The sequence below is a fragment of the Mixophyes fleayi genome, chromosome 1 (genome assembly GCF_038048845.1).
Source record: "Mixophyes fleayi isolate aMixFle1 chromosome 1, aMixFle1.hap1, whole genome shotgun sequence".
Classification (NCBI taxonomy): Eukaryota; Metazoa; Chordata; class Amphibia; order Anura; family Limnodynastidae; genus Mixophyes; species Mixophyes fleayi.
Genome location: NC_134402.1, coordinates 190,926,452 through 191,070,630, shown reverse-complemented (window position 1 = coordinate 191,070,630; position 144,179 = coordinate 190,926,452). Strand labels below are relative to the sequence as shown.

Below are 144,179 nucleotides of genomic sequence, written 5' to 3'. Positions count from 1 at the left end.
GGGGAGGATGGAAGAGTGGGGGGGTGGACGAGAGAGTGGAGGAGGAGATTTCAAGTCGGATGGCCTCAATTTTAGAGGAGAAAAAGGAGGCGAAGTCGGAGGCAGTCAGGGAGGAGGGGGAGGGAGGATGGGGCGGGGCCAGGAGAGTGCGGAAGGTGGCGAAGAGGCGGCGGGGGTTAGAGGATTGGGAGAGGATAAGGGACTTGAAGAAAGATTGTTTAGCGAGTGAGAGGGCAGAACTGTAGGATGAGAGGATGAATTTGAAGTGGAGGAAGTCACGGCATTGCCTCTCACATTCTAATGGGATTATTGACAATTCATCTGCACACTTGATACAACACTATAAAAGACCATTTGATGGAGACTACTATTGTGCCATTTTGTTTATAACAAACACTGCACTCCAAGTTAAAGGGGTAGGTGAAACTTTCCCATATGCGTCTCAGTAGCAGTAGTAGTACAATTTATTTTAAAACTAACATTACAAGCTTTATAGTACTGAATTGGAAATAATTTTTTCAGGTGCAAAACCAAAACCCCCCTGCACATTCTGATCTATACAATGGAAAAAACACAAAAACAAAACAATTTACTAAATACCTGGAATTGATTAAAAAAATATTTATAATTTTGTTGTACAGTTTGTAAAATCTTCATTTTTCTTCATTTGTTTATAAAAACTTTTGTCGTTTTACAAAAAACCTTTTTGTGTGTTTTATTTTTTTGTAAGGAAATGTGTAATAATGAGACATATTTGTTAGTAACGTATGTGATAAAGGAGTTATTGCTAGCAAAGCATGGAATAGTGTAAGTTGATGAGGTAATGCACTGAAAGTATTCATTTTATTTGATTGCTAGTAAACATCGGTGTTTAGGAATAAAAAGGTCAATTAGGGTAATTAAGGAAATACACGCACGTAGGTTCAGAGTTGAATTAGGAGTAAATCCGCATGAAGAGAAAAAGGAGCAATTGCTCAAAAAACAATACGAATAAAAAAAAACAAACACAATCACTTATTCCTCAGATATGTTTGGATTTGAATATGGGTGTAAGTATATACAAGCTATGTGCTCTTTTTAAAAAAGCAAGTTGCGTCTAACTTGCATTCTGATTTGAATCAGGCAAATAATATTTATTGTAAGCATCTGAAAAGTGAATTACTTAAAAAGCTTAATATTAGAAGTATGTGTAATGTTGAAATGCATTTAAATGTTAATGTTACAGTATAAGGATCTAATCAAAGTGTTTTTAACTTGTAATATTAGTTATATCTAACTGACGTTTAAGTGAAGCCCTAAGCTGAGGGCAATTAAAATTTCGTGCTATACTTCATCTGCACTGACATTAGGGGTTAAACAATTTGTGGCAGCCAGCCTATCGCTCCCGGGGGAGTGGTTTTCCAAGAGGGCATAAATTACCTTGGAGCTGTGGGCTGGCTCTCTCTTAGTCCTGGATGTCAGATACCTCCCTCCCGCCCAGCATAAGCTGGTTATACTAAATTTAAGTCCTTGTCTTATGACAAGGCGCAGTGGGTAGGAGAGCAATGCAGTCAGCGACTAATCGAAGGTACTACCGTTAATTGGCCGCACGTCACTGCCCCTTTTGCAGTAACCTGACTCTTGGCCTCTGGGGCGGAGGATATCCTGTCGTATGCGACAATGTGAGTCCAGAAGGGGGCAGTCACGATGACGCCAAGATTAGTACCGACCAATCGTAAAGACTTGGGATCCGTAAAGTCTTGGGACAGCGGTATTGAGTTTCACCTTACACTGTATTGGTTTAAAGTTTAGTCGTTAGCTGACTGCTTCGCTCTCGTCGCCATTCAGAGTTTTAAAATAAAATTCTTCCACTAAATAAATACGCCCTTTTTTTGCCAAACGTATATCTGGTGTCCGTGTCGTTATTTTAGATAAGGTATTAAGTGTTCAATCATTAAGGTATAAGTGCAATGATAAAAGGTATTAGCTCTGAACATTTTACTTCATTTTTTCACAGATCTCATTTGTTGACAATCTTTCAGTTTAATAATAATATTATTAGCATCATCACCTGCAAACATTCTTTTTTGATATTCATGGAATGATCGATTCTCTTGGAAATAATTTATTTCTTCACATTTATAACTAGTAAACCAGAATGTAACTGCCTTTGAGAGGACTCAGGCGTTCGTATTTTACCTTTACATTCAAGTGGGAACACACTTATCCATGTTTGTCAAGCTAAAAATATATTGATGCAGCAATAAACAGTTGTGTGCAGCTATGTACAAATATACATTTTCTGTATTATGTTGCTTTGCAAGTAAAAGTAGAAGATAGATAAGATTTGCTTGGCTTATCCAGTGTGCCTTTTGGTTTATTCTGTAGTAATGCATCAGCCTAAATACGATCTTTGATTTTTAATATAATTTTACTGCAGTGTTTACCAGCTATCTCAATAATCTGCAGCTAAGCAGTGTATCTCGACTGGGGCATCTTAAATCTAATTATTTTATAACTGTTATACATTGTAGATGTGAAATTGACACTTATATAACCACAAAATGTGAGTGCACAGCTGCTACTAAGGATGATGTTAAATAGATTTGCCACTTTCCATATGAGAAACTCAACAACGAGTTATGCATCTTTCATTGGGTGCATTTCAGTCTTCTGCTTTTTTATCTATAATGTCATTTATACATTATTTATGGTGTCTGTCACATTTATTTCACAGATAAATGTTAAAAGTATGTTTTTATTTAATTGGATGAGTAATATGACTGCTTGATTTTCACCCAGCGCATATTTTTCCTTAGTGGATTATTACATAAAGCGCACATACATAATAACGTGGGGGAAATTGCTAAGAAAACAAAGGGTCATATAAACAGTCTAGTGTGAAAAAGGGAAGTGGACTTACAGAACAAGTAATTTCTTACCTGTATCAAACATTTATGGTACATGCTAATACTAAACTACCACAAGAACTGATAATCTAGAGTGGTATGTGAAAGACATTTTGCTGTCTTCCAAACAGCAGACTGAATCTATGAAATGCAAGTCAGACAATTACGCAATCAATAAAATGGGACAGAACTCAAAATCATTTTAGGACTATAGACGCTTTTATATAACATTTGGAAAAGTGGCAGATAAGAGACCGGGGTGGGAAATATAATTCCAGCAGCTTTTTGAACATACTCAATTTAAGTAATATCAATAAAATAATTCAGAAATATTCTGGGTATATATTAACTCCCTAAATATAAGCTAATAGCAAGTGAAAATCATCACACACGGCAATCGCTATACAAGAAACAGAGGTGTAACAATTTCATGCAAAGATGTCAGTGACACTGACACCTAAATCAGATTAAAAATGTATTTGCATTTATAATAACTATTCTACATAACTAGGTACACATTGCACAGCACAGATAACTTTTGTAAATTCCCTGCTCCCAGCTCAGTGCAGCGAATAAATTAGTGATTCTGGATATGGTAGTCAGTGCTGGTGGCTGTCAATCCAAACTGATAAAGCAACAAAAAATTGTAACAAGTGTCTGGAAAATCCTTACATAAATTATAAAACTAAATAAAACATAAAACAAATCTTTTTACAATACAAGTATAAGAACCATGTATTTCTGAACAAACTCATTACAAGAACTACTTATTAATGGTCATCAAGCTAGACGAAAGCAATGTGACAAAAACAACTTACTTTGATTTTGAAAATAGCTTCTAAATCGGAACCTGCCAAAACCGAGCTCCAGCATCGATGATGGCTTCAAATATAAAAAATAAAAACTGAAGAGAAACAGTCCTGCCAGCAGATAAAAAACTATTTTTTGGCTCCAAGACATCTTAAACAGTAAGGTGGTTCTTCAATGTACAGTAGGTGAATGCCCTGCCCTGAAGTTGTAGCTCTATAAAAAAAAAATGAAGTTTCGTCCTACTCTGCTGTCACCCTGCACAATACCTGTGCAGAAATCTACTTGACTTGTTTATTTTGTTTTTACCAACAATGTGATATAATTCATTGTATCTTGCTGTCTCCTGTTGTGAGAGAGCACCATAATACAAAGACTGATAGATAAGTTGTTAGCACTTCTGCCTTAAAGTACTGGGGTCATGAGTTCAATTCCCGACTATGGCCTTATCTGTGAGGAGTTTGTATGTTCTCCCCGTGTTTGCGTGGGTTTCCTCTGGGTGGTCCGGTCTCCTCCCACACTCCAAAAACATACTGGTAGGTTAATTGGCTGCTAACAAATTGACCCTAGTCTGTGTGTGTGTGTGTGTTAGGGAAATTAGACTGTAAGCCCCAATGGAGCAGGGACTGATGTGAGTTCTCTGTTCAGCGCTGCGGAATTAGCAGCGCTATATAAATAAATGTTAATAATAAAGATAAAATAACCTACCAGGACAATTATAAAATAATTTAAATAGCGATACCAACATTTTTATTCTTATTTGGGCAAGAACTACCATGTAGAGGGCAGCATGGTGGCTCAGTGACTCGGCTGTTAGCATTACTGTCTGACAGTCATGAGTTTTATTCCCAACAAGGGCTTAATCTTTCAGGACTTTATATGTTCTCCCCATGTTTGCATGGGTCTGTGTGTGTGTTAGGGAATTTAGACTGTAAGTTCCAGTGAGGCAGGGACTGACGTGAATGACAAATATTCTCTGTACAGTACTGAGTAATTGGTGGCACTATTAAATTAATGATGATCTGATATTGAGATTGACACTTGGCTATTATTGATACACATTGTGCACCTCTTAGTTGTACTTTGGCAGAGAAGTGCATTTCTATGAGCTCTTTGACAAATAAAAAAAAGAACTTCAAATATACAAATCAAAACTTGGAATAAAAGTCCACTCAGTTCCATGATTAATTTAAGCCATATGTGAGGCTAAATCCAGCAGAACAGGAAGGAGGGTGAAGGGGGAGCTGTCTGCAATTCCCAGTCCCCGGACAGTGTGTGATATCACACACTGTCCGAGAAGCTGTAAGTCCCGTGAGATTTGGTAATCTCACGAGATTTAGAACTTCCCTATGGGTCTGGCTCAAGCTCACGAAATTCTATCCTACTCGTTAACCAGAGTGACCAGGAAAAAAGTAGGGATGTGCACCGGCGACTTTTGGTGTCTCGTGTTTTGCGTTTTGGATTCGGATTTTCGTGATGTTTTGGGTTCGGATTTGTTTCGCAAAACACCTGCCGAAAGGTTTTGGTTCGGATTTAAGGTTTTGGATTCAGATTTTTTTTGATAAAAGCATAAAAAGTTCAAAAATCAATTTTTTGGGCTTATTTTCACTCCTACACTATTATTAACCTCAATAACATTCAATAACAAGCATTTCCACTAATTTACAGTGTATTCTGAACACCTCACAATATAGTTATTAGTCCAAAACGTTGCAACGAGGTATCTTTCTGGACTGCGTAGTGGAGTGGTCCCCACAATATAATAAGAAAACCATCAACTGGTCTTAATCGCACCAAAAAATGTACCTGGACTGCGTAGAGGAGTGAGTCACCACAATATAATTTAAAAACCCTGAACTTGTATCATTCGCATCAATAAATGTATCTGGACTGCGTAGAGGAGTGGTCACCACAATATAATAAGAAAACCATCAACTGGTCTGAATCGCACCGAATAATGTACCTGGACTGCGTAGAGGAGTGGTCACCACAATATATATAATAAGAAAACCATCAACTGGTATGAATCGCACCAAAAAATGTACCTGGACTGCGTAGAGGAGTGGTCACCACAATATAATTAATAAAAAACCCTCCACGGGTCTTAATTTCCCAAAAAAAATTTCTGCACTGTGTAGTGGGGTGGCCCCGGTACTAAATTTGATACCGGGGCCACAATATAATAAATAGTTGCACCCTCAACTGGTCAGAATTCCACCAAACAAGTATCTGGACTGCGTAGAGGGGTGGCCCCGATACTAAATTTGATACCGGGGCCACAATATAATAAATAGTTACACCCTCAACTGGTCAGAATTCCACCAAACAAGTATCTGGACTGCGTAGTGGGGTGGCCCCGGTACTAAATTTGATACCGGGGCCACAATACCTCCTCCAAGTTCCAAGTGTAGTGTTTATAACATATTAACACTACACTAATTCTAGCACTTCAAACCCTCTTGTTTTAAATAATGACAGGGCATTTAACTTTTGATTAAATTTTTTGAATTTGTTGACATTTTCTTTTACTTTTTGAACATGGCAAACGACTGTTGAATGGTCACATAATGGCAAAAAAATAGTTGCAAGATGGAATTGTCCTTGGGCCCTCCCACCCACCCTTATGTTGTTGAAATAGGACATGCACACTTTAACAAACCAATAATTTCAGCGACAGGGCCTACCAAACAACTGTGGCTGAAATGATTGGTTTGTTTGGGCCCCCACACCAAAATAACAATTCATCTCTCCCTGTACAAACTAAACAGGCTCTACTGAGGAAAGATGTCATCCTCATCGTCAACCTCTGATTCCTCTCCCCCTACAGTGTGTACTTCCTCCTCCTCACACATTATCAATTCGTCCCTGCTGGACTCCACAACCACAGGTCCCTCTGTACTATCTGGAGGGCAGTGCTGTACTTCATTGAGGAATTGATTATTAATTTTTATAAACATCATTTTTCAACGTTGTAAGGAAGCAACCTCCTTCGCCGCTCACTGACCAGGTTCCCCGCTGCACTAAAAACTCTTTCCAAGTACACACTGGAGGGGGGACAACTCAGGTAAAATAGAGCCAGTTTGTACAGGAGCTTCCAAACTGCCTTTTGGAGTTCTACCACGTCACTACCTCTAGTTAATTTAGATTGCAAGGCTTGTAAATACCTTGAAGATAAAAAAAGCAGGCTGCACAGACTGTGGAGCTAGAAAGTGAAATTAAATAAACCACGTTACTTTGGTGGCTATGCAGAGGGCGTGCTGCAAATGCTGGATGGAGTCACCTCTTCCGTACAGTGATGGGAAGGTCAGGGTTCACAACCAACAACACCCTTGGACTCGCCTTGGGGATTTGTGATATCATCTGTTTAGAAGGCAGAGTTCTTTGCTGTTTTGTTGTTGTTGCTGACAGCATAACTCTCTTAAATTTTTTGTAGGGGGGGGGGGAGGAGGAGGGCTTAGATCCTTGGGTGAAGCTGGACCACTAGTCATGAACACGGGCCAGAGCCTAAGCCGTTCCTTGCCACTACGTGTCGTAAATGGCATATTGCCAACTTTACGTTTCTCCTCAGATGATTTTAAGTTTCTCTTTTTGCTATTTTTTGAGAACTTGGGCTTTTTGGATTTTACATGCCCTGTACTAGGAGATTGGGCATCGGGCTTGCCAGACGACGTTGATGGCATTTCATCGTCTATGTCATGACTAGTGGCAGCAGTTTCAGCATTAGGAGGAAGTGGGTCTTGATCTTTCCCTACTTTATCCTCCAAATTTTGGTTTTCCATTATATGTAGCACAAGAGAGCGTACCCCTAAGCCACACACACTCGGCAAAGCCTTTAAAAATTATATGCGGCACAGGAGAGTACCACTGGACTTATACTGCTGAATCAGTGAACTTTGTAATAGCAGTACCACTGGACTTATACTGCTGAATCAGTGAACTTTGTAATAGCAGTACCACTGGACTTATACACTGCTGAATCAGTGAACTTTGTAATAGCATTACCACTGGACTTATACTGCTGAATCAGTGAACTTTGTAATAGCAGTACCACTGGACTTATACTGCTGAATCAGTGAACTTTGTAATATATCAGTACCACTGGACTTATACTGCTGAATCAGTGAACTTTGTAATATATCAGTACCACTGGACTTATACTGCTGAATCAGTGAACTTTGTAATATATCAGTACCACTGGACTTATACTGCTGAATCTGTGAACTTTGTAATAGCAGTATCACTGGACTTATACTGCTGAATCAGTGAACTTTGTAATAGCAGTACCACTGGACTTATACTGCTGAATCAGTGAACTTTGTAATATATCAGTACCACTGGACTTATACTGCTGAATTAGTGAACTTTGTAATATATCAGTACCAGTGGACTTATACTGCTGAATCAGTGAACTTGGTAATATTGCAGTACCAATGGGCTTATACTGCAGGATTGGTTTTGCAAATTTTGTTGTACTTAAAAACTTTTTTAATTAGTTTTTTGTATTTTTTTTTATAACTATTTTTTAATTTTTTAAACACTTGGGAATATTGGGGAAATAAAAACTATGCCCTTAGAAGCACAGAGCACAGGACACAGGACCACTGGACTGAACAGGACACAGCACAGGACCCAGCTGCACCACTGAACTCAAATTTGACAGAGCACAGCACCACTGGACTGATACTGCAGAACACAGCACAGCACAGCACAGCACAGAACTAAACAGCACAGCACAGAACTAAACAGCACAGTACGAGATCTACCAGGACAGAGGACCACCTAACACACCCTCCCTCTACCCTGATCAATGCCCGAGTGAAGATGGCGGCGACTAGCGGGGAATTTATAGGTTCCGAGTATCGCGAGATCCGACAGCGGGATTATGACTCCGAGCCTCGGTTTCAAGTTTTCATTTGGCGCCAATACCCGGATCTGTCTCGGATCCGACTCGGATCGGCAACGTTCGGGTGGGCTCGGATTCAGGAAATCTGAGTGTGCTCATCTCTAGAAAAAAGCAAGTATTATTTAACTATTGGACCCTCAATATAATTTGTGTAGGAACAAAAAAACTATTGAATTTTTGGACTGATTGGAGCAATACTATAACTTACTTTGAAACTACAAAATAGAGGACCACCATTGAATGACTATTAACCTTTGGCTTCTGCTGTTTGATTGTGTTAGACATACTCCACCAATCAGTGGTTTATGGATGAGGCACAATATGAATTTTATGATTTCTGATCTTGGGATTTTATGGTTTTATGAAGTTTTACAGTGGTGTTTTTTATTATTTATTGTTTATAGGTGCAATAGATGAAGTTAATGATTGTCTATATTGAGTAAAGTGAGTGAGTGTTTAAACATATTAATTTCATAGTCAAAGTGAAGATCTACATCTGGGAAATATATACACTAGTGAGCAATATATCAGATGTCCAACTGTAGGGTTGACTCATACTATCTCTATATTGAGTTATACTCACCATTTAGTAAGTCTATTAAACTGAGTATGCAACAGTTCACTAGACTGACCCACCTTTCAACCGATAGGGTTTATCTCTAAAATAATACTTGCAAACTACATATACACTCCACAAATATTTAGTATAACAACAAAAAGTCAATGAGCACATAACTTTTACAAAGTATCTGTATCCTGCTCTTCTTTATGCCCTCAGTCTGAGTGTGATCATTTATTTAATGATTGGATAAAGTAATAATCAGTTCTGCAGCATGCTAGCTGAAGGATATATACAGTCATTTTATATCTACTGATATGACAGCTGTGTTTTAATAACAGTTTGGTGAGAGGCTGGCAACTTGGCAATTGATTGTAAAAATCAAATTATTTCTGGTAGCTAGGTGACACTTATGGCAAATCTCTCTTGCATTACAAAGTCAGAACTCACTGTAGCATGTAAAACTCACACAGCTGGTAAAATAAAGGCAGTACCAGCAGCACATCTTAGGTATGTATGCTGGTCTGGGGGTTTGTCATGATGGTTCTGGGGGGGGGGCTGTGTGTGTGATGTATATGGGTGGGTTGTTATGATGTGTCTGAGTGGGCTGTGTGTGTGATGTATCTGGGGGGGTTGTTCTGATGTGTCTGAGGGGGTTGTGTGTGTGATGTGTCTGGGGGGTTGTTATGATGTGTCTAAGGTGGTTGTGTGTGTTTGTGTTTGGGGTGGGGGGTTCTGCAATGTGTCTCGGGGTTTGAGATGTGACTGGGGGGGTTGAGATGTGGCTGGGGTTTGGTGTGTTGTGTTGTGATGTGGCTGGGCGGTGGCGGGATGTGGCTGGGGGGGTGACATGATAAATGTAATGTTTTATTATAATGTATATATTATATACTACGTGATCTGTGTTATGTACTGTGTTCACTTATTACTTCAATTCCCGACCATGGCCTTATCTGTGTGGAGTTTGTATGTCCCTGTGTTTGCGTGTGTTTCTTCCGGGTGCTCCAGTTTCCCTCCCACACTCCAAAAAACATACTAGTAGGTTAATTGGCTGCTATCAAAAATTAACCCTAGTCTCTCTCTCTCTGTCTGTGTGTGTATGTTAGGGAATTTAGACTGTAAGCTCCAATGGGGCAGGGACTGATGTGAATGGGTTATCTGTACAGCGCTGTGGAATCAGTGGCGCTATATAAATAAATGATGATGATGATGATGATGAAGAAGTAGTAAAAAAAGACCTGAGTGACTGGGTTATAAACCTTTTAATTGGCTTCCCAGTGGAATACAAGAAGATAGAAGTTTAGATTAGAGAGTGTTTTATTTCAATTCCATAAAGGAAAAAAGAAGAAAAATCACTTTAGTGGGACACAAGAATGTTGTAGAAGTCACCCTGGTACATTAATTAGATGAGGATCGGACAGTAAGTACTTTTCTGTATTTTATAGCAAAAAAATATTTTTGACATGAAATAATGACAGGGCATAAAACAATTCAACATACAATAATAAAGGCAACAATTATTTGCATATAAGAAAGCTAACAGTTTCATAGCAATGCCGACATTTTCCCTTGCACTATTATCTTTACCTCTCACTTGGTGTCTATAGATGAGTTACCACTGGCACTCTAATTACTCTAGCTGGTTTGATTTCACAACAGCCTGCAGCAGTACTTCCCTTAGCAGTTTAACTTTTAACACATGTTGTGCAATAATGTTACAGAATTTTACATCATATCACACTGTACCACACCTACTTTACACATAAATGCACAATAATACTTTCAGATTTCTTGTTGATAATCCTTGAGTAGGACACTGTACTTTACATGGGTGCCTTTGAATAAAGACCTTTTATATTTCTGGTGATCCAGGTGTCACTCTACACCAGAAACAGTAGCAAAGTTGAACACTCTCATGCTATGCAGATGAGCAACTTGAATTTAAACACAGTAACTTGAATAAATTATATGTAATCAGACACAGCAGGTAACAGGATAAATCCCTTGACTCTTAAAAGAATGCAGCTACAGGATTTCATAGCAAATACCACAAACTTCTCTGTAATCTAAAAATGGCTGATCCTCATGGACTGAAATGCATTCATACAAAATGGTGGGAAGCGAACTTACTCTGTTCGACAGCTTTATTTTTCCTGTAGTCCTTCAACTTCTGACAGCAGTGGAAATTTGTTAGTTCAGCAAACATCTATATAATTTGAAACAAGCCAAACTCAGTCTCTCATACCTAACCACCCTCTCTCTCTCCTTACTATATATTGCCCTTGCTCGAGCAAATCCATTTCTTTAGGACTCCCCACACTATCCCTAAACTCTTCACTCTAAGAGTAGTATCTCAGTCCACCAGCAAATAACAAATATAACCAGCCATACTTGTCTGGAATTGCTCCTTTCCAAAGCTTATTTTTTGAACACTACTCCATAGGCTTATGTTTTCCACTCTGTACCAAATGGCATCTATAGAATTATTTTCTTTCCCTCTTAATCAAACAAATTGTATTTGATATTCAAGAAACAATAACAACAGTTACACAATTATTACCCATGTAGGAGTATTATATGGGTGTTATTAAGTGTAGCAATGTACATAAAAGAAATTGTACAGTTGTTTTTCACAGAGAATAGATTATTTGAAGGCAATAAAATGTAAGAAATATCTACATATAGTGTTTTGAATTACTGGGTGCCTCCCCCAATAGCACACTCTACCTGGAACAGTCCAAATCTTAGTTTTTCAATAACAAATGGTGATTTCCGTCAACGATACCCGATTTCTCATATTTATCTATCTACGTTAACTATCTATGTTACGACTCCTATACATGTATCATGTATACTATATCATTGACCAGAACAATCCATACTCCAAGGAACAGACTTTCTGATGCCATCCATTTTCTGACAATAGTAACTTTAGCCAACAGAAGGAGAGTGGACAATAGTTGCTGAAGTAGTTTATGTATCTTTTCAGGGATACCTAAACCAGATATACACATTTTGTGACTAATAGATGGACTTTCCTAATTAAGTTTCATTATTGTTATGCACGTTTTGTTGCTATCCAATAACGATTGTCGAACCTCGATTTGTGTTTCCAACGCACAAATATTTATTCTCAAAAAGTAGCAGAATAATTCAAGCGAAATAATAATAAGTACAGCCGTTACTTATCGCAGGCTCCCTGGATCCAGTGAACAGTCATTCAGGTCTGAAGTCTGTGGTCAAAGTAGACTGCTCACTAGATGAAGAGCTCCTGCTTATATGCAGTCAGAAATACAGTAAAACAATGCAGATGACGTGGCTTGCTTCTATTGGTCCAGGTTTCAGGAAGGTCCAGGGTGTTGCAGATCATAGGCTAGTTCAAACCAAAATATCAAAAGGTGGGGGTCATCTCTTCAGGGAATGTGCTCCGACTTTCCCCGCCAAGAATCCAGTCTCAACTAGTCTATTAGCATTTTATAGTCAGTATTAAACATTTATTCCCTAACATCGCAAACTAGAGTATGCAATGTGCGATCTCTTCAGCGAAGGAACCGGACAACTGCTGAGGAATAGGGGATTAAAATGATACAAAACATGCCATATTTCCTGTAACCTAAATAACTATGTGTTGCAACAACAATTAATGTGTACTATTTACAAATGTGTGCGTTTGTGCGAATGTGTGTAAAAACTGTTGTCACGTGTTACGGCTGGGTCCGCCCTTCCACGCGTGCTCTACGCATCTTTTCAAACAAAGACAACCAAATTTGCTCGATATTAATTGAAATGACTTTATCCAGTTTGCTGACTTCGACAGCTCCACCCTTTGATAGTGTAATAGACTGTCACAAAATCACCGTTTCAAGTTCAGGATTGTACAACACTTCTTCACAGACCATGATCTCTGTATCTTTCGCCACCCTTTCAGTCTCGTTTTCAGTGTTTCCCCCAGTAGACTGTTTTCCAAACTTCAACACAGTAGGAATACATTTGACACGTAATCCAATTGCTAAGATGACACCAAGGATAAGGAGAAGGAGCTTGCCTACACTAGCAACCATTTCCTGTACCCACTCCCCCAGAGCAGAGAACCATTTTACAGGGTTCAACCAGGAGAACCAACCTGCCACCTGTTCCCGGACCTCATATAACGAGGAATTATGGTTTCTTCGAAATTCCCATTTAAGTTGCAGAATTTCATCCATCTTCCAGTCTATAATATCCTTGGGGTCATCTGTATTATTGGTAATGTACATGCAACATTTGACACCAAACTGGTTGGCCAAAGTCACACAGTATCCACCAGTAATAGAGGTGAGATAATTCAGTACCAACCTATGTTTCACCAACTCCTTCTTGTACGCTTGTAGCTCCATTCCCGTATACCTGAAAGTGTCATCACACATCTCGGTGATATTGTCTATTAATTTAGCTAGGTCTTGAATATATTTACAATTTAAAGTTCCCCGAGTGGTCCTGGTGAGATCTAGAGCAACCATAACTTGAAAACCAGAGGTTTCACTAATCAATTTTGTAGCTATGGGTTCCTCACCAGGAATCATATTTCTCTTGCCGTGGTGTTCATACTGTGTGTGTATGTATGGTGGGGATGTAGTCTTGTGAATATCAACCATTTCTTCAAGAGTAATAGTCATGATTTCAGGAACCAGTTTACCTAAGAAACACAGACCCTTGGAACTCGGAGTCACCCAGGAATAAGCTTTTCTCCCACAAACAAAGTACACATCATCAGGGAGAACATAAGGAACAGTATGCCCATTAATTATATCATATAAGGTTTTGACAAAACTACCCATGCCTAGTGTCTCCATTTGTTCAAGACATGTGTCAGCATGGATGACATTCTTACAATTACCTATAGAGACCTTCCCAATGGATACTTTCTTATGTTTGGTTACACGCCCTAATTTATGGTGTCCATCAACATGTTCCTGCCTATTGGTGACCTTGTAAGTCTCCCTATAAAAATGAGTGTGGCGAGCCATTGTCTGATCTGATAGGTCAGCTTCCCAATTCTCCAGACGCTTTGCATGTGAGATATTTAGGCACAGTAAAGATCTGTCTAAGGAGTATTGTCGAAGCTTCAGACTAGGGGACCTAGTGTTATTGTACTTTCCTTCTATTGGCCTCCCTCCCCTTAATTTGAGCACCTCAGAGATGTTTAGTGGGAACGGCACTAGTCCTACGTTATGCTGTCCCTGAGGCACATGAGAGCACACCCAGCACTCAGTTTGGTTTAGAACCTTACCCACTAAGGAGTGATAATCCTCCAGTTGATGCCCGCCCACATCCAGATTACCAATGGATTGGCATCGCTGGATGCATTTCTCTTCAACTAGAGGAGTCACAGAACTTACAGATACAATATTTATCAGACAATAGCCCCTCACACTGTCTCCGAGTTCCAGAGCTATCAGACTTTTTCATAACCCCTGGACCAAGCTTGGTAATGGGCTGCTCTGGGTATTCTAATAACTTTTCCTCGACATCCATCTCAACGGTATCACTACCAGATCCCGCCTCTGTCTTCCATCCCCCTACACAAAAATAGAGTGTCCTATAAAAAGTAAAAACAAGAAAAATCCTGGAACAAAAGAAAAACAAAAAACCGCCACTCCATCGCTGGAAAGATAGTTTTGGGGCAATGTCTCTGGCTCAGGTGTCTTGACTGCAGGCTTTAGGTCTCCCGGAACAGGTTTATTAGTGACAGATCGGTGTCGTCAGTTTCAGCTTTATCTCGAACTTTCTCCGGGTTACTGACTTTCCTGCAGTGGGTGGAATGGACCCAAGTGTCTCTCTCTGCAACCTTCAGTGATGTAGTACTGGTCACTTGGTACGGGCCTTCCCAACGGTCTGTTAAACAACCTGAGCGTAAGAAATTGCGGATCATAACATAGTCCCCAGGTTCAACATCATGACAGTTCGTTTCTGGCATACCAGGTGACAGCATTTTTAGTTTGTGTTGTTGTTGCTATAGCTGTCTGCTCCTTTTTAGAAGATATTGTACAGTCACTTCATTACTACACTTCAAGTCGTCTTGCGGACTCACGATCAAATGAGGTTGTCGGCCGAACAGTATCTCAAAGGGGGACAGATTAAGAGGAGGTCTAGGAGTGGTTCGGATGTATATGAAGGACTAGTGGAAAAGCTTCAGGCCACGCCAACCCAGTTTCAGCCATTATCTTACCAAACTTGCTCTTAATAGTACAGTTTACTCTTTCCACCTTACCACTGGCTTGTGGTCAGTAAGGTGTGTGAAGCCTGCTACTGATTCCCATGAGCTTACACATGTTCTGGAAGATCTCACCAGTAAAGTGGGTACCCCTATCACTTTCGATGATTCTAGGGATACCGAACCTACACACAAACTCTTGTACAATTTTCTTTGCAGTGAACACAGCAGTATTAGTGGCTGCCGGAAAACACATCAATACATACTAACACATACTTTAGATTCCTGCAAGGTGGTAATTGGATATAGTCAATTTGTATTACCTGAAAAGGTCCATCTGTAGGAGGGATGTGGGATGACTCAGTTGGAATAGTTTACCTAACATTTTTCCTCAAACAAGAAATGACATTGCCTTCTTACCAGCCTGAGAGGAAAATCCAGGTGCACACCAGCAACCAGTTTGCACATACCTTCTTTACCCAGGTGAGTCAGAACCTGTGCTACATCAGCCAGGCTTGGATAGTATGTTCTGGGAGCTACAGGCTTACCTTGTCCATCTCTCAAGAGTCCTGAGAACTCTTGACCACATCCATACGCCTTCCAGACCGCCTATTCCTGCAGGGAACACAAATCTTGCATTTCAATTAATTACTGCATGTCTAAAGTCTGAAAAACCATCATAGTCTTGGTCGATACAGTCATAGGTTGCCCTGCTGCCCATTTACCAGCTTCGTCCACCCTATTGTTGCCCAATGACACCGGGTCTTCTTCAGAGGTATGGGCTTTACATTTTATGACGGCGACTGTCCTGGGTAACTGTATTGCTGTCAAAAGTCCTTTTATGTGTTGTGAGTGTGCCACTGGTGTGTCTGCTGCTGTCGTAAAGTTTCTAAGACGCCAAAGGGCCCCGAAATCGTGCACTACCCTGAAGGCGTACCTAGAGTCAGTATATATATTAGCTGACTTATCCTTTGCCAACTCACAAGCTCTCCTTAATGCTACTAGTTCGGCCACTTGAGCTGAGTGAGGTGGGCCAAGGGGTCCAGCTTCTACAACGTCCTGATCATTTACAACAGCATAACCAGTACATAGTTCTCCCGTCTCTGTCTGTCTATGACAACTCCCATCTGTATAAAACACAAAATCTACATTTTCTAAGGGGGTGTCACTTATGTCGGGCCTTGCAGTAAAGGTCTGGTTCAGGTATTCCATACAGTCAAGCGTATCAGTACTCTTGCCAAACTCATCACCACCCAAGGTCTCCTCACCTCCCACCCTTTGTGTCTCTCGAGACACATATGGAAGGTATGTAGCTGGATTTAAGGTGCTACATCGTTTGATGGTGATGTTTGAGGGTGCCATCAGAGCTAGTTCCCATTTTGTGATTTTAGCTGAAGAGACATGTCTGTTTTGAGCTGAATTTAACAGAGCTGATACAGCATGGGGTGTATAGACAGTTGAATCATGTCCTAATACTACGTCCTCGCTCTTACTTGCCAGGAGAGCAGTTGCTGCTACACTTCTTAGACATGTTGGGAGTGATCTTGCCACAGTGTCCAATTGTGCACTGTAGTATGCTACCGGTCTGTTAGCATCACCATGTTTCTGAGTAAGGACACCTGCTTCACAACCATCTGCTTCCGTACAGTATAGCTGAATAGGGTTTTCATAATCAGGTATTCCCAATGCAGGTGCTTTTGTCAAACTATCTTTAAGATTAAAGAAAGCTTGCTCTGACTCCTCTGTGTACGACACGTTCTGGTTTTGAGGATGAGACTAGCTCCTGCAATAGTAATGCCAGAATAGAAAAACCTGGGATCCAGGATCTACAGTATCCACACATCCCCATGAAGGTATAGATTTTCTTCTGGCTCTGCGGCAGAGTCATGTGTTGTATGGTCTCAATTCTGTCGGTCGTCAAGTGTCTTAGCCCCTGGGTGAGACAGTGTCCTAAGTATTTGACCTTAGTCTGACAAGACTGTAACTTGTCCTTTTCCACCTTGTGCCCTGTTTGCGAGAGATGAAGCAACAGCAATTTAGTATCATGTAAACATGACCTAAAAGAGTCAGAGCACAACAACAAATCATCCACATATTGAATCAGAACAGACCCATTGCTTGGTTGGAAGGATTGTAAACAGTCATGTAAGGCTTGAGAGAAAATACTGGGGCTGTCAATGAACCCCTGGGGAAGTCTAGTCCATGTATATTGCACCCTCCTGTAGGAGAAAAGGTATTGGCAGTCAGGGTGAAGAGGGCTGAGAAGAAAGCAGAACACAGATCAATGACAGTATAATGACTAGCAGATGGTGGAATCTGCATGAGGATGGCAGCTGGATTGGGCACTACGGGGAATTGGCTCCCAACAACTTTATTAATTCCCCTTAACTCCTGGGCTAATCTATAGCCCCTCCCCCCACTCTTCTTCACAGGGAAAATGGGACTATTTGCTGTGCTGGATGTATAATTTAAAATCCCTTGTTGCAACAGCCTCTCAATAACAGGATATACCCCTAGTTCCACCTCCAGTTTTAATGGATACTGTGGGATTTTTGGAGCTATCCTACCACTTTTTAGATTTACCATCACAGGAGCTACATTTGCCATCAATCCAATGTCCTGTCCATCTCTGGTCCATAGGGAATCCGGTATCTCCAGCAACATCCCCTTTACTTGAGATGGACTTTGTTCTATAACATTAACATTAACCTTTTTGGGGTGTCTAATATATCCTGTACCTCATGCGCAACCTTTCTCTGGAATATCTAGGAATACACCATCAGGGGTACAGTATATGACACATCCCATTTTACATAACAAGTCCCTTCCCAGCAAGTTAGTAGGAGCTGCTACAGCCAAGAGAAACGAATGCTTGGTATGTAGAGGCCCGATAGTAACTTCTGTGGGTTTAGTTAAAGGATAATGCAACACTCCTCCCGTTACCCCCATAGCTGGAATAGTTTTACTGGTAACCTGCAGATTGAAAGGAGATATTATCACAGATCTGGCCGCCCCTGTATCTACAAGAAAAGTTTGTTTCCTACCAGCTATGTCAACTATCATTGTTGGTTCTTCTCTCAGACTCTCTGTTAACCTCACTGGTTTTAGACTACAGGTATGACCTGACCACTAGCGCTGACTATCGCTTTCCCGCACAGCATTTGCTGCTATTACATGTGCGGGCAGGTGTGAGTCTTCTAGTCTATGTGAATTCCTCCTTGGAGGATATCTATGTGACCCTTCATTAGGATTGTATCTTCCCTTTCTACAATCATTCTTCCTTGTAATTATAACATCTCAACATTCTAGGTTTCCAGGCATGTGGGTTGTATGCTGGTGGTCGTGTATACACTCCCTCTAACGCTTGTATACTCACCGGCATCAACCTGTCACTCTTCTCTTCCCTCTTTCTAAAAAGATTTTTGTCGTGCTCCATGGCAATCTCTCTAAGAGAATCTACCGTGCTGCCCCTCCAACCAGGTTTTGAGGTTTGTACCCTTGTCTTTAGGTTTTCCTTTAAACCATCCATCAGTACCATTACAGCTACCTCCCTATGATGTGGATTCTCCCTTATATCTGATATTCAAATAAACTGTGTCATTGATGCAAGAGCTCTAGCAAAATAGTCCGATGCAGTTTCACTATCTTTTTGTTTTATGGTGAAAATCTTACTCCAATTTACTACTACTGGAAAATAGATGGCTAAATGTGAGACAATTTTCTCAATATTCTTTTGATTACCCTCATCTGTCAAGGTGTCGTCTCCCTCCAACAAACAATCTTTAATACATTTTTGTTTGTTAGTATTGGGAGAAAGACATGCCCTCAACACTACATGCCAATCCTTATTGGTTGGTTCGTGTGCATTTCCTAAGTCTTTAACAAACTTCTGACACTTAGCCAACTCTTTTCTAGGATCTGGGAATTCAGTCATAATGGAACATAATTCTGATCTAGTCCAAGGACAATGCATTGTAACATTTCTTACAGGAACTATACCATACTTATCCGCCTTCCCATTGGGAACTGCTATTGTGCGGACAGGATAAGTACCCACCGGTTCACTATCTTCAGGATTAACTACAGGAGTTGCTGCTTCAGTACTTTGAATGTTTTCCCTCCTAGTGGTCACTCCACTACTCTTACCTATCTCAGCCACTACCCCCTTTCTATACTTACGCTGAACCTCTAGCATATTAATAGCATGAGCAATGGCTGAAATTACAGTGGGTTCATCCTCTTCTTCAGAAACACTTGTTTTAAACTGACTTAAAACAGGATATAACTTAGCAAATTCCTTTTTTTCATTTTTAATAACGGCTGTACTTACTCCCCCCGCCACATAGGGTGGCAGAGGAGCGCTTGCACTAAATTCTCCACGCTTCTCAACGGCTACTTCCGTTGTGCACGCGCTTTTCGCCACGCCTACTTCCGCTGTGCACTCGCTGCTCTGCCACGTGTTGCCTTCAATTTGCCACCATTTCAAACAATCATTATGTTTATTTCTCACTTTCGTTGACTTAATCAACCACATTTTATCTTTTACATTATTTAGTACCTCTGAATTAAAACTCCCTATTGTTGGGAAAGGCCTAACACAATCCTTGGTCATCTTGACCCACGTGTCGCAATACGCAGTTGCGAATGCACCATTTTTCTTACACATAAGAAACCTTGCTGAACCAATAGGCCCTTCCTTAGGCAGTACATCGGCCATCTCTAGTGTCTGCTTAGCACCCATGTTGAACAATAGGGTCCCATGAATATCACAATGTCCTGCCACAATATAAGGTCCCAGGAATATCACAATATCCTGCCACAATATAGGGTCCCAGGAATATTATATCCTGCCACTACTTTCAACACTCTGCCACCCGCAATCTACCGCTAGAGATATTTTACCGGCCTGTGGACATATTTGCTACAAGCCGCGTCCACTTGCTTCCTCTCGCACTAAACGCGGACCCCTAATACAGAAATATCAATGCGTACTAAAGGGCTATCAGCGACTCGATTATCCCTGACTCTCCAGCAAATCTGTTGAGTTTATTACAACTGGCAGCATCCGGTAAAGTCAATTACCGGCCTTGCCAACAGAATTCATCCCCGTCGCTCCCAAGTCACAATCACGGCTTTCCTTACAGCGCGGTCCGATCGCAACGCTTAAAGATACTAGTTATCAGTAAACATTGCGATTACTCATGGGTGCGCGTCGCAAAAACTTGCTTTGTTTCCGACACCAATATACCTGAATTGTATACCGTACACCAGTTGGGCACCTGCCTTGTCAGACAGCAATTGACTCTCTATTCAACAATAGATCAAACCTTAGTGTATTTTAAGTCACCAAATCACACGACATACACCTTTTCTGCGCAGAAAATCAAAGTTCCCAACAATAGTAATAGCGTTTCAGAGGCTTTAACAAGTGATTATACTATGCATATATAACAACTATCAAAACAATTGTTTAAACACGTGGCAAATTTACCAGAAGTTCACATACACTAAGCAGGAAGTACACATACGCTAAGCAATGCAATATAGTAAAAACGCAATATGACAATAAAAAGAAACAGTTTTCTCTTTTGTCCCTAGATTCAAGTTAGCGCTCCTTCAGATTATGCAAAAACGGACAATCGGTTTCACAACACAGAATGAAAAACAGGTTTTGAACACATTGCGCTCTTACCCGTATACGACGCGTCAATCCACCCTTTGTTGCGGAACCGAAATCCGTTGATCTTGCATATCATCCGGTAGCGTAACCTCCTCCTCAAGCCCCCAAATTCTTATGCACGTTTTGTCGCTATCCAATGACGATTGTTGAATCTCAATTTGTGTTTCCAACGCACAAATATTTATTCTCAAAAAGTAGCAGAATAATTCAAGCGAAATAATAATAAGTACAGACGTTACTTATCGCAGGCTCCCTGGATCCAATGAACAGTCATTCAGGTCTGAAGTCTGTGGTCAAAGTAGACTGCTCACTAGATGAAGAGCTCCTGCTTATATACAGTCAGAAATACAGTAAAACAATGCAGATGATGTGGCTTGCTTCTATTGGCCCAGGATTCAGGAAGGTCCAGGGTGTTGCAGATCATAGCCTAGTTCAAACCAAAATATCCAAAGGTGGGGGATGTGCTCCGACTTTCCCGCCAAGAATCCAGTCTCAACTAGTCTATTAGCATTTTATAGTCAGTATTACCTTAAACATTTATTCCCTAACATCGCTAAGGAACCAGACAACTACTGAGGAATAGGGAATTAAAATGATACTAGACATGACGCATTTCCTTTAACCTGAACCATATGTTTTACTAACATTCATATAACTTAGAATATTAAACATTAATACTACTATATTTCGACATAAATAACTATGTGTTGCAACTACAATTAATGTGTACTATTTACAAATGTGTGCGTTTGTGCGAATGTGTGTAAAAGTGTAAAAACTGTTGTTGCCACGTGTTGCGGCTGGGTACGCCCTTCCACGCTGTAGCGTGCTCTACGCATCTTTTCAAACAAAGACAACAAAGTTTGCTCGATATTAATTGAAATGACTTTATCCAATTTGCTGACTTTGACAATTATACAATCCATGACTTCTTACCAGGACGTAGCTACATGAAAGCAATTTCAGAGATTTTGCTGGCACCCACATTCAGGACAGGTTACCACTCGATCATCATAAGGCTATGGATCCATACATTAAGGGAGCATTCTTCGACAATTAAGTAATCATGTAGGTCAGTGTGAGTTATAGATGTCACCCATTGTCTAATATGTGTCAACTGTGAGGCATAATATTATAATTGAATATTTGGGAGGGCAAGTCCACCCTTTCTTCTAGATCTGCACAGAGTGGGGAGTGTTACACGAGCACTCTTGTCCACCTATACTAACAACACTATATAATAATCTGTCTTCTAAAAAACAGCTTTAGGGAATTAAACTAGTGATTGCTGCTGGACATATAAAAATTATGGTTGTAGAATTATTTTAATGAGATTGATACACCCTGTGACCGTAAGTGGCAACTTCTTTCAAGCCTGCATCCTATCTTTCATACAGTCAATTTGAGACTATGTTATTTTTGAAATACTGGGACATATCATTCAAGATACAGATACCCAAGTACTTAAATTTATCGGTCCACTGCAGTGGCAGATGTGGAACAAGAGGAGTCAGACAGGGTCCCTGAAGTAGAAATATATTAGATTTGTCCCAATTAACTCTAAGTCCCGAGAATAACCCAAATATAGTTACTACAGATAAGAGAGCTGGTAAGGAGCATTGCATGTCAGATAGAAACATTAACATATCATCCGCATACAACACTATGTTATCCACTATGGTATTCACATCTAATCCCTTCAAGAAAGGTCACCAAAGCAAAATCAGAGTAATTCACCTTAGAAGTATATATAGTTTTAAAATAGTCAAAGAAACGTTAGCTATCTCTGGAGTCAAAGTCCTAAAACATCCCGCAGTACCTCTGACTCCCTCAACTACAACTGCCGTCTGTACAGATCTAGTTAAAAATGCCAAAAATCTACCACATTTATCAGCCTCAAAGAATTGTGCATGTTTAGAGAAAAGAAGCCTGTGCCTAGACTTATCTAGGAGATAATTTGAGCGCTCCCTCTGGGCAGTAAGCCATTGAATGCTATCAGCAACTCTTTGAGAAGAAACGTGCAGCTTCTGAATGGAGCAATTCTTTTTCTAACTCTTTGCCCCTCACTCTGGACTTATGTTTATAGCAGCTGACAGCTGTAATGAGGGAGCCTTGCAGAAATGCCTTAAAGGCGTCTCATATAATGGGGGGTTCTACTGAAAGTTGATTATCTAAAGAATACCCCTCCCACTGGGACACTAAGTCAAAACCATTACCTAATAATGTTAACCCAAGGGGGATGAATTTCCAGAATTTTTGTCCCCTCGGGCAGTGAGCATTATTAGCAAGAACTAGTGGGGAGTGGTCTAATATAATTCTAGGCAAATAACTTTAAGCTAATACAGTTGGCACCAATCGTCTAGAAATAAAGTCTAAATCTATCCTAGAGAATGTATGATAAGAGGTCGAGAAAAACAAGAGAATTGTCTTTTCTCCGGATGTTTAATGCGCCATGTGTCTACCAATCCCATCTTTCTCACCAACTGTGCAAATTTTGGTTTTCCAGAAAGAGTATACCTTCTATCTATCAAAAGAATTTTCAAGTCCAATTTTAAAATCTCTAAGGCATATTACTGGATTATCTGGGCTTAAGGATATAACGTCACTACATTTTTTTTAAGAATATCTCCATTATAGGGTAGCGGAATATAAACCCCTAGGAAAGCCAGTGGGACAGAATTGAAAGCACCTCTAACAAATACATTTCAGCCCATTGAGTCCAGTCCAGTAGTACAAATTTGATTCATTTTCAGATAAGTAGGGATACACACTGGGAATTAGAAGCATGGACCACATGATATGCCTAGCCCACCCAAGTACATTTAAGAACTAGTAATTTATCATTCATCAAATGGGTTTCAGTGAAACAAATAAAATCTGCCTCATATTTCTTGAGCTGGGACATAACCAAGGATCTTTTAGTTTTACCATTGAGGCCATGAACATTCCAGGTTAGGAAACTAAGTGGTCCATGTCCATACAGTCTGGCTGTCATGGAATAATACACAATATAGGTTCAAAGCAGTATCCATTCCCAAGCACCACTATAGTACATCCAGAAGGCACCCAGCAACCCAATAACAGTAGAATAGAAAGTAAATTTCTGTATTATATGGAAACATAATAAAACATTGTGTGACAGTACAATAAGAATCATAATTATATAAATCCATTTACATCTCCAAATTATCACTACCCTAGCCAAAAATAAAATAATAACATTATACCCCCTCCCCGTATACCAATTCCCAACTATGGCATACCTGGATCCCAAACATATTAACTAAACAACGCCCCCCCCCCCCCTCCCCCTTGGGATGTGTGCTTTTATCAGACACACACCAATCCAGGGTGCCAGACAACGCACTAAAAAGAGTGATCAAAATTCATAGCAAAAAAGGCAGTTTGGTGTCTATCTGTTTATTACACCCTACAGTTATAGTTAAATAAAAAAAAAAGCAGCCTGCAAACACTACGATCAATAGAAATGCCCAAAGCATCTTTTCTGTTTGTCTCTAGTGTACACCCAAACCTTATTAGTGCAAATTAGGAAAAATACAGTTTAATCCCTAGTAGGCCGGCCATAATTCTACAGCTACACACACCAATCCAGGGTGGCAGCCAATGATGTAAAAAAAGCTATAAAAATTCATATTTATTCAATGTAATGTGACACTTGTCTGCAAATTCTACAGACAAGCCTGCTTGTCTTCCTCTCCATCTTTGCCTATTCGCAATGTAGCTATCTTCTTTGGGTGTATATTACACCCTACACTTATAGTTAAATAGAAAAAGGAGCAGCCTCCAAAGACTATTTTATAAATAGAAATGCCCATTGCAGAGGTTCTGTTTGGGTCTAGATGATTCCCAGAGATAAAAAATTGAAATAGAAGAAGAAGCAGCCTGCAAAGACTGTACAAAAAAATAGAAATGGGCAAAGGCAGTTTGGTGTCTGTCTGTATCTGACACCCTTCACTTGTAGCTAAATAAAAAAAAAAGCCTGCATAGACTGTACAATAAAATTGAAATGGCCAAAGGCAGTTTGGTGTCTGTCTGTATATGACACCGTCCACTTGTAGTGAAATTGACAAAACAGCAGCCTTTAAAGACTGTACGTTAAATAGAAATGCCCCAAGTCCTTTTTCTGTTTGGGGTAGATTACACCCTACACTTATAGTGAAGGTTTTCAAAAGATGTTGTCATCCTCATCTTCAGCATCATCCTCAACCTCATCAGTGTGTACATCATCATCACAGACTATAAATTATTTCCGCTGGAATCCGCCATTAGAAAACTGTCAGTACTTGGATGTCTTTGATGATAAAGGCCTTCCTAGTGGAAGATGTAGTTCATTTTGATGAACATCATCTTTTCCACATTTTTCGGAAGTAACCTCCTACGTAGATCACTGACAAGGTTCCTGGCTGTGCTGAATACTCTTTCAGAGTACACACTGGAGGGTGGGCAGCTTAGGTATTGCAAAGCAAGTTTGTACATGGGTTTCCAAATGGCTTGTTTTTCTACCCAGTAAGGAAAGGGACTGTCTGACATTTCCATATCAATTACCTCTTGAAAATAATCCTCCACCATTCTTTGCATGTTAATAGTAGGATTGGATGGAGTTGTGGGCAAGGTCACACATTTTTTTGGTAAAATCTTTCAAACCAGCCCAGATGTCAAACTGTTGTGGTCTGCCCCCTGCGCCATCCCTGCTTCGCTTTGGAAAGTTAAATTTTTTACGAGCAGCAGCTGCTTGAGAAACTGAAGGAGGAGACATCGTCAAGCCAAGGCCCAGTTCAGCGGACAACTTGCTGACCAATAGCTCCTTGCAAAGGTTCACATCTCAGTCATTTTGAAGCAAAGAATCAATGTAGGTATTAAACCTAGGATCAAACACAGTCGCCAAAACGTAGTTATCCGAGTTCAAGATTTTAATAACTCTTGGATCATTGAGTAGCAAATTTAGTACTTGATCTACAAGGCCAACATACTTTGCAGAATTGCTTTCTTTCATCTCCTCTTTCAGTTTGTCAAGCTGCTTTTCCAATAGTCGAATTAAGGGAATAAATTGGCTCAAGCACGCAGAGTCTGAACCCACTTCCCACGTCACAACTTCAAATGGTTTCAGCACCTTGCACATCACAGAAAGGATTCCCCACTGTGCAAGAGTGAAATACATTCCCCCTCCTTTCCCAATGTCATGGCTTGTGCAATACGCTTGGATGGCTTTGCGCTGTTCCTCCATCCTCTAAAGCATGTACAGGGTGGAATTCCAACTTGTTAACACCTCTTGCTAAAGTTGGTGTTGTTCTTGGAGCTGCTGCAATCTCTTTCATGCTGTGGCAGAATGCCGGAAATGTCCTGAAATTTTACGGGCCACCGAAAGCATCTCCTGCACCTCACGGTTATTTCTTAGGAAGCTCTGCACCACCAAGTTTATTGTGTGAGCAAAACAGGGAATGTGATGGAATTCACCCAGCTGTAATGCTCGCACAATATTGTTGTCGTTTTTTAGAAATGACATATCCTGGGGAGAGTCCAAGTGGTATAAGCCATGTATCAATGACATCTCTTATTTTTTCTAACAAATTATCAGCTGTATGCCTGTTAGTGAAGCCGGTGATACAAAGAGTGGCCTGCCTGTGACAAATGTTACGTAGTGGTGTACATGCTGCTGCTGTTCCTGCTGGTGAAGGCGAATGACCAACCCAGTGGGCTGTCACAGTCATATAGTCTTTGGTTTGCCCACTTCCACTTGTCTACATATCTGTGGTTAAGTGGACAGTGGGCAGAATGGCATTTTTCAGTGCAGTCACTACATTTTTACACACTTTCTGGTATAGTTGTGTAATAGCTTTACGGGAAAAATTGTGTCAAGATGGAATTTTGTAAAGGGAACACAAAACATCAATTAACTGTGAAAGACTAGCTGCGTTTATTGTGGATATTGGACGCAGATCTAACACTAGCATAGCAGCCATGGCGTCTGTGATCCGCTTGGCGACTGAGTGACTGCTGTCATATTTGCTTCCTCTAGCAAAAGATTGTTTCACAGTTAATTGCTGTAAAGTAGTAGTGCTCTTTTTCTTGGCCTTCTTATGGGAGGAAGATTCACCCCCAGCAACAGCAGCAGCAGTGGGACTAACGCTTAAACATTCTTCAGAGGAATCAATTATAGTCATCGCATGGATGTCATCGAGCCTTAACAAGTGGGATGCAGGGCTAACTCCGATCGCTACTGAGGATATTGATGAGGACGGTGTTGTGGGTGTAGATTGCAGCGGTCGGGATGTAGGTGACAGATGGGTCCTAGCTGATGATAGAGTACTTGTTATTTTTTTGCCATAACTTTCAGCTTTTCCCAACACTCGTCAAATCACGTAACATGGATGAGGTTCCAATATGGTTAAGGTCCCTCTCTCGACTGACTGTGGGCTAGATTTACTAAGCTGCGGGTTTGAAAAAGTGGGAATGATGCCTATAGCAACCAATCAGATTCTAGTTATCTATTTAGTACTTTCTACAAAATAACAGCTAGAATCTGAATCTGTGAATGAGATAATAGTTGGGTTTTTCTTCATATAACTAGGAAACAATTATTACTAGTAAAGATATATTTCATAACAACTTAATATGCAAGTGATCATGTTTGAAATTTGTCTTTACAAGTTTATATAAATGTTCAAACCTGTTTTCTATGGTCATATATTTTTGGAGGTTTTAATTAACTAATTAGTAATTAATGTAATACAAATCTAATATAAAACAAGAAAAGGTTTATAGCAATCAGGGAAAAAATGTTCATACTGTTGTTATTGTGGTATATTGTCTTTTTGCCAATACGATGCAAATAGGCTTTAATAGAGATTATTACTGATATATGTCCAAGGGCTATGTCCAGCTGGTAAAGGGTTCCAATTAGGACAATAAGTATAAGAGGAATGCCTTGAAGAGGTGGTTTTTCATTGTGAGCTGCACCTTATACAAAGTGTTGCTGTATTTTTCCTCTGAAGAAATTACTGTGTAAGTAATTAAATGCGTCAGTTAAAGATTTACAGGCAGTTCCACTAAATTGGAAATTAATTTTATTTGTATTCATTGTAATGACTGAGTGGAACCCTTAGAAAAAAATCACTTTGCAGAAAGCTTGCAAGGAGTTCTTATTACGGAATTTCAGACATCAATTGCGTGGAGTGGCCCAAATATCCTTTGTATTGTGCACATATTTGAATGAAACTGTTACAAGCCGCGGCGACCGCGGGCACCGACGCGACTCACTCCCTTCTGTTCCTGGCGTCCCGGCCATCCCTATTGTCGGGGTACCAAGGCTTGGTGCCCTCATTATCGATCTCTGATAACCTGATTTCCTATGTGGTATTTTGCTGTTAACAGGAGAGTGAAGAATAAAACACAAACGAGGTGTTGCAGTTTCAAAATCAGCTCTGAGGGTCCATGCAAACTGATCCTTTATTTATACATAGTGACCAGCATTAACTGGTTAACAACAAGGACATATAAGGAAATCTCTTTAGCTCAGCAAATATACATATAAGCCCACATCCTCTGTTCAGCATTACATGCTTTTCCTGCCAGTTGCTTGCTTCAGTCTGGCATCTTGCTGCTGTCTTGTTCCATAGGAAGAATCTGTTTTTTTCCTTCAAAGCGTAGTCCTATATAGTTCTTTTTTAAGGCATTTACCATATATTTGTACATCTTAATAACTATCAATTATTTTATACTCTCACACTATGACAACCGGGACGTAACTTCCGCTTCTCGGCAAGACTGTTGCTAGGACAGCGGTCAGATGCCAAGCTGTCATGCGCCACTAAGCCTGCAGGATGTTAGCGTTAATTGCATATTGTCACGGTCGTCTGAATTTCTTGATCCGATTCGGGACCCTTGGGCCTAGCTGGAGCAGGACTGAAACAGAAACTAGCAGCCTGGATGATCTTCCTGCTCATGTTCTTGCTGAATGTACAATATAGCAGGGGAATGAGCAGTCTGGAAATGCTGACAGGAACACTGAACTTTAGTTATGCAGACAGGAACACTGAAACCAGGAGCCAAGAACTATCCTCTGGAGAGACGTGTGTTGTTCTGGCAATGAACAGATCACAGCAGCAGGTTTAAATAGGATGTCCCAAACAACTATTGGCTGATCAGTTCATGTGATCACAGCTTCTGAATCTGGTTTGTCTGGAATGATCACCTGACTGCATCCAAGATGGCCACGCCCATGCAGCAGAACAAATAGTATGTGTTTGTTTACAAACGGAGGTGTGGGGAACGGGAATGCTGCAGACAACCAGAAGGGACCCAGGTAGCCGTGATATGACAGCGGCGAATGAGGTAACTGCGGCTAAGATCCCGATTTGTGACAGTACCCCCTGCCTTACGAGTGGCCACTGGACACTTAGATTGGGGCTTAGTTGGAAACTTGCGGTGAAATTTTTTGATGAGAGATGAAGCGTGAACATCAGAAGCTTTGATCCAGGCCCTCGCTTCTGGACCATAGCCTTTCCAGTCGACTAGATATTGTAAGGTCTTATGTCGAAACTGAGAATCCAAGATCTCTTTAATTTCATATTCGTCACCATGTTCAGTCTGCACTTCAGGAGAAACCAGTTTGGGTGTATAAAACCGATTTAGCACCAGTGGTTTTAAGAGAGAGATATGGAAGGTGTTAGGTACTTTGAGGTAAGATGGTAGATGTAATTTGTAGGACACTGGATTGATGACCCGGGAGATGTTAAACGGTCCAATAAAGCAAGGAGCGAATTTCATAGATGGAACTCTGAGGCGTAGATTGCGAGTAGACAGGCAGACTCTGTCTCCAGGTATCAAGCTTGGAATGGCTCGTCGCTCATTTCGGCCTGAATTTTGTAGCATTGGGACGCTTTAAGTAGAGATTCCCGTACTTGGCGCCAGTGGCCTGCAAAATTCTTTAGGAAAACTTCAGAGGCAGGTACTGAGGCTGTAGGAAGTGGAGTAAACAAGGGTACCCTGGGGTGTAGGCCATAGACCGTATGAAATGGAGTGGAAGCAGAGGATTCCTGATAATGATTATTATGAGCAAATTCTGCCCAAGGAAGCAGATCTACCCAGTCGTCTTGAGAAGAGGATATGTACAAACGGAGAAATGTTTCTAGGTCCTGATTAACTCTTTCCGTTTGCCCGTTAGATTGGGGATGATAGGCCGAAGAGAAGTTTAGTTTGATCTGTAGTGCTTGGCACAAGGATCTCCAGAATTTCGCCACAAACTAAACTCCACTATCTGAGACGATTTCTTCAGGACCCCCATGCAAACGGAAGATCTTCTTTATAAATTGCTGAGCCAGGATAGGTGCTGATGGGAGGCCACGGAGAGGAACAAAATGCGCCATTTTAGAGAATCGGTCAACGATGACCCGGATACATAGTAACATAGTAACATAGTTGATGAGGTTGAAAAAAGACACCAGTCCATCAAGTTCAACCTATTTTGGATCTCCTGCGATCCTGCACTTATATTTGAAATTAATCCAGAGTAAGCAACCGCCAATCTGTTTCAATTGTGAAAATCCCCCCAGACTCAATATTGCAGTCCTATTTTTACCCTATATCCACTACTATCCTTCATTTTACAGCCTTCATTTCGGCGCTGCGGGCGCCTTGTGGCGCCTTATAAATAAATATTAATAATAATAATAATTTTAAATTAACGGTCGTATCCCTGGATACACCTTTCCGCTAAAAATTTGTCTAACCCTTTTTTAAACATATCTATTGAATCTGCCATCACAACCTTCCCTGGCAATGAATTCCATATCTTGACTGCCCTAACTGTAAAGAACCCCTTCCTTTGCTGGTTGTGAAATTTCCTCTCCTCTAACCTTAGGGGATGACCACGTGTCCTGTGTATGGTCCTTGGGGTAAAAAGTTCCCATGAAAGCTCTCTGTATTGACCCCTAATGTATTTGTACATAGTAATCATATCTCCCCTTAGACGCCTCTTTTCTAAAGTAAACATGCCTAAACTGGCTAACCTTTCCCCATAACTTAATGACCCCATACCCTTAATCAATTTTGTCGCCCTTCTCTGAACCCTTTCTAGTTCCAAATTATCTTTTTTATAGAGTGGTGCACAGAACTGTACTGCATATTCAAGATGAGGTCTTACCAACGATTTATACAGTGGCAAAATTACACTGTCTTCCCTTGCATCTATGCCCCTTTTTATGCATGCCAATTCTTTGTTTGCCCTTGCAGCTGCTGCTTGACATTGAGCAATATTGCTAAGTCTACTGTCTATGAGCACTCCCATATCCTTTTCCATTAAAGATTCTCCTAAATTAATTCCATTTAATTTATAGATTGCATTCTTGTTTTTGATCCCTGAATGCATAACCTTACATTTATCTGTATTAAACCTCATATTCCATTTGGCCGCCCAATCCTCCAGTTTATTTAAGTCCCTCTGTAGAGAAGCTACATCTTGCTCTGATTTTATTACCTTATAGAGTTTAGTGTCATCTGCAAAAATAGAAACTTTACTCTCTAAACCATCACCAAGGTCATTAATAAATATATGAAAAAGGAGTGGTCCCAGCACGGAACCTTGAGGTACTCCACTTAAGACTTTTGACCAATTATTAGAAAATGTTCCATTTATCACAACTCTCTATTCCCTATTCTCCAACCAGTTTTCGATCCAAGTACAAATTTTGATTCCTAGACCCAGTTCCCTTATTTTGTAAACCAACCTCTTGTGTGGCACTGTATCAAAGGCCTTTGCAAAATATAATTAGACCACATCTACTGTCCTGCCCTGGTCTAAGTTTCCACTAACTTCCTCGTAGATTAGTTTGACATGACCTATCCCTCACAAATCCATGTTGATTCCCACTAATAATTTTATTGCGTACCAAGTAATCCTGAATACTGTCCCTTAAATTACCTTCCAGTAGTTTCCCCACTATTGATGTCAGGCTTACAGGTCTATAATTCTCTGGTGTGATCTCGTTCCCTTTTTAAACAATGGCACCAAATCTGCTATTCGTCAATCCCTTGGTACTGAGCCTGATGAGATTGAATCTCTGAAAATTAAGAATAGCGGTCTAGCTATTTCCGAGTTTAACTCCATAAGGACCCTTGGGTGTATGCCACCTGGACCTGGAGCTTTATTTATCTTAATATTCTTCAGTCGCCTTTGGACTTCTTCCTCTGACAACCAAGTATTAATTAATGGCATGGTTTCATTTCCATTTTTATGTATTACTCCTGCCATTTGTTCCTCTCTGGTAAATACTGAAGAAAAGAACGTGTTTAATACCTCTGCTTTTTCCTTAGTATCATTTATCAATTCACCCATCTCACTTCTTAGAGGTCCTATATTATCTTTTTTAATCCTTTTGCCATTTACATACTTAAAAAACTTTTTCGGGTTTGTCTTACTTTCTTTTGCAACGTGCCTTTCATTTTCTAATTTAGCCAATCTAATTTCCTTTTTGCATGTTTTATTACATTCCTTGTACCTACAGAAGGAGTCCTCTGACCCTTCAGACAATTTAAATGCACGCTTCTTCCTTTGCATTTCTACCCTTACCTTTTTATTTAGCCACATTGGTTTAGACTTAATTCTTTTACGTTTATTTCCCATAGGAATGAACTTATACGTGTATGTTTCCAACAACATTTTAAAGATAGCCCACATTTCTTCCGTATTTTTTCCTTCAAAGGCTTTGTCCCAGTCTATGCTCTTTATAGACTTCTTTAGCATATTAAAATTTGCCTTTCTAAAGTTTAAAGTCCTAGTTGATCCCTTATACCGTTGTTTCTGGAAATTAATTTCAAATGAGACCATATTATGATCACTGTTACCCAAGTGCTCCTTTACTTGAATATTTGATATTATGTCTACATTGTTTGTTATTACTAGGTCCAGTATAGTCCGGTTCCTAGTTGGTTCCTCTACTAATTGGGACATGTAATGGTCTTTTAGCGTGCTCAGAAACCTATTTCTCCTAGCTGCACCGCAGGTCTCAGTACTCCAATCAATGTCCGGATAATTAAAATCCCCCATAATTAAAAATTTGACCTAGTTGTGTAGCCTTTTCAATTTGCTGTAGAAGTTGGGCTTCCTCAACCGTACTAATATCTGGCGGTTTATAGCATATCCCTAACAGCAACTTCTCTGAACTTTTTCCTCTGCTGGATATTTCCACCCACAATGCCTCTATATTATCACCAATATTCTCGTATATATCTTCCTGAATACTTGGTTTTAATTCTGGCTTAATATAAAGACATACTCCTCCTCCCCTTTTATTTACCCTATCCCTCCTGAAGAGAGAATAGCCTTCCAAGTTGACTGCCCAGTCATGTATATCATCCCACCAGGTCTCCGTAATACCTATAAAATCATACTGCTCATTCATTGCTACTAGTTCTAACTCCCCCATTTTACCTGTCAGGCTTCTTGCATTTGCAAGCATACACTTAAGTCTATTGCCTCCCTTAGGTATTTCTTTTTGCTTTAAAAAGGGCCACTCCTTATCGGCTATGCTTCCCTTTCCCCCCTCTCCACCCCCTTGACTCTTGTTAAATTCCTCCTTACTACTCTCAATGCCTATCCCATAAACACTTGCTTGCCCCTCTCCCCCGGAGCCTAGTTTAAAATCTCCTCCAACCTTCTAACCATCCTCTCCCCTAGCACTGCAGCCCCCTCCTCATTCAGGTGCAATCCATCACGACAATAAAAATAGCAACTGACCGAGAAATCAGCCCAGTGCTCTAAGAATCCAAAACCCTCCTTCCTACACCAATCTTTTAGCCACGCATTAACCTCCCTAATCAGCCGCTGCCTCCCTGGACTAGCGCGTGGCACAGGTAGTATTTCCGAAAATACTACCTTGGATGTCCTTGCCTTAAGTTTGCGACCTATGTCCCTGAAATCATTCTTTAGGACACCCCTTCTTCCTCTAACTCGGTCATTGGTGCCAACATGCACCAAAACTGCAGGGTCATTCCCAGCCCCTCCCAACAATCTGTCCACCTGATCCGAAATATGCAGAGCCCAAGCACCCGGGAGACAACACACTGTTCGGCATGCACGGTCCCGGTAACAGATTGCCCTATCTACCTTCCTAATAATTGAATCTCCTACCACCACAATCTGCCTGGGTCCCTGAGTAACTTTGGTCCCCTCTATGCTGGAGACAGATGGTATTGAAATTATTAGAATTGGGCAAATCGGAAACAAAGTCCATAGAAATATGGGTCCAGGGTTTGGTGGGAATAGGCAGAGGCAAAAGTTGACCAGCTGAAGATTGTCTTGAACTTTTATGTTGGGCACAGCTGCCACAAGCGGAAACAAATTGCTGAACATCCTGATGAAGCGTAGGCCACCAGTAGCTTCTCGATATGAAAGATTGAGTTTTGCGGATGCAAATCTGAAACAATGTGCCCATTGGAGCAATTTTTTCGCAGATTCTCAGGAACAAAAGTTTTTCTCTTGGGGAGGTGTATTCTCAGGTCTACTGACTGCGATGCTGAGTGGGCTGATAATAGGCCGCGGATCCACAGTGATGGAATCTTCCTCTTTCACCATAGAAAGTGACAGGGCATCGACCTTGCGATTTTTGGAACCGGGACGGAAGGTGACATGGATATCAAATCGAGAAAAGAATAGTGCCCATCGGGCCTGACGTGGATTCATGCACTGTGCAGTTTTAAGGTAGAGCGGATTATTTTAATCCATGTATATTGTGACAGGATAACGAGCTCCCTCAAGTAAATGCCTCTACTCTTCAAGCGCGAATTTGATGGCAAGCAGTTCTTTGTCCCCTATGGCATAATTTCATTCAGCTGGTAAAAATTTTCGGGAGAAGAACCCGCAGGGATGCCATTGCTCATCAGCTGGTTTTTGGGAGAGAACTGCCCCTACTCCGACAGATGAAGCATCAACTTCCAAGTAGAATGGACAGGTTAAATCTGGTTGCCTGAGTATGGGAGCAAAAATAAATGCTTGTTTCAGAAGTTGAAAAGCAGTTTGGGCTTCTTCAGACCACTTGGCAGGATTAGCTGCTTTCCTGGTGAGGGCGGTGAGTGGTGCTACCACAGTAGAGTAGCCACGAATAAATTTTCGATAATAGTTCGCGAATCCCAAATATCGCTGTACTGCCTTTAGTGTAGTTGGTTGAGGCCAGTTAAGAATAGCTTGCAATACAGTTTATTCCTTCTGAGACGACTGAGGACCTCTTTAACATGTCTGCGATGGGACTGGATATCAGAGGAGAAAACGAGGATATCGTCCAAATATACCACAATAGTATGGTACAGTAAGTCCCGAAAGATTTCATTTATGAAATTCTGAAAAACTGCTGGGGCATTGCTCAGACCGAATAGCATGACCAGATATTCTTAGTGCCCATCCCTGGTGTTAAAGGCGGTTTTCCATTCATCGCCATGCCTGATGCAAATCAAATTGTAGGCCCCGCGGAGATCCAACTTAGTAAATATTTGGGCACCTTTGACTCTGTCAAATAACTCTGTGATGAGGGGCAGAGGATACCGGTTCTTGATGGTAATGTGTTGAGACCTCGGTAATCGATGCAGGAACGTAATCCACCATCCTTTTTCTTTACAAAAAAGAACCCGGCTCCTGCCGTTGAAGAGGATGGGCGAATGAAGCCCCTTTCAAAGTTCTCTTTTATATATTCAGACATAGATTTTGTCTCAGGGATAGAAAGAGGGTAGACTCTGCCACATGGTGGGGTTTTGCCCGGAACAAGATCAATGGGACAGTCCCAATCCCGATGAGGTGGTAGAGTTTCAGCGGCCTGCTTACTGAAAACGTCTATGAACTCTTGGTATGCAGAAGAAACCGGCAAAACTTCCTTATCAGTGGTGGAGCAATGTGGAAGAACACGTTGTAAACAGGACCCGAGACAAGTTGGAGCCCTCGCCAAGATTTGTGGAGTCGACCAGTCAATATGGGGGTTATGCGTTTGAAGCCATTAAAACCCGAGAACCACAGGGTGAGTGGCTTCTGGGATGACCAAAAAGGTAAGAGACTCGGAATGCAGAACTCCTATTTGGAGCGTCACTGGAGAAGTCTGATGCGTAATGGTACCCCCTGGAATACGGCTACCATCAACCGCAGAGAGAAAGATGGTCACTGGAATTCTCACTAGTGGAATGGTGTCACTCACCGGACTGTGAGTGCTTCTTCCCGGACTATTAGGAACCGTGGACGTCCTCTATCCTGAGGGACTGCGCATGCGCAGCCCTTTCCAAACCTTCAGTGTATGTTCCTTTAACTTAATTGGCAGATCAGGCAACCTCCCTATATTAAGCACCTGTGGTCAACACCACGTTGCCTGATCTTGGAGTCTCATTCCCCATGAGTCTCTGAAGGTGTTCCTGTGTTTCCTTGTTCATTCAGCCCTGCTGATTCCTGTGGTTTCCAAACCACTTCTACCTCTGTGGTTTCCAAACCACTTCTGCTACTGTGGTTCCCATACCACTTCTACCATCTACTATATCATCGTGACTGTGAGCTGATTCCTATCCGCTGCCTCCGTGCACTACAGTCTTCTAATCACTTCAACTCTACCATGTATCATTGGGACTGTTAGCTGATGCCTATCCGCTGCCTCCGTGCATTACAGGCTTCAACCACATCCACTCACCTGTTCATGATTGTGACTGCCAGCTGATTCCTATCCGCTGCCTCCGTGCACTACAGGCTTCAACCTGCAACTCGTCTGTGTTTCATCATCGTGACTGCTAGCTGATTCCTATCCGCTGCCTCCGTGCACTACAGTCTTCAACCTGCAACCCGTCTGTGTTTCATCGTGACTGTTTAGCTGATTCCTATCCGCTGCCTCTGTGCGCTTCAGTCTTCAGTCCTTGTCTACTCTACCGTGTTTCCTTGAGTCTGCTGCCACTATTGCTACCCGCTACTCTCCGTGATCATCTGTTCCAGTTCAACTCTGCTCCGGTGTCCCATCGTTACTGCACCTGCTGGTTGCTATTGGTTACCTCCGTGTTCCCGCAGAGACCCGCTGCTGTTACTTCTCAGCGCTACTCATCCATCTACTGCTGATCCGCTCTCCACGCCTTCCTGTGTTCCCTGCTGGTCTACCTACCTGTGCGCTGCACCTGCTAGACCCCTGCTTCACCCATCCAGGGACTTGTATCCTGCTGGCCTCCTGCCCTTCAGGTATCTCTGCACTCCTGTCTGACTGCCTTCTCCTGAACCACGGTATGCATACTTCCCATTGACTGTGCTGTGTATTGCATACCTTGCTGGACTGTGTTGGTTCTCCTCTGGAGTGTACTATCCGCTGAGTCTATTGCCATCATTGACTGTGTTGGTTCTCCTCTGGAGTGTACTATCTGCTGACTCTACTGCCATCATTGACTGTGTTATCTCATGCCGGATTACTTCAAGAGACTTTCTATATTGGCAGTGTTGTTCAGTCATTTATACATTTATATTGTGCATATTACTGTGGATCAAAGTCAAGGTGCCCGTGTATATATTGTGTTGCAGTCTCTCCCCGTGCACCTCCTCACATATATATTCAGTAGTACAACTTGCTAGTGGCAGACCACTGACTCCTGTTTACAGTTTCACCTGTTCCAGTATCCTCTCACATAGCAGTGGTACAACTTGCTAACGCAGACCACTGACTCCCCGGATACCTCCACTTGGATTCCATTCCTTCACTCAGACAGCGGTACAACTTGCTATCCGCAGACCGCTGACTCTCATCACCTCCTCGTTTCTGTTGGACATTCCTCCTCACTATAGCAGTGGTACAACTTGCTACCGCAGACCACTGACTACCTTCACGTGTCCTTTGTCCATACAGTTCCTCGTGTAGTACTACCTCCATATTGCCAGTGCTGCTAGTCATAGACTTTCCTGAGCATCTCATCATCTGCTATTTCCTGTTCCGTGATCACCCTGCTACCAGAGTACCATATTACCACCTATACTGCTCTGGTAAGCCTATCACCTGGTGATCCCTGGGTAAAGACTCCTAGTGCCCGTGACAGTAAGATCAGGCCATGACAGACCCAGATACGGAACCTACTGCTAAAGAGATGCTGCGGCATCTGGTCAGCCGTGTGGAGCAACAGGATGCTCGCCAACAGCTGTTACTTCAATGTTACCAATCGTTAACCTCCCAAGGAACATCTGGACAGACTGTTACAGCTAGTATTGAAGCTCCTGTGCTTTCCTCCGTTTCCCCAGTGCCATCCCAGGTGTCTACAGCTCCTACGCTTCACCTGCCTACTCCGTCAAAATATGACGGGGACCCCAAAACTTGTAGAGGTTTCCTTAACCAATGTTCAGTCCATTTTGAACTCCAACCTCAAAATTTTTCTACCCATCGTTCCAGAGTGGCCTATCTTATCTCATTGTTTTCTGGACAAGCCCTGGCTTGGGCCTCCCCTCTGTGGGAAAGAAACGATCCAATTCTACAAGATAGTGCCAAATTCATTTCCACGTTCCGAAGTGTGTTCGATGAACCAGGTCGTGTGACCTCCGCTGCTTCCAGCATTCTTCGTTTGCGACAAGGCTCCCATACAGTAGGACAGTATGTCATTCAATTTAGGATCTTAGCCTCTGAACTTCAGTGGAACACTGAAGCATTAGTTGCCGCCTTCTGGCAGGGGCTCTCCGATAAAATTAAAGATGCACTGACTACCCAAGAGCTTCCTTCGTCACTAGAAGATTTGATCTCTCTTTGCCATCGTGTAGACATGAGATTTCGTGAAAGAGAATCTGAGAAAACAACTTCTGCTAAAGCACCTCTTCGTTTAAACCCTCAATTTCGTCCAGTTTCACCTTCTGTGATTCCCATGGAGATAGGACGTTCCAAATTATCTTTAGAAGAGAGGAAACGAAGAGTAAAGAATAGACTCTGTATCTATTGTGCTGATTCCACACATATGCTCAGTTCTTGCCCTAAGAAATCGGGAAATGCCAGGCCCTAACTAGTTCTGGAGAGGTGAAGTTAGGGTCCCTGGAGTCCTCTCCATTGTCTATGAAATCTAAAGTCTGCGCTTTCGATGTTACGATTTCCTTTGCTACCAAATCCTTTGAGTCACAGGCATTGATTGATTCCGGAGCAGCAGGAAATTTCATTTCTAAATCACTAGTGAATCAATGGTCCCTACCAGTGATCACTTTAAAAACACCCATTACTGTGACGGCTATAGATGGATCACGTCTCATCAATGGTCTCATCACCCAGAGTACGTCTCCAGTAACCCTTCAGATTGGTGTACTACACCATGAAGAAATTTCGTTTTTAATTCTTCCTGTTACGACAAGTCCGATTGTCTTAGGCCTTCCATGGCTTCAATGTCACTCTCCCCAGATTGACTGGCGCACCCCTCAAGTTACGTCTTGGGGGCCTGAATGTCACCATCGTTGTCTCTCTCAAGTTATTCCTCTTAAAGTACAGCAATCTTCCATCTCATCGTCCTCCCCGGGACTCCCTCCTCAGTATGCTTCATTTGCCGATGTGTTTGATAAAGCTCAGTCTGAACGTCTTCCTCCTCATCGTTCTTGGGATTGTCCGATCGACCTTCTACCTGGCAAGACTCCTCCCAGGGGTCGGGTCTATCCTCTCTCGTTACCTGAAACTCAAGCCACATCTGAGTACATACAGGAGAATCTCCAGCGTGGGTTCATTCGACCTTCCACCTCTCCCGCGGGAGCTGGGTTCTTCTTCGTCAAAAAGAAGGATGGATCATTACGCCCTTGTATAGATTTTCGTGGACTCAACGCCATTACTATCAAGAATCGGTATCCCATTCCGCTGATCACTGAGCTATTTGATCGCATCAAGGGAGCTCGGATATTTACTAAGTTGGATCTTCGTGGTGCCTACAATTTAATTAGAATCCGTTCCGGTGACGAATGGAAGACCGCGTTTAACACCAGAGATGGGCATTACGAATATTTAGTAATGCCCTTCGGGCTGTGTAATGCCCCCGCGGTTTTCCAGGGTTTCATCAATGAGATCTTTCGGGACTTATTATATGTATGTGTCGTTGTCTACCTGGACGACATATTGATCTTCTCACAGGACCTGCCTTCTCATCACCAACATGTGGCAGAGGTCCTCTCCAGACTACGGAAAAACTCATTGTTCTGTAAATTGGAAAAATGTTCATTCGAGTTACCCCAGATTCCATTCTTGGGGTATATAGTTTCCGGAGTTGGCCTGAAGATGGATCCAGACAAAGTAAATGCTGTACTACATTGGCCTCAGCCAACTACTCTTCGTGCCATCCAGCGTTTTTTAGGTTTTGCCAATTACTATAGACGCTTCATTCAAGACTTCTCATCCATTGCATCTCCCATTGTGGCCTTAACTCGGAAAGGGGCTAATACTAAGCAATGGTCATCTGAGGCTCTCCAAGCCTTTCAAATCCTCAAAGAGTCCTTCTCGTCTGCTCCCATTCTGCGACAACCTGATGTGACACTCCCCTTCTTCCTAGAAGTAGATGCCTCTAATGTGGGCTTAGGAGCTATTCTCTCCCAACGCTCGGAGCAACAAAAATTACATCCTTGTGCCTTCTACTCTCGGGGTCTTCTGCCCGCAGAGAAAAACTATACTATCGGGGACAAGGAGTTGCTGGCCATCAAAGCTGCATTAGAGGAATGGAGATACTTGTTGGAAGGAGCTCGCCATCCTGTGACGATCTTCACGGATCATAAGAACTTGTCATATTTGCAATCTGCTCAATGCTTGAACCCTCGTCAAGCAAGATGGTCTCTTTTCTTTTCCCGTTTTGAATTAATTATAACCTTCAAACCAGCTGCTAAGAACAAGAAAGCTGACGCTCTATCTCGAGCTTTTGTGACGTCCTCTGATGTAGAAGAGGTTCCCAACCATGCTATTCTAGACCCCAAATGTATTTCTCTGGCTGCGTCATCCACCAAAATGCTACCATTTGGGAAGACCCTCGTGCCTCCTATTCTGAGGAGGAAAATCCTTTCGTGGTTCCATGCCTCTCGTTTTTCTGGACACGCCGGTGAACATAAGACCTTTGAGATTCTCTCTCGTAGTTACTGGTGGCCTTCAATGAGGAGAGACGTCAAAGAGTTTATTGCTTCCTGTGATTTATGTTCTCAGTTCAAATCCTCCCGCAGAACTCCAGCAGGGTTGCTGCGACCACTACCCATTCCGTCCAAGCCTTGGACCCATATTAGTATGGATTTCGTTACTGATTTGCCACCAAGTAAGAATCACAATACTATTTGGGTAGTGGTAGACAGATTTTCGAAGATGGCTCATTTCGTCCCTCTGTCCGGTTTACCTTCCTCGTCTACTCTGGCTGAACATTTCATTAAAGAAATCTTCCGCATCCATGGATGTCCGTCTGAGATTGTGTCAGATAGAGGAGTACAATTCGTTTCCAGATTCTGGCGGGCCCTTTGTAAAACCTTGGGCATACGATTAGCACTCTCATCGTCTTACCATCCGCAATCTAACGGACAAACGGAACGAGTCAATCAAGATCTTGAGACTTTTATTAGGATGTTCTCTTCAGCCAACCAAGACAACTGGGTAGAATTGCTCCCTTGGGCTGAATTCGCCCATAACAACATGTACCATGAGTCATCATCCAAAACTCCATTCTTTGTGGTTTACGGTCACCATCCGTCTTTTCCGGAATTTCCTGCCCTCCCACCCACCCAAGTTCCTGCTGTGGAGACTGCTTGTCAGACCTTCAAAAATATCTGGTCTCAGGTCAAAACCTGTTTAAAGAAGACATCTAACAAATATAAGTCTTTCGCAGATAAGAAGAGGCGGGCTATTCCACCACTAAAAATTGGAGATCGGGTTTGGTTATCTACCAAAAATATTCGTTTGAAGGTTCCATCTATGAAATTCGCCCCTCGTTTTATTGGTCCATATAGGATCATTCAAGTTATCAATCCAGTATGTGTTAAACTTCTTCTTCCTAAGAATCTTCGGATTTCCAATGCCTTCCATGTGTCCTTACTCAAACCTCTTATTATCAATCGTTTCTCGACTCCTCCCTCAGCACCGCAGCCAGTTCAAGTTCATCAGGAGGAGGATTTCGAGATTACTGAGGTATTGGATGCAAAAATTTCGCGAGGAGTCCTCCGTTTCCTCGTTCATTGGAAGGGCTTTGGTCCTGAAGAGCGTTCATGGATCAAAGCTGAAGATCTTAATGCTCCTGCCCTTCTGAAGAAGTTTTATTCCAAAAATCCGGACAAGCCCGGTTCCAGGCGTTCTGTGCCCACCTTTAAAAGGGGGGGTACTGTCACTCACCGGACTGTGAGTGCTTCTTCCCGGACTATTAGGAACCGTGGACGTCCTCTATCCTGAGGGACTGCGCATGCGCAGCCCTTTCCAAACCTTCAGTGTATGTTCCTTTAACTTAATTGGCAGATCAGGCAACCTCCCTATATTAAGCACCTGTGGTCAACACCACGTTGCCTGATCTTGGAGTCTCATTCCCCATGAGTCTCTGAAGGTGTTCCTGTGTTTCCTTGTTCATTCAGCCCTGCTGATTCCTGTGGTTTCCAAACCACTTCTACCTCTGTGGTTTCCAAACCACTTCTGCTACTGTGGTTCCCATACCACTTCTACCATCTACTATATCATCGTGACTGTGAGCTGATTCCTATCCGCTGCCTCCGTGCACTACAGTCTTCTAATCACTTCAACTCTACCATGTATCATTGGGACTGTTAGCTGATGCCTATCCGCTGCCTCCGTGCATTACAGGCTTCAACCACATCCACTCACCTGTTCATGATTGTGACTGCCAGCTGATTCCTATCCGCTGCCTCCGTGCACTACAGGCTTCAACCTGCAACTCGTCTGTGTTTCATCATCGTGACTGCTAGCTGATTCCTATCCGCTGCCTCCGTGCACTACAGTCTTCAACCTGCAACCCGTCTGTGTTTCATCGTGACTGTTTAGCTGATTCCTATCCGCTGCCTCTGTGCGCTTCAGTCTTCAGTCCTTGTCTACTCTACCGTGTTTCCTTGAGTCTGCTGCCACTATTGCTACCCGCTACTCTCCGTGATCATCTGTTCCAGTTCAACTCTGCTCCGGTGTCCCATCGTTACTGCACCTGCTGGTTGCTATTGGTTACCTCCGTGTTCCCGCAGAGACCCGCTGCTGTTACTTCTCAGCGCTACTCATCCATCTACTGCTGATCCGCTCTCCACGCCTTCCTGTGTTCCCTGCTGGTCTACCTACCTGTGCGCTGCACCTGCTAGACCCCTGCTTCACCCATCCAGGGACTTGTATCCTGCTGGCCTCCTGCCCTTCAGGTATCTCTGCACTCCTGTCTGACTGCCTTCTCCTGAACCACGGTATGCATACTTCCCATTGACTGTGCTGTGTATTGCATACCTTGCTGGACTGTGTTGGTTCTCCTCTGGAGTGTACTATCCGCTGAGTCTATTGCCATCATTGACTGTGTTGGTTCTCCTCTGGAGTGTACTATCTGCTGACTCTACTGCCATCATTGACTGTGTTATCTCATGCCGGATTACTTCAAGAGACTTTCTATATTGGCAGTGTTGTTCAGTCATTTATACATTTATATTGTGCATATTACTGTGGATCAAAGTCAAGGTGCCCGTGTATATATTGTGTTGCAGTCTCTCCCCGTGCACCTCCTCACATATATATTCAGTAGTACAACTTGCTAGTGGCAGACCACTGACTCCTGTTTACAGTTTCACCTGTTCCAGTATCCTCTCACATAGCAGTGGTACAACTTGCTAACGCAGACCACTGACTCCCCGGATACCTCCACTTGGATTCCATTCCTTCACTCAGACAGCGGTACAACTTGCTATCCGCAGACCGCTGACTCTCATCACCTCCTCGTTTCTGTTGGACATTCCTCCTCACTATAGCAGTGGTACAACTTGCTACCGCAGACCACTGACTACCTTCACGTGTCCTTTGTCCATACAGTTCCTCGTGTAGTACTACCTCCATATTGCCAGTGCTGCTAGTCATAGACTTTCCTGAGCATCTCATCATCTGCTATTTCCTGTTCCGTGATCACCCTGCTACCAGAGTACCATATTACCACCTATACTGCTCTGGTAAGCCTATCACCTGGTGATCCCTGGGTAAAGACTCCTAGTGCCCGTGACAAATGGCTAGTTCAGCAGCTAATTTGGCAGACATGAAACTCCCAGCTGCTCCAGAATCCAGCAGGGCTGAAATGTATTGGGAGCCTTGAGCGTGTTTCAGGGTGACTGGGATAATACAGTCCTTGCCTTGTGGGGAGCGAAGGGCCACTCCTAGGCTCACCTCCTTATCGTCAGCTAGGAGGGTGTGTTTACCGGCTTGCGAGGACAATAATGTAGCAGATGTCCGGAACTGGCACAGTATAAGCAAAATTTCTCTCTAACTCGCCATTCTCTCTCGGTGGGTGAAAGACGTGCTTTGCCTAGTTGCATGGGTCCTTCAGGGAAAGGAGACGGTGCACGGACCCGTTGAATAGGGCGGAACTTGGGGTGTTTCAGCTTCCTCTTTTCTAGACCTCTCTCTCTGAACCGAAGATCAACCCGATTGCAGATGGTAATCAATTGTCCCGAGACGCTAATACATCCTTAATGTGGTCAGACAGGCCCTGCCAGAAGACCGCAACAAGAGCATCATTATTCCAAGACAGCTCAGAGGAAAGTGTTTGAAATTGAACGGCATATTGGCTCACAGACTGCTGCCCTTGTCAAAGCCGCAGAATCTCTAAAGCGGCTGACGTTGTTCTTCCAGGCTCGTTGAATATTCTGCGGAAGGTAGACAGGAAGCTATCAATATCAAATAAAATTGGGTCAGATTTTTCCCAGAGCGGTGATGCCCATGCCAGAACTTGCCCTGATAGTAGCGAAACAATATAAGCAGTTTTGGTACGTGCAGTAGGGAAATTCCCGGGTTGTAATTCAAAGTGTATACTACACTGGTAGAGAAACCCGTGGCAATTCTTCGGATCGCCATTGTATTTAGCAGGCGTGGGAAGATGGAGTCCAGATGAAGTAGGTAGTGAAGCAGGTCTTACTGGCTCAGGCGGAGTATGGGATGGTTGACTGCGGAATAACTGCAAGGTATCCATACGCGTAGAAACATCCTGCAGCAATCTCAAAATTTGCCCCTGGTTAGTTTCTTGTCTCTCAATGCGTTCAGCTAATATTTGGACAGAGTTCTCCCTTGGGGTATGTTCCCCTAGCGGATCCATTGGGCCAGGAAAAACTGTCACGGTCGTCTGAATTTCTTGCTCCGATTTAGGACCCTTGGGCCTAGCTGGAGCAGGACTGAAACAGAAACTAGCAGCCTGGATGATCTTCCTGCTCATGTTCTTGCTGAATGTACAATATAGCAGGGGAATGAGCAGTCTGGAAATGCTGACAGGAACACTGCACTTTAGTTATGCAGACAGGAATACTGCACTTTAGTTATGCAGACAGGAACACTGGAACCAGGAGCCAAGAACAATCCTCTGGAAAGAAGTGTGTTGTTCTGGCAATGAACAGATCACAGCAACAGGTTTAAATAGGATGTCCCAAATAAATATTGGCTGATCAGTTCATGTGATCACAGCTTCTGAATCTGGTTGGTCTGGAATGATCACCTGACTGCATCCAAGATGGCCGCACCCGTGGAGCAGAACAAACAGTATGTGTTTGTTTACAAACGGAGGTGTGGGGAACGGGAATGCTGCAGACGACCAGAAGGGACCTAGGTAGCCATGATATGACAGCGGCGGATGAGGTAAGTGCGGCAAAGATCCCGATTTGTGACACATATATTAGGCCACACCTGGGGGGTTTATTATACCATTTTCTTGCCTGTTCCTGATTGGCTGTCTTGACTGTTTAAGGCAGGGAGGCCCAGTAAAGAGGGCATAATGCCCCATAGTTAGAGAGGGGCATAAGGCCTAATAAAGAGGGCACAAGGCCCTGTAGTCAGAAGGGCACAAAGCCCCAGTAGGCAGAGTCAGGGCACAAGGCCCTTATAGGTAGAGTGGGCGTTAGAGCCTTGAGTTAGGACAGGGTGCAAGACCCAGAGGTGTTGTGTGGCACGAGAGAGAGTGAGTCTCAGGCAATAGACCTGAGGTTGCAGTTGAGCAGAAGGCTCCTGTTACTGTTCTACATAACCGGCTGGTTAGGTAGCAGAGGTAAGTGTGTTCCGTTGTCAGCCTTCCATATACAGAAGCAACGTGTTATTGAGCCTGTGTGGTGAAATACAGTATTGTGCATTGTTTGGTTGTGCTGTGTACATTTCTTCCAGGTGCAAGACGTCAGGCCCCCATTAAAGGAATGTGCTTGTTTCATTACTGTTATCCTGTGATTCTCTGTGTCTGTGGGGACAAGGGGTTAGTTAGTGTACACACACGGTTAGGGTTAGAACACATGGTAGTCTTCCCGTCCCGTAGGGCCCTGGGGTTAGAAGGAATTCCTGAGGCAGGGATTGGGCACCTCACTGGCAGTGCCATACAGTCCTTTTGAGTTCCAGGGGTGCGTCCCGTGGGGTACCCAAGTGTGGGTCCCGGCAGGGTCCCTGACTGTTCCAGATTTGGGCGGTGTTTCCACTCGGGTAAACGCGACCGTCCTGAGTTTCGGCAGTGGCCACTGACGGTTCCGAGAAGCCGCCACCCCTGTGGTGCGTTGCTCAAGTGAGCCCCAGTCGGCCAGATGGCAACTGTTCCTTGGGATTCTGTGAGATTCGGTTTTTTTTTATCTTTGTTTTAACGTTTTTTTTTTCATCCTTTTTTTTTGCCCGGGGTGGGGGTGGATTGGGGGGCTCCAATGCCGTGATCATGTGAGCATACAAATACATGTTCATGGCGCCAGCATCCCTCTTCTCTCCCCCTCCTGTTTGCACTGAATGTCGGGCGTGATATCATCACGTCACACCCAACATTCAGTGAAGAGTGGCGCACGGAAGAGAGATGAAAGAAGAGAGAAAAGAGAAGAAAAGAAAATAAAGATGGAAGAGGGCAATACAGAGGTAAGTAAAAGAGTGGAAGAACGCAGAGGCGCACAGGGGGATAAAGAAGGGGGAGAGATAAAAGGCACAGGATGATGAAGAAAGAGGGGGATAAAAGGCACAGGGAGATGAAGAAAGTGAAGGGGGATAAAAGGCACATGGTGATGAAGAAGGGGGGGATACAAGGAACAGGGGGATGAAAAAAGGGGGGAGAGATAAAAGGCACAGGGGGGTGAAGAAAGGGCAGGGGAAAGATAAAAGAGACAGGGGAGATGAAGAAAGGAGGGGAATAAAGGCACAGGGGGATGATGAAGGGGGGAGAGATACAAGGCACAGGGGGATGAAGAAAGGGGGGAGAGATAAAAAGGCACAGAGGGAAGAAGAAAGGGGAGGGGAGATAAAAAGCACAGGGGCATGAAGAAAGGGGAGGGGAGATAAAAGGCACAGGGGCATGAAGAAAGGGGGAGAGAGATAAAAGGCACAGGGGGGATGAAGAATGAGGTGGAGCAGCAGGGAACAGGATGATGAAGAGGGGCAAAAGCAGCATGACAGAGTGTGATGAAGGGAGGAAAATTGGTATAAAGGGTACAGTCGTTCATAAAGGGGCATAGCGTGGTTGTGATTAAGGGCACAGTGTGATCATAAGGTGGCACAGCATGGTGATGATGAAGGGGCACACTAATGTGTGTGTGATGGCACAGGGAGCTTCTGGCAATGTAGTGTGTGTGAGGTAGATGGTGGCTAAGTAATGGGTGCTATTATGTTTGCGGGGTAATGGTGGGGCAATGTAACAGTGGGGACTATTAATTTAAGATGGGGTGGTTTGGGGGCTATTGAATGTGTGGGTGAGTTTGGGGAGAATGAGGTCTCTTTAATAAATGTGACTATGAATTTAATTGCAGTGATGGTTGCAGGAAATAGGTATATTTATGAAATGGGAATACTATTATTTTAATGCTGGGGCTGGAGTGAGGCCTAATTTTAAAATGTGGATGCTATATTGATTTAACAGCGGTGCTGGTTGTTGTTTTCTAAATTTCATGTACCATTTTTTTTTCCAAACAGGGCCCCCAACATTCCAGGATCCAGACAAGCAGCAACTGATCTAGACACCACTGTCAGACGCCGTCCCCGCTGATTCCCTGTCAGACGGGGAATGGACGTCTGATCCCTCCGTCGGCTGCCGCGGACTTCCGGATATCGGGCGCATGCGCCCTGGTCTCAGTCCCGTTGCTAGGCAACGGGACGCTGCTTCAGTTTCCGCTGCCGCCTCCGCTCTCCACCAATCACCTCAGTTTGGATACTATTTAAACCTGCCTCTGGCGCCATTAGGGTGCCAGAGTAACAGGTTCACCACCAGTGTTCCTGGCTTCCACACTCCCTTGTTTTTCCCTGAGTATCCTGCTTCCTGTTTATCGTTGTGACCCGGCTTGGCGACCATCCTCTTTCTCTGTGTGACCCATTCTGTACCGTGACTTCGGCTTGGCGACTTCTCTACTGGATTTCCCTTTTGTACCTATATACCTGATTGCTGTGACCCGGAACCATCTGACCTCTCTACGCTACACTGGTAACTGGCTAATAGGACCGCAACCTGCGTGCTCTCTGCTGCGAAGTCCAAACCTCCTTGCGGGGGTCCCTGGTGAACACCAGGGGTACGTTAGACTCCGCGCCTGTTTGACCAGTTGCGCTAATACCGGTTAGTGTCTATTTATCTTCAGCCTTCATAGGCCTACAGCGTGACAGTTTACTCTGGCCATGACTGACGGTACCGGAGAACCCTCATCCCGAGACCTCCTCATCCATTTAGGAGTACGGGTAGAACCCCAGGAGGCCAACCAAGCACAACTCTTGCAGTGTTTACAAGGAGTGATTTCCCGCTTGGATGCCCTGAGCACTTCTCAGGCAGCAGCTCCCGCTCCTGATCCTGCTCCGGCCGCTGCACCACCAAGCGCAGTACTTGCTACCTCTAGAACACTACAGATTCCAACCCCAGAGAAATACGACGGTTATCCCAAAGGATGCCGTGGATTCCTGAATCAGTGTTCCATCCAGTTTGAACTTTCACCGGAAAACTTTGCATCTGAGAGAGCTAAGGTAGCCTACATTATTTCCCTCCTGACGGGACAAGCCCTAGCTTGGGCCTCGCCACGGTGGGAACGAAGAGATGGATCCCTCTTTCATTCTGATACTTTCATTGAGAACTTCCGGAGGGTATTAGATGAACCTGGTCGTGTGTCTTCAGCTGCATCCAGTTTGTTAGCTCTTCGCCAAGGTTCCTTAACTGCAGGTCAATACGCTGTGCAGTTTCGTACCTTAGCCTCAGAATTAGGCTGGAATGATGAAGCTCTCTCCGCCACCTATTGGCAAGGCCTGTCAGATCCTATCAAGGACGCACTGGCTTCGCAAGAGCTTCCGTCCAAGCTTGATGACTTGGTCTCTCTGTGTGTCAAGGTAGACATTCGCCTTCAAGAGCGTTCTCAGGAGAGGGTCCAAGGTCGTCGCACTGTATGTTTGGCTCCTCGTTTTCAATCCCCAGCTCTCCCGGCGGAGGAGCCGATGCAAATTGGACGCTCTCGCCTGTCACGGGATGAGAGGGAACGCAGGATCAAGAATCGTCTGTGTCTGTACTGTGGAGAATCCGGCCATCTGCTATCTTCTTGTCCCAAGAGGCCGGAAAACTTCACCGCCTAGGCAACACCAGGGAGGTTGTTCTAGGTTCCTGTCTCCATTCTCCCTCTCCTTCCAAAGATAACAGTTTTCTGATGCCTCAAATTCTCGGACTCTTCCCTAAGTTGTTCTGCTTTTGTGGATTCCGGATCTGCAGGAAACTTCATCTCTGCCACTCTGGTGTCGAAGCTTCACATACCCTGCACTCCATTGCCGCAACCTCTGGTTCTTACTGCAGTTGATGGTAACCGTGTCAGCGACGGTTCCATCACTGACACTACTGCACCAGTTCAGTTGCAGGTAGGGGTTCTCCATCAAGAGTGGATTCAGTTCCTGGTAATCCCACAGTCCGTTAACTCCATCATTTTAGGGCTACCATGGCTCAGAAAACATTCACCACAATTCGATTGGGCTCACGCTCAAGTTACCTCCTGGGGTTCCTCATGCTTCAATCAATGTCTCTCGAAAATACTTCCTCCTAACCAACTTCCTTGTCTCTCTCTGGACTCCCACCTCAAACTACCAGAGCCGTATTTAGACTTCATTGATGTGTTTAGCAAGACTGCTGCAGAGACTCTCCCTCCACATCGAGCATGGGATTGTCCCATTGAGCTAATTTCTGGCAAAACTATTTCCAAAGGTAGAGTCTATCCTCTGGCTCTCCCTGAGACAAAGGTGATGTCTTTATATATCTCAGACAACCTTCAAAGAGGATTTATCAGAAAGTCTACCTCGCCAGCAGGAGCTGGATTCTTTTTTGTGAAAAAAAAGACGGCTCATTAAGACCGTGCATAGACTACAGCCGTCTTAATGATATTACCATCAAGAACCGCTATCCGCTCCCATTAATCACAGAAATGTTCGACCGGATTAAAGGAGCCAAAATCTTCTCTAAATTAGATCTCAGAGGGGCCTACAACTTGATCCGCATTCGAAAGGGCGATGAGTGAAAAACGGCATTTAACACCCGTGACGGGCACTATGAGTACTTAGTCATGCCGTTTGGACTTTGCAATGCCCCAGCAGTTTTTCAAGATTTTGTCAACGAGATCTAAAGGGATCTTCTGTATCAATTTGTGATTGTCTACCTGGACGATATTTTGATATTTTCATCTGACTTACATGTTCATCGTCTCCATGTCAAGACTGTTCTTTCTCGTCTCCGGAAACATTCCTTATATTGCAAACTGGAGAAATGCCTTTTTGAGCGTTCACAAGTTCCATTTCTAGGATACATAGTTTCAGGCACCGGCCTGCTGATGGATCCGCAGAAAGTGGAGGCCATTGTCAACTGGCCATTACCTATTGGTCTCAAAGCTACCCAACGCTTTATCTGCTTTGCCAATTATTACCGGCAGTTCATTAAAGGCTTTTCATCCATTATTTGTCCTATTACAGCTTTAACTCGAAAAGGTGCCTGCAGCAAACCATGGCCTGTCGAAGCCATATTGGCTTTCAAGACTCTTAAGGAAGCATTTCTTTCGGCCCCTATACTCAAACAGCCAGACCAGGGGAGACCGTTTTTTATTGAAGTGGACGCTTCTTCAGTCGGGATTGGAGCAATACTTTCCCAGAAATCTTCTTCAGGAACATTAGAGACTTGTGGATTCCTGTCTAAGAAATTCTCTAGCACTGAACTAAATTATGGAATCGGTGACAAGGAATTATTAGCCATCAAGATTGCCCTTGAGGAGTGGAGCCACTTACTAGAGGGTGCCTTACATCCCATCACGGTCATGACAGATCATAAAAATCTTACTTATCTCCAGGAGGCACAATGTCTTAACCCCCGTCAAGCTCGCTGGTCTCTTTTCTTTGCCAGGTTCCAACTCATTCTTACCTTCCGTCCCGGTTCCAAAAACTCCAAGGCCGATGCTCTCTCCAGGTCCTTTGATAATGACGGTACTCTCACTTGTTTAGACAACAAAATGATTCTAAATCCAATACAAACAGTGGCCATTACCAATTCTTCAGTGACCTCTCCCCCTCCAGTTTATTTGTGGAACCTCATCTCCGCCCTAAACTACTATGTTGGGCTCACGAGTCCAAATTTGCCGGCCATGCCGGTTACAAGAGAACCAAAGAATTCCTCTCCAAATATTATTGGTGGCCTAAACTGGCTTCAGATGTTCAAAAATTCGTATCTGCATGTTCGGTTTGTGCACGCCACAAGTTGCCAAGACAAAGCCAAGACAAAGCCCTCCTGGTCTTCTCCTTCCTCTGCCTATTCCGGATTCTCCCTGGACCAGCATTACTATGGACTTCATCACCGATCTCCCTTTGAGCAATGGCTACAATACCATCTGGGTCGTGGTAGACCGCTTTTCAAAAATGTCACACTTCACTCCTTGTAAAGGTCTCCCTTCAGCCCCTAAACTCGCAGATTTGTTTCTAAAGAACATCTTCCGTCTTCATGGATGTCCTCGAGAGATCATCTCTGACAGAGGAGTACAATTTGTCGCTAAGTTCTGGAGAGCTTTTTGTAATAAGATTGGAGTCCGTCTCAAATTTTCTTCCGGATATCACCCCCAAACTAACGGACAAACAGAACGAGTGAATCAAGACTTGGGGTGTTTCCTACGGTGTTTTGCTTCTGATCATCAAACGACATGGAATGATCTTCTGTATTGGGCCGAATTCGCCCACAACAATCTTCTACATTCCTCCTCTGGGCGTTCTCCATTTTTCATTATCTACGGCAGACATCCCACTCCTCCTCTCTTATCCGAAGTTCTCTCTTCTCTAGTACCAGCGGCTGATACTCTCATCCATGACTTCTCTCAAATCTGGTCTCAAACCAAAGAAGCACTGTCTACTTCAGTACAGAGACAGAAGAAAGCGGCTGATCTTCATAGAAGAGTTGCTCCAGTCCTGAGGGTAGGAGACCGTGTTTGGTTGTCTACGCGCAACCTTCGACTTCAAGTCCCATCCATGAAATTGGCTCCTAAGTTTATTGGTCCCTTTTCCATAGCACAAGTCATCAATCTGTTTCCTTCAAACTTGCATTACCTCCGTCTCTTAGGATCCATAACACATTTCATATTTCATTGCTGAAACCGCTGATTCTCAACGAATTCTTCAGAGAACTTGCTCCTCCTCCACCTATTGAAACATCTTTAGGGGATGAATTCGAGATTGAGAGGATTCTGAAGAGACGTTTCTTCCAGCGCAAACCTCAGTATCTAGTACACTGGAGAGGTTACGGTCCGGAGGAGAGATCGTGGGTCTCGGAAGCCGACCTTCATGCTCCTCGTCTCCTTGCAAAATTTCTGAGGAAAGGCAATCCTTCTCTGAGAGGGAGGAGGGGAGGGGGTACTGTCAGACGCCGTCCCCGCTGATTCCCTGTCAGACGGGGAAAGGACGTCTGATCCCTCCGTCGGCTGCCGCGGACTTCCGGATATCGGGCGCATGCGCCCTGGTCTCAGTCCCGTTGCTAGGCAACGGGACGCTGCTTCAGTTTCCGCTGCCGCCTCCGCTCTCCACCAATCACCTCAGTTTGGATACTATTTAAACCTGCCTCTGGCGCCATTATGGTGCCAGAGTAACAGGTTCACCACCAGTGTTCCTGGCTTCCACACTCCCTTGTTTTTCCCTGAGTATCCTGCTTCCTGTTTATCGTTGTGACCTGGCTTGGCGACCATCCTCTTTCTCTGTGTGACCCATTCTGTACCGTGACTTCGGCTTGGCGACTTCTCTACTGGATTTCCCTTTTGTACCTATATACCTGATTGCTGTGACCCGGAACCGTCTGACCTCTCTATGCTACACTGGTAACTGGCTAATAGGACCGCGACCTGCGTGCTCTCTGCTGCGAAGTCCAAACCTCCTTGCGGGGGTCCCTGGTGAACACCAGGGGTACGTTAGACTCCGCGCCTGTTTGACCAGTTGCGCTAATACCGGTTAGTGTCTATTTACCTTCAGCCTTCATAGGCCTACAGCGTGACAACCAGCAGCCACAGGTGTTGACAATGACAAGACAGGTAGGAGAGAGCCGGACAGTCTGCCAACTATCCTGAATTTGGTGGGTGACTGTCCCGCTTTGTCAGGATTTGGTCTGACTGCAAGGACAGTTGGGAGGTATGTCCTAATTCACATTGTACTGCTTGTGAAGGTAAAACTGTGTGCACCTAACAGTAGTGCTCACAGTATTGCCAGTGTATTTGTTGAAAATGTGTCTAATAACCATATTACATCATAGGAGACCCCATGTCTTAAGTGCCTAGGCCCCCCGAGCCTTAATCCAGCTTTGTTTAGCAGGAGGAATCTGATAGTTGCTCCCAGTCCTCGGAGAGGACACAGCCTGCAGAGCAAGCCGAGGAGCTCTAAGTCTCATGAGATTTATTAATCTTGTGAGACTAAGAGCTTCCCTGCTCACTCTACAGGAAGTTCCCACCTTGATGGATGTCAGCAGCATCAGTAGCATAGATTAGTACAGTGGACTGGAGTGTTGTAATGCGTTTCTGGGGTGGGGGGTGGCGTGATGTGGATGGGGAGGGCCTGATAAATGTATTGTTTTTAATTATAATGTATGTATCAATGTCCCATGTTGACCATGCCCCCAACATAATGTGACCACGCCCTTGTCTGCGCCGCCGCTGCACAGCAGCACATAGTATTTTCCTGTTGATCAACAGAGGAGGGCCTGTATGCTTCAAATGCCAGGGCTGATTTTTAGACCCAGTAAGGCCCTGTTTGGGAGGTATGTCCCACTTCACACTGTACTGCTCGTGAAGGCTAACCTTTCACGAGCAGTACAGTGAAGGCAAACCAGTAATGTGCCCATCGCCGGCAGTTGAATCTCCCGCATATTTTCACTTTATGAATAAATTATTTTAGTGTTTGAAATTTCATGTAATTTTCTCTCATCATTAATGGATTTATATTTAAGGGTTTTTGAGTGCCTTTTAATTTTTATTGTGAATTTATCTTTGTATGGGGTTGCAGAGCACCTAGAGGCAGCCATTTCTCTTATACACTTAAAATTGTGTTTCATTATCTGACCATTTCCAAACACATAAATATATGCGATTATTTTTATCACACATATTCTACTTGTTATATAATTACATACTGCATGATCTGTGTTCTGCGTTCACTTATTATTTTCCATATTTCATGTATCTATTCATTTTCCAAACAGGTTCCAACACTCCAGGATCCATACAAGAATCCAGTATTAAAATGGTGTTGCTCTCACCTACCTGCAAAAATAGGTAGGTGAGAGCAACACCATTTTAATACATAATATTCATGCATAAAGAGGCACAGCCACTGCCCATGTTGGTCAGGCCCCCTTCACTATGTGGCCCTACTGCCCCTCCTGCCTCTGTGAGCCCAGTTGTCCCTACTGCCTCTGTGCCACCTGCTGCTCGGGTGGCTTGGAGGCAGTTACGATCAAGAAACACAGGGAATATTAGGCCAGGGGGCAAGCGAGGGCACAAAAGTGAATTAATTTAGTTTTTTTATTTGTAGGTTTTTTTTGTGTCACAAATTTGCCTTTTTTGAAAACTATGATGAGAGACAGTTGAGCCAAATGAACTTAAACGAATAAGTGTGGGCTCACATACACTAAACACTTATCTGCAAGTGGTTAGTTCTTTTCTTGTAGTTTCAGGATAGCCAATGGGAGCTGGCAGGGGAGTGGTCATGGATATTGTATATAAAAATTGTATATAAGTCCTCTTTGGCTGTTTTTCTTTACAAAATCTGTGGGCCATGTGTGACTCAACCAAAGGATTTGTATCTTGTCACTCATTTATTGCATTGCCAGGACTGCAACTGCCATCACTGGGGTACGAATCAGTAAACCCCCCACAGGCAGCACTACACCTAATCAGCACCAGAATAGCTCATAGTTGACAACTTTCAATTTATCTACACCAAGTGCGTGGTGGGAGGGAGAAAAGGGGCGGGGTGCAGTGAATTAATAATTTTGGTCCCGCCCGATGACAAAACTGTCATTATGGCGCAGGAGGCGGGGCCAAAATGATGCAATTCACCGCAGATCACGTCAATCAGGCCCCGGAGGGGCAGGTTGTGGGAAAATTACCTGCTCTCCTGGGAGTCCCGGAGACCTACCCAGAATTCGATAGTCTCCCGGACATTCTAGGAGAGTGGACAAGTATGGAATAGCTGCCCAGTGGGTGATGTATTAGGTAGCCCCAGTGAGTGGGGTGCCTGTAGTGTATTAACCTCTACCTTGTACAACATGATGTCAGTGATGAGCTGACCAGCAAAACAGGGAAATAGAAAGAAATGAGACTCTTTTTGTAGGTGCTCTCTATGGTTCACAATAATTGTTAAAAATATTCCAGATTTTATTTAAGTAATTAAAAATATTTGTTTTACACTCCACATCAGTTTTATAGATTCTTGTTTTGAAATAATTGTATTAAAAATAAAAGGTAAAGAAAAATAGTTTTATAAAAGTGATAAAATTCTGTATTTAAAAAGATTGTGAACTTACACAATCATAAGGAGGTTCTGCTTTTGAATGCTGTAATTAGTTGTTATTATCATTTATTTCTTGGGCGCCACAAGGTTTCCGCAGCACCGTGCACAGTACAATACAGTAGACCAAAACAGGGTGACAAAGTACAGAACAATAAATACAAAGTACCAATGCTTCAGGAACTCCAGGGAAACATATGGAGTAAAGAAAGAGCAGAAGAACCGCTATGGAAACAGGAGGGGAGAGGGGGCCCTGCTTATAAGAGCTTACATTATAAGGGAGGGTGAAACAAAAGCAGGCACAAAAGGGTGCCAGAGAAGCAAGGGGGAGAGAAGAGAGGGGCCAAGGGAGAGAGAAAAGTGAATGAGGGGTTAGGTGGATGGTTGGTAGGCTTTATGGAACAGGTGGGTTTTAAGTGCCCGTTTGAAGGAGCACAGGTTGGGAGACAGATGGATGGAGTGAGGGAGGTCATTCCAGTTCAGGGGGGCAGCTCGGGAGAAGTCCTGGATTCTAGAGTGAGAAGAGGTTATCAGAGTGGAGGAAAGGCGACGGTCATTGGCCGAGTGCAGGGAGCGGGCAGGAGTGTGAATGGTTAGGAGGTTAGAGATATAGGGGGCAGTAGACTGGGAGAGAGCTTTGAAAGTGGTGGTGAAGAGTTTGAAAAGGATCCTGTAGGGAAGGGGATCGTGAGAGAAAGAGGAGTCGAGCAGCCGCATTTAGAACGGAGCAGAGAGGGGCGAGATGGGAGAGGGGGAGGCTGGTGAGAAGGTTGCAGTAGTCGAGGTGAGAGATGATGAGTGAGTGGATAATTGTTTTGGTGGCATCTTGTGAGAGGAAGGGCTGGATGCGGGCAATGTTGCGCAGTTGGAAGCAACAGGCTTGGGCAAAGGATTGGACGTAGGGGACAAAGGAGAGAGAGGAGTCAAGGGTGACACACAGGCATCGGAGTTGGGTGACAGTGGAGATGGTTGTGTTACTGACAATGATAGAGAGGTTGAATTGGGAGGGGAGTCTGGGGGGAGGGAAGACAATGAGTTCAGTTTTAGAAATAGTAATTTTGAGAAAGCGCGAGGACATCCAGGAGTAGATGGCAGAGAGGCAGTCAGATACACGAGAGAGGAGGGTGGAAGAGAGATCAGGAGAAGAGATGTACAGTTGAATGTCATCAGCATAAAGGTGATACTGAAGACCAAAAGAGGAGATGAGAGCACCGAGGGAGGAAGTGTACAGCGAAAAGAGGAGGGGCCGAGAACAGAGCCCTGGGTGACGCCAACCGGGAGAAGGGAGTGGGTGGAGGAGGAGCCAGACATGGAGACAGAGAAGGCGCGGTTAGCGAGGTATTTTGCAGAACCAGGCATGGACAGAGGCAGAGAGAGAGAAGATTTTGCAGAAGGAGGGGGTGATGCACGGTGTCAAATGCCACAGAGAGGTCAAGGAGGATGAGTATGGAGAAGTGACCCCTGGATTTGGCTGATAGGAGGTCATTGGTAACTTTGGCCAGTGCAGTTTCAGTGGAGTGGAGGGGGCGGTAACCAGATTGGAGAGGGTCAAGGAGGGAATTGTCTGAGAGGTATCTGGTGATGGAACAGCAGACTATCTGCTCAAGTAATTTGGAGGCGTAGGGGAAAAGTGAGATGGGGCGATAATTGGCAAGGGAGGTGGGGTCAAGATTGGTTTTTTTGAGGACAGGAGAGATAAGAGCGTGTTTAAGAGAGGAGGGTACTACACCAGAGGAGAGTGATAGGTTGAAAAGGTGAGCAAGGAAGGAACAGGCAGTGGGAGAGAGAGAGCAAAGGAGGTTAGAGGGGATGGGATCAAGAGGACAGGTAGAAGGTAGAGAGAAAAGAATAAAGGAGCAAACTTCATCGCCAGATGTAGGGCAGAAGGAGCACCAGAGTTGTTTGTTGGAGGGGGGAGGAGCGATGGGGGAAGCGGGAGAGGGGTTGGAGGAGATGTTGAGTTTGATAACCCCAATTTTGGAAGATAAAAAAGTGGTGAAGTCAGCAGCAGAGAGGGAAAGTGGGACGGGGGGGGGAGAGAAAGGAGGGAGTTGAAGGTGGCAAAAAGGCGACGGGGATTAGAAGACTGAGATGAAATTAGGGACTTAAACAAGATTTGTTTAGCAAGGGAGACGGCAGAGCAGAATGAGGAGAGGATAAATTTAAAGTGAAGAAAATCAGCCAAGGAGCGAGATTTCCTCCAGAGGCAATCCCCCATGCGAGAGCATTTTTGGATGAAGCTGGCGAGTTTGGAGTGCCAGAGTTGGGGAATGAGGTGTTGTCGGCGGATAGGAGAGGCAGGGGTGACAGCATCTAAGACAGTAGTGAGGGAATGGTTGTAGAGAGAGGCCGCTAGGTCAGGGCAGGCCAGGGAGGAAAGGGGGAAAAGGAGAGAATCAAGAGAGGCGGAGAAAGAGATTGGGTCGATCACTTCAAGGTTGCGTCTGGTGAGGGTAGATTTCAGCGGGGAGGGGAGCAAGGGAGGAGGACAGAGTGAAGGAGAGGAGATGGTGGTCAGAGAGTGGGAAGGGGGAGATGGAGAAATCAGAGAGATCACAGAGATGAGAGAAGACAAGGTCAAAAGAGTGGCCAAGATGGTGGGTGGGGGAGGAGATCCACTGGGTGAGGCCTAAGGAGGTGGAGAGGGTAAGAAGTTTGATGGTGGCAGGGTCTGAGCAGTTGTCAATAGGGATGTTGAAGTCGCTGAGTATGATGGAGAGAAGGTCAGAGGAAAGATAGTGGGGAGCCAGGAGGCAAAGTTGTCCAGCAAAAGGGAGATAGGGCCTGGGGTATGGTAGAGAGAAGAGTGTACTTCAAAGGAGGAGAAAGAGTAGGAAGGTAAAGTGGGAATGACCTGAAAAATACAGCAGGGGTATAGGAGGAGGCCCACCCCACCACTAGGACGCTCATCCGGTCTGGTGGAGTGGGTGAAGAAGAGGCCTCCATAGGAGTGAGCAGCGGGTGAGGCACCCTTGTTGCCATCACTGAAACCTGGCTCACTCCTTCTCCCAGGTTTCAGTGATGGCAAGAAGGTTAAGTAAGTTGGAGATGAAGAGGTCATGGATGGAGGTCAGTTTGTTACAGATGGACCTTGAGTTCCAGAGGGTGCATGAGAAAGGGAGGGAAGGATGCGGGGAGATGTGGATGAGATTGTAAGGGTTGATGGAGAGAGGGAGAGGTTGGAGTTTGACTGGTGAAGGGGGCAGGGGGAGGGGTTGACAGAGAGAGGGAGAGAGATGGGACCATGGGAGAAGGGCCAGTGAGAGTGGCACGGGGAGAGGATGGGTATGGGAAAGGAGCGGGGTGGCATAGTGAGAGATAGGGACAGGAGCAGGAGAGGGGGCGGCAGTGGCCGAGGAGAATAATTGAGTTTAGTTGAATAAGGACTGACGGAGCAGAGAAAGACAGTAAGTAGGACTATGTAGGCTTGTGGAACGGTGATAAAACAGAAGGGCAGAGGCAAAACAATGTAGACAATATAAGGTGGAGAAGAGCAGTGGCAAAGAATGTAAACAATGTACAGTGGAGGAGAATAAAATAACAGTCTAAACCAGTGGTTTCCAAACTGTGCACCACGGCTCCCTGGGGTGCCGCAGTGCTGTCACAGGGGTGCCGCGATCCCTAGCAAGAAAAAGAAGAGAGAAAAAACAAGCAAAAAAAAACAAAAAAAAAACTTACCCATCATCCAGCGCCGGATCCTCCTCCTCACTGACTGCCGGGCGTGACCTCATCACGTCCGTCAGCCTCAGTGAGGAGCAGCAGCAGAGAGGACGTCAGGAAAGAAGGTAAGTAAAAGAGAGTGAAGGAGGGGGGCACCGAGAGACACTGAAGGGAGACAGAGATAGACACGCTGAAGGAGGGGGACAGAGATAGACACGCTGAAGGAGGGGGACAGAGAGAGACACGCTGAAGGAGGGGGACAGAGAGAGACACCCTGAAGGTGGGGGACAGAGAGACACTCTGAAGAAGGGGGACAGAGAGACACGCTGAAGGAGGGGGACAGAGAGATGGCGAAGAGGGGGACAGAGTAATATGGTGAAGGGGCACAGTGATATGATGAAGGGGCACAATGTGATGGTGAAGGGGCCTAAATACATCTTACGTCATTTTGACCCCAACTACTTAAAAACGGTACTAACCGGTAATTATTTTGGCTTAGGGGTGCCTTGGAAAAATTATGATGACCTTAGGGGTGCCTCGAACTAAGAAAGTTTGGAAACCACTGGTCTAAACAATAAAATAACAGTCTAAACAACGTAAACAATGTGCAGTGGAGAACAATAAAGTACAGATGGAATAAATAAACTTGATAAATTAAGAAATTAAATTGATGGTACGTAACATGGACACTGGAAAAAACAGTGATGGGGCAACAGAGAGCAGGTACCAGGAGAGACGAAGGGAGGGCACAGGAACAGGGAGTCTAGGAGGATGCCAGGTAGTCGCAGGAGCAGGAGTAGTCTGAGGGGTCCAGCGATCAGGAGGGACCAGAGTTCCAGAGGGACAGGACAAACGGTTAGGTCAGAGTTCAGATGGACCCGAAGAGGCAGGTCAAGAGTTTAGAGATTAGGTGAGTTCACTAGGATTAGGTAGGGGCCCCAGGTGTGGCAAGGGCCTGTGTGGACTGAGGAAACATGGCAGGGGCACGTGAGGCAACCCAATATGGAGGCCAGAAACTGAAACACTGAGGCAGCCTAAGATGGAGGCTGGTGCTGAGGTTTATCATAGTCATAATTAGTTTATCATAGTGTGTCAGGATTAGTTTAATATAATAAATCTTGTAGTTAGATGTATATTTCATGATAGTTTATATTATCCTATATCCAAGGTCTTTATTAGATAGCCCCCTTTTCTTTTTCTTTACATAATACATGTTCTTGGGATGCACCTCCTATAGCACTCATTATATATAGAATTATTCTTTAATACATATTATAAAAATGAGTAACTTTGCACCTTGGCAAAACCATGTTGCATTGGAGGGGGAGGTACATTTAAAATAGAGATGGGCGGGCTCGGTTCCCCGAGAACCGAACCCACCCAAACTTTGGGTATCGAGGCCGAGCGTCATTGTGACGTTGTCGGATCTCGGGGCTCGGTTCTCGCGATACTTGAAGATTATAAATACACGCCTCCACAGCAATCCATCGCCATTTCACAGAGGGAGAGAGCAGGGTGTAGTCACAGGCTGATTAGAGCAGGGACAGAGAATACAATATTTGGATTCCAATTGTGCTAACAAAAATTGCTAGAGAAGAGAGGAGGATAGAGGGTTTTTGTTTTTTTTTCAATATTTGGCACTCAAAGTGCTTTTTGGGTTTCCCCCATTATTTTGCCTAAATATTTCTGGCTGTCAAAATTACTATCTGTCAGCAGTATCTACCAAACAATTTTTAGCACTCCCCAGTGCTTTTGGGGTGTCCCCCCCATAATTGTGCATAAATATTTCTGGCTGTCAAAATTACTATCTGTCAGCAGTATCTATCAAATAATTTTTAGCACTCCCCAGTGCTTTTGGGGTGTCCCCCCATAATTGTGCATAAATATTTCTGGCTGTCAAAATTACTATCTGTCAGCAGTATCTACCAAATAATTTTTAGCACTCCCCAGTGCTTTTGGGGTGTCCCCCCATAATTGTGGATAAATATTTCTGGCTGTCAAAATTACTATCTGTCAGCAGTATCTATCAAATAATTTTTAGCACTCCCCAGTGCTTTTGGGGTGTCCCCCCATAATTGTGCATAAATATTTCTGGCTGTCAAAATTACTATCTGTCAGCAGTATCTACCAAATAATTTGTAGCACTCCCCAGTGCTTTTGGGGTGTCCCCCATAATTGTGCATAAATATTTCTGGCTGTCAAAAGTCATATTTGTCAGCAATATCTACCAAATAATTTTTAGCACTACAAGTGCTTTGGGCTCAGAATGGATTCAAAGCAGTCCACATATGAGCAGAATGAGCAACCAGGTTCTGTCACCAGTCCTGACGGTAGTGTTCCCACTACGTCATCTGGGCAAGGCGATGTCAAACTACACAGTGTTTCGAAATCAGTCCAAAAAACACACACCAAAAAAAATTTACTGTGTTAAAGCGAAAAAGAAGTGTAACTGAGGAAAAGTTAAGTGCCGATAAAAAATTTTTTTGCCAACATGCCATTCTATACACGCAGTGGCAAAGAGAGAATGAGGCCTTCGCATTTGTCCATTAGTGGCAGATCAAAAAATGTTACCAAGCCTACAAGTGGTGCACAAGTACTGTTACACGTGAAAGCCGAGCTGCAAGAAAACAGTAAGACATTAGAGGATAATGTATGCTCTGAATCAGAAATGACACCAATCCCTGTGGAGAGTCCATCCACCAGTGATATGTCTAATCGTGAGCATTCTGTTAGTGACAGTGTACCCATAAAGAAGGTTTCTTTCAGCACTTCTGCTGATGTGTGCCTTAACAGCCTGAGTGTAGTCGGTGATACACCAATTGAGGATGCCACTTTTGAATTAGAAGAGGAGGAGGGGGAGATTTGTGAAAGCGACGAGGGCACTAATGATGATGTTGATGATTATGATGCAGACAGATACCGAATTTCCTTTCTCAATTTCTATTTATATTCTAGACTCTATAACGGCTGAACAGTTTACTATTTTACTCCTAGTGGAGAGGGAGTCTGATGCAGACAGATACCAAACTACCTTGGTCCATTTATTTTTACTTTCTAATTTCACAGTCTATGCAGGCTGCTTTTCATCTATTCAACTACAAGTGGAGGGTGGGGGGGGGGGGGGTGGTATAGATAGTCACCAAACTACCGTGGTTCATTTATTTTTACTTTCTAATTCCACAGTCTATGCAGGCTGCTTTTTTTCTATTCAACTACAAGCAGTGTCGGACTGGGGCATGAAGGGCCCACCGGGGGAATGCAGTGATAGGGGCCCACTACATTGGGGTGTGGCCAACTGTAAGAGTGGGTGTGGCCAGTCAAGGGGGTGTGGTCAGCCCATGGAGGGCAACTTATAGCACTATAGTGTGGTCCTTAAAGAACAAAGTGGACAAAAAACTATAGATAAAATATGTATCAATCAATATAAAATATTCTGGAAAGCATTATTATTCGTTGTGTGTCTGTCAATGTGGAGGGAGCTGAGTAACGCTGAATTAGTAATACTAAAGGAGTATTTTTGGGAAGGGAGGGAATTTAGTAAGACAGGTATAAAAAAGAGTTTAATTTGCTACAGGGTGTTGAAAGCTACAACATATTATATATATATATATATTATAATCTATATATATGTATATGGTAAATAAGTCTTTATTTTTACTTGTGATCCATCTTATAAGGCTTTAGTGTGTTTAAGCTACATAAGTAAAAATTGCTGTTAAACAAAAAGCTTTCATTCCCTACATTTTTCGTAGATTTTTTTATTTTATGCTGCAGTATTATTTTGAAGGACAAGTTTCATTATAAGTGACAGGGAAATGAGGCCTATAAACTTTGTCCAGCTTGTACCATTCTCTCATAACAACAGACTCTGTTATAGCTGTATTGATGAAAGAGACATTAGAGAGAGAAATTAAGTTAATTAAAGTGTGTCAGGATAAATGGGATTGCTGTATTTACTACACTGAAACTTGCCATCTACATTCCAAAATGAAACAGTGAAAGGATTTTTTTTTAATGCTGACAAACACTGACTGATGTTCTCCATATGCAGCCAATGTGTGGAGGACCTGGCCGGGAGGCAAAGATTCTGGAATAGCATTTTAATTTTGTCATTTCCACAATGTTATATTAGCTTTTAAGTCAAGTTTTCTATTTAGAAGATTTGGCAACTGAAAGGAAACACAAACGGGTGTTTTCCCACAGTAACTTAGAAATAAGGGGCCTATTTGTTATGGAGAGCCCCATGTCCTCAATAAATCTGATTTTTTTCTTATTGCTTTGGTATCAGTTTTTGATATCAGCCTACAGAGGAAGCTTTAGCGCTATAATGTGTAAATTTGTTTCATACCTTAAATCTTTTATTTCAAGTAATCTTCTAGTTTGGTGATCATTATTATGAAGAAAACAGATGCAATTGATATAAGGGAACAGAGAACCTATTTTTAAAAGTCAGCTTTATTAGAGCAGCTGTGGAAAATGAATTTGCTATGGAACAGAAGGGAAAAGGACCTTCACTTGGCTCTGTGCTTATAATAGTATCTCCTGCTGCTTAAAAATGTGTGTGAGATAAAAAAAAAAAAATAGCACTGGCAACCTGTGTGGCCGATGAGCTCTTTAATGACATCTATCACATCTGTAGAAGAATCTTGTAAAATATTTTTTTTCGTTTTCAAAAGGGTTTGCTATCTTAGAAAAGTGTATAATGGCAGTCCTACATGATGGCGCATTAAATAAATGTCATTTCCACGTTCATGTCTTGTTTCTTTGAGACATATAGCACTATAATCTGTATCACAGGATGATCGTAGTATATGCAGCAGAAAATAACACAAGCTGTCTTGTATTGTGTGCCTTCATAATAATTAGCTTTACATTATGCTGCATTACATAACATTAGAATGTAATTTATGGGCACTCACTTACCTGAAAGCTCCGGCATCCTGCTCCTCTGGACGGCCGTGATAACAGGAAGACAGCACACTCCTCCTCCCCTGCTGAAGTGTAAAACACACTACCGCGCAGGTGCAGAGAGCCCAGATACAGCTCTCTGCACCTGCGTGGTAGTGTGTTTGTTACACTGGAGTCGCAGACGTCTGGGACCGGCGGTGCAGAGCCGTAACTAGAGATTTTAGTGCCCTGGACGAGAAAGAGCAATGGCGCCCCCCCCAACCCGATCTTGTTAGGTGTAGGTTGCCTTTCCCAGCCATGAAAAAAACTCTATATTGCGCCCTCGGAGGTCACACTGCTATCAAATTTACCATAGTCTCTCTCTCTCTGTGTGTGTGTGGGTATGTTAGGGAATTTAGACTGTAAGCTCCAATGGGGCGAGACAGATGTGAGTGAGTTCTCTGTACAGCGCTGCGGAATTAGTGGCCCTGTATAAATAAATGGTGATGATGATGAATTGTAGAACTCTTATTTTATTCAAGTGTATGAACAGAAAATACTTATATAGGTTACTTAAGTAATTCATTTCTTAGAACCCCTCATCTGTTTGGAGAAAGAGCAACACTTTGCAGACATGACACAGTAAATAAGTTTTAGTGACTGCTGCTGTACAGGATGTTTTGATGAAGAGACTGGCCATATCCTAGTTTGTAAGTGGGACAGACTGCTCCATTTCACATGGTCTTCCCATACTGACTGCAGAGGTCAGGTCACAGTGTCATGAATCTCCAGAATTACAGAGCTATATATCTGCCTAGAACAAAGTAAAGGTATTTAACAGTGACCTCTCTTCCACGCTTCATAAGTCAGACACTGGCATTCTCTGACTGCATTATAGCGTTATTGGTCTAATCAGAAACATGATAATGGATGGGTTACCTCTCACTGCTAATCTTGTCTGATGAAGAAGCTGGAAGATCCGAGTCCATGTAAGAAGTGAACTAACTAAGAAAAGTACAGACACACACAGAAAAGGAGGGGGGAGAGGAAAGAGGGAGAGGAGACATGGTGATAGATAAAGACAGACAGGCAGACACACGGTGAGGGAGGAGTGGAATCAGCAGAAAAGCAGGGGAAGGAGCCGTGCACAATGTAGAGGAGGAGCTGAGAGGTCAGGGGGCGCCTGTGTGATGAGTGGTCACATGCTGCTTCTGTACAGAAGCAGGCAGCATGCGGCCACATATATAGAGATACGGGGGCAATCCTGATTGTGAACGATCCTGCTGGTGTCTCCAGCAAGCTTTACAGCTGGGTATGTTTCACATAGTTGTGCACAGCAAAGAGCGGGCGGCCGTTGCGCCCCCTCGTTACGGCCCTGCGTCGGTGAGGTGCTCCCTGTAAGCTCCGCCCCAAAGTCAGAGGGGGCGGGGCTTAATCACATCTGGGCCTACCGGTGTACAGCCCGGCTGGCCGGCAGGCCAGTCCGAGGCTGACTACAAGTGGAGGGTGTAATATACACCCAAAGACGATGGCTGCATTGCCAATATGCATAGATGAAGAGGAAGACAACCAGGTTTGTGTGAAGAATTAAGGACGGCCTACCAGGGATTAAACTGTTTTCTTCCTAATTTATTAGCTTTAGAATTACCTTACTTATCCAAGAAACAGGTGGAGCACTAAATTAGGTTATTTTATGCACAAAAACATTGATTTTTAAACAAAATTGCAAAACAAAACCAAACAAAACCAAAACCAAAACATGCAAGGGCGGTTTTGCAAAACCAAAACCAAAACACGACGGTAATCCAGATCCGGTAATCTAGTGTTCTGGGCGTCCAGGTAGAGGATTACATTGAATTGGTTCTCCTTCCCTGGTCCTGTGAAGGTCCACTGGCTGCGCAGAAAGTGTCACTGGCCATTCTTCGCCTTTTAACACATGAGATTGCAAAATGGGGCCCCTCCAGACATAATGGTAGTACATCTGGGTGGGAACTATATGGGAAAGGGAAAGTCATTGAATGTTATTATTAGGATTAGAGGGGATTTCAGGATGGTACCAGGAATTCCCCTAACAGTTATGTTGAACCTTCTTAAAAAACTTATTCATTCTATGATCGGGTCCACTGTGGAGTTTGTCATTGACCGCACCTTAATATCGGTGGATCAGGGGCAGTTATATAGAAAGGGATGGGGTTCACCTCACCAATCAAGGTTCATAGTTGTTTATCGAACAAATTTTCTGGAAGGTTTCTTAGGTCATCTGGTGGCATCTGTCGGTTCGTTAAAGGTCAACAGAGGTGGTTGGAAAGCACTGCGATCAGGGACTGATGCACACAGCACTATAGGTGATTGGCCACAGGTAATTGCCCTCTTTGAGGTAAAGGTGACTCTTGGTCATTTTGTGTGGAGGACCCTTTGACCTGCTTTGTGTGGGCATTGTGAGTCTAGAAGGTGTGTAGTCACTCTGACACCAGGTTTAGCATCAGCCATTGAGTAGGGGTCAGTGGATTCAGTGCCAGTTGGTCATCCACTCATTTGATTTGGGTAATCAGTTGTTGCTGTCCCGCAGTTGCATGTCCTGTAATATCCTGTGGATACCCTGTAACATAACAGGACAGAGCTGGTCAGCAATTGTGCAGCACACAGATGCTATAACCGGCAGAGAGACTAAGCATTACCTGCCTTATATAATACTGACCAATCAGGAGTCATTGCTCCATTGACTAGTAATTAGCCACAGGAGGTGTTTAATTTAAAACTAATGCGCACACGCCCGGGTGCCCACAGTTGCTGGGACGCAGTGCTGATTAGGAAAGTGTCCTGCTCATTGCCATGGTAATGGCCGGGATGGAACAGGAGGAAGTGATGTCGCGGCTGTTGCCATGACAGTCGGGACGCAGGTGGAGGAAGCGAGCCACGGATCACTGTAGCTCATAACACTAGCATTGCAAAATGTAATAGTAAAATTGGGTGGACCCCATGCTTTGTGTCCCTCCTGATTTTGCTAGTACCAATCTAGGCTAACAGGGTGGTTAAGCTGCTTGGGAGGTGGGCACGCCCTTTTTTCTTTTACATTTATTGCCTTTTTTACTGTTTACATCCATTTATTTATGTCAACATTTCGAATGTTGACTTTACAACCCTGTCCACATTTTAATTGTGAATATGTTAACATTATGAGGGAATTCAATTATGCATGGAGTGCCTCCGGAACAGTTGTGAAGGCACTCTGCATTACCACAACATTGCAGATTTTTCTACAACCCCACCCCATTGGGAACAACGTGACTAATTGAATTCCCCCCCTATGACTGTCAACATTATGGTATTTTAACACATTTGGACTATATCTCAATGACACAATAGTGTCCACCTGCCTTAATATTATCATTTTATTGGATAAGATGAGTGGTGTCATATATGCAGGTAAATTGACAATAATGCCAAATATGTGTGTGTGTACGCCGTATGATCATCACTATCAACCATCATTTACACGTGACCTGTGCCAGGTGCAAACCTTACATCTGGAAAATAGCGTACTTCTGTGTGCACTTGAACATGAATCGCCCACATCCACTGAGGAATGCCTTTACTGTGGGCAGCACAGTGGCCTAGTGGTTAGCACTTCTGCCTCACAGTGCTGGGTTCACGAGTTCAATTCCCAACCATGGCCTTATCTGTGTAGAGTTTGTATGTTCTCCCTGTGTTTGCATGGGTTTCCTCCAGGTGCTCCGGTTTCCTCCCACACTTCAAAAACATACTGGTAGGTTAATTGGCTGCTATCAAAAATTGACCCTAGTCTCTCACTGTCTCCCTCCCTCTCTGTCTGTCTGTGTCTGTGTGTAAGTGTGTGTCTATATTAGGGAATTTAGACTGTATGCTCCAATGGGGCAGGGACTGATGTGAATGAGTTCTCTGTACAGCGCTGCGGAATAAGTGGCGCTATATAAATAAATGATGATGATGATGATGATGTACTTCGATTATTTTCAACTGCTCCTTCCCTCTCCTGTTCTACCCCTCAAGTCGTAGGCTGTCATAAGTATTTTTTGTGTTTGAAGATTAATTTATTGTTCCTGCGTTCTCTGGCGTATGGCTCATTTCTGGCCATGCGCAGAGCAATTTTATGCAAATACGGCACGTATTGGCATTTACATTCCTTGATAAATCAGGCCCAAATGTTGAAAGATGGAAAAACAATCTCTCCCACCTCATTCACAAAAACACACAACAAATCAGAATTGTAATATATTAAATACAAAATAGGGAAATACAAAGACATTGGTAACTTTCAATCGAACCTAAGAAGCAAATAAAACATCACTGGATAAATACTGACAAAATGGGAGAGGCATATAAAATCATTTAAATGAATATAATTCAAATACCATATATAACATAAACAAAAAAAAAAGAACCAAAAAACGATTTCCAAAAAAAATAAGGGAAAACAATGAGGCAGCCATACTGATTATTCACAAAACTTAGAATTATATAAAATATTAGACAACACACATAAACATGGCTTCCTCCATATGGTAGAGCAAAAATGATTTACCCACCCTGATTTCACTGATTATCCTTTCCTAAATCCTGAATGGAAGCTATTCAGGTAGCGATCATTAAATGTCAAGCACACACTTCAGGGAAAGATTAGCAGATATTACTGCAAAGGCACCTTTATCTAGCGCAGAACCTATTATTATAATTTCAAATGTTACTTAATTATGTTTATGATTTACATTATGTTATTTTAATACACTAATACATACCATGATACCAGTTGAATAAACTCTTGATTCCACCCTGTCAGCCTCTGCCAACAGGAGATCTCCACCTGGGAGTGGAAAGGAAGTGTAATTGATGTCAATGGATTGTAGTGCATTACAGAAGGGAAACCAAGGATAGTTCCTGTATTGGCTGAGAAATCACATGGTCTCACCCATCTAAAACTGCAAAGGTCAACTTGGTTTGAGCCTACTGGCATGCCCCAGGATTCTTTACCATTGCCACTTTGTATTGTGAAAATGGCTTGGTCTGATTGCAGGGTATTCCTGGGAATCCAATCGCTGCTGAACCCTTACGGCTACAGAAGAACCATTTCAGGTAATACAGATTGATTTCATCCGGCTTCCTAATGTGAGAATTTTACAAGATGGATCAGTTTATTTAGATTAGTTTCAGGGTGGTATGAGGCTTGACCTACAGAGATAACAAACAAGAAAATTATACATTACATATACACTATTATATTGGTATGGGATAATCTCCTCCGGCCAGTGTCCCCATTTTACTGGTTTTACAGCTTTTAGTTGAACATGAATGTATGAAACATTCCCATGATCTCCTACCTTGTTACTTTTTCTTGTTCTTATGAACGCATGGATGTTGAGACTTCAGCAGGAACAAGACACCCAAAAACCAGACAATCATACATGGATATTTTACCTTTTTAACTTAAAAGGAATTCATTAAATTATTAATAAAACATAAATAATAATTATCATTATTATTATTATTGACCATTGTTTCAAAGTACTTACTCTATTGGAAGTTTGTGCTGCGTAGTAAGTGGAGTTAATCTAACCACGATTATGTAATGTCAAAATCCATTCAGTAAACAGTTAATATGGATATTTAATAGACAGCCATTTCTATAAATAAATATTTAATACCATTTAAGTGCATTTTTCGGAAGGAAGAAATACAATGTTATTTTTTTTACTGATTAGTGATAAATAGTTTGGCTTAACCTAAATTATTAATTTTATACAATTTTAGGCTCAGATATATTTTCAGTCGAACAAAAGCATGATTGATATAAGTCTTTAACTTCAGAAACGGTTTCCTGTTCTTTTGACAATAAACAAATACTTCATAAATTATTTCTATTATTTTAAATAATCCATGCAAATTAGTCGCAAGTTAGTCATTAATACAATTGTTATGTCAATAGCCAAACCAGGAATTTTATTTCCAAGAAGGAGTAATAGTGTTATAATAATTCACTAGGCCAGCTCATTTGTCTTAATTCTATAAGTATAGTGTTCATAAATTTTAAAATCACTTATTTATCTTTGTTGGTTGTGTGCATTGAGTCAACTTAGGTACAGCTGATCTACAGATTCCGGAGAAATATTACTATTTTGGTGGTAATTTGTTTGGCACTTGAGAAACTGCAGCTTATCTGGAAATCAGCTATGGTCTGTTATCTTGGCACTCTGTTTTAACTATGGTCTTGCTGCTGTTTCTGTCTAATATAATACTTAACTGTAAATCAAATAATTAACTTGGTTGACAGTTAACTAATGGTTTTCTACCATTAACTTACATATCTGTGAAGGTCTCTTCCCTTACTATCCTACTTAACTGTCAAAGAGCCACCATTAAGGGGGTATGAAGTGAACTTGAGTTATTCAGGGGGCCCAGATTTCTCAGTGGGCCTACCATTGATCCCAGGGCCAGTGAGATTCTCTTCTTTTCCATGTTCTAAGTCAACAGTACAGCAGGGGAAACCCTCTCCGCCCACACTGACAGCTGTTTCACCCACACCACAGTGACTGATATTCATCTCCCGCTGCCGCTGTACAGTGAAAGGAGCACTGTGACTGCATGCTTTGATGCACTCAATCTCGGTCTGCATTGCATAGACTCTCTTATTCAATCTCAACAGTGACATTGTGGATGTGTCTCAGTCTTTAAATTTAAATGGGGTTGGTATGTGGGAAGGTATGATGGGCATTTAAAGGACATATGGGGATGATGGGTATGAGGGGAGCATTTGGGAATGTCTCTGGTGCATGTTGGGAAATTTGAGGGGCATGTTGGGGGCACATTGGGTGTCTGTGGAGCATGTGGGGAGTTGTAATGGCAAATAAAGGGCATGCGAGGAGATCTAATGGACTGTACGAAGGTCTGATGGACATAAAACGGGCATTTAACATTCTCATTTGCAGGATGTGCAATTTAGAGGGAACAATGGTGACTATTTGAGAAAAGATAAATGTGCCCTTGGGCAAAACAAGGTGGAGAACCTGAATGTTTGGTTTTTTTTTTGAGAGGGCTGTCTGTTTTATTTTATACAGTGCCCCAAAATTTCTGATGGCAGCCATGAACCGTTTCTTGCTTTCTCCCTTTCTCACTTACTTGTTACTGCTCCTATTACTTGCTTTCACCTTTTTCACTGCTCTTACATATTACTTTTCGTCCATTCCACCTCTCCAGACACACTACCTTATCGTACTTATTTTAATTTTCTATTAAATTCATTCAGTCTTTCACTCTATTTTCTTTATTTTTAGATGAATTATCTATCTGAACCCCAGTCAAGCACAGTCCATCCTTTCCCTATTTAAATGTATTTTTCAACTCTCTAACTTTTCCAAACAGGCCTTTCCCTTCTTGCACTAAGAACAACACATAAGGCAGCTATGGAGACAGTCACCACACTCCCACTTCCTCCTGCACATCCCATTTATGCCTTGGGTCTGCCTGAGGAGGGGTGTCATTGCGAATGTGTTGGAACATGTGCATGGAGAGGTGCACACAGATGCACCTGACAGCTGCAATGAAGCAGCGCAAAAGTTATCTGCTCATTGATCACAGTACCAAAAAATATAATTATTACAATTATAACAATGTTAAAATATATATATTCTTATTATTTTTAGAGGTCATTACACATTTCTATTCCAGATGCCACATATTGATATCTGTGATAAAACAATTGAATCTAACTGTATTAACTGATTAACTTTATGACAGCATTTTGGTGTAAGTGGGGAGCCTGAACACAGACCCAAGAATTCAATAGCAACAGATGATGAAAATGTAAATTAGCCTATAATCCAGACCATAAAATAAATGTGGAAAATTAAATGAAAATTGCTGCACATAAAACATGTTGTGACACCCATAGCTACCAACCAGATGTTTGCTTATATTTTATAAACAACTCTAGACAAGACAAAATTTGATAAGACTATGATTTACAAGTGGAATTCATTGGCAGGAAGATAGGACAAGTTAACCTATATTATGCCTTCCTTTAATAGAAGTAAAATATCAAAGTAGTCTAGAATGGATACTATTAAAATAGGTTCATTAGGTGATTATAAAAATCAAGTACACCGGAGCTCATTGCTTGTGCATAGCCCAGAGTCAAAATTCATCTTAATACAGTATATTTGTCACTGTCATTTGCCATCAGTATGCTGTACGTTTTTGTTACTTCTTTTTGTGTAAATTCACATATTATAACTCCCTCCCCATGTCCACCGTTCTGTTTTTTGTCTTTTTTTTTGGGGGGGGGGGTTCTGTGTTTTTGCTTTTGATTCAGAAATTTTGTTGAAAACAGAAAAAGGTCCATAATGCATAGGACAGGCTGCTACCAGTGTGCACTGCACCAGATGACAAAAGCAGTTGTGTATCCAGGCTCTTAAAGATAACTTATTTTATAATCAGTCCATTGGCGCATAGCAGCACATACATTCAAACCTTCAAGTCTTCATTGATGTCTATATCCAAGCATTTGTATTCCACAAATGCTCAATCGGAAATAAATGCATTAAAAAAATAAAATGCCTTTTTCATTTTGTCTGAAGATCCAATGTCAACTGTGATTTTAGTATAAAGCTGGTGCTTTGTGTTTCTGATGATATCATATTTTAATGAGTTCAGTCCATCCGTGTACATGTGCTGGGCAGCCTTATATATGAGATGTGAACTAGATTAAAGAAAAACATATTAATTACATTTACTGTACAAAAGTATAACTAACAACAGATGTTTTTATTTATTTGCCTCACAAAGAATATATATAAAAAGTGCTTGGGCCAAAACGTAAAGTGCTACGGAGTATGCTGGTGCAATCAAATAAATGGTAATAACAATAATAAGACATTGATCGTGCAGCATGGTGCTTGGGACAAACCTTGGGATCTGCCCATGTATGAGCATCTTTACAAAGCAGGTTACATAAATAATAGGGTATAACACCTATAAACTAATAGTAGAACAGTTGCATATTGTGTGGAGAAGTGCCCCGCAAAACAGCTGCCCGGGAAGAGGGCAAAGAAAGAAGCTACTCAACATTCCAGCGGTGAGTACTCCTCTCTCCCTACAGGTCCCGGTGGCAGCGGGCAAGTGAGCCAATCACGGCTTACTTCCCACTGCTGGACAATCAGTGGTCGGACAGGCGAGCCACTCCTGGCTTGCCTCCGGCCATTTGAACTTTTGGCACCGTTGCGAGCCAATCAGGGCTCGCGGTGATGGCCAATGTCTTTTGCACGCCCGCGGCTTTATAAGCCACTGGGCATTGCTATTTTGGCAGTTCGCCAGCGGAGAAGAATGAAGAGAACGTCGAGGGAGGTCCAGCGCCGGAGGAAGTGGCAGGGAGCCCTTGTAAAGGCTGTGAGCTACCATGCCACGCGAAGACTGTGGAGAAGGAGCCGGCGTGGCGAACATTGGCGGGGAGACTTTGCAAGGGCTAAGAGCGCCCTCACCACGAAGTCTGCAGGGGTGCCGAACAGGAGAAGAGACGCTGGCAGCTGTAGGATCTGGAAGACCTGAAGAAGGCTCATCAAACGGAGTTTCCTGCACGGAGCAGGTAAGTATAAATCCTCATCTTTTTCTGGGCACAAGGCCCGCGGGGCACAGCAGGCACTAGGCCTAGGCAACAGATAGGGGCGGCCACAGTAGGCTGTTTATTGGGTGCCAGGCCCCCAGCTAGTTAGGGGGCTCAGCCCCACCACAGGGCATAAGGCCCTTAGTCAGTCTAGGTACTAGGCCACTGTGTATGTATGGGGCTCAGCACCACCATAGGGCACAAGGCCCCATAGCCAGTTAGGGGGGGCACAAGGCCCCATAGCCAGGAGTAGGAGAGCGCAAGGCCCTAGAGTTTAGCAGGGCGCAAGGCCCTAGAGTTGAGCAGGGCGTAAGGCCCTAGAGTTGAGCAGGGTGCCAGGCCTTTTGAGTTGAGCAGGGTGCCAGGCCCTTCAGTATAGAGTGGCGCAGGTCTCTGAGTGAGGGGAGCAATAAGCTCCTACCAGAGTAGCAGGGTCGCTGTCCTGTAGTGTAACAACGACATTGGATCCTTGCGGTTAGAGGGACAGAAGGTCCCTGATGGTTAGTGGGGCAGTAGGCCCTTATAGTAGGTAGTGGGTGTTTGGCCCAGGGCTAGTAGGACACTAGGTCCTGGAGTATTGTAGGGGACACTTGGTCCCTTGGTAGTTAAGTAGTAAAGTAATGAAGCAGTTTACAGATCCCCTCCATCCGTTCGTAAGGGCACCTAAAGTCCTGAGCCCCAAGACAGGGTCGGCTTAACAGCTGGTGCTCGGTCCGCGGGCGGAGGCCTGCTTAGCGACAGAGTGCCAGTGGACCCAGGCGACCAAAGATGGGTGAGTAGGAGAATCCCGGTCAAGGAGGCAAAGGGTACTGTGCGCTTCATAGCGGTCCCTCGGGATTGAGTGAGTATCACGGGTGTTGGGAAAGGGATTGTTCCTTGTGGCTTTGTCTCCTTGTTTTACAGGTGTTGGTCGTAAAACAAGGTATTCGGAAGACCCCGGCGAGCGAGAACCTCTAGAGCAAAAGGGATAGAGGGAGTTGCCGTCATCGGCTCGCGTCCACTAGTAGAGCCGCGGTGAGGGCTGTTCCCTTGGTGCACTCACCTTGTGGAGCTGTCCCTCCCATGTTTCCCCACTTTTCCCTTACAGCAAAACGAGTGCCCTGCACACGAGGACAGGGGCCCTTTTTCCCTGCCGTGTTTTGGGCACTCGGACATCCCCTTCCCCCACCCCAGCGGACATCTTACAATTGTGTGAACAAACCATGCAAAATAATGTATTTGGATAAGTGTGAATTCTTGCTCAATATTGTATATCATTATTGTCTCATGGAACATAATTGATATTAGTGAAAACTAGGCTTTGTGATGGGCACATATACATCAATTTAGATTCATTAGTTTAGTTATTTCCACCTGTGGACACTAATTAACTGAAAACAATGGAAACTGGTACATTTTGGAGGCTAACATAAGATTGGAATATATTTTAAATGGAAAATGATTTATGTGGGGTTGATGTATGGAAAATGTGGGATGATGTGGGTGGAAAGCAGCATGATGTGACTGAGGGTTTATGTGTTGTGAGTGGTAGTGGCATGATGTGGCTGGGGGTGGCGTGATGTGACTGGGGCAGTAGCGTGATATGGCTGGGAGGTGGCATGATGTGGCTGGGGGTTGTGTGATGTGGCTGGGGTTGACTTGATGTGACTGGAGTTTGGTGTGATGTGGCATGATATGGCTGGGGAGTAGCATGATTTGGCTGAGGGTTGTGTGATGTGTCATGATGTGACTGGGGGAAGTGTGATGTGGCAGGTTGGGTACGATCTGTCGATGCTGAACCTGTAGACAGCCATACTGTTGACACCAAAATGTTGACAGTCAGAAATGTCAACAGGTTCAGTGTGTCTTGTGGTTAAAATGGTGACATTGTGACTGTCAACAGGTAGTAAAGTCAACAGTCACAATGTCGACATTCAAATGGCAATGTTAGCGCATCAATACAACCACCTTTTCAACACAACCCTTTTTCTCTTCATCTGTGGAGTGCAGTCCCACAAACTTGCTGTTCCTGGGCCCTAAATTCCTGATTCCAACAAAACAACAAATTAATGATGGAAAATAAGGCTTCTCGAAGAAGCTCTAACAAAGGCTAGAAATCATATTAGAATGCATTAATTTTATTTTTTTAGTGTTCCTGGCACCTCATTATAGCAATATGAAATTGTTTAAGCTATATAATTAAACAAATAGTACACCATAAAGCAATGTTGTTGCTTTTAAGATTCTATTTTTCTCTATGTCAACACTGAGAACTAAATAAAATTAAATAAATCATCCCTTTTACCATACCTTTTGCCTGTTCTCTCATTTCCAACATCTCTAGTATGGACAATCATTCTAGATCTGGCAATATTTTGGTTTGGACGTTCAACCTTCATTCCTGCTGACACCACTCTAATGGAAAATTTGTTTACCACAATTAGCACTCAATCCAAGATCATCTTTAATAGCATATTACTCTGAAGCTGCTGCTTTAAGTGCAGATATTTGAGATTTGCAGCCATACATAATGATGGTTACCACTCTCTAATGATAGAGCCCCATGTAATCAAGCTTGACCAATATCTGACATGCAGATATTAAGTATTGTGTTTTTAATCAAATCCTTTATGACAGTGCTGAACTGTATATACAGACTTGAGACGTATATGGCGTATTCACTTACATTGTATATTATGAAGGACACCACTTCTAATGAAGATTTATTTTTTAAGGTTGTGTGAAATTTATTCACTTAGTTAAATTTAAAAACACTTATTTTGCTTAGCTACAATGAGCAGGTGACTTATGGAGACTTTGCTCATTTTGTGGGGATTGTGAAGTTCCTTTTCATCGATTTCCCTCTTTTAATTTTTTAAATGTTATCCAATCTATCTGCCAATTCTAATAGTTGTTTCTGCTCACTTTCATCATTAGGTCTTATACCAGTGACATGCATTTTACTAGAACGCCTAGGGAGCCTAAAGGGAACTCCAGTGAACTACAAAATGCTCGTAGCAACATATATTTTTACTAGTGTTAAAGAATACCATTGCAATGCCAGTATGCGACCTTGAAAAGAGGGGATCACCATCAAAAGATATTTGCCTGTCTACACAAGCTTCTCAGCTGCTTTCCTTGGCATGTTTCTTTTCATGGTGGAAATGTTACTATGCAGGAACACCTTTGATCATCTGCAGCAAGTGCTGGGGGTATATCTAATAAACTGTGGGTTTAAAAAAGTGTAAATGTTGCCTATAGCAACTAACCACATTCTCTTTATCCTTTTATTTAGTACAGTTTACAAAAGGACAGCTAGAACCTGATTGGTTGCTATAGGCAACATCTCCAGTTTTTCAAATCTGCACTTTAGTAAATATACCTCCTGGTGTTTGTCATGGTAGGAGTTTGAAGATACCATAATGGAAAGATATTCCACAGACAAGCTCTTTTTTTGCATGGGTAGTTATGCAGGCACTCTGGTATAGCCATGGCATCTGATAGGCAGACTACTAAGGAAAGCAGCTAAAATCTGCTAGAGAAATGTGAAAAAAATAGTTGTTTTGGGATTGTTTTACAAATACTCCCTCTATATATTAATTATAAAAATACTTTTTGATGGAAAACCCATTTATATGGTCATGCTATTCTCCCATTGGTACTCTCCCTCTATCTACGCTGTTAGTAGACAGTACAGGTCACACAGTAGTAGGGTTCTTCCTATGTTCCTTATTAGGTACAGTCATGTTCAGGAGTTTGTGCTTTGTGCAGTTTGTCAAGTGTAGCACTGTTCTAAGAGGATGAGTTGAGGCCCTATGATAATGGACAGGCTACCTCTGGCTGAAAGGCTGGTAGCAAGAAAACCCACGTTATAAGTGTCCCTGGAGTAGCGACCCAGGTCTTATGGTTCCAGGGGGTCTTGCTCTTTTGAGGAAAACCTGAAGTACCGCTCCCCAGAGCATCTTTTGGTGCTTTTAAGCACTTTGGTTTCCAAGAGCACTGTTCCGGGCTTTCAAAAGAAAAAACAAATTCTGGCTAGTGTACCATGCATCATACAAACACCTGTAGGCATCTATAGTATATAGTAAATCTCCATTGTGTTCAACACAACAGAATTGCCTCAAGCACTTATCTCAATGGTGGGAAGGTATACCAATAACCAGACCATTGATTTAATGCTATTGTCACAATCTTCCCCTGTTGCAGTACAGCATCTCTCCTGTGGATGCTGTTTTGCCTAAACCAGCTCCTGTCTAAAAGGGGTTTAGTTCTCATCATTGGATCTATAGCAAAATCAGCTCTGCCTGGCCTTTATAAGACTGCTTTTTCCTGCAAAATTGCCCAGTTCATCAATTGTCACTGTTGCTGATCTCCCTGTGAAACTCCTGTGATCTAATCCTGACTTCCTCCCTGGTATTTGACTCCATCTTGTTCCTACATTTTGCACTCTTCTTGTAAGCTAGATCCCGGCTTTGTTTGACCTTGCTCCTGCTTATTATTGTGGATCTGTTGACTTTTGACCCCTGGCTTGCCTGACCTTCTTTTGCTTAATTCTCACATAGATCATCCAGTGCCTTTAGACATCCTATACCTGTAGTCACCTATTAAACTTGGAAAAACAGCGTTTTCAGCTTCCCAGCTTAACCTGGCAATCCAGACATCCTGTACCTGCAGTCATCTCTCAAACTTGGAAAACCAAAGACTTTAGCTTCCTAGCTTAACCTGGCAATCCAGACATCCTATACCTGCAGTCACCTGTCAAACTTGGAAAACCAAAGACTTTAGCTTCCCAGCCTAACCTTGCAATCCAGAAATCCTATACCTCCAGTCACCTGTCAAACTTGGAAAACCAGAGTCACCAACTTCCCAGCTAAACCTGGCAAACCAGATACCCTGCATATGCAGTCACCTGTCATACTTGGATAACCTGGGTCTCCAGCTTTGCAGTTAAACTTGGTTATCCTGACAACCTGCACCCACACTAATCCTGTTGTGCCTGGTCTCCAGCTTTCCAGCCAAACCTGCTTACTCTGACTTACCTGTAACTGCAATTAACCTGTTCTGCCAGGTATCTAGTACTCCTATTCTTCAGAGTACCTTGATATCCTGGGATCCTGTTTCAACTGTTTTTATGGACTTGTGTTAGTTGCCTTATTTTCTACTGCATCTCATTTTTACCTGTGTGACCTGTGTTTAAAATAAACCACTTTGTTTCATTGACATTCTCTCCGTGGTCTTCATATTGTGAATCCTGACAGCTATAGTATTTCTGTGTAGGTGATGTGTTCTTGCTTGTTTAGCAGGAAATAATAATTAACTTTTCATATGCTTTTGACAAAGTGCATAAGGGTATCTTTATACTAAATGATCAATAACCCAAAAATATTTATTACGTCAACTTGTTAAACATCACTAAACACTGCCAAGTTACCGAACACCCACTACCATAATGCTCAAAAATGCTTTGACTGATTACATTTGAAACGTCTTTTTACTCTTTTAATTTAATTTAGTTTTGATATTTTGATGGACTATTGAAAAGAACAGCTTTTAAAGAAAATTATAATTTTTCCTATTGACCCAGAACATTTACATTTCCATAAAATACAAACCTATTGTATAGTTCATCATCTTCTCCTCCCCATCCCCAGAAACGATTAGAAAATCCATTTATTTTGAGGAATTGCTCCTTTGTGAAAGCCACTACACCTCCAAATAAAGTACTGTATGGTAAACTACAAGAAAAAAATAAGCCCATTAGTTATATGTAATAAGATGGTTTTAGTATTATTTCATATTTTAAAATAGAAAAAACAGTATGCAGCTCTCCAACAGTTGTTGTTGAACAGTTTTTCTTAGCTTTCCCTTAAGAAAAAATATTTACTATTGGATGAATTTATTTAAGAAATTACCACACTATCCTCAACAATTATAGAAAGGAAAATAGCAAACCTTTGTTTTCCTTACTCTTTGATTTCCTGGCCCTCACCAACACTTCTCCCCCTTACATCTCTGACCTTGTCTCAAGGTACATACCTACCCGGCCAGTCTGCTCTGCCTCTGACCTTCCCTCAACTCACTTCTCATTACCTCCTCCCATGTTCCAAGACTTCTGCTGTGCTGCCCCTAAGCTTTGGAATGCCATACCCTACTTCACTCGACTTGCCTCAAACGCTCACTCAAGACTTACCTTTTCAAGCTTGTCTATCCTACCACCTCCTGACCATCTTATCCATCACCTCCTCTTCCTTCACCATCTTCATTTTCTCCCAGTTGATCCTACTGTCTCTCACCACCCGTCCCTCTAGAATGTAAACTCTCATAGGAAGGATCCTGTCTACCTATGTCTGTCTACTGTCTGACTCCCTTGTTCGACCTGTCAAGTTTTTTGCTGCAGTTTGTGTAAATCCCCATAAGTTTACTCACACTAATCTGTTCTACTTATTTGTATAACCTCATCGATTTGTTACTTGCTTCGGCATCCAGTACTATGGAATCTGTGGTGCCTTATAAATAAATAAATAAATAATAATAAAATAAATATAAATAATAATAAAATAAATATAAATAATAAAAGGTGTTATGTTGAATTATCTACAGCCATTACCGAATAAAGTATGGGAGCCTGGCAGATAGCATTTTTGATAGATTTAGTGAAGTATTAGTCCTTAAGTTATTTCAGTAATAAACCAGATTCTCTGGGTTTATATATACACAATTATCATGCCCAGTATATATTTTGGATGTGATTTAAAATGATTACCTATAACTGAACTTGTCCACGGAATTGGCCATGTGTTTGGGGTTTTTGGAGCACCTGTATAAATTCCTCTCGTCTATAGGAATAATATCGACATCACTAAAGATAAAGCAAGTATAATTATTGTCTTTCACCGCCTCTGCAAAGCCAACATTCATCAGCTTGGCTCTGTTGAAAATTGTATTTTCTATCTGTTGAGCAAGAAATGATATATTATATATTATGTTCTGCACCAACAAAAAAGTCAAAACAAACTTGTTAGAATTCTAATATTACAGTGGATTTCTGTAAATTGGACTTGTCATCTACACACAGCACTTATTAATGAAAATGTAACACATCAATTAGTTATAAACCAGTATTCTTATGAATATATACAGTATATGCATAAAATACATACATATATATTGAGTGAAAATGATAGCTATATAGGTTTTTGTACTCAATCTATCTCCCTGCTAGAGATGCTTAAACTATTTGAGTCAGTTTGAAATTACTATGAAACAGTGCAGTTTAAAAAATTTGAACTTTGGTCAAAACAGTCTAGAAAATATAATTTATTTTGTTTCAAACACTACGGTGTATACATTGTAACACGGCCTGGGCACTATTACCGTTCATACGGTAATTTTAACCCGGATTAGATGTAAAAATGAACGTACTAACAGTAATAATGTGCACTATTACCGTAGTAATGATAATAGTGCACAGGCCGCGTTACGTGGGATTTTTTTTAAAGTACGCGTTCACCATTTGTAGTTAAAAGATGTTATAATAATTAATAGGTTCAACCATGTTCGTGTGGTCTATTGACTGATATACCACCTACTTTGACAAGCAGAATTCACTCACCTAATGTCCAGTCACCCATGACATTGGCAGGATGTCCACAACCAAAAATAAGTAAATAGAAAATACAGATACACATTCCATATCAATGTGCAATATTATTGATGGCTTGAAAAAGCCGTTGCAAAGCCCCAAAGAAAGTGTTGTCCTACCACCATCAAATAGCCTATGGCCTTTTACTAAATTTTTAAATTTTAACTATGAATTTGATCCACCACCTTCTAAGTTCTTCTTTTTGTCCACCATCATATCAAATGTACACAATGCAATGAGCACTGAAATCATCTTATCACACCCTATGGGCCTCATTTGGAGTAAAACTTATGTTTGGTTTGTTTGCACAAAAGAGGTATTTCCACACTGTGCAAGTATACCAAATTAGCAATCACATCTTACACTTACAGCCTTTATGCTTAGAGAGACAAAAGGCGCAGTCAAATGTAGGTCGAGTACAGAAACACTTTCAGAATTAGTATTTCTTGCATGTGACCGACCACTGGTGCAAAGGTCTGTGCTGGTGATGCTGAAAAAAAATTTTGGGGAAAAAATTTCTTTGAAAATACATAGAATGATGTCCATGGGGCAGAGATTGATGTGAGTGAGTTTTCTGAACAGTGCTGAGGAATTAGTGGCTCTATATAAATAGCTGCTGCTGTTGATGATGATATATGTGCAGAATGCCAGTAATTCCTAATGTTAGTGGCCCTCAGCACAGGCCACACACATCATGGAACTACTGCTGAGCAGTGCAGTGCAGCACTCTGACCCCTCCTCCACAGTATGCCACAGCAGGGTACGAGATGCTGGAATGGGTAGAGAGTGAGAGCTGTGTGAATTGGGACATACCTCCTAACTGTATCTGTAGTCAGGAAAAAGTCTTCACTATACGGGACAGTTCCCCAAAATCCAGAATGTCCCATCAGGATGAGGACAGTTGAGATACTGTATGGCTCCCCCCTAGTAGATCTGCAACTTTGACTACCTGATGCAGCTGCAGGATTCAAGATTTGGAAAATAGATATGTATTTTTCACCTCCATGAAAACTGAGTAATGAACACTATAGGCCATCCTCCCTACAACAAGTCTGATGTTAAATCAGTAACATCCTCATTTCATAAATAGGCTTTCTTGCCCCAAACTAGCGCCACCATTGAATAATTTGCAACCACTTTTAATAGAGATCCCACATTGCGTTATTTGCACCTACAGTATATTAATAACCCCAATCAATCCAACAATACATAAACTGATCCCACATTTAATAAAAAGAGTCCTCACATAAATATCAACCACCAGCAGTCACATTACATTACTCACTCCAATACTTTACATTAATACCATCGAATTTACATTAATAAGCCTCACAAATGCCTGCATTATATTAATAACCCCCACATTACATTAAAAGCCACTCATAAACCCTTACATTTTATAAATACCCCACCCCCACTTTACATTAATATTCCCCACCACATTGCTTCAATACCCCTTCCACATTACATTAATAATCTCCACCAACTCCTGAATTTCATTAATAGCACCCACATTACATTAATAGTGTCATGGTGCTGGCAGCTCCCAGGAATGGACCAATTGACTGTAGTAACTATCAGAGACACTCGACTTCCAGCTAAGCTGCTTAGTCCTGAGAGGACTGGTCATGAGGTACAAGCTGAAGTCAAAGGATTATAGAAGGTAGAATAGTGAAGGACAAAGCCAAAGTCAAGAGATTGGGGAAAGTAAAATAGTGGGATGAAGCTGAGGTCAAAGAATTAGAAAAGGTAGAATCGTGATGTATAGTCAAAATAAGTGTTTTTCAAACCACAAGTGCTCCTGCAAAGGTTTTGGTAAAACTGAGGGAATTTACAAAGGCTACAAGCAGGTGATGTAAATTGTTCTCAATTACTTAACCTTTTCCCTGAAGGGGTGATTGCAGATTTAAGAAAGCTGTGCAGGATTCAAAGGTTAGGTGACTACCTAGATGTTCTTATCAGAGTGCTGATTACAGGAATTGAGAGAAGGTGTTTGTAGCTGTCATTGTGAACTGTTTTCTGACAGCTGTCATCTGGAGCTAGTGTTGTAAATCCTCACATAAAACTCCCACCAATTACCACATTTTATTATCTGCATCCATATTCCTTTAATATTCTCCAACAGGCAATACATTACATTAATAGCCCCATTATGTAACAAGTTTAACCCCAAAACAAACTCTTAATAGCCCCAACTGTATATCCTTAATTTCCAAACTACAGTGCAGTAATAAACCCCCTCCCACATTATATTCCAATACTCCATCATCACATTTACCTGCTAGGCTGCTCTGCAGATGATTGCTGTGAGAGACAGGTGTCTGATCACCACTGTTAGCAACAAGACATCTAATATGGTGGCTGGTCTCAGGGGATGGGCCAGCCATCAGGAATGACCCCAATGCCAGGGCTAGCCCCTATAGACCAGGAATGGTTCTGGCGAGCCCTTGTCAACCAGATCTGGGGCCCAGATGCCACTTATTGCATTCCAGTACAACTGTAGGTTTATGGTGGGCCCCTAAGTAAATTGGCAGTGGGGCCCACTTGACTCATGGTTCCATACACACTGACCACCCTGCACCTATTTTGGATAGGCTACTACAATCTACGGACACTAGCCCCCAAAAAAAACACAGCAATAGACTTCTGGAGTTTTTAATAGGACACCAGTATCAAAACTAGAGATGTTAAGGCTCGGTTTTCCAGAAACCGAGCCCACCAAAACATTGCAGATCCGAGTACAGAGCTGAGACAGCTCTATACTTTTACCCGCCCTCCAAACTGAAAACGATGCGAAACGTCACTGTTGCGTCATTGGGTCTCATGAGTTTTGGATTCTATAAGTACTGCACTCCACTGAGATCCGGCGCCATTTCACAACGAGACACAGAAGGGGTAGCAGGGCTCTTGGCAGTCTCTAGTGCAGTTGGGCAGGGTGATTAATGAAAGAGGACAGCTGGCAGTGTTCTTAAAAGTCTCCAGTGACATTGTAATGTGCCATAGCTCACACAGAAACAGGAGAGGTGGCAGTGTTCAGTGCAGAAACAGAAATAATAGGGCTGGCAGTGTTCTTAAAAATCTCCAATGACATTGTACTTTGACACAGCTCACAAAGAAACAGGAGAGGTGGCAGTGTTTTTGCCAGTCAACACTCTACGTGCCATTGATAATTGTCAGTGCTGAAACAGAAATAAAAGGGGTGGCATTGTTCTTACATGTCTCCAGTGACATTGCATGTCAGAGTGATCACAGCCAACTTTTGGACATCTGGCGGATTTACCCTTCTGAAGTTTGTCTTTAATCATCCTATCATTTTGCTTATCTCTCATACGTGTGACCACATACTTTGTTTTTCACTGGGTTCAACATCTCCAACCGTGTTAAAGGACAAGTGAAATTTGCAGTGCTCTGGGTGACGGCGATCTCCTCATCTTCATCTTCCAAAGCTTCAACTGCAGGGGCCGGTGACACAACCATTTGTTTTCTCAGGTCTCTTAGCTGTTCTTTAATCTACACATATTTATCGTCCTGCTTCAGGGTCTCCTCTATATTATTCTTCTGAAGCAAAATGTATCTCTTGTGTAGAAACTCTCTTAAATCTGGGATCTCATCCGGTGGGTCACATTTTAACTTAAGTACGGTCTCTTCAACTGCATCCATATATTGGTTTAACAATTATGCGTAATTTCCCAGCGCAATAAAGAATAAAAGTGATGTATAACTGAGAGAAACAGAGTGAGTAAAATAAAGTCTGTATTAGGGCATCAAAACAGGCATAATATGAACATATATCAAACAGATAAAGCAAAAATAGCAAAAATCAATAAATAGATATCCAAACACTTCTCGATTGGAATATATAGATATACCAATGGGGGCTTTGATGTAAAGCTGGAGTCCATAAGTCTTAGATACCAGAAGTGAACCGCTAATCATTGGATACCGGTGAAATAAAAACAACAAAGATAACAAAAATACCAAGGCAAATTTCCTAGCAGCTAACTGGGAAGGGTGGGTAGTACACTTACCTTCCTCCCCAGGTGGACTCGTCCCACAGGGGAACTTCCCCCTCCCCCTCCTATGGCGGCAGACAGGCAGACATCTCTGTATAGGGGACTGGGCCCCGTAATTCTAGATCCACCGATCCCACCATCACAATTGTTTTATATGGGGGCTGATAATGCAGCTTTGTCCACCCCCACTCACTTAAATGCAGCTGGAGCATCAGCCATCAATCCCCCTCTTACAAGGAGTGAACGGGGTAGTAGTCCAGCACAGATACCTTCTTTGATGAGTCTTCCATTTTTGTCCGCCCCCACGCTGCAGCGGCAGCCCCCACCTGGTGAAGTTCAGGGAGAAAGTAATACCCCATTGCTTTTCTTAGGGGTCTCCCCTTCACAAGGACCTCTTGGGGTAGCTGGGCATACACAGACACAGGGGCCAGAGGGCGGTCAGGCATCAACTTCAGCCCAACAAGGGGCCAATATAGCTCAAACTTTTAGATCTGGAGTTAGTGAGCATGGTGCAGGGGGGTCCTGGGTTTTTCCACCTGCAGATCTTCAGACACAGAGGTCTAGCCAAGGGTCACCCGCATGGTCCTTACCGTACCCCCTGGCAGGTTATAGTACGGCTTCTCAAGGGGGACTTTCATGGGCATCTCCATACCCTTCCCCTTTGGGACAATATGTTCACACATACCCGAGACCTGGTGGGCCTAATACATCTCTATTCCCGGGCGTAGGGTTGCAAGATTCTCCTCATCAATATCAAGGTAGGGGGAAGGAATCAGGTTTTTACCTCACCTTATAACCATGCCTGATGATGTCCGGTCTAGTAATAGCTCCAATGTAAACTCTCAGGTGTTACCCGGCACAGGTGCTAACAATTTTTGTCATCCAGTAACACAGGGATCTGGCGGAGTGGTACTGCAGCAGCTCTCTCAGGGAGGCGTTGATGGCCAGGTCATGACGGGTCAAACCAGCGGAACGGTCCCACCTTCTGGAGAGGAGGTCGCTCAAGTTTCTTCCCAGCAAGTGGTCCCAGACACGGGTGGTGAGTATGACGTTGCTAGTATTTGCACAACTCACACATCCGGCTCTCCGGTTTACACGACTAGTGAAGAGCCAGCAGGTTCAGAGGAGCACGGTCACAGAAAGCTAATAAAGATTTTGAAAACACACTTTGTGGGCAGCAAAGGTAAAAGAAAGGCGGTGTCTAGTCAGGAGGGTAAGAAAATATCTGCGGGTCCCCTAATTAAATGTTTAAACACAGCCCTGTTGATAGGTATTAGACCTAGCGTGAGATGCAAAATTAAACGGGGCTCCTTTGTGAATATGTTCAGTCTTACAGTTGAGGCTCAAAAGAATTTAGAGTGAGCATGCGCAAGGGGCAGAGTTGGAGAAGAGACGTATAGGAATTTCTCAAATAGGCTGTCGGGATATTGCGTTTTCTCGGCCTGTTACCTGAAAACAAGACCTAATGCCCTGATTGACGTGTGGAAATACTTACACATGATGAATGAAATGTACATGTGTGATCGGCCAGGGACCTGGCGTACGTATGACAAAAAATTTCAGGGAGAAAGTGCAAGGCCAGCGTGATATTCCTTTAGCGTTTAAGGACGTCGAGATATGGATGAAATTAAATAGGGCTCATCATAACTCGTCTTATAGACTCCCGCCCACGCGGTTTCCAACAACGGGGAGCCGAAGCGCTCCCCAGTGGTCAAGAAACAGATGTTTTGCCTATAATATTTCATCATGTAGCAGAGGGGACTCATGCAAATATAGATACATCTGCTCGAACTGTCGAGGACCACACCCAGTCAGAGAGTGTTCGCAAGGCAGTGCCCCAAATAACAGAAGTCGGGCAGGCCCAAATAGTAATGAATAAGGCCAAATCTCCTATTATTTTAACAACCCTTTTCAAATGGCTATCTTTTTACCCCGATGCGTCCAAGGCCTCATTCCTGCGGGAGGGTTTTTGAGTCGGTTTCTGCCTTCCCATCAATGGTGGTGTGGCGGCGGCCGCCGGCAGAAACCTTCGGTCATCAGAATTGTATTCGGACATCCTGTTGGAAAAGGTCAAAATTGATGGCAGTTATTATATCGATAGATGCCTCCTGATGGGTTGCTCGGTCTCCTGCGCATACTTTGAGGCATTTTTTTCTTTCCTCCACTGGTGCATTAAGGCGGGTACGGGTCACCACGGTATAGCCCACTATTTGGATGATTTCCTTTTCATAGGACCGTCAGATTCCCCCCTCTGCACTGATACACTCTACGCAGCTCAGGCTTTGTTTCGAGTAATGGGCGTTCCGGTGGCAGCCGATAAGACAGAAGGTCCCACCACATGCCTTTCCTTCTTGGGCATAGAGATTGACACGGTTGCCGGGTATGGTCGCTTGCACTTGGAGAAAATTAAAAAATTAGTGGACCTGATAAGCGAAACCCTTTTGGCAACGTCTAGTTCATTGCGGAAAATACAATCCCTCCTAGGATCCTTTAATTTTGCGTGTCGGGTCATTCCTATGGGGCGGGTTTTTTGTAGAAAACTCCAATTGGCCACGGAGGGATTTAAGAGTCAGCATGCACGAATCAAATTGACTAAGGAATTGATAGGAGACTTGCCCATTTGGGAGCGTTTTCTAGTCCACTTTATTGGTATTTGGATATGGCCCACCCCTCCAATTTCAAATGTCACTTTAGATCTACACACAGATGCCTCGGGAGCGAAGGGTTTCAGTGCTTTCTTCCAAGGCGAATGGTGTGCCGCTCCTTGGCCACACTCTTGGCATGTTAGCGGTCTTACAAAGAATTTACTGGCGCTGGAATTGTTCCCTATCATAGTGGCCCTGAAACTATGGGCACCTTGCCTGCGTGGCAGGAATGTGGTGTTTTGGTGCAACAATCTGGGCGTGGTTCAGGCCATTAACCAGCAGAGCGCCTCATCACGACCAGCAATTAACCTATTGCGGGTTCTGGTTTTGAGGTGTCTGGAATTCGATATCAATTTTCGCGCTCACCATGTTCCTGGAGCAGACAACGAGATAGCAGACTCCCTTTCCTGGTTTAATTGGGAGCGTTTTAGAACATTGGCTCCGCACGCCCATCTGAATGGCTTGAATTGCCCCCCTTAAGTTTGGCAGATGGTCGAGATGGGATAAAGCGCCTTGCGGAAGCTTCTTTGGCCCCTTCCACTAGGAAAGTTTATCTTTTGGCATGGCAACGGTGGTTGGGTTATCAGGAAGCAGCAAACAATGGCCAGCAAGGTCAGATCACATCTATGTCAGATTTTATGTGGGAACATTATAATGAGGGAGTGTCAAAAACAAACATGGCGTCCATTTTAGCAGGCATTTCATTTATGTCCAAGTTAAACAATATACAGGATCCCACCAAGTCATTTTTAATATCAAAAGCGCTGAGAGAATGGGCCAGAATTCACCCGACGACAGGGGATAAACGCCGTCCCATTGACCAAACAACATTGCAGAGATTGATTAGCGCTCTGGCAAGAAATACCAGGGATAAGTTTGAGAATCTTTTATTTAGTGTAGCTTTCTCCTTAGCTTTTCATGGGGCCTTCAGAGTTAGTGAGCTGGTAGCTCATTCCAGATCATCGACAGAGACAGCCTTGTTGCAGGAACACGTAGTGATTCAGGATACGCTGGTCCATTGTAAAATTAGAAGATCAAAGGCGGATCAGATGGGTAGGGGGCATTGGGTTACCCTGCGAGCACAAGCGGATGGAGTAATGTGCCCGGTATCATTGTGCAATGATTTCGCTAGGGCTCACCCCCCACAATGAAGGAATGTGGTTAATACATGCTGATGGATCGCCACTAACAAAATTTCAATTTAGTGCACTAAAGAAGCGCACGCTAACATCTATAGGTTTGGACCCAGGGGTTTATGGGACACATTCTTTCAGGATAGGGGCGGCTACTACAGCGGCAAATAGGGGGGCTTCAATCGAAGAGATACAGACATTGGGTAGATGGAAATCACATGCATATAAGCGATATGTAAGACCTGATGTTTAATATGTACTAACCAACCTTCCTCCCCTTTCCTACCATTCTATTTCTCTCCTCTATGGGCAAGGTGACACACGGTCAGACTGCTTACTGTGTTGAACAGTGGCATGAAGGGCTTTTTCCCGTTTTTTTCCTCGGTAGGGCCTGATTAGCAGAGCGCCTCCGGGGTTTTGATGGGTTTTCACCTTCATCTGGGTTACCTACCTTTTCTCTCTCTCTCTTTTCTATACGGTTACCCTATAGCCCTCTCAACTTGAAGAGGTGTGCTGGGTACAGGTTAGCGGCAGTGACGGGTCGGCCGCAATTACCCTCTGGTAAGGAGGGTTATCCAATAACAACAGCTACTGGCCCGGCCTTTCATTAATTTTAAGGGGTTAGCCGCCTCCCCTCATTATGGTACTGTCATGATCTGCCTACAGCGTATGCATTACATGCTGCTTTGCATGGCAGCTCCTGCCTTTTTCTCATTCTATTATTTATATTTCTATTTTGTGTTCCAGCAGTACCTCTTTTCACCAGAGGTGCTGCTATTGTGCTTTATTCTGGCCAGAGATTACTATCTGCTGGTCCGATATTATTCCTCGCCTGATTTGGAGATCAGAGATTCCCCCTTTAGTTTTGGCAAAAGTGGTGAAGAAGATCAATGGTTACGCAAAGCAGAACATGAAAGCCCTACAGAGCGCAGTTGTTCATCACCCCTCTATTACAATGGATAAGAAACACCTTTTCAGGGCAGACGGGGTTCATCTAACAGAGGAAGGAGTGAGGCTGTTTATTGAGCAGCTATATGCGGTTTTGGGACCTTTAGTGGACCCTAGGGGTGGCGGGCTGCGAACCTTTTAGGGGCTCCCGGCTGTGGTGGGAGAGCATCGCAGTAGGCTCACGGTTAGCAGACGGTATTTACGCAGTTAGAGTAATGATCACTGTCCTTTTCGAAGTACTTGACTCTGGGTTACTCTAGTAAGGAGGCCCCTGGGATGCCTGGTAAGGGCATAACACCGTTTGAGTCCAGAGGGGGATAGTTGATTATTGTTCCACAAAAGTACCGGCCAATAGATAAGGTTTATCCTGGGTCGGTGGGAAGCTGATCTCCAACCTTACTGGTATATGCTTTTAAGCTGAGTGTGTTGCTCTCTCCGCCACCTCCTTTAAGCCAATCAAAATAAATATCCCCTTTAGTGCAAATCTTTCATTGTTGTCCGTGTCTTTATTATGGTTACTGGTATTGAATATTTACAGAGTTTAAGGGTAAGGTTTGGTACATGCAGAGGAAATCAACACTATGCATTTTAAGTATATTTTACACTTAAATTTTACACTTAGGGCTAGATTTACTAAAGGGCGGTTTGCTCAAACTGCCTCTTTTTGGTTCTTTTTTTGGCGGTTTGGAAACAGCCATATTTACTAAAGCCTAGACCGCCGTTAAAACGGCCAGAAATGACATTTTTCAAAACCACCACTTTACAAACCACCATCCCAATTTTAACAATGATGAACATGCAAACAGATTTACTAAGCTTGGGTTTTCAAAGCCGCCGCAAAACAGCCATCCAAATGGCCAAAATGAAAGAGGTGGTTGTGAATGTCGAGATTGCTCAAACTACATGATGTTTGAGATATTTTGCCATTCAAAACATAAGAAAAAACACCATTGACATTTTAATTATTTGGAAAATGATTGTTTATTGATTAAGAGGCAAAATAAATTTAATATTAACTTATGAGGGAATTTATTTTATATATATATATATATATATATATATATATATATATGTGTGTGTGTTTTTAAGGGGACACTATAATAGCATTATATTATGTTGAAAATGTGAATATATAATATTATTAACTCACTGTAAATGGTGGATATAATTATTTATGTTGCGCGATTTGCTATTACGCATAGTCCGAATAATATAATAGTAATTCTATACCCTTAATAGAATTAATTTTTTTCCCCTTATAAGTTAATATTTAATTCATTTTGCCCCTTAATCAATAAATAATGATTGCCAAAATAATTTAAATGTAAGTCGTGCTTTCTCTTATGTTCTGAATGGCAAAATAGTTCAAAACAGCATGTTTCAGCTATCAAGCCATTCTGAAGCAGGTATTAAAACTGTCCTTTCCTGTCTTTTGGATGGCGGTTTCATCCAAACCACCATGGGTTTAGCTTTTTCAATCTGCCACACATCGCCAGACATTTTAAATTGAAGCCTCAAACCGCCCTATATTAAGTGCGGCAATTTGGATCACTAAACCACCGGAAATGGGTGGCTGTTTCCAGCCGCCACCAAACTCGATTGTTAGTACATCTAGGGGTAAATGTATCAAGCTGAGAGTTTTCCGGCGGGTTTGAAAAGTGGAGATGTTGCCAATAGCAACCAATCAGATTCTAGCTATCATTTTGTAGAATGCACTAAATAAATGATAGCTAGAATCTGATTGGTTTTTCAAACCAGCCAGAAAACTCTGAGCTTGATACATTTACCCCCTAGCCTCTAATGTCCACATGTAGCAAGCAGGTAACTTTGCATGTTAGTTATAGTTGGACAAATTTTTTATATATTTTGTTATTTCATTTTTTTCTCTATTATTTACTGCATACTAAATATAGATGCAGGCTAGTTGCACCCAAATTGCTGGACTGGGGTCTCTATTATATGCCACCAGCTACTCCTGTCTCTAAACTAGGCATCTAGAGCGCCAAAACTACTATTAAAATGTTTCTCCCAGTATATTTGAGGAGACATATACTGGGAGAAATATATTTTTCTAACTGTGTGTTAGAAAAGTAAGGAGGTCTATTTTTTTCATATTTGAAATTTGTCAAATTTGAAGCCTCATTTGCAAACCATTTAATTGAACAAAATATTTCTCATTTATATTAGGGGTGTGCACCGGCCACTTTTGGTGTTTTGTGTTTTGGGTTCTGATTAGCTTGAGGTTTTGGGTTCTGATTTGTTTTGTCAAAACACCCCACGAAAGGTTTTGGTTCTGATTTCGGGTTCTGATTTTTTTTTTTTTTAAAAAAAGCATAAAAAGTGCTAAAAACCAGTTTGTTTGTTTTTTTTCACTCCTACACTATTATTAACCTCAATAACCTTCATTTCCACTCATTTCCAGTCTATTCTGAACACCTCACACTTCACACCTCACAATATTGTTTTTAGGCCAAAAGGTTGCACCGAGGTAACTGGATGACTAAGCTAAGCGACACAAGTGGGAGGCACAAACACGTGGCAGGATCAGTGGACTTATACGACAGGATCAGTGCCTTGCTTGCAGTCTCCTAGGTAATGCAAATTTCACAGCTCCTTCAACACGTTTTACAAATAAACTAGGTGGATAGACACAAGTCTCCTAAGACACTGTATAAGAATAGGATATTTATGATGTTCATTTATCTCATATTTGTTAGCAACTTGTCACCATCCACCCAGCAATTAAAACAAAAAACAATTATTGCAATTAATAACCCCCTAATCCCCCACCCCCATCCCAATTACATATAATGTACTGCTTACTGCTCAGTTTAGGCTGCAGAAATGGTACTAGGCAGGAATACAAATACCAGATTTCTGCAGTTAGAAATGAGCACACTAAGGATGGTAGTGTCAATGCTACATAGATAGATAGGGTACAATTCTGCACATAATATGGATGCTTTACATAGGCAGAGATTGGATAATACGAGGACTGACCTAAAACCACTGCCACTACAGTGGTCAGGAGCAGCCAGTTGTTCTTCAGTATTCAGTGTGCAGGCGTTCAGAGCAGACTCCTTCTTTCCCCTGTGCCCATAGGAGACTGTCACTTTCACTGCGGCAGCTTCTGTACCGGTGTGCACTGATCTGTCAGCTTTGGGCAAGGGCTGGCTTTTGTCTCCTCCCTCCTAGTTCTCACCCCCCTGTCATTCACACTCGGGATAAATAAAACCTCGTCATCACGCCGTCGGATCTCGCGAGATCCGACGGCGTGATGACGAGGTTTTATCCTCGTTCTGAGGTTCGTGATCGGCGGGAACCCCCGAACAGTGCTCGGATCCGGGCTCGGATCGGCACTGTTCGGGGGGGTTCTGATTTAGTAATTCCGGACCCGCTCATCTCTAATTTATAGACATCAAATTCTGTGTGTTTCTGCAAATCCTCCAACTTTGCATGCATAGATGCCACCTTGACATCCAAAGAAAGTGGAATGATGTCACAAAAATGCGATATCAGCATTTACAAAGTCTTTGGCTGCCATGAATGACCCAAGGTCTTTTCTGAGCAAAACATTTTCTGGACTAAACAGAATCTCAAATAATATTGAGACAAACAACTGCAACCTGCATTGTTAGATGTTTTAGCTAAACGTTCTCTATTAACAAGGTGGCTGCGTGGTTAGCACTTCTGCCTCAAAGCACTGGGGTCATGAGTTCATTTCCCGACCATGGCCTTATCTGTGTGGAGTTTCTATGTTCTCCCTGTGTTTGCGTGTGTTTCCTCTGGGTGCTCCGGTTTCTTCCCACACTTCAAAAACATACTAGTAGGTTAATTGGCTGCTAACAAATTGACCCTAGTCTGTCTGTGTGTGTGTGTTAGGTAATTTAGACTGTAAGCCCCAATGGGGCAGGGACTGATATGAGTGAGTTCTCTGTACAGTGCTGTGGAATTAGCGGCGTTATATAAATAAATGATGATGATGAACTCCTTTATACCCAGCATAATGAAAACTTTTTCTTCTTGCAGGACCGGCTTTATTTATATTTTGAAATGTAAGCTTTGTTTAACTTGTTCCAGACAGTCTCTTTATACTAGTTATTCAGGTTTTTATTATTATGGTTAAGGCTACATGGGTGTTTGACAAATACACTAGCCCTCAGTCAGAATATTACATACAGTAATTCTTATTATGGCATATTAGAGATGAGTGAATTCATGACAAAATGCAGAATAAGGCAAATAATTTGTGGAACAGTATCGAAAATGTTTTTCATAGCTAGTGCCCATTTAACATACTAAAAGTGGATGACTTTAAAAACCATACATACCACATGTGAAACGTCTTGCTTTAAATTAGAGATGCTCACTGACCCCCGTGTTTTGGTTTTGGTTTTGGATCTGGATTACCTGCGTGTTTTGGTTTTGGCAAAACCGCCCTTGCCTGTTTTGGTTTTGGTTTTGGGTTTGTTTGGTTTTATTTTTCAATTTTGTTTAAAAATCATTTTTTTTTCGGGCTAAAATAACCTAATTTAGTGCTCCACCTGTTTCTTGGATAAGTAAGGTAATTCTCAAGATAATAAATTAGGATTAAAACAGTTTAATCCCTGGTAGGCCGTCCTTAATTCTACACACAAACCTGTTTGTCGTCTCCATCTTAGCCTATTGGCAATGCAGCCATCGTCTTTGGGTGTATATTACACACTACACTTATAGTTAAATATAAAAAGAAACGGACAAAGGCAGTTTGGTTTCTGTCTGCATCAGCGCCCCCTCCCCTCCACTTGTAGTTAAATAGAAAAGAAGACGGCCTGCATAGACTGTACAATAAAAACAGAAATGGACAAAGGCAGTTTGGTGTCTGTCGGTATAGGCTAGAAATGGGCGGGCTCGGTTCCCCGAGATCCGAATTCATCCGAATTTCGCCTATCCGAGTACCGAGCCGAGCAGGCTCAGTACTCTCCCACCCATTTGGAATCGAAATCGAGGCAAACCATCATCGTGACGTATTCGTATTTCTGAGCACGGTTCTCGCGAGATTTGAAAAGCATAAATACCCGCCTCCACAGCAATCCATCGCCATTTGACAGAGGGAGAGAGCAGGGTTAGGTCACATGCTATATCAGCGCAGGGACAGAGCAACAATTGGACACATTATTGTTTCTATTCTATACAATTCTAATATTAATAGCAATTGTTAGAGCCGTAAGAGAGGAGGATAGAGGAGGGGTTTTTTTCAATTTCTGACACTCCAAGTGCTTTTGGGGTGTCCCTTATTCCCCATTGTTTTACAGTAATTTTTCTGGCTGTCAAAAGTCATATTTGTCTGCAGCATCTAAAACAATATTTTGCACTACAAGTGCTTTTGGGGTGTCCCATATTCCCCAGTGTTTTACAGTAATTTTTCTGGCTGTCAAAAGTCATATTTGTAAGCAGTATCTAAAACAATATTTTGCACTACAAGTGCTTTTGGGGTCTCCCATAATTCCCCAGTGTTTTAAAATTATTTTTCTGGCTGTCAAAAGTCATATTTGTCAGCAGTATCTATCTAATACAATTTTGGCACTACAAGTGCTTTGGCCTCATTAAAATGGATTCAAAGCAGTCCACATATGAGCAGAATCAGCAACCCGGTTCTGTGACCAGTCCTGATGGTAGTGTTTCCAGTACGTCATCTGGGAAAGGCGATGTCAAAGTACATAGTCTTTTTAAATCAAGGAAAAAAACACACACCCAAAAAAATTTACTGTGTTGAAGCGAAAAAGAAGTGTAACTGAGGAAAAGTTAAGTGCTGATAAAAAAAAAATTGACAACATGCCATTCTACACACGCAGTGTCAAAGAAAGAATGAGGCCTTCGCCTTCCTCTATTAGTGGCAGATCCAAAAATGTTACCGAGCCTTCTTCTTGTACGGTCACTCGTGACCAAGTAAGACCAGGTAATTTGGAGTCTAACAGTAGTGCCCAACTACTGTTACGTGTCAAAGCCGAGTTGCAAGAAAACAGTAAGGCAGTAGAGGATAATGTATGCTCAGAATCAGAAATGACAACAATCCCTGTGTAGAGTCTATCCACCAGTGGTATGTCTAATCATGAGCATTCTGATAATGTACCCATAAAGAAGGGCCCTTTCAGCAGTTCTGCTGATATGTACCTGAACAGCCCGAGTGTAGCCGGTGATACACCAAGTGAGGATGACACTTTGGAATTAGAAGAGGATGAGGGGGAGATTTGGGTAGCCGAGGAGGGCACTGATGAGGATGTGGTTGATTGTGTAAGTCCTGCACCAGTGGCAGCAGGGTGGCACCAGTGGCAGCAGTTCTGGCACGTGAGGTTCTGGCACCAAATTTCACTTTCAAAACACAAGCAGGGATGACGCAGGTGACAGACCACAAAAGTTTGACATCTGGGTTGGTTTGAAGGATTTTACAAAAAAATGTGTGACCTTGCCCATAACTGCAACCAATCCTACTATTATCATGCAAAGGATGGTGGAGGGCCTAGCAGGGATTAAACTGTATTTTTCCTAATTTGCACTAATACAGTTTGGGTAAATTATACCAAGGAAGACAAGCAGGCTTGTCTGTAGAATTTGCAGGCAAATTCTACTGCGTTATATAGCTAACACCCAAAGAGAAGAGTTCATTGCTCCATTGCTAATTGTAATTGCTGAAATAGAAATAATAGGGCTGACAGTCTTGGTCTAAATCTGCAGTTACATTTTATTTTATTGTACCATAGCTCACTCAGAAACAGGAGAGGTGGCAGGGTTCAGTGCTAATCTTCATCAAACAATACTAATTCATCCCACCATCATAGAAGCCTGTGTACTGTGATGTAATTGCCGATAATGGCCTTTCAAATGGAATTAGTAGTTCATTTTAGGGCAGAGCTGTCACGATTTTTGGCCAATTCTTTTACAGCAGAGCAAATATCAAAATGTTGTGCAGAATCATCTGCATCACCACCGGGTGTCTTGGGAAAGCAATTTTTTGTACAACAAGCAGTTGCCAGAGAAACTGAAAAAGAAGACGTCTAAACAAGATGTTGATAGGTCTTGGATCCTTGCGAAGCAGAGATAGTATTTTGTCTACAATTAAAAAAAAGTTGCACATTTACTTTTTATTTCACACTTTAAATTTCTGTAGATCCTTGTCAAAATGTATTATTAAGGCAATCACTTGACTCAAGCTAACTGTGTCTGCACTCACTTCACAGGTGACTACTTCGCTGGACTAAAGTACTTTCCCCTCAAATGCTAGTCTTCTTACAGCTGGTGCATTCTCCTACATGCTGTTGCAGAAAACAAAAATTGCCCCTAAATTTTTCGGGACACAAACAGCATCTCCTGCATGTCATTTTTTTAAAAGTTCTGTAACACCAAGTGGATTGTGTGTGTAAAACAGGAAATGTGATGGAATTCAACCCCGCTGTAATGCTTGAACAATATTGGGGTCGTCATCAGAAATGACATAGCCTCAGGAGAGTCCAAGCAGGATTAGCCATCTTTCAATGACATCCCTCAGTTTTTGGAACAGATTGTCAACTGTATGCCTCTTAGTGAAGCAGACGATACACAGATTAGCCTACTTCTGAAAAATGTGACGTACTTGGGTACATGCTGCTGCTGTCCCTGCTGGTGAAGGCGAATGACCAACCCAGTGGGCTGTCACAGTCATATAATCTTTACTTTGCCCAGTTCCGCTTGCCCACATATCTGTGGTTAAGTGTACAGTGGGTAGAATGGCATTTTGTAGCCCAATGATTACATTTACCATAGTATTGACCCACGGCTATGAATTTACAATCTGCAAAATAGAATAAAATAAAATAAAAATAGGTGCAAAAATAAACAAAAGTGGTGACAATGATATAATGACAACAGTAGGCACTCTGGAAATACCCAGAAGGGTTTAATAGATATTTCCCTAAATGATAAAAGATACGAGGATAACTAAAAATAGTCCATTAGATGTATAACAAAAAAAAGAGGAAACAAAAAAAAAAACGGAAAAGTATAATTCCAATAGCAAAAAAAATAAAAAAGCCAGTGATGATGTAAGCCAGTAAAAGTCACAATTCCAGCAAAATAGATGGAAGAATAAAAATTACCTCTGAATAAGCCCCAAAAACAGGTATCTGGGTTTATGAGTCTGTAAAGCCCTCCGGGGCTAGGGTGGCTAGATTCAGTGAGCTCACCCTCTCTTCCTGTGTCCTGGAACGCAAGCCTGCGTTCCAAGTGCCGCACTTCCGGTTTCGGGCAGCGGGGATGTGCAGCAACGCTGTAAAATGTAAAAGCTAATAAAAGTGTACACTTTTTCTTTCCCTGAGGAAGCCCCCGATGGAGGGGTGAAACGCGTTGGCCACTTGTATTTTAATATTCCTTGCAAGAAGAGGATTTAGTACACTTTTATTAGCTTTTACATTTTACAGCGTTTACAGACTCACGAACCCAGATACCTGTTTTTGAGACTTATCCAGAGGTAATTTTTATTCTTCCATCTATTTTGCTGGAATTGTGATTTTTACTGGCTTACATCATCACTGGCTTTCTTATTTTTTTTGCTATTGGAATTATACTTTTCCGTTTTTTTTTTTGTTTGTTTCCTCCTTTTTTTGTTATACATCTAATGGACTATTTTTAGTTATCCTCGTATCTTTTATCATTTAGGGATATATCTATTAAACCCTTCTGGGTATTTCCAGAGTGCCTACTGTTGTCATTATATCATTGTCACCACTTTTGTTTATTTTTGCACCTATTTTTATTTTATTTTATTCTATTTTGCAGATTGTAAATTCATAGCGCCGTGGGTCAATACTATGGTTTTTGTATTATAGCTTATTGGGAAGTTTGGAATTCGTCCCACACAGACCCACATTGGCAGCTTTACATTTTCTTAGAGCAGCGCTGTTATCCCTACACTTTTTCTATTCAATGATTACATTTTCATGAACTTTCTGGTAGAGGTGAGGAATAGCTTTTCTAGTAAAATGGTGTCGTGATGGAATTTGGTAATAGGGACAGAAGACATCAAGTAATTGTCTAAAACCAGCTGCATTAATAATGGACATTGGACGCAGATCTAATACTAGCATAGTCTTTATGGCGTCTGTGATCCGCTTTGCGACTGGGTGACAGATTTCATGCTTGCTTCCTCTTGCAAAGGATTGTTTAACTGTAAATTATTGGTTCTGGGGATATTGATGAAGAAGGTGTTGGGGGGTAGATTGCAGGTGCTGGGATGCAGATGAGTGAAGGGAGGCAGATGATGCTGGACTGCTTGTTGTTATTTTTTTTAACCTAAGTTTCTGATTTTCCCAACAGCTTTCTAAGAACTCGCTGAAAAATTAAGTAACATGGATGAGGATCCCAGATGTTTAAGGTCCCTACCTCTACTGAGTGTGGCTTTAAAAACATTACAAATGGCTAGACAACTGTTGTCAGGATTTCTGTAAAAATAATTCCACACTTAAGATGTAGATTTTTGGTCTTATGCCCAGGCATGACAATGGCCTTTTTCTTATCACTGGCAAGAACTGCAGCATTTTTTCTTTGAAAATGTATGAAAATCATATTGTGACCTAAAAGGTGGTCAAAATTGAATGGAAATGACTGGAAATTAGTGTTAGTGAGGTTAATAATAATGTAGGTACCTAAATTATTATTATTAATTTTAGCACAAAAAAATTGAAATTTTTTAACAAATTGCAAAACAAAACCAAACAAAACCAAAACCAAAACACGGAATTGCAGTTTGGCAAAACCAAAACCAAAACACAACGGTAATCCAGATCCAAAACCAAAACCAAAACACGGGAGTCAGTGAGCATCTCTAGTAGAGGCCCCCCCTCCACTTGTAGTTAAATAGAAAAAAAGCAGCCTGCATAGACTGAACAATAAAATTGAAATGGACAAAGATAGTTTGGTACCTGTCTGCATACTTTCAGCACCAGAAAAGGAGAACCGAGCCCTTCCATCTCTACTTTAAATGCATGTGGTGTTTTACTTTAATCCATGAAATTTTCATTTTTATCCCTTTTTTCAGTATTAGACAAATACACAGTTAATTTTCTCTTATTCTTATACTAGATACACCATTCTGATTCTCACTATTTATTCTTAGCGTCTGATGCACAGTTGGCCACAAATGTGCGCCAAAACACAGGCGCAAATTGTGTTCACTAAAAAAGTATTAATTTTGGTCATTTGCAATGCTGTAACTATGACTGCAGATACACCAGTAGCACATGCGCCTGTTTACACCATAAAGCATAAAGTATTGTGTAGTGAACAGAGAGTAATTAGTTAGAAGGATTAACCAATAACTTAATTGGGGGGAATAAGGCCTAATCATAACTGCAGTTATATGTTATATCAAATGAATCCATTGATGAATTGAGCTGCTAAGGTGTAAAATGTGATGTCAGAGGGTCTGGTGTGTGTGTTTACCTGGCGATTCTGCCCCTCTTTATGTTAAAAGATAACAGCAACACTTTCGGGGAAAGCTGAGTAGCTTAAAAGACCCCTGGAGTGAGCCAGTTCCTGACACAGGAGATTTTTTTGACACAGAGAGACACTAAGGAGCCATTCACAGATTGTTGCCTTACACAAGGATGATGGCTTGCTGAATCTTATATAGACAAATATAATTTAGTTTCCAAAATGCCACTTAAAATCACTAAAAGTAGTGATCAACCACATATTTCTCAATAGCATGATGAAGGGCAGCCAATACGTCAATTAATGTCACACAGAGAAGCTAAGCTAATATGCTGGACTTAGGGCTGTTTGCTATTTAAATGTGCCGGAGATTATGACCGGTATATTGATGGAGGATTTATGTCTCTGGAATATATCTGAGACAAGTTAAGACAGGTGTGTTTAGGATTAGTTTTGGAAAAACCCTAGGTGAAACCCAAGGGACATTTTCCCCACCACATTAGCATCCAGACTGCCCCTGTGAATGCCGTTCCATTTCATTTTGCTTATAAACTAGAGATGCTCAGGCTGGGTTTCCTGAGAACCGAACACACCCGAACCTAGCAGATCCGAATTGAAAACGTGGCAAAACGTCATCATTATGTCGTCGGATCTCGTGAGTTTTGGATACTATTAGTACCGCCCTACATGGCGATCCAGTACCATTTCATAGAGGGACACAGAAGAGGTAGCACGGTTCGTGTCTCTAGTGTAGTTGGGCAGCGTCAAAGGTAGAAAAGAAAGAGAGAGTTAGCAGTGTTCTTCAAAGTCTCCAGTGACATTCAGGAGAGCCCCATTGCTCCATTGCTAATTGTCATTGCTGGAATAAAAATAATAGGGCTGGCAGGCTTGGTCTTCTAAATCTGTAGTCACATTGTACTTTGTTATATAGGTAACACACAAAGAGGAGAGTTCCATTGCTCCATTGCTAATTGTCATTGCTGAAATACAAATAATAGGGCTGGCAGTCTTGAGGGTATATTTACTAAACTTCGTGTTTGATAAAAGTGGAGATGTTGCCTATAGCAATCAATCAGATTCTAGCTGTCATTTTGTAGAGTGCACTAAATAAATGACAGCTAGAATCTGATTGGTTGCTATAGGCAACATCTCCACTTTTTCAAACTCGCAGTTTAGTAAATCTAGCCCTTGATCTTCTAAATCTGCAGTCAAATTGTATGGTGTTATATAGGTAACACACAAAGAGGAGAGCTCCATTGCTCCATTGTTAATTGTCATTGCTGAAATACAACAAGTAGCGGCTGGCAGTCTTGGCCTTCTAAATCTCCAGTCAAATTGTACAGTGTTATATAGGTAACACACAAAGAGAGCTCCATTGCTCCATTGCTAATTGTCATTGCTGAATTAGAAATAATAGGGCTGGCAGTCTTGGTCTAAATCTGAAACAGAAATTCAAATAATAGGGCTGGCAGTGTTATTAAAAGTCTCCAGTAACATTTTACTGTGACATAGCTCATGCAGAAGCAGGAGGGTTGGCAATGTCCTTGTCACTCTCCAGTCTTCAGTCACATTGTTCTTGTCACTCTCCAGTCTCAGTCATGATGATCCTAATCCCTCTACACCATGTGCTCAATCCTATGTTCAAGTGCATAGTGGTTTTAAGTCAGGAAAACAAAAATGTAAATAAAAAGCTTGTACCTTTTTTTTAAAAAAAAAAACACCTCTCTAATAAAGATGACAGCTTACTGTAGAAAAGCATAAAATTGCTAACATGCCATTCTACCCAAAATATTACCAAGCATACCAGCATCAGCTAGCTCCCTTCTCTCAGCTAGATCTCAGCACCTGCAATCTACACTGTTATCATATTCACCAACATCAAACAAGAAGTCTGTGTACTTTGATGTAATTGCCGGTAATCATGGAATTTGTAGTTCACTTTACGGAAGAGCTGTCACGATTTTTGGGCAATTCTTTTAGACCAGACCAAATGTCAAAATGTTGTGCAGACTCATCTGCATCACCAGTGTGTGTCTTGGGATAGCTAAGCTTTTTCCTAGCAGCAATTTCCAGAGAAACTGAATGAGGAGAAGTCATTGTGTCATGTACCACTTGAGCTGTCAGCTTGCTGACCAGGAGCTCATTGCATCTCTTGAGATCTGGGTCAGTTGGAAAGACATAGCTCTTAAACCTAGGATCAAGCACAGTTGCCAAAATGTAATGGTCCGATTTCAAGATGTTGATAACTCTTGGATCCTAGCGAAGCGAATAAAGTACTTAATCTACAAGTCCAACATAATTATTGGAATTGCTTTGTTTCATTTCCTTCTTGAATTTCTCTTGCTGCTTTTCAAAATATCTAATTAGTGGAATCACTTAACTCAAGCTAACAGTGTCTGCACTCTCTTCACAGGTGACTACTTTGAGTGGTTTCAGCCCCTTGCACAACACGGAAAATGTTCTCCACTGCGCTGGACTAATGTACATTCCCCCTAAATTCTATTCTTCTTGCAGTTGCTGCATTCTCCTACATGCTGCTGCAGAATCCCGAAAATGACCCTAAATATTTTGGGACACAGACAGCATCTGTTACGAGCCGCGGCGGTGCCCAGCCGCCGCGACTCACTCACCCGCGTCCCGGCCGTCGCCATGGCGACCGGGACGTCATTTCCGGCCATAACCCGGCCGTTGCCGGGGCAACCAGCAGAAGCTTCAGAGCTGCGTCCCGGCAATAGGAGGAAGCCGGGCGCAGCGTTCTATAGCCTGTGGGCTAATTAATATGGGCAGATTATAGGAGGCAATTACAGGCATTAGCCTGCAACTGTGCAGGCCAGGGGCAAGCCCTGATTGGCTCTATTAGTGACTGCTCTATTAACCTGCAGGAGTGTGTTCAACCTGTGATTGGTTCAGCTGGGTATTTAATTCAATGAGGTCTGCTGCCTCATTGCCGGTTATAGCTTCTGTGCTCCAGTCTGCTGACCTGCTTTGTTCCTGTTCCTGTGTCCTGATATCTACGTTTGACTCCCCGTGTATGACCCCTGGCTTTGTATTGGACTTCGCTCGTGTTTCCTGTGACCCTGATCCTCGGCTTGTTTACCCGTTCTGCTACTTTGCCTGTGACCTCTGACCTCAGCTTGTTCATCGATGCTGATACCTGCTGCCGGCCTTTGACCTCTGCGTGGACCTGACTCTTCATGCCTGGGTTCTCCCCAGCCGGTACACACTTCACGACCCTCTGTCAGTCTGCAGCCCAGTCTGTCCCCACCATCAGGGGCTCCAGTGAACACCTGACTGGCAGAGTAGACTCCGGGTTGTGTTGTGCCGGCTGGAGGGGTTCCTAACAGCATCTCTTGAATGTCATTGTCATTTTTTAAAAAGTTCTGTACCACCAAGTTGATTTTGTGAGCAAAATGGGAATCTGATGAATGTGATGAAATTTTCCCCGCTGTAATGCTCTTACAATATTGGTGGCATTATCAGAAATCACATATCCTCAGGAGAGTCCAAGCAGGATAAGCCAAGCTGCAATGACATCCCTTAGTTTTTCAATCAGATTGTCAGCGGTATTACTTCTGACCTGTGCCTTGTCTTGTCTCTGATAACCACCTCTCACTCCCGCCTTCTGGGAGCAGCACAGACTTCTCCTGTGCTGCTCCCCACTTATAGAATTCCCTACCATGCTCAATCAGACTTTCCCACAGTCTTCATATCTTTAGATGCTCTTTGAAAACCCATCTCTTTTTTAGAGGTAACCTTATCCTCGATAACACTATTCACACTAATGCACCCTCACAACTATCCCAATCTCCACTCTGAGCCACACTCGCTCCTCTTGTTTCAGTTGTGCCATCTTCCCTTTAGAATATAAGCTATCTAATGAGCAGGGTCCTCTATACCCTTTGTTTTCATGTCTTCATTCATTTTGTCTGCTCTTGTTTTACGTATGTCCTGTTTTATGTATGTCCTTGTCTTCCCTACTGTACAGTGCCGTGGAGCACTCTGATGCCTTACAAATCTATGATAATAATAATATGCCCCTTAGTGAAGCAGATGATACACAGAGTAGCCTGCCTCTGAAAAATTTGACGTTCTTGGGTACATGCTGTTTCTGTCCCTGCTGGTGAAGGCGAATCACCAACCCAGTGGGCTGTCACAATCATATAATCTTCAGTTTGCCCAGTTCCGCTTGCCCGCATATCTGTGGTTAAGTGTATAGTGGGTAGAATGGCAGCCCAATAATTACATTTTTATGAACCTTATGGTAGAGGTGAGGAATAGCTTTTCAAGTTAAGGTGTTGTGATGGAATTTGGTAACTGGGACAGAAGACCTTAAATAACTTTCTAAAACAGGTACATTAAGAGTGGATATTGGACGCAGATCTAATACTAGCATAGTCACGTCTGTGATCCGCTTTGCGAAAGGTTGACAACTTCCATACTTGCTTCCTCATGCAAAGGATTGTTTACCAGTCAATTGTTGTATACTACTAGTAGTCTTCTTCTTGGTCTGCTTCTGGGTTGAAGATCCACCCCCAGCAGCAGGAACAGCAGCAGTGGGCCTAATGCTCAAGGATTCTTCTGAGGAGTCCTGAATAGGGGAGGAGTTATCTCGCCTTAGAAACTTGGATGCAGGACTAACTCTGATCACTTGTGAGGATGTTGATGATGAATGTGTTGGGGGTGTAGAATGCAGGTGGTGGGATCTAGCCGAGAGAATGGAGGTAGCTAATGCTGGACTGCTTGTTGTTATTTTTTAGCATAAGTTTCTTATTTTCGCAAAAGCTTTCCATGAACTCGCTTCAAATGGCGTAACATGGATGAGGTAGGTTCCTAGATGGTTAAGGTCCGTAATTCTACTGACTGTGGCTGTATAATGCTACAAATGGCTAGCCAACTGTTTTCAGGATTTGTGTAAGAATAATTCCACACATAAGAGGTGTATTTTTGGTCTTATGTCCAGGCAGGACAATGGCCTTCTTCTTATCACTGGCATCCACAGGCTTCCACTGGTGCATGACTTTCCACAGTAGAGTTCATTAACAGCACTGTTTGCTTAGGTGCCTTAAGCCCTTTGTTAGCTTGTTTTGTGGGGACCCAAATAAACCAAGCACTTCAGCCACAAAAGTGGCACTGCTTGTTGCTAGAGTTGCTTGCTTTGTTAAACTGTACATGTTCTTTTCAATATCTTACATAAGGGTGGGTGGGATCTTGCACCACTTTTCTTTTCTGCCACTGCTGTATAGAAATGTTTCCTAGATGTGCTGTGAACTGCCGTGTTTTTGTGTCATTGCTCTTTCGCTTAGCATCCAGCCAGGTCGCTGCAGTCTTTGTTTGAAAGTGTATGAAAATAAAATTGTGACCTGTGAGGTGGTCAAAATTGGCTGCTAATGACTTGAAATTAGTTATTGAGGTTAATAATAATGTAGGGTAAAAAAGAGCAAAATTATGTGATTTTAGCCAAAAAATAGGGATCCAAAACCAAAACACACAAGGGCGGTTTTGCCAAAACCAAAACCAAAACGCAAAGTTAATCCAGATCCAAAACCAATACAAGAACACGGGGGTCAGTGAACATCTCTATTAAAAACCTGTGTTGTGAAGGAACAATGGGGTCAGCTCTTGGGAATCAATCTAATTGACTGACTGTTTTTTATTTGTATGTCAATTGTTTATTGTTTTCATAACCTGTAAGCATTGTACATTTTGTATATTAAATCTAACAATTTAATAGTGATGTCCTTATTGCCCTAAAGCAAATTCACTGCCCGTTTAGAAGAGAGAGATTGCTTGGCTTGGTTAACTCTTTAGATACCAGTGTGTGAAGGGTTAACTGTTTAGCTACCAGAGCAAAGAGTGTGTGCAATTGGGTGATTAAGTCAAAGGTTTGCTATGGGCCTTGTACGTAGCTGGTGGCAGTTGCGGAAAAGTGTGGTAGCGTGTGTTGGGAAAGAGACCATCTAATCTGTAGTCTAAGAGATAGGTGAAAGTGAGGTTGAGGCTGAAGTCCTGTATTTTCCCTTACAGTAAGCTTCCAAGTTACTAGTGTGGTTTGTGACAGATAAAGGAGGTCATGAGAAGTTTCCTGACAAAACAGAGGTGATTTATTGTTTGACTGTGTGAATATATGATAAGTTATTAAATCAAGGAGTGGCTATAGGTGGCTATTCGTGACTCATTGCTTAGGTGGAAAAAAAAAATACATTTGTTTAAACACGCACACAAAAACATAATACATGCATAAGAAGAAAGCACCTATCAGCATCAGCAAACATTCTTAAACAGCCAGTCAATTGCTGGTGACTGTAAGCATCTCCATCCTCTATTTGCATATGCCCTTAACCACTCGCAAATAATGCAGCTTCGATTGGCGTATATATCATCAGCAGCAGCTATTTTTATAGCGTTACTAATTCCATATATATATATATGCAGCCATGTCTTATTCTGCCTCTGTTTGCAGCTCTGCAAACATGCCCCTACTGTACTCAACATACGGAATGTCCCTTCCCCGCCCCCCTTGTATGAGATTTTAGTGCACTGTGTGCAGCAGAAAAGTGCCCCTTAAAATTTGTAACAATGCAACATATCTCATTCTACTTTCGATGTATGCACCCAGAGCCGGATTTAGACCTCATGGGGCCCTAAGCAAGATACTGCTTTGGGGGCCCCTCCCTGAAAAAATCCATAGCACTATAGTTTTTTAGCATAACATATACCCATAGTCAGGGGCTGGCTGGCAGACTTTAGCCCGGGGAGGGGGGGGGGGGCAAGCATATAGCACTGGCCCATAAGTAGCGGCCCATTTTCAAAGGGTGGTCTCACTGCCGGCCCTGGGAGGGCCCTCTGGGGACCGCTGGGCCCCAGGCAATTGCCTAGGTTGCCTAATGGTAAATCCGGCCCTGTATGCACCCATGAAGTGTGAATTGATGTTACCTGTTCCACCACATATATTCCATAGTCTCCTTGCTGCTTTTGTAGAAATGGATGCATGTGGTACAGCCAGATTTTAAGATGGGGTTCACGATTACGGAAAGGAATAATTATGGCGATTTTCTGCTGTGCTCTGCAGATTTGAGGTTTACTTCTTCCTCCATTTTGCACGTCTGGATTTTCTAAAGTAATATTCAAAAAAGACACATTCTTCCTTAAGTCAACAACTCTGGGACCTGTTTTAAGAAACAGAAAAAGAAAAAAACAGATTAAGTTAGCTAATAATAAAATTACATAAAATTACTGTACCAATTTCCTGCTCTAGTGATGTGAGGTGTACCTCCAACATGATATATATCGATATCCAGTATAATCAGGCTTCTGGAAAAATGTTATCTACATATAAACGACTGCTGCTGCTGAGTTGTCATTAGACCCTTCCGCCCAGTTTTATGTTGTAGATTAAAATCTTGTACAGTATAATAAATCAGGAACTGCAACCATAGGAATGACACTTTTGGGGATGAAGTGCTTGGTTTGTTATGCTACACCCACAAATTGAAGAAAGTTTGTGGCACACCAGCAGCAATAGAACCACCTTGACAATTCTATAATACATGTGAAATGTGTCTGGCCCTCCATTAGCAGGGAGGAAGATTATGGATTTTGGATTATGGATTAGGGATCAAGCTCAGAGTGGCCATTTTCCTGAAGTCGTTCATCATCCTCATCCTAAGTGTCAGCACTGATGTCAAGATCCTTAATTAGCATAAGCTCATCTCCACTGCAATCCACTGTTACGAATCTCAGCATTTCTTAATACTAGAGAGATATGGAATTAGACCTATGTGAAGCTGTGTGGCAGAGCAACGGCAGAAAGGATGGCAATTTAATAAAGATATGCGAGATACGCCTGAACTCAATTCATCCTGGATGTAGGTGACCAATGAAGTGAAGCTAAGCAAGCTAGGACCTGTAGTGCACCACAGACAAAATGCAATCATATTTCTATTTTTAGTACTCTACCCTGCACCCATACTTTTGAGTATGGGTTGGTTATACCTATGGAATACAGCCCTGTGCTGACTGCCTATGGTTGGTTTGGTTCTATAGCAGGGGTACCTCTCTCTATGGGTTTCCCCAGGGCTGCCAAGAGGAATTCAGGGCCCGGATACAACAAATTCATGGGGCCCCCCCTCATAGTTGAGTAAGCCCCAAAGATTTTCGAAGGTGTGGTCATACAATCAAACGGGTGGCAATGTGCAGTTGGGGCGTAGCTAGCCTAACGGCGGTGCAAAAATTTTCAGGGGTGTGGTCATACATTTGGGAACATGGCAATGCGCCGTTGGGGCGTGGCTAGCACATCAAAATCACTAGGTACTGAATTCACCAGAGCATGACATATGTCCCAGCACTCCTGACTTTTAAGACATCTAGCACCACAGTGTAGTAAACAAACAATGCAGTGTGTACACAAAGGGCCTGAGTCATTAAGGCAAAACAGGAGTAAATGTTCTCTGGGACAAACCATGTTACAATGAAAGGGGTGCAAATTAGTTTATTATTTTGCACATAAGTTAAATACTGGCTGTTTTTTCCTCTAGCACACAAATACTTGATAGCTTTATTATTACACTGAAATTTAAAGTTGATCTAGAACATGTCCTACCCCAACTGAGAATCTGTCCCCACATTTTAAATTTACATCCCCCTCCAATGTAACATGGTTTTGCCCAGGTACAAATGTTACTCCTTTTTTATGCTTTGCTCTCCTTAATGACTCAGGCCCAAAGAGTTCAGTCTTGGCCTGCACCTTACATTGGGCACAACACTCACCAAAAAGTGACATTGTCCCTACTAGAATCACAACATTTCACACACTGTGCTGCTCTCTCCTACCTGTTCTTCTCACTTTCACCACCTGTGGCTGCTGCTTTCTTTAGTTGTGGCTTGTCCGGATCCTGGAATGTTGAAGGACCTATTTGGAAAAAAATAATGGCTACATTTAAAAAATTACAGCCAGCCCCGGCGTTAAATCAATAGCACCCACGATTAATAATTAGGCCTTCCTCCAGCCCCAACATTAAAATAATAGTACATTTAATAAATAAACCTATTCCCTTCCTGCAAACAGCAATACCTATTTCCTGCAATCATTATTACTGCCATTAAATAACTCATAGTCACATTTAATAAATAGACCTCATTCTCCCCAAACTCACCCCCATATTCAATAGCCCCCAAACCACCCCATCTTAAATTAATAGTCCCCACTATTAAATTGCCCCACCAACACCCTACAAACAAAATAGCACCAATTAATTAGTGCTTCTTTCCCCTTTTTTAAAAAAAATTAGTACTTCTCTCCCCCTTTTTTTTAATTAGTGCTTCTCTCCCCCTTTTTTTTTTAATTAGTGCTTCTCTCCCCTTTTTTTTAATTAGTGCTTCTCTCCCCTTTTTATTTTAATTAGTGCTTCTCTCCCCTTTTTATTTTAATTAGTGTTTCTCTCCCCTTTTTTTTTTTTTAGTGCTTCTCTCCCCTTTTTTTTAATTAGTGCTTCTCTCCCCTTTTTATTTTAATTAGTGCTTCTCTCCCCTTTTTATTTTAATTAGTGTTTCTCTCCCCTTTTTTTTTTTAGTGTTTCTCTCCCTTTTTTTTAATTAGTGTTTCTCTCCCTTTTTTTTAATTAGTGTTTCTCTCCCTTTTTTGTAATTAGTGTTTCTCTCCCCCATTTTTTTTTTTTACTCTCTGCCTCTCTCCTGTTTTTTTACTTGCTCTTCTTTATAGCACCGTCCCTTTCTGTTTCTCTCCCCTTGCCTCTCCGCTTCTTTACTTACCTTCTTTGTTTCTTTCTTTTCTTTTCTTCTCTTCTTTCTCCTGGTCTTGTCTGGTGCTCCTCACTGACTGCCAGGCGTGACTTGATGACGTTACGCCCGGCAGTCAGTGTGAATGAAGAAGAGAGGAAGGAGGGACGCAGCGCCGCTCACGTGAGTATGAATCTTTTTTTTTATATACTCTCCAGCTCCCCCCACCAACGACGGAACCCCCCCTCCCCCCCGCAGAAAAAATAAATAAATAAATAAATAAAAAAAATCACCAAATAGAAAAAATTAATTAAAAAAAAAAAAATTACAAATTAGGACGCGAGGGCCCGGCCCCGGGTAAAATGTACCCACTCCCCCCCCTCTCGGCAGCCCTGGGTTTCCCTGCTATAGTGCCAAAGGCTAGTGCTGGTACTTGCAAATTTGGTGGACCCAAAATGTTTTTCCCCTGGCAGAACCTTTGGTGTCCACATATGTTTATACTTTACCAAGTTGTTGGTTTATTTGAGCATTTGTATCAAACAGTAATGCATACGTGGGTTAGTGGAGAAAAAGTCAGTATAAGTTATATTGCAAACAAGGATAATGCTGCTGAACGAAGGGACTGGCATCACACTTATAGTCAACTCTGTATCTAATGCTGACTTCCACTTTTACCAGTCGCTACTTGAATTTGCCTCTTGGATGTTTTGTGGTTCACAGAAGGCTATGTTAGAGAATTTGTAACAATATATCCTGGGGGGGAACTCCTCTATTGCTCTTCACAGAACTCCTGCTTTCTGATTGGATGTCTGCATTAACACCCTTAGCTTCAGACACGCTTTCCGCTGTCTGTATATCCAGCATTATAAATTTGTGTTGTAGTTCTTGTTCCACCATTCCACTAGGTGGCGCTATTTTGTGAAACACCACATCTCTTGATTTTAGACATTTATTTGTAATGTCCCAGAGCCTGTATCCTTTAGTCTCCTGGCAGTATCCAAGCATGATTCATTGCCACTGACTTGGGATCTAGTTTCCATCTCCTTTCTTTGGGTATATGTGCATACATCTTACAGCAAAAGACATGGAGATGACTGACACTTGGCTTTTTCGCGGACCACACCTCTAGTGGGGTTTTGTCTTTCAAAGTGGGCGCCCAGTTTTTTTAGGTATACTGCAGTTGACACTGTTTCTGCCCCAAATCTTTTTTCCAGTTCTGCGTCATTTAACATAGTACGTGCTTTTTCAACAATTTACGATTTGCTCGCTCACTCACACCATTTTGTTCAGGTGTGTAGGCGATCTTCAGTTGATGCTGTATGCCATATTTTCTCAGCAATGTAGCTCCTCCTCAGTGTCTAGGATATACAGTTGGGTCACTGTCGCAATTACAATCCTTCTATCATTTTGCACCCCACATTTGTGTATAAGACTTTGTAACTATTTTTTTCCAGAATGCTTATAGCAATGAGTTTGGTTCCGAAATCTGGTACGAACAGAACGTCTTGGGTACAGATGAGCCCACCCGAACTTTGGAGTTTCGAGTACCGAGCAGAGTACCAAGCTCTGTACTTTCGCGCTATTTCGGATTCCAAAACGAGGCAAAACGTCATTGTGACATCGTCAAATCTCAGATCTCGCGAGTTTTGGAATCTATAAATACCGCCCTACACTGCGATCTAGCGCCATTTGAGAGATGGACAGAGAAGGGGTAGGACAGAGTATAAATAGGCAAAGTGATAGAAGAGAAAGAGGAGGGTGGTAGCAGTGTTAAAGAAAGCTCGACTGCTGAATTTGTCATTGCTGAAATACAAATATAAATATACAAGTCCTTGCAGGCTTTTTTTCTTAATTTGCACTACTAAGTGTAGGGTCTAATATACATCCAAATCGAAGAGCTGCTTTGGTCATTGCTGAAATTCTAATATACCAGTCCTTGCAGTCTTGTTTTCTGTATTTGCACTAATAAGTGTATGGTCTAATATAACCCTTATAGAAGAGCTGCTTTGGTCATTTGGTTATTGCTGAAATAGTAATCTACAAGTCCTTGCAGGCTTTTTTTCTTAATTTGCACTAATAAGTGTAGGGTCTAATATACACCCAAAGACGAGTGCTCCATTGCTAAGAGTCATTGATGAATAGGAAGACAAGCAGGCTTGTCTTCTGTATTTGCAGGCAAATTCAACAGTGTTATATTGAATTAACAGCCATAGGGGAGAAGGAGAAGAGGGAGACAGAAAATTAATCATCTTCCTCTTCCTTAGAACTGTCAATGGTGTTATAGTCTCCTAGTAGGCTGTGGATCAGCTTGCGATAGTCCTGGATGGTCATCTTCTCCCTTTTCAAGATTAGGCGATTCCTGGCAAGCCAAATAGCATCCTTAAAGCAGTTCATTATGCTACTGGCCTCCTAGATTGCCCCAATGATTTGGGTCCCAGGAAATAATCCCTAAAATACTGAATGGTATGAAAGGCAAGTTCTGGGCACACTATCCTTATGTTCATGTTCCAAGGCATCCAACTGTGCCTGTGCAGTGGGGCAGTCCCAAAAAATATGCTGTGCTGTTTCCCCTCTGGTGATGCAGAAGGGGCCGTAGACATATCGGCACAAGTTCCGGGAGAATGAATGTCCTGAGAGGCAGACATCCCTGGATAGCCATCCATGCAATGTCTTTGTGTCTATTAGTCAGCCTCTTAGAGGCCACATTCTCCCACATGTGTTTTGTTGTTACAGCAGGGAGCTCTGGAACAGACTCCATAATGTCTTTAGCTCTGATGATCTTGTGGACAATTTTTGACTTCCACAAGTCTGGTTTAAGTCCCTCCAGATTGTGCTCCCTCACAAATTGTCCAACATCCAAGTAAAATCAAGGTGTACTCCAGTTGTAAGGGAAGAAGCTGTCCCACTTGTCCCAACCAAGGGTCCTCCAGAGAGGCAGTAGGAAAAATCGAGACATGGACTTCCCAGCAGAGCAAATGTTCATTTCAATAAGAGTTCTGCGGAAGCAGTTGCAGACAAAGAAGGCGCACAGCATGGTGGGGATATTCGGGATCCCTTTCCCAACTATGAGGGTCTCCCTGTACATGACCACCCACTTCACTCTGTCCATGTATTAGCTGTAGAATTACCCCACTTATCCAAGGAACGGGTGGAGCGATCAAATGAACCATAACTGATTTCATGATCCAAGAACAATTCCATCTTGCACCACTTTTCTTTTCTGCCACTGCTGTGTGCCAATGTGTCCTAGATGTGCTAGGAACTGCTGTGTGTTTGAGTCATTGCTCTGTCGCTTACCATCCAGCCAGGTCGCTGCAGTATTGGTCCAAAATTGTATGAAAATAATAATGTGACCTGTGAGGTGGTCAAAACTGACTGTAAATTACTTGAAATTAGTGTTATTGAGGGTAATAATAATGTTGGATAAAAAAAACCCATCAAAATGATGTGATTTTAGCATATTATAGCAATTTTTTATTTTTTTTAAATACAGATCCAAAACCAAAACCAAAACACACAAGGGCGCTTTTGGCAAAACCAAATCCAAAACCCGAAAGTAATCCAGATCCAAAACCAAAACACAGGGGTCAGTGAGCATCTCTAATCTTGGGTGTTTGTGATGAAAGTCTCAGCTTTTATGCTTAAGCGCACTGTGATTGTCCCGACTTTAGTGGCAGTAAGGACTTTGTCTCCAATCCCTTTGACTGATATGGATTCACATGGTTTTAACAAATTGAACCACTCTTGGTTGCAGTTAGACATGCTCACTGACCCCCGTGTTTTGGTTTTGGTTTTGGATCTGGATTACCATCGTGTTTTGGTTTTGGTTTTGGTTTTGCCAAACCGCCCTTGCGTGTTTTGGTTTTGGATTTATTTGGTCTTGTTTTGCAATTTTGTTTAAAAATCAATGTTTTTAGGCATAAAATAACCTAATTTAGTGCTCCACCTGTTTCTTGGATAAGTAAGGAAATTCTAAAGCTAATAAATTAGGAAAAAAACAGTTTAATCCCTGGTAGGCCGTCCTCAATTCTGCACACAAACCTGGTTGTCTTCCTCTTCATCTTAGCCTATTGGCAATGCAGCCATCGTCTTTCGGTGTATATTACACCCTACACTTATAGTTAAATATATAAAGAAATGGAGAAAGGCAGTTTGGTTTCACTCTCTATAGCCCCCCGCCCCTCCACATGTAGTTTAATAGATAAAAAGCAGCCTGCATAGACTGTAGAATTAGAACATAAAAATAAATGAACCAAGGTAGTTTTATGGCTGTCTAGGACTCCCCCCGCCCTCTTCTTGTAGTTGAATAGAAAAAAAGCAGCCTGCATAGACTGTAGAATTAGAATATAAAAATAAATGGACAAAGACAGTTTGGTATCTGTCTGCATCAGACCCCCTCTCCACTAGGAGTAAAATAGAAAACTATTCAGTCGTTATAGGGTCTAGAATATAAATAGAAATTAAGAAAGGCAATTTGGTATCTGTCTGCATCATAATCATCAACATCATCATCAGTGCCCTCGTCGCCTACACAAATCTTCCCCTCATCCTCTTCTAATTCCAAAGTGGCATCCTCAATTGGTGTATCACCGGCTACACTCGGGCTGTTAAGGCACACATCAGCAGAACTGCTGAAAGGACCCTTCTTTATGGGTACACTATCACTAACAGAATGCACATGATTAGACATACTATTGGTGGATGGCCTCTCCACATAGATTGGTGTCATTTTTGATTCAGAGCATACATTATCCTCTAATGCCTTACTGTTTTCTTGCAGCTCGGCTTTCACGAGTAACAGTAGTTGTGCACCACTTTTAGACTCCAAATTACTTGGTCTTGCTTGGTCACGAATGACCGTACAAGAAGAAGGCTCAGTAACATTTTTGGATCTGCCACTAATAGAGAAAGGCAAAGGCCTCATTCTTTCTTTGACACTGTGTGTGTAGAATGGCATGTTAGCAATTTTTTTTTTTTTATCGGCAGTTAACTTTTCCTCGGTTACACTTCTTTTTCACTTGAACACAGTAAAAAAAATTTGGGTGTGTGTTTTTTTCCCTGATTTAAAAAGACTATGTACTTTTACATCGCTTTTCCCAGATGATGTACTGGGAACACTACCATCGGGACTGGTGAAAGAACCGGGTTGCTGATTCTGCTCATATGTGGACTGCTTTGAATCCATTTTAATGAGGCCAAAGCACTTTTAGTGCCAAAATTGTATTAGATAGATACTGCTGACAAATATGACTTTTGAGAGGCAGAAAAATTACAGTAAAACACTGGGGAATATGGAACACCCCAAAAGCACTTGGAGTGCTAAATATTATTGTTTTACACTGCTTACAAATAGGACTTTTGACAGCCAGAAAAATTAATGCAAAAGAATGGGGGACACCCCAAAAGCACTTGGAATGCCAGAAATTGAACAAAAACCCTCCTCTATCCTCCTATTACTGCTGCAACAACTGGTATTAAGATTAGAATGGTATTGAATAGAAACAATAATGTGTCCAATTACTGCTCTGTCCCTGTGCTGATATAGCCAGTGTGACCTAACCCTGCTTTCTCCCTCTGTCAAATGGCGATGGATTACTGTGGAGGCTGGTATTTATGCTTTTCAAATCTTGCGAGAACCGAGCTCAGAAATACGAATACGTCACAATGACGTTTTGCCTCGATTTCGAATCCGAATGGGCGGAAGAGTACCGAGCGTGCTCGGCTCGGTACTCGGATAGGCTAAATTCGGATGAATTCGGATCTCGGGGAATCGAGCCCGCCCATCTCTAGTTGCAGTTGAAGTGTTTAGTGGCCCCTGAGTCCATGTACCCACCGGCAGTACTTCTTATGGCTATCTGCAGCATTCAATGTCGACCCGTTTGCTTTGTCATGCTTCTTCTGCCCACCACTTGAATCCCTCGGTCTGCATTCAGAGGCCTTGTGCTCCATGTTGTGACATACAAAGCACTTATACTTGGGCTTTTTGGACTTGATACTTTTAGTGAATAAAGCAAAACTTCCAGCATTTGTCTTGATAGGAATTCGTTGTTGGAACTGCAGCAGTTTGGCCCTCACAATTTCTGTCACCAGGTTGGTATCACTGGACTTCAAAGTTTCCACCAGGAAATCGGACTCTGGTGTGAGATTTTGCAGCATTGCCATCACAACTTCCTCATCGTTCCCCTGTGTTCCCACAGAGGCCATTTGCTGAGCCATTGACAGCATTTTGTCAATATACTAGTTCATGGTCTCGCAGGCAGTTACCCTTGTAGCATCAATTGTAACTTTCCACAACTGTTCCAACTTAAACTGCCATGGAAAATTTCAATGTTGCGTAAATCTCAGAGCCTTTTAGTTTGGAAAGCTCATACTGGCCCTTGTACTGTGCATTTTTCCCTTGTAACAAATAAAGGACTTTTCTCAAGAATAAGCTTCTATTTATTTCTGCGTACCTCTGCCCAAATAAACCAAGCACTTCAGATACAAAATTGACACTCCTTGTCGCTGAAGTCCTTGGTTTGTTAAACTGTACCTGCTACCCTGTTTCTGTGTGAGTTTGTTAAACCATTTTTAACATATGGGTGGGTGGGAGGTCCAAAGGACAATTCCATGTTGCACTAATTTTCTTCTCTGCCACTGCTGTGTGGCAATGTTTCCTAGATGTGCTATGAACTGCCTTGTGTTTGTGTCGTTGCTCTGTCACTTAGCATCCAGCCAGCTCGCTGCAGTCTTTGGCTGAAAGTGTATGAAAATAATATTCTGAGCATTGAGGTGCTCAAAATTGACTGGAAATGACTGAAAATTAATGTTACTGATGATAATAATAATAATGTAGGAACACAAAAAGAGCAAAATTATATTATAGCATATTTTAGCAATTTTTCAAAAAAAATGTAGATCCAAAACCAAAAAACACGAGGGCGTTTTTGCCAAAACCAAAATTAAAACATGAAGTTAATACAGATCTAAAACCAAAACCCAACCATGGGGGTCAGTGAACATCTCTACTGTTATTATAGAAGCTAGATCAGCTGTTCCTGTAGGATTTTTTTTGGTTGCATCCTACTGTGATAGTCATGGTTCAAAAGGAGCTTTCAAAACATCTATGACAACTCATAGTTGTAAGATACCATTCAGGAAAGGGGTCTATAAACAAATTCAAAGGCATAATATGTACTATGGAACACTATGAATAATATCATCAATATTTGGAGAAAATCACTCCAAAGTTGATGACAGGACAAGGAGAAAACTCATCAGAGAGGCTTCAAAGAGGCATACAGCAACTTAAAGAGCTGCAGGAATTTCTGGCAAGAACTCAAGGCTCATTGTAGTAGCTTGCATCCTAAAGTGAAACAGCTTGCAAACTTAAGTGAGCTGTGAGTTTGGAAACTCAACTACTGTCTGATCTGTAGGCAATTTCCTTTATTGTGGGAGGAAATAGCCAAACTGCAAGCTGAGGTGTGTAGGATGTCTGTATCCTTGAGTCCACCACTGCCTCAGAGGGTCCCAAGAAGTCATTCTGCCTGGACTACTGTAAGCTCAGAGCCGGAAATATCCAAAGGGACACAAAAACATCCCACAAACTTTGCCATTGAAAAACTCATATGCTGCTCTTGCAGGGCTAAAGTGTACAAATAATATAGGAAATACACAACATGAGGATATGGGGACTTCTACTAGCTATAGGAACAAGAAAATAAAATCTCCAAAAAGCAAACACTTCTCTTGGGGGATTCCATTATAAGAGGCATACATCTGGGAAAAGCTACTGATGTAGAGAAACAAGTAAGGTGCTTACCTGGAGCCACAGCTCCAAGGGATAAAGTACGCATAATAAAAACTGTGAAAGCAGCAAGAAAAGATGGGGAGGTGGATGTCATTGCCCACCTAGGGACAAACGACCTGGCTAATGTTGAAGTCATGGCAGCAAAAGATGAATTTACAAAGTTTGGGGCTTCTCTAAAACAGGTGTCAACCACTGTAAATTTTTCAGCAGTGTTGCCAGTGCATAGAGGTGAAGACAGAACTCATTGCATCAGACACCTCAATGTGTGGCTAAAGAAGTGGTATTATGAGGAGATATTTGGATTAATAGACCACAAACAGGCCATCTGGCAAGGTAGAGGACTATACAAAAGTGACAGCCTGCACCCATCTTCAAGGGGAACCAGAATACTAATACTAAGCTTCATCAGTAGTTATTTAAACTAGCAGAGAGTGGCAGTGAACTAAACAGGAATAAAACAATCTGCTCCCCAACCAAGATGTATCGTTTCTGCAGGCTAATATTACAGAAAACATATTCACAACAACAGAAGACAATGCAGGTCAAAACAAAATAAAGATAGAGAGACAGATAAACATAGAAGATAGGAACAGAAGATGCACACATACAGTTCTTAGAGCTATGTGTGCTAATGCTGGAAGCTTAGAAAATAAAATTCCAGAAATAATTGCTTTTATGACAGGGGATGATCTGGATATTGTGGTTATTACAGAGTCATGGGGCAATGATAATCATGGGACATAGCTATACCGGGATATACTTTATTTAGAAAGGGCAGAGTGGGAAGGATCGGAGGCGGGGTAGCAATTTATGTGAAAAAAAGCATTAGGACTACTTTAATTCAAAGGATTGAAGAAAAAACTGAGGCCCTTTAGGTGAACATAGAAACAGGGGACAAGGCTATTCTTTGTACTGGGGTAATTTATAGACCACCAGGTCAGGAAGAAGAACTGGACAGGAACTTACTGCAGGACATCAATAAAATGGCTTTAAAAGGAGAGGTAATAATCATGGGAGACTTTAATGTACCTGATGTGAACTGGGAGGAGTCTTCTGCAAGTTCCACTAGAAGTAGGGGCATTCTGAATTCCTTGCATGGAGCATCCCTCAAGCAAATGGTGAGGGAGGCCACTCGCAAGACGCAATATTAGACTTAATTCTTACAAAGGGTGATAGATTATCTGATCCAGTGATCATCAAGCAGTATGGTTTACTATAAAGACAAAGACTGACTCATATCACACAAAAACAAAGGTGTTAGATTTTAGGAAGGCTGACTTTGTAGAGATGGGAAAATGCTAAGTGACTCTTTGGCAGAACGGAGTAGCAAGTATTGTGAAAGAAAAAAAGATGGCCTTTAGGAAATATAAGCAGACTCAGAATAATGAAGACAAAGGGGTGTATCTTACTAGACAGAAGGAGGCTACGAAGGAAATCAGATGTGCAAAGGCACAAACTGAAGAGAATATGGCCCAGTCAGTAGGTAAAGGGGGTAAAACATTTTTCGGTATATAAATGAAAGAAGAAAAACAAAAGTAAGACTAAAGACAGAGAGTCAGAGTCTTGTTGAGGAAGACAAGGTAATAGCAGGTCATCTTAATAATTATTTTTGCTCAAAGGGGCCAGATGGGATACATCCAAGTATACTAAAAGAGCACCATTGACATAATTATTCAATCAGTCACTGTATCTACAGGAGTAATTCCAGAGGACTGGAAAAGAGTGAATGTAGTCCCACTACACAAAAGTGGAAACAAGGAAGAGGCGACCAACTACAGACTAGTGAGCCTTACACCAGTAGTATGAAAATTGATGGAAACACTCTTAAAATAAAGAGTTGTAGAATATCTCAAATCCAGTAACTTACAGGATCCCAAACAGCATGGATTTACTGGGGGGAGATAATGTCAAACAAATCATATTGACTTTTTTGATTGGGTGACTAAAGTAATAGATCAAGGAGGGGCTGTAGATATAGCTTAACTAGCTTTTAGTAAGACTTTTGACACTGTTGCTTATCGCAGACTGCTAAATAAACTTGAAAGCTTGGGACTGGAATCATAGATGGTGGAATGGGTAAGATTTTGGTTGCAGGATAGAAAACAGAGAGTTATAGTAAATGGAGTACATTCAAAGGAGGGAAAGGTTACCAGTGGAGTACCCCAAGGATCTATACTTGGACCAGTGCTTTTTAATATCTTTATTAGAGACATTGCAAATGGTATTGAAGGGAAAGTATGCCTTTTTACAGATGACACAAAGATATGCAACAGGGTAGAAACACCAGGGAAACTTTCCTTTACAATGCAGAGCCACTTGAAATTTAATCGCTGAACACGCGGGTGTTGAAGAACCCGCATGTTCATACATTTACCCCCAGGAGGGGAAAAACAAATGATTGATATAGGTAGCCTAGAGGAATGGTCAAGAGAGTAGCAACTACAGTTTAATTTCAAAAAATGCTAAATTATGCACTTGAGTCTCAAAAACCCAAAGGCTAAATATAGTATTAATGGCACTATAATGGAAACTACTGAGGAGAAAAGGGATCTAGAAGTCACTATTTCAGGTGACTTAAAAGCAGGTAAGCAATGCAACAAAGCAATGAGGAAGGCAAGTCAGGTGCTTGGTTGCATAGGAAGAGGAATCAGTAGCAGAAAGGAAGAAGTAATAATGCCACTGTATAGGTAATTGGTACGGCCTCATCTAGAATACTGTGTTCAATTCTGGAGGCCATATCTTCAGAAGGATATAAATAAATTAGAAACTGTACAAAGAAGGGCAACTAAAATGGTGCTTGGCCTACAGCACAAAACTTACGCGGAAAGACTAAAAGAACTTATATGTATAGTTTGGAGCAGAGAAGGGGAAGGGGGGATAGAAACTTTCATATATTAAGGATTTGCACAAGGTACAGGAGGGAAATATTCTTCAAATACACTGAAACTGGAGGGAAGTAGGTTCAGAGGAAATTTGAGGAAAAACTACTTCACAGAAAGGGTAGTGGATAAGTGAAATAGCCTCCCATCAGAGGTGGTAGAGGCTAATACAGTAGAGTAGTTTAAACATGATTGGGATAGACATAAGTATATCCTTATAAAGAATAAAGGATCAAATAAAGTTTAAGGTTAACATAGGTGAATAAAACAATGGGTAGATTAGATGGGCCAAACGGTTATTATCTACCGTCAAATTCTATGTTTCTATGTAACTAGTCACTCCCTACATGTGACAACAATCTCTGCACATTCATTCTAAAAGATATGTTTGTTGCTCATAACCTAAAGAGCACTATAACTATTGTAAAGCATGGAGGCTGCAGCATCCTGCTTTGGGGCTGCTTCTCTTCCGTTGGGAGAGGAGCTTTAGTCAGGATAGAGGGCATACACCTGTCTGGGGGTTACTGTAGAGATCATCAACTTAGATAAATTGAAATCTGTTGACATGAAGCGCTGTGTTCCGTCTCCTGTTGTTCCAGTGTCAGTCCGTCTACATGGTGCTACTGCGCAAGTGCAAACAAGAAGTTTGTGTTCGCGCCTTTACTGTGAAGGAGAGAGTTATGTATAGTATGTGTAGTTATGTATAGTATTGCTATTATTATTATTATTATTAGTAGTAGTAGTAGTATTATTACTATAGTGTTGCTATTTTCCTTCAAAATACCAATGTTTGCAAAATTATTTTCTGGCTTTCCCTTCATGGCATTAGCTTTAGAAATTATATCCTACTTCACATTTCCTGCAACACACACCTCTGTCCACATTGCTGCTTCATTACTTCACTCATTTATAGTTAACACTTATGAATTGTTGCCCTATTTAAATTCAATAGTTAGAACAGCCTCATCCTGTCACCAGAAACTAAAAGGAAACACATCTTACAATCATCTTTCCTATCTTTCTCCTCCCTGCTTCTATCAGCTGGTGATAGATCACCTAATCCAGCTCACACTTCTGCCACACATATATCTGAATGCTACTGAAATCCAGCAAACCTCAAGCGCATCACCTGTCTCCCCTCTCTTGCAAAGTCCTTTAAATGTGCTCTATGGAATGCACACTCTGTTTGTAGCAAACTTACCTCCAAGACTTACCTAAAGACTATTTATTTCACCAATGAGAACTTTGACTTATTTAAAGTGAACGGTATGAAATTGTATGTGGGAAATACAACTCCCTAATTAATCACAAATTTGGATATACACCTGCTATACAAAATTTTGAATGGATTGAATGTCAGCTGGCCACTGACCAATCCAGTTTCAAGTTGATATTATTCTATGTTTATGTAATCACAAATAGTTAATGCTCTGAGTATTTTTGCATATTATGGTGACTTTCATCATGATCCTCAACATTTATTTATATAGCGCCAGCAGATTTCATAGCGCTTTACAATTGGGAACAAACATTCATAAGACAATACTGGGCAATACATACAGACAGAGAGGTAAGAGAACCCTGCTCACAAACTTACAATCTATAGGACAATGGGCGTTTGAAACACAAGGGCATGTGCTACTTCATATTGCACAATGGACCACCTAGAATGCAAAGGTAAAAGTATTGAGTGGGCTGTGTGTGTGGCAATGTTGGTCAGATGGTTGTTGTCTTGCGTTAGCTGTGTAGAGAGGATGGTAATAGGGTCATCTAGGGAAATTAAGATGGAGGTTGAGGAATATCATAAGCTTGTCTGAAGAGATGGGTTTTCAGTGAACGCTTGAAGGTTTGAAGACTAGAGGAAAGTCTTACTGTGCGAGGGAGGGAATTCCACAAAGTGGGTGCAGCCTGGAAAAAATCCTGTGACCGAGAATGGGAGGATGTGATGAGAGTGGAAGAGAGACGTAGATCTTGTGCAGAACGGAGGTGTCGAGTAGGGAGATATTTTGAGACAAGTGAGGAAATGTATGTCGGTGCAATTTTGTTGATGGGCTTATATGTTAGTAGAAGAATTTTATATTGGATTCGTTGAAATACAGGCAGCCAATGTAGAGACTGACAGAGTGGCTCAGCAGAGGAATATTGGTTTGCAAGGAAAATCAATCTAGCCGCTGCGTGCAAAATAGATTGTAGGGGTTCAAGGCTGACTTTGGGAAGACCAGTAAGGAGGGAATTGCAATAGTCGATACGGGAGATGGTGAGTGCATGAATTAATGTTTTTGCGGTGTCTTGTATGAGATATGTGCGTATTCTGGAAATGTTCTTTAGGTGTATGTAACATGATTTAGATATAGAGTTGATGTGGGGAATAACCGACAGTTGTGAGTCAAGGATTACACCTAGGCAACGAGCTTGCGGGGTGGGATTTATGGTCATGTTATCAAGAGAAATAGAAATCTCAGGCAAGAAACTTCTGATTTTGGGTGGGAATATTATTAATTCAGTTTTTGAAAGATTGAGTTAGAGTTGGCGAGAAGATGAAAGATGAAATGGCAGAGAGACAGTGAGTAACGCGAGAAAACACAGATGGTGAAAGATCAGGAGAGGTTAAATAGATTTGTGTATCATCTGCATATAGATGATACTGAAATCTAAAGGAGCTTATTAGTTTTCCAAGAGAAGTGGTGTAGACAGAGAATAGCAGAGGACCTAGGACTGAGCCTTGCCGTACTCCAACTGATAAAGGAAGTGGAGCAGAAGTGGATCCAGAGAAACTAACACTAAAAGAGCGATTAGATAGGTAGGATGAGAACCAGGATAGGACAGTGCCTTCAAGACCTAGGGATTGTAGCATTTGTATGAGGAGAGAGTGGTCAACAGTGTCAAATGCAGCAGAGAGATCCAGGAGAATTAGAAGAGAGTAATGATTATTATTTTTTGCTGTGATCAAGTCCATGACAACCTTGGTCAGTGCAGTCTCTGTGGAGTGTTGAGAGCGAAACCCTGACTGAAGAGGATCTAATAAGTTGTTTGCTGTAAGAAAGTGTGTGAGGCGGGTGTAGGCAATTCTCTCGAGAAGCTTGGAGGGACATGGGAGTTGGGAGATGGGGCGGTAATGTACGAGAGAGTTAGGGTCAGAATTTTGTTTTTTTTAAATGGGAGTAAGCACTGCATGCTTGAATAGAGATGGAAAAATATCAGTAGAAAGAGATAGATTACAGATTTTAGTTAGAGGTGGAATGAGCACAGGGGACAGGGACATACCAATTTGGGAATGGGATCAAGAGGACAGGAGGTAGAGTAGGAAGATGAGAAGAGAGTAGAAACTTTATCTTCATTTGTGGGATCAAATGAAGAGAGAGTGTCAGAGGGTGCTACAAAGTAATTGAGCTGATTGCTTGTCAAGGGAGATGATATCATTTCAAGTCTGATCTTATCAATTTTGTCCTTGAAATAGGAAGCAAGATCCTGTGCACTGATGGTAGTTGGAGGATTTGGGGCAGGAGGATTCAGAAGAGATTTAAATGTGTTAAAGAGGCGTTTGGGGTTAGAAGCCTGAGCATAGATGAGAGATTGGAAGTATGTTTGTTTTGCAGTGTCCAGAGCATTTCTATAGGAGTTGTAGATATCAGTATATGTGATGAAATCATGAGAGGTACAAGATTTACGCCAAGATTTACGCATCTGACGTTCTGCTTTACGAGAAAGTTTTTGTAGAGTTTGTGTTACTGTAGTGTGCCACGGTTGACAACGGATTCTACGCGAAGTATGTAGTGTCGCTGGAGCCACTTGATCCAGGGCAGTTGCTAGGGTTTGATGAAAATGGGGTACTGCCTTATCAGGGGAGGAGAATGTAGAAATTGGGGAGAGAAGGTGTTGGAGAGAGGTGGAAAACTGTTGAAGATCAATAGAGTTGAAATTTCTGCGGTTGTGAGGAGGCTTGGAAGAGTTTGACACTAAGGAGAGTAAAGAACTGGGGGTGAGTGAGTAGCTAATAAGGTGATGATCCGAGAGGGGGAAAGGGGTGTTAAGGAAATCTGAAATTGGGCATAGTCTAGAGAAAACAAGATCAAGACAGTGGTCATCCTGATGGGTAGCGGATTCAATCCACTGGGAGAGGTCAAGTAAGGATGTTAGAGAGAGTAGTTTGGAAGCAGCATTGGAACGTGGATTAGAAATAGGGATGTTGAAATCACCCATGATGATGGTGGGGATGTCAGAGGATAAGAAGTGAGGGCAGCCTCGGACTGGCCTTCCGGCCAGCCGGGCTAACCACCGGTAGGCCCCGCCGTGATTAAGCTCCGCCCCCTCTGTTGTTAGGGCGGAGCTTACAGAACAGGTGACAGATGACTCCAGACCAACACTGCGACGGCGAGACATTTTTGGTTCGTGCAGTGATTTAGTAAGTATAAAAACACTATTTTGAGGTCTGTCTGATACCTCGTAAAAACAAGTGGCTCGAAACATACGTCGGGTGCAATCACCGCCACTGCAATCTGGTCCGTGTTTGGGTCTCCTATTTTCTCCCCACTGTTATCTCTCTAGTCAGTGTCAGACAGTTCAGAGCTTATTGCAGTATTCATCCAGCTACATTCAGCGCTATATCACTAGTCTGTTCTTGTAACCTCCTCTGCCAACGTGAGACAGTTCAGAGCTAGCTGTATGATTTACCTAGCTACACTTAGCGTTATACTATTAGCCTGTTCTCTGACCCCATTCACGTGCATATGAGATTATCTCCCTGCTGCAACATCCACTATCAGTGTCTGACAGTTCAGAGCTAGCTGTTTCATTTATCTAGCTACACTTAGCGATATACTATTTTTCTGTACTCTGACCTCATTCATGATCAAATTAGACAGAGCACTCTGGCACAATTCTAATTTCCTTATACCAATTTAGACATAGCAGAAATGCATCTGCAAGAAACGAAAATGTATCTTTATGATGCTCTTATTAGTGTACAATATTTTATGAAAATCAGATAGAACACTTTGGCATAGCTTCAGCGCTCTATACCACTAATAAAATACTGTATGAAACTACTTGCAGATATATTCACATACTGTTGCAGCACTGGATTATGCTACACCAATATACTATTTGATTCATAGGCAACCTTATTGGCATTAGTCTGCATAACATAATAATAGAGTTTGATCATTGATGCCTTAATAAGCCTCTGTGACTCATTTATCTACTTTTACTTACTAGCCCTAGGGGATAATAGGAGTGGTGGTAGATTGGTCATGCTAACCACCATGATAGAGCTGTTTCCTATACACATCCTTATGTAATCATAATCTACTATAAGAGTGATTCAATGATGATGTTTATGTAATCTTTACTATAATTAACTAGCTCTCTTCAACCTACTATTGATTAAACATTTGGGAATTATTAGTCATTTAGCGGCGATTGCTGAAGGGCCTATCTAATTTTTAAACTGTCTTTTTCTATGTTTACTTTTTGTTTTTAACTCTATATTTCGCCTAGTATCATCATATGGCTCAATAAAGGCTACGGCCCTGTTACATGTGATATACTGAATATAATTACTTTTTGGAAACCGGAGTGCCGTTGCTCTATGAGCCACAACTCCCTTTGTTTTTTCCTCTTTAGTTTTGATCCATTACTTGAGTTGTTGGAGCACCCCTCTTAATATGTAAAGTTAATTTGTGAAAATCAAAACACAAGAATATTCGTATATATTACTGCCTATGAGGAAGGTTTCCTCCCTAGTGCGAACATTACTCCGTTTTTTCTGACCAGAGTATTAACACTTTCTTTTCAGTGGAAAACAAGTTGGAAATGCTTTGATGAGATTTCCTTCTGATTTCTAATTGTTGCATTCTAAGCTGGCTCAGGAGTGACTGCAATACTGATAAAAAGGTGTATAAGTAAACATCCGGATATGTTGTCTCTGGCACTCTCCCAGTTACAGCACATATTTCCCCTGCAAATATGTTTTCTCTTTTGCATACACAGCATGTTTGAATGTGTGTGTACCTTGGATGCCTCCTTCATAATGCTTAGTCTATATTACACTTGCCGAGCATGTGATGAACACAGCTCAAGCTTATTGTACCAAGGAGGCATGAAAAGTACCTGCACTTATAATAGCCATTTAAGCATTAGAAGAACCCATTTTTTAGTGATTGTTTATCCAGGCATCAGAAATGAGACATGTAAGATAAAATGTCAGTGATAAATATTTCCAGTGATAGATACAGGAATGGAAAACCACATTATAAATTGATATAACCTCTGCAGGCTTGATTGAGCATTAGTGCTTTGGCGTAAATAGGCTCCCTGTGTATATATTGGCTACAGGAATCAGCACTTATCTGCATATGGCAGGCAGTGTAAACATTGGGATCATGTAACAGTGCTTTCCAGGTCAGCATGGCAGAGTGTGAAGGGGGGCCAGGTCAGCATGGCAGAGTGTGAAGGGAGGCCAGGAGAAGGGGGGAGCAAAAACAGCATGGTGGCCGCAGTTGATCATAAGGAGGCACAGCATGGTGATTAAGGGGCACAGTAGTGTGTGTGATGGCACAGCGGGCTTGTGGCAATGTAATATGTGTGTGGTAGGTGGTGGCTAAGTATTAATTGTGGGTCCTATTGATTTAACGCCGTACCCATAATTTTTTCCAAGTAGGGCCCCCAAAATTGCAGGAAACAGAAAAGCCGCAACTAAAGAAACCAGCAGCCACAGGTGGTAAAAGTGACAACAACAGGTAGGACAGTCTGTCAAATGTTTTGAGACTAGTACAGGCTTGGCTAACCTGTGGTACTCCAGGGGGTAAATGTATGAACATGCGGGTTCTTCAACACCCGCGTGTTCGGCGATTAAATTTCAAGCGGCGCTGCATTGTAAAGGGAAGTTTCCCTTTACAATGCAGCGCCGCTTGAAATTTAATCGCTGAACACGCTGAACATGCGGGTGTTGAAGTACCCGCATGTTCATACATTTACCCCCAGGTGTTGTGAAACTACAAGTCCCAGCATACCCTTCCAGCAATAAGCTGCTATAAATTGGCAAATCATGCTGGGGCTTGTAGTTTCACAATACCTGGAGTGCCACAGGTTTGCCAAGCCTGGTCTAGTGGGACAATCCCAATTTTTGGTGACTGTTCTGCCCAATCTAAGGGGCAGGTCAAGACTGTGTACTCTTTATACACACTGCATTCTTTATATACTACTCTATGGTGCGAGCTGTCCTTCGTGGGCTGACCACTCCCCCTCTAGTGTCTGGTCTCGCCTCTATGATGGCAGACCACACCCCCTCTGGTGGGCCCCTAGTGTTGCAGTCCGCCGGTGGGCCCTTCATGCCCCAGTCCGACACTGAGTGAGGGAGCCATGCAGAGAAGTGTTCAAGAAATTTTTTGGTGTGGACCAGGGGGGCGATAGATGACAGCAACATAGAGAAAGGGTTAAAAATCCTAACAGCATGTATTTCAACAGATGTGAACGTGAGTGATGGGACATTTGATAGAACTGTGAATGTGCACTGTGGGGAGAGAACTAGTGCAACCCCTCCTCCTTGTCTGCCTCCTGGTCTCGGGATGTGGGTGAAATGGAGGCCACCATGTGAAAGTGCTGCAGGTGAGGCAGTGTCTGATTGCGTGAGCCATGTTTCTGTTATTGCTAGAAGGTTGAGGTTGTTTGAGAGAAAGAGATCATGAATGGAGGTAAGTTTGTTACAAACAGATCCTGCATTCCAAAGGGCACATTTAAAGGACTTTGGAAGAGAGGGGAGACAGGTGTTGCGTTTGAGGTTTGCTAGATTTCTGTAGTGTTCAGATATATGAGTGTTGGAGAATTGAGGGGGACCTGGATTAGGTGATATATCACCAGGTAATAGAAGCAGGGAGGAAGAAAGGTAGGAAATATGATTGTAAGATGTGTGTCTTTTTAGTTTCTGGTAACAGTGAGGCTGTTAAAGTTATTGAATTTAAATAGGAAAACAGTTCATGAGTGTTCACTAGAGGTGAGTGAAGTAATGATGGGGCAATGTGGACAGAGGTGTGTGTTGCAGAATGGGTGAGGGATGATATAGTCCTAAAGATAATGGCATGAAAATAGAGAAAGAAAAATATTTTGGCAAGCATTGGGATTTATGAGTCAAATAGCAAAAAATGAAGGAATTAAAGGAATTACCTAATTGCAATGTCCAGTGTAAACAGATAAATAGTGCAGATCTAGGGTGCAGTAGATGTAGTTTATCCATGGATGTCTGGATAGCATAAAGTAATGATGTGGGGAGCCATGTGGGGAGTGGGTGGAAGTGTTGAATGGAGAGTAATAAAGAGCAGGTGATTGAGTAGCTGAGTTTTTGCAGAGTCATGAGAGAGGAGAGTGGTTGAAAAACAGTATCCTTTCTTCCTACTTGTGATGATAGAGAAAGCTTACAGTAGATTTAATGTACAGTGCTGAGGTAAGGGACAGAAATAACTGTAGCATGGGTAGGGAGTGGTTGAGCACTTTTATATATGCTGATCTTTTAATGTAAAGTTCATGAGATTTTTATTGTATATAATTTTTAATAAAAGTTTAATAAATTTATATAATCAAATATCCACAAGTTTCTTTGAAATTTAGTGGCACAGAGTGCGCAATTGCATTATCTGTTACTTATTACCTCCATACACAACCTCTTCCTCTCAAACAACCTCAACCTTATGGCAATAACAGAGACATGGCTCACGCAATCAGATACTGCCTCACCTGCAGCCTTTTCACATGGTGGCCTCCATTTCACCCACACCCACAGACCTGGAGGCAGACAAGGAGGTGGGATTGGACTACTTCTCTCCCCACAGTGGACATCCACAGTTTTTTAACCCATTCTCTATGCATATCGCTGTGATCTATCGCCCCTTGGACCCCACCAACAATTTCTTGAACATGGCTCCCTCACTTCTTATCTTATGACATTCCCACCATCATCATGGGTGAATTCAACATCCCTATTTCTAATCCACGTTCCAATGCTGCTTCAAAACTGCTTTCTCTAACCTCCTCACATGTCCTCTCCCAGTGGATTGAATCCGTTAGTCATCAGGAAGGCCACTATCTTGATCTTGTTTTCTCTAGACAATGTCAAGTTTCTAATTTTCTTAACACTCATTTCCTCCTCTCAGATCATCACCTTATTAGTTACTTTCTCACTCCCAGTTCTATAACCACCATGCTGTCAAACTCCCTCCAAGTCTCCTTACACTCGCAGGAATATTAACTCTATTGATTTTCAACAGTTTTCCACCTCTCTCTAACACCTTCTCTCCCCAATTTTTACATTCTCCTCCCCTGATATGGTAGTTCCTCATTTTTACCATACCCTAGAAACTGCCCTGGATCAAGTGGCTCCAGTGACTCTTTATACTCCACGTAGATTTCGTTAACCGTAGAAAACTGAAGTAACACGAATTCTACAAAAACGTTCTCATAAAGCTGAATGTCAATGGCGTAAATCTCATGCCTCTAATGATTTCAGAGCATATACTGCTATCTACCACTCCTATCAAAATGCTCTGGACACTGCTAAACATACTTCCAATCTCTTATCTATGCTCAGGCTTCAAACCCCAAACGCCTTTTTAACACATATAAATCTCTACTCAATCCTTCCACCCCAAACCCTCTGACTACCATCAGTGCCCAGGATCTTGCTTCCTATTTCAAGGACAAGATTGATAAGATCAGACTTGAAATGGCATCATCTCCCTCGACTAGCAATCAGCTCAATTCCTTCCCAACATCCTCTGACACCCTCTCTTCGTTAGATCCCACAAATGAAGAGTAAATTTCTACTCTCTTCTCATCTTCCTACTCTACCTCCTGTCCTCTCGATCCCATACCTCACAAACTGGTAGGTCCTTGTCTCGTGTGTTCATTCCACCTCTAGCTAAAATCTGTAATCTATCTCGCTCTACTGGAATCTTTCCATCACTATTCAAGCACACAGTAATTACTCCTATTCTAAAAAAACTAAATTTGGACCCAAACTCTTTCTCAAATTACAGCCTCACCTCTCAGCTCCCATGCCCCTCCAAACTTCTCTAGAGAATTGCCTACACTCACCTCACACGTTTCCTTTCTGCAAACAAACTATTGGACCCTTTTCAATCAGGCTTTCACTTTCAACACTCCACAGAGACTGTGCCAACCAAGGTTGTCAATGATCTGATCACAGCTAAAACTAAAGGTGGTTATTCTCTTCTATTTCTCCCAGATCTCTTTGCTGCATTCAACACTGTTGACCACTCTTTCCTCATGCAGATGCCAGAATCCCTAGTTCTTTAAGACACTGTCCTATCCTGGTTCTCAACCTACCTATCTAATCGCTTTTTCAGTGTTAATTGCTCTGGAACAACGACCACTCTGCTTCCTTTATCAGTTGGAGTACCACAAGACTCGATCCTCTGCTATTCTCTATCTACACCACTTCTCTTGGAAAACCAATAAGCTCCTTTGGATTTCAGTATCTCTATGCGGATGATACAATAATTTATCTATCTTCCCCTGATCTCTCATCATCTGTGTTGTCTCACGTTACGGACTGTCTTTCTGCCATTTCATCTTAGATGTACTCTCGCCAACTCAAATTCAATCTTTCAAAAACAGAATCAATAATATTCCCACCCAACAAAAGAAGCTTCCTGCCTGACATTTCTATTTCTGTTGACAACATGACCATAAATTCCACTCCGCAAGCTTGCTGCCTAGGTGTAATCCTTCACTTACAACTATCCTTTGTTCCCCACATCAACTCTATATTTACATTATGCTGCATACATCTAAAGAACATTTCCAGAATACGTACATATCTCACACAATACACTGCAAAAACTTTAATTCATGCACTCATCATCTCCCGCATTGACTGTTGTAATTCCCTCATTACTGGTCTTCCCAAAATCAGACTTGAGCCCCTACAATCTATTTTGCACATAGCGGCTAGATTGATTTTCCTTGCAAATCATTTTTCGTCTACTGAGTCACTCTATCAGTCTCCACATTGCTTGCTTGTTTTTAAACAAATCCAATATAAAATTCTTGTAGTAACATACAAGGCCATCAACAAAATTGCACCGACATACATCTCTTCACTTGTCTTAAAATATCTCCCAACTCGACTCTTCCGTTCTGCACAAAATCTGCGTCTCTCTTCCACTCTCATCACTTCCTCCCATTCTCGGTTACAGGACTTTTTTCGGTCTGCACCAACTTTATGGAATTCACTCCCTTGCACCACAAGACTGTCCTCTAGTCTTCAAACCTTTAAGCGTTCTCTGAAAACCCATCTCTTCAGGCAAGCTTATAATATTCCTCTTCCACCCTCTTAATCGCCCTAGGTTACCCTATTACCACCTTCTACACAGCTAACACTAGACAACAACCCTCATGCTACATAGTTGTGTGACTGAGCATACAGCCCACTAAATACTTTGTAACCTTTGCATTCTAGCTGGACAAATATTCAATATGATGTAGCACTTACCCTTGTGTATCAAACCATTTTCACTGTGGTTAAGTGGTTAGCACTCCTGCCTCACAGCACTGGGGTCATGATTTCAATTACCGTCTATGGCCTTATCTGTGTGGAGTTTGTATATTCTCCCTGTGTTTGCGTGGGTTTCCTCTGGGTGCTCCGGTATTCTCACACACTCCAAAAACATACTAGTAGGTTAATTGGCTGCTATCAAAATTTACCCTAGTTTCTTTCTCTCTCTGTCTGTCTGTTTCTGTATGTTAGGAAATTTAGACTGTAAGCTCCAATGGGGCAGGGACTGATGTGAATGAATTCTCTGTACAGCGCTGCAGAATCAGTGGCACTATATAAATAAATGGTGATGATGATGATGATGATGATTTTCCCATAGATTGTAAGCTTGCGAGCAGGGCCCTCTTTCCTCTCTGTATGTATGCATTTACCAGTATTATTTTATTACTGTTCATTCCTAATTGTAAAGATGATGATGATGATGATAGTACTAGCTGCGTACTGTGTGTGGACAGAGGCAATAATATATATGACCTAAGGCTGTATTACTAAAACAGAGCCTGCCCATAAGAGTTACTGCACAGAGGTGCAGTGTCACAACAAGGTTCCATCTGCATATATGTGTATACAGAATATAGTATTCAGTACACAGCCTGCATACATTTTTTCTACTGCCTGACTGCTACAACAATTGACATCTGTGAGTACCTGTGTTACAATTTTTTCAATAAACCAACACTTTGGTTAAGTTTAAACGTGTGTGGCTTAACATCTATATTCAACACTGCTGACATGTTTTGCAGACAGCCAAAAGGTTCTTTAAGTAGCACACTGCATTGGAGAAAGCTCTTAAAAACGTAGCAGAGATACGCAGAAATAAAAGGAAGTTAATTTTTCAGAAAAGTCCTTTATCTGGTACACAAGGAAAATGTACAGCACAAGGGCCAGTATGAGCTTTGCAAATCTTAAAGGCTTAGAGAATCATGCAACACGCAATGTAGCTTACAGGGCAACAGTTGTGGAAAGTCACAAGAGTGAGTGCAAATACTGATGAAGTGGATAGAGCCTTGGGGACCATAGGTTTAGTTGTAGAACAGAATGTATATTCTATCATAAACGGAAAAGTGTCAGCACGAGACATGTGGGAGACTTCCCTTTACAAGGCAGCGCCGCTTTAAATTTAAGCACTGAAGACGCTGAACTCACCGAAGTTGAAGAATCCAGAGGATCATACATTTACCCCTAGGCATCTGAATGTAGGCTTAGAGATTTAAGTAGTACGCACAAGAAGCATGATAAACCAAAACGAGTCCGCATTAAATGTTGTAGACAGTCACAAAAAGGACTTCTGGTATATGAACTCGGGGTACACTATACGTTTCAGCTGCAAACAAGAAACTGAAACCATGTGAACCCATATCTGTCAATCGAATTGGAGATTCCATTGACAGATATGGGCCTGATTCATTAAGGAAAGTTAAGCAAAAAACTGAGTACGTTTTCTTACTCAAGTTTTCTGAACAAAATCATGTGTGAATGTAAGGGGTGCAAATGAGTTTGTTATCTTGCACATAAGAAAAATACTGACTGTTTTTTTATGTAGCACACAAATACTTGATAGCTTTGTCGAAGTCAGCAAATTGGATAAAGTCATTTCAATTAAAGTCTAGCAAACTTGGTTGTCTTTGTCTGAAAAGATGCGTACGGTACGCTACGGCGTACAAGGGCACGCTACGGCGTGAAAGAGCGTACGTATCCACTACACGTGGATGCAACAGTAATTGGTCTTTTGCCATACATTCGCACAAACACGCATACTTATAAAATAGTACACATTAATGGTAGTTGCAACACATAGTCAGTTATGTCGAAATATAGTAGTATTTATAGGTTATATCAGAGTTACATGCATATTAGTGAAATACACGGAACGGGTTGAAGGAATAACATCATGAGTGATATCATAATGAACCTTGTTACATATCCTACTGTTTGGTTCACTCTGCGAGAGAATCGCAGAGTGCATACACAAGTTATGAATGATAGGGAATTATGAACTACTTAAGACTAAGGAATCTTGGCGGGAAGAGCAGAACATACACCCCCTCCTTTGGATTCCTTAGGATGGACCAGCCAATGATTGACAACCGCTTGGACCTTCCTGAGACCTGGACCAATAGATGCAAGCTATACCATCTTCATTGTATTACTGTATTTGATTGTGTATATAAGCAGCAGCTTGTGATCCAGCATGCAGACATCTTGTCCCCAGACTTCAGGATTGAATGACTGCACTGGATCCAGAGCGCCCGCGATAAGTAACGGCTGTATTTACTATTACTTCGCTTGAGCATATATATTCTATTATTTGCGAATAAATCTTTGTGCGTTGGAAACACAACTCGAGGTTCGACAATTGTTATTGGTTAGCGACAATACGCACATAACAATTTGGGGGCTCGTGAGCTTTGGAGGTTTCGTTGCCGATGATACGCAAGACCAACGGATTTCGGTTCCGCAACAAAGGGTGGAGACGCGTCATAAACGGGTAAGAACGCATGGTGTTAAAACCTGAATTTTACTCTGTGTTGTGAAACCGAATGTCCGTTTTGCATTATCTAGGGCACGCTAAATAGAACCTAGGGACAAAAGAGAAAACTGTTTCTTTTTTCTGTCATTGTGCGTTTTAACTGTATTGCATTGCTTAGCGTATGTGTATTTCCTGCTGTGCGTACGTGAAATTCCGGTAGACTTGCTACGTGGTTAAACAATCGTTTTGATAGTTATTGTACATGTATAGTATAATTACTTGTGAAAGCCTCTGAGATATTATTACTGTTGTTGGGAACTTTTGATTTTCTGCGCAGAAAAGGTGTATAGTGTGTGATGTTGTAACGTAGATACACTGTTCATTATTCATTGTGCTCAGTTGCTGTCTGACGAGGCGGATTGCCCAACTGAAGGACGGTATACAGGGCAGGTATACCGAATGCGAAAACCGGGTTTTCGCAAAGCGATACCAATAGATCGCAAGGTTTGTTAATAATTAGTATTGGTAGGCAGTGCGATCTAACCGCATCTTTAGTGCGAATTGGTGAAGCAGCTAGGAGGAATTATATTGGAAAGGCTGGTTGATTGTATTGACTTTGTTCTCCCAGTTATAATAAACTCAGCAGATTTTGTGGTTGAGCCAGGGTATCGAGGAGCTGATAGCCCTTGGGGCCCACAGTGAAATTTCGGTATTAGGGATCCTCGCCGGGTGCGAGAAAGCGAGTGAACGCGGCTAAAGGAAATACGTTCACCGAGCATTAGAGATCTCTAGCTGTGATTGTAGCAACAGAGTTGGTATATTGTTCAACATGGGTGCTAAGCATACGCTAGAGATGGTCAGTGTACTGCCTAAGGAAGGCCCTATTGGTTCAGCAAAGTTTCTCATGTGTAAGAAATATGGTGCATATGCAACTGTGTTTTGTGACACGTGGGTCAAGATGACCAAAGCTTGTGATAGGCCTTTCCCAACAATAGGAAGTTTTAATGCAGAGGTACTAAATACTGTAAAAGATAAAGTATGGTTGATTACCTCAACGAAAGTGAGGAATAAACATAATGATTGTTTAAAATTGTGGCAAATGGAAGGTAACACGTGGCAGAGCAGCGAATGCAAACCGGAAGTAGGCGTGACGCAAAGCGCGCGCAAGGCGGATGTAACCGCTGAGAAGCATGGCGAACTCAGCGCAAGCACGCCCCCGCCACCTTATGTGGCAGGAGGGGTAAGTACAGCCGTTGTTAAAACTGAAAATAGAAAAATTGCTAAGTTGTATCCTGTTTTAAGCCAGTTTAAATCAAGTGTATCTGAAAATGAAGATGAACCCACTGTGATTTCGGCCATTGCCCATGCCGTTAGTGTACTAGAGGCTCAGCGCAAGTATGAGAAAATGGCTGAGATAGGTGAGAGTAGCGTGATCACTAGGAGTGAAAGCGTTCTAAATCTAGAACCAGCAAATCCTGTAGTGTCCCCTGAAGTCAGTGTACCAGAGGGTGCGTTCCCAGTCCGCACAATATCAGTCCCCAATGGGAAACCGGATAAGGATGGTGTAGTTCCTTTAAGAAATGTTACAATGCATTGTCCCTGGACTAGATCAGAATTACGTTCCATTATGACTGAATTCCCAGATCCTAGAAAAGAGTTGGCTAAGTGTCAGAAATTTGTTAAAGACTTAGGAAATGCCCACGAACCAACCAATAAGGATTGGTGTGTAGTGTTGAGGGCGTGTCTTCCTCCCAATACTAACATACAAAATTTCATTGAAGATTGTTTGTTGGAGGAAGATGACACCTTGGCTGATGAGATTAACCAAAAGAATATAGAACAGATTGTCAAACACTTAGCCATCTATTTTCCAGTAGTAGTAAATTGGAGTAAGATTTTCACCATTAAACAAAAGGGTAGTGAAACAGCAGCAGAATACTTCACTAGAGCTATAGCAGCGATAACACGGTTTACTGGGATATCCAATATAAGTGAGGACCCACATCACAGAGAGGTAGCTGTAGGGGTACTGATGGATGGCCTTAGAGAAAATTTAAAGACGAGAGTACACATCACATTACCTAATTGGAGAGGCGTCACGGTAGACTCTCTTAGGGAGTCTGCTGTGGAGCATGACAAAAATCTTTTTAGAAAAAGGGAGGAGAAAAGTGATAGGTTAATGACGGTAAGTATACAGGCTCTAGAAAGGGTGCATACACGACCACCAGCATACAACCCATATAACAAGAAACCTAAAGTGATCAGGTGTTTCAACTGTAACGAGGAAGGACATTATGTGAGAGATTGTAAAAAGGAAAGACTCAATACACAGAAGGGTGGGTCACATAGATATCCTCCAAGGAGGGATTCACATAGACTAGAAGACTCACATCTACCCGCGCATATTACGGCAGCAAATGCTGCGCGGGAAATCAATAGTCAGCGCTAGGGGTCAGGTCATACCTGTAGTCTACAGCCAGTGAGGTTAACTGAGAGTCAGAGTGAAGAACCAACAATGATAGTTGACATAGCTGGTAGGAAACAAACCTTTCTTTTAGATACAGGGGTGGCCCGATCTGTGATAACCTCTCCTTTCAATCTACAGGTGACCAGTAAAACTATTCCAGCTATGGGGGTGACGGGAAAAGTGTTACATTATCCTCTAACTAAAGCCGCTGAAGTTACTATCGGCCTTCTGCATACTAAGCATTCGTTTCTCTTAGCTGCAGCGGCTCCTACTAACTTGCTAGGGAGAGACTTGTTATGTAAAATGGGATGTGTCATATACTTTACTTCAGATGGTGTGTTCCTAGATATACCCGAGAAGGTTGCACATGAGGTACAGGACATATTGGACACCCCTCAAAGGTTAATGTTACACTCTCCTGTTATAGAACAAAGTCCATCTCAAGTAAAGGGGATGTTGCTGGAAATACCAGGTTCCCTATGGACCAGAGATGGACAGGACACTGGACTGATGGCAAACGTAGCCCCTGTCATGGTCAATCTAAAAAGTGGTAGGATAGCTCCAAAAATCCCATAGTATCCATTAAAACCGGAGGTGGAACTAGGGGTATATCCTGTTATTGAGAGGCTGATACAACAAGGGATTTTAATTCGTACAGCCAGTACAGCAAATAGTCCCATTTTCCCTGTGAAGAAGAGTGGGGGGAGGGGCTATAGATTAGTCCAGGACTTGAGGGGAATTAACAAAGTTGTTGAGAGCCAATTCCCCGTAGTGCCGAATCCAGCTGTCATCCTCATGCAGATTCCACCGTCTGCCAGTCATTTTACTGTCATTGATCTATGTTCTGCTTTCTACTCAGTCCCTCTTCAGCCTGACTGCCAATACCTTTTTGCATTCTCCTACAGGGGAGTGCAATACACATGGACCAGACTACCCCAGGGGTTCATTGACAGCCCCAGTATTTTCTCCCAAGCCTTACATGACTGTTTGCAATCCTTTCAACCCCACAATGGGTCTGTTCTAATTCAATATGTGGACGATTTGTTGTTGTGCTCTGATTCTTTTATGTCATGTTTACATGATACTAAATTGTTGTTGCTTCATCTTTCACAAACAGGGCACAAGGTGGCAAAGGATAAATTACAGCCATGTCAGACTAAGGTCAAATACTTAGGACACTGCCTCACTAAGGGACGAAGACACCTGACAACCGACAGAATTGAGGCCATACAACACATGACTCTGCCGCAGAGCCAGAAGCAGATTCGTACTTTCTTGGGGATGTGTGGATACTGTAGATCCTGGATCCCATGCTTTTCTATTCTGGCATTACCATTGCAGGAGCTAGTCTCTTCCTCGAAACCAGAACGGGTTGTACACACAGAAGAGTCAGAGCAAGCGTTCTTTAATCTTAAAGATAGTCTGACTAGAACACCTGCATTGGGAATACCTGATTATGAAAAGCCTTTTGAGCTATTTCGTACAGAAGCTGATGGCTGTGCAGCAGGTGTCCTCACACAGAAACATGGTGACGCTAGCAGACCGGTAGCATACTACAGTGCACAATTAGACAATGTGGCAAGATCACTCCCAACATGTCTAAGAAGTGTAGCAGCAACGGCCCTTCTAGTAAGTAAGAGCGAGGATGTAGTATTAGGACATAATTAAACCATCTATACACCCCATGCTGTATCAGCTCTGTTAAATTCAGCCCAAACCAGACATGTTTCTTCAGCTAGATTCACAAAGTGGGAACTAGCCCTGATGGCACCCTCAAACATCACCATCAAATGATGTAGCACCTTAAATCCAGCTACATACCTTCCATATGTGTCTCTAGAGACACAAAGGGTGGGAGGTGAGGAGACCCTGGTTGATGATGAGTTAGGCAAGAATACTGACACGCATGACTGTATGGAACACCTGAATCAGACCTTTACTGCAAGGCCCGACATACGTGACACCCCCTTAGAAAATGTAGATTTTACGTTTTATACGGACGGGAGTTGTCACAGACAGACAGAGACGGGAGAGCTATGTACTGGTTACGCTGTTGTAGACGATCAGGATGTGGTAGAAGCTGAACCCCTTGGTCCACCTCACTCAGCCCAGGTGGCGGAACTAGTAGCATTAAGGAGAGCGTGTGAGTTGGCAGAGGGTAAATCAGCCAATATATATACTGACTCTAGGTACGCCTTCGGGGTAGTGCACGATTTTGGGGCCCTTTGGCGTCTTAGAAACTTTACGACAGCAGCAGGTACACCAGTGGGACACTCACAACACATAAAAGGACTTCTGACAGCGATACAGTTACCCAGAACAGTAGCCGTCATAAAGTGCAAAGCCCATACCTTTGAAGAAGACCCAGTGTCATTGGGCAACAACAGGGCAGACGAAGCTGCTAAATGGGCAGCAGGGCAACCTATGACTGTATCGACCGAGACTATGATGGTTTTTCAGACATTAGACATGCAGAAATTAATTGAAATGCAAGATTTGTGTTCCTTGCAGGAAAGGGCGGTCTAGAAGGCGAAGGGATGTGGTCAAGAGTCCTCAGGACTCTGGAGGGATGGACAAGGTAAGCTTGTAGCTCCCCGAACATACTATCCAAGCCTGGCTGAAGCAGCACACGGTCTGACTCACCTGGGTAAAGAAGGTATGTGCAAACTGGTGAGAGCATACTGGTGTGCTCCCGGATTTTCCTCTCAGGCTGGTAAGAAAGCAATGTCATGTCTTACTTGTTTGAGGAAAAATGTTGGGAAAACTATTCCAACTGAGCCATCCCACATCCCTCCTACAGATGGACCTTTTCAGGTAATACAAATTGACTATATCCAATTACCACAGTGCAGGAATCTAAAGTATGTGTTAGTGTGTATTGATGTGTTTTCCGGTTGGGTAGAAGCATATCCGGCAGCCACTAATACTGCTGTGTTCACTGCAAAGAAAATTGTACAAGACTTTGTGTGTAGGTTCGGTATCCCTAGAATCATTGAAAGTGATAGGGGTACCCATTTTACTGGTGATATCTTCCAAAATATGTGTAAACTCATGGTAATCAGTAGCAGACTTCACACCCCTTACCGACCACAAGCCAGTGGTAAGGTGGAGAGAGTAAACGGTACTATAAAGAACAAGCTGGGTAAGATAATGGCTGAAACTGGGTTGGCATGGCCTGAGGCATTGCCGTTGGTCCTCCATAGCATTCGAACCACTCCTAGACCTCCTCTTAATCTGTCCCCCTTTGAGATACTGTTCGGACGACAACCTCATTTGATCGTGAGTCCACAAGATGACTTGAAGTGTAATAATGAAGTGACTGTACAATATCTTATAAGAATGAGTAGACAGCTAAAACAACAACAACAAAAACTAAAAATGCTGTCATCTGGTATGCCAGAGACGAACTGTCATGATGTTGAACCTAGAGACTATGTTATGATCCGCAATTTCTTACGTTCAGGTTGTTTAACAGACCGTTGGGAAGGCCCGTACCAAGTGCTGCTGACCAGTACTACATCGCTGAAGGTTGCATAGAGAGACACTTGGGTTCATTCCACCCACTGCAGGAGAGTCCATAATCTGGAGAAAGTGCAAGATAAAACTGAGACTGACAACATAGATCTGTCACTTTTGAGCCTGTTCCGGGAGACCTAAAGCCTGCAGTCGAGACACCTGAACCAGAGACGTTGCCTCAGAACTATCTTTCCAGCGATGGAGTGGCGGTTTTTGTTTTTCTTTTGTTCCAGGATTTTCCTTGTTTTTACTCTTTCTAGGACATTCTATTTTTATGAAGGAGGATGGAGGACGGAGGAAGGTTCTGGGAGTGATACGGATGAGATGGAGGCAGAAGAAAAGTTATTAGGATACTCAGAGCAGCCCATTATCAAACTTGGTCCAGGGGTTATGAAAAGGTCTGCTAGCTCAGGAACTCGGAGGCAGTGTGAGGGGCTATTGTCTGATGAGTATTGTATCTGCAAGTTCTGCGACTCCCTAGTTGAAGAGAGATGCATCCAACGATGCCAGTCCCCCAGTACTCTGAATATAGGTGGGCATCCTTTGGAGGATTATCACTCCCTGGTGGGTAAGGTGCTAAACCAAACTAAATGTTGGGTGTGCTCTCACGTGCCTCAAGGGCAGCATAATATAGGACTAGTGCCATTCCCTCTAAACATATCTGAAGTACTCGAATTGAAGGGGAGGTACAATAACACTAGGTCCCCTAGTCTGACGCTTCGACAATACTCCATAGGCAGATCTTTGCTGTGCCTAAACATATCTCATGCAAAGTGCCTGGAGAATTGGGAGGCTGACCTATCAGATCAGACAATGGCTCGCCACACTCATTTTAGAGGGAGACTCACAAGGTCACTACTAGGCAGGAATGTTGATGGAAGTCACAAATTAGGGTGTATAACCAAACATAAGAAGGTATCCATTGGAAAAGTCTCTACAGATAAATGTAAAAATGTCATTAATGCCGACACGTGTCTAGAGCAAATGGAGACACTAGGCATAGGTAGTTTTATCAAAACTCTGTGTGATATAATTCATGGACATACTGTTCCTTATGTTCTCCCTGATGATGTGTATTTTGTTTGTGGAAGAAAAGCTTATTCCTGGGTGACTCCGAGTTCCAAGGGCTTGTGTTTCTTAGCCAAACTGGTTCCTGAAATTATGACTATTACTCATGAAGAAATGGTTGGTATTCACAAGACTACATCACCACCATACATACACACACAGTATGAACACCGTGGCAAGAGAAATATGATTCCTGGTGAGGAACCCATAGCTACAAAATTGATTAGTGAAACTGCTGGTTTCCAAGTTATGGTTGCTCTAGAACTCACCAGGACCGCTCGGGGAACATTAAACTTTAAATATATCCAAGACCTAGCTAAATTAATAGATAATATCACCGAGATGTATGATGACACTTTCAGGTATACCGGAAGGGAGCTACAAGCGTACAAGAAGGAGTTGGTGCAACATAGACTGGTACTAAATTATCTCACCTCTATTACTGGTGGGTACTGTGTGACACTGGCCACCCAGTTCGGTGTCAAATGTTGCACGTACATTACTAATAATACGGATGACCCTAAAGAGGTTATAGACCGGAAGATGGATGAAATTTTGCAGCTGAAATGGAAATTTCGAAAGAGCCATAATTCTTCGTTATATGAGGTCGGGGAAAAGGTGGCGGGTTGGTTCTCGTGGTTGAACCCTGCAAAATGGTTCTCCAGTCTAGGGGAGTGGGTACAGGAAATGATTGCGAGTGTAGGTAAGCTCCTTCTCCTTATACTGGGTGTCATCTTAGCAATTGGTTTAGTTGTCAAATGTGTTCCTACTGTGTTGAAGTGTGGAAAATGGTCTCATAGGAGTAACACTGAGAAAGAGACCGAAAGGGTGGTACCAGATACCGAGATCATGGTCTTTGAAGAAGTATTGTATAATCCTGAACTTGAAATGGTGATTGGGTGATAGTTTATTACACTATCAAAGGGTGGAACTGTCGAAGTCAGCAAATTGGATAAAGTCATTTCAATTAAAGTCTAGCAAACTTGGTTGTCTTTGTCTGAAAAGATGCGTATGGTACGCTACGGCGTACATGGGCACGCTACGGCGTGAAAGGGCGTACGCATTCACTACACGTGGCAGCAACAGTAATTGGTCTTTTACCATACATTCGCACAAACACGCATACTTATAAAATAGTACACATTAATGGTAGTTGCAACACATAGTCAGTTATGTAGAAAAATAGTAGTATTTATAGGTTATATCAGAGTTACGTGCATATTAGTGAAATACACGGAACGGGTTGAAGGAATAACATCATGAGTGATATCATAATGAACCTTGTTACATATCCTACTGTTTGGTTCACTCTGTGAGGGAATCGCAGAGTGCATACACAAGTTATGAATGATAGGGAATTATGAACTACTTAAGACTAAGGAATCTCGGCGGGAAGAGCAGAGCATACCCCCTGCAGAGATGACCCCCTCCTGTGGATTCCTTAGAATGAACCAGCCAATGATTGACAACCCCTTGGACATTCCTGAGACCTGGACCAATAGATGCAAGTTATACCATCTTCATTGTATTACTGTATTTGATTGTGTATATAAGCAGC

The 144,179-nt window shown here is 42.4% G+C and overlaps 1 protein-coding gene and 1 long non-coding RNA gene across 2 annotated transcripts; both read right to left on the bottom strand.

The window, feature by feature from the left end:
* Positions 1–65,217: 65,217 nt before the first annotated feature.
* LOC142106858 (uncharacterized) lies at positions 65,218–65,748 on the bottom strand. Its single transcript, XR_012679802.1, has 2 exons — positions 65,640–65,748; positions 65,218–65,514 (listed from the first exon to the last, which is right to left on the bottom strand). It is a non-coding gene; the product is annotated as an uncharacterized LOC142106858 (long non-coding RNA).
* Positions 65,749–73,250: 7,502 nt separating this feature from the next.
* LOC142142446 (beta-1,4-galactosyltransferase 1-like) lies at positions 73,251–117,082 on the bottom strand. Its single transcript, XM_075200384.1, has 6 exons — positions 116,773–117,082; positions 108,065–108,297; positions 81,071–81,258; positions 79,920–80,042; positions 76,618–76,722; positions 73,251–73,428 (listed from the first exon to the last, which is right to left on the bottom strand). The coding sequence occupies exons 1-6, from the start codon at positions 117,080–117,082 to the stop codon at positions 73,251–73,253; spliced, it is 1,137 nt and encodes a 378-aa protein (XP_075056485.1).
* Between the last annotated feature and the right edge of the window lie 27,097 nt (positions 117,083–144,179).

Excerpts from the sequence above, each read along its gene's own strand:
- LOC142142446 (XM_075200384.1), bottom strand. The coding sequence starts at position 117,082 with ATGGCTCAGCAAATGGCCTCTGTGGGAACACAGGGGAACGATGAGGAA. Across the intron at positions 81,259-108,064 it reads GAATATATGTGGTGGAACAG|ATAGAAAATACAATTTTCAA; the intron begins GTAACATCAATT and ends CTTGCTCAACAG. Across the intron at positions 76,723-79,919 it reads GATGATGAACTATACAATAG|AGTGGTGTCAGCAGGAATGA; the intron begins GTTTGTATTTTA and ends ATTTTCCATTAG.